Source organism: Excalfactoria chinensis, chromosome 6 (genome assembly GCF_039878825.1).
Source record: "Excalfactoria chinensis isolate bCotChi1 chromosome 6, bCotChi1.hap2, whole genome shotgun sequence".
NCBI classification, from domain to species: domain Eukaryota; kingdom Metazoa; phylum Chordata; class Aves; order Galliformes; family Phasianidae; genus Excalfactoria; species Excalfactoria chinensis.
Genome location: NC_092830.1, coordinates 34,353,813 through 34,475,708, shown reverse-complemented (window position 1 = coordinate 34,475,708; position 121,896 = coordinate 34,353,813). Strand labels below are relative to the sequence as shown.

The 121,896-nt window shown below is 41.7% G+C and overlaps 2 protein-coding genes and 1 non-coding gene across 3 annotated transcripts; 1 reads left to right on the top strand and 2 right to left on the bottom strand.

The window, feature by feature from the left end:
- The first annotated feature begins 217 nt into the window (after window positions 1-217).
- Window positions 218-59,910, top strand: CPXM2 (carboxypeptidase X, M14 family member 2). The gene is made up of 13 exons (XM_072339948.1): window positions 218-763; window positions 20,981-21,090; window positions 23,989-24,128; window positions 34,515-34,599; window positions 35,110-35,260; window positions 41,922-42,010; window positions 46,872-46,995; window positions 48,102-48,298; window positions 49,115-49,294; window positions 50,125-50,422; window positions 53,105-53,244; window positions 53,500-53,599; window positions 58,102-59,910. Exons 1-13 carry the CDS (start codon window positions 436-438, stop codon window positions 58,353-58,355), a joined length of 2,196 nt encoding a protein of 731 aa, XP_072196049.1. The 5' UTR covers window positions 218-435; the 3' UTR covers window positions 58,356-59,910.
- Window positions 47,816-47,887, bottom strand: TRNAH-GUG (transfer RNA histidin (anticodon GUG)). Its single transcript has one exon. It is a non-coding gene; the product is annotated as a tRNA-His (tRNA).
- Window positions 59,911-77,595: 17,685 nt separating the features above from the next.
- On the bottom strand, window positions 77,596-92,871 carry GPR26 (G protein-coupled receptor 26). The gene is made up of 3 exons (XM_072340661.1): window positions 91,766-92,871; window positions 86,711-86,824; window positions 77,596-80,611 (listed from the first exon to the last, which is right to left on the bottom strand). Exons 1-3 carry the CDS (start codon window positions 92,431-92,433, stop codon window positions 80,380-80,382), a joined length of 1,014 nt encoding a protein of 337 aa, XP_072196762.1. The 5' UTR covers window positions 92,434-92,871; the 3' UTR covers window positions 77,596-80,379.
- Window positions 92,872-121,896: the final 29,025 nt, after the last annotated feature.

Sequence of the window (121,896 nt, the reverse complement as noted above, 5' to 3'; positions counted from 1 at the left end):
TTTTGCTGGGAGGTGAAGGCTTGCTGCCAACTTCACTTTTCTTTGAATAAATGCTCCCTTGGATCAGCTGCACGCGGGACGACTAAAGGAACTGCAAGGGGATTTCGCTGTGATCTGGGAAGAAAACAATGACAGCAAAGGGAAGCAGCGAGCGTGCCGTGCTGGAGGTCACACCTGCCAAGCCAGCATCCTGTCCTGCCTTCCCCAGCGTGTCCGTCCATCCGTCTGTCTGGCTGCCGGGCGCGGCGATCACATGCATCCCGCCTGCCCCCTCCCTCCCTCCCAGCCCTGTCCCGCCGCGCTGCACAGCTCCTGCAAACTCGCCCCAAGCAAAGGAACTTTCCGCAGACAGGCTTCTTCATCCCCCTGCCAGAGCTCTCTGCTTCCCCTCCTGCCAAATAAAGTCTGGGGGCTTTGCTTTTACACTAAAAGCTGATGATTGCCCTTAGAAAGAGAAGCTCATGCTCCACTCAGCTGTGCCCTGTTCTCTGTGCCCTCGGGCTGGCCGTGCTGGGGAGTCTGTCCTGGGCTGTCCCCATGGACGAACAGGATTATTACCTGCAAGAGATTAGCAACAGGGATCACTATTACTCCTTTCCATACCCCGGAGAAGAGTATTTTACTTTCACGGAGCAGCCCGGAGAGGAAGGAACTATACGTGCTTCAGAGCCAGAGGAACAGCCAGGGTTCAAACCGAGCAGGAAAGAGTTAAAACCGAAGAAAAGCAGCAAAAAAGGAAAAGCCATTCTTGAACCTCCACCAGGTAACTTTCCACCTCCTCCTCCTGAGCTCGGAGGCTCTGAATCTCATGCTGATTGTGACTTTTAACATTAATGAATATTCTGCTAATGGCAGTCTTGGTGCTAATAACAATAATATGCTCGTGGTGGTGATGATGGCAATGCACCGTGTTTAATATCCCGCTGAACAGCTCTTCAGAACTTTTACAGGCTTTTTAACTCCTTCTTTGTCAAGGGAAGACTTTTCGGATTGCTAACATGAGTTATTTTGCACTCTAGATACGATGGTTTTCCTTCTTAATTGCACTTGACAGCTGGATTGTTGTGAGAGCTGCAGTCCTATGAGCAAATGAGGAGGGACAGATTCTGCAGCGTGGGCTGTCAGTAAATGCTGACACCTCGCTCTGTCCCGGTCATTTGAATGTAAGAGAAGTTCCTGAGCTGATTTTGTTTACAGTTGTGACTTTCTTTGAGCTTTTGCTTTAAAGCCCTCCAAAGGAAGACATGTAGACAGAGGTTTTCACTGAAATAGACCGAGTCAAGGAAAGCTCAGTTTTGTTCTCAGCCTGTAAAACAAAGAAATTAAGTGACGACTAAAATTCCTTATTAAAAAAAAGGAGAGAGAGAGACCACCTGTAATTTCCTTTGCTTTTTCTGCACGTGATTGGCTGAAAATATGCAAACATTATTAAAAGGTGTAGGAGCTGGGTCAGCTGTTACCAGCCAGTCATTCCCATTAACAGATAGTTGCACCACCGAATCTCATTTGCTTAGAACTGAGCTCCTCTTTACTTAAAGGAAGAAACTTTACCTGGTAACAGCCAGAGTGTGGGGCAGAAAGCTGGAAGTTCAGACAGTGCTTCATGCAGAGCAGCAAAACAGAGAGACAAAAATTGTATAGGGCTGTTAGTTTTTCCTTGTTGCTATTCTAGCCAATAGAATACATAGAATTTTCAATTTAAGGTTAACACGGAGAGAAATCAATTAGTTTTTTATTCACAAAGATCCGAGCTTTTACAATAATAAATAGTGATAAGGAAATACCATTTGTGAAATCTCGAAGCTGTTTGTGGGGCAGCCAGAGATCACAGATGAGAGCAGAACAAGTGCCTTTATGGGGGAACAGAGACATGAGACATCTATGCCCTTGGTTTCATCACAGCCAAGCAGCTTTTTGGTCTCAAATACTGCTTATTTTCTTTCTAATCTTGGGCACTATGGATTTTTAAACTACTGCCTTAGGTACCACGATTGCTCTTCTTCAGAAGAGTAGAGACAGCACCAGTTTCCCACCTATAGGGGAGTATTCTGGAGTTCAGCTCTGCTTTTGCCTTTCCTGTTGGCTTTTTCCCAATTTCCCTGGCACCGTGGATTCTTATCTACTCCAGAAAGCCCAGTGGCAGCAATGAGGATGGCTTGTAATCTGTGAGGGTGATTTTCATGCATCGGCACAAACAGGCGTCTATCTAGCTGAGCACCTTGCAGGTACAGAGAAGCAGCAGCTGGACCAGTATCATCCTCCTTCATTGTGGATCACTCTTCCCTTCCCAGCCTGATTTGTTTAATGCACTGTAGATAAGGCAGCACAAAATTCCAAGACTATCCACTGGAAGAGCAAACTGAGGTCTTACAGGCATTCTGAATACGGTCATTTCCTAACAGGATAGAATCACGTTCCTTTTATACGTGGGAAATGATGGAATAAGAAAATTTAAACAAACCTTCCACAAACCCACCCAAAATACACTCTATTGTGCGCCAACCAATGGACTCATGCAGGATTAATCTCTTATTTTCTGCTTTTTTCTTTCCAACCTACCTGACTCTGAGTCCATGGAGATTTTACTTCCGTGTTCAGCTCAATGTGCTGAACTCAGCCAGGCAATGCAAGGACAGCAAAACTCCATGCCATGTCATTGGGTATCAGTTGGAAGTGAATATGTGTACATCTGGAACCACACAGAAGGGACTAAATTAGAAAACACGCCCATTATTTCTCACATTTGGCCCTTTAATATGACAGATAGAAATACTTATTATGGTAACCAAACAACCATGAACAGTAACTACAGGTCCGGCTGTGTAAATATGTGTACATGTTGTATATATGTATATACATCCATATGTTTATACGTGTATCCAGAACTGGAATTAATTTACTGGACATGCAATAAACACAAAAGTCTGCTTTTTGTGAGGCTCACTGGGAGCTGGGGCATGTGGGATTAATTATTTGTAACAAACAATAGGCTGGCTTGGAGCTGGGATGTAGGAGGCGGAGGGCCGGGGACGTGTGATCTGTCCTTTGGCTGAGCAGCTGGTACTGATCAACCCAGGCTTTGAATCAAAGCTAAAATCAAACACAGCAGACTGAAGGGTGCAGCTCATAGCTGATAACATGGGCTTGGCTTATTTAAGATAATTATTAAGAGTGTGAGAATACAAACGGTTCAATCTGTGTGATGTTACGGTATGGATATCAGTGGGGTTGCAATGTCTGTGTTTTGCTTTTGGTTTTAAAGTACGGTTAAGAACCAATGTTTGTAAAATACATGGTTCAGATAACACATCAGCCTGCCTTCTTGCCCTCTAGGTGACTCATAAATGAAATGGTACTAGGTCATCCCTGGAAGGTAAACAGTCAGATTGACGGGTTTCTGTATATACGTATTTCAGTTTTCTAATTCCATCTCTGCTTGTTTAGGCCGTGATCCAAAGCCCATTCAAATCAGTAGAAAGAGTCTCGTTAACATCAATGTTTTTCTTTTATGAGTTTTTCAGTAGAGTTTAATAAATGCCATCTCAGCCACCACCTGGGTGGTAAATCCCCACCAGCTCTGGCTGCCCATGGGCCAAAATTTAACCTCAGAGAGGTTTATGGGGCTGAGGTGCCTGCAAACACTGCTTATAAATGCTTAAATGCTGCATATTGCTCTTGATCTTGGCTGAACAGTTCCCACCCTCACCCCCATTGTGCCTGAATTTGCCTCAGTTATCTCTGTAATTATATATTCCTTTATACTTTCGTTGCTTTTTAGCATAGCTATGAAATGACTTTAGAAAGGCAATGCTAAAGACGCCCTATTCCATATATCTGTTCAAGCCTAAGATTATACCATGCTTTCCAAATTATCATCTACAAAAGCTACAAAGCTTTCTTTGAGACCACCTATCAGGTTCACAGGGAGTGGAGAACATGGGGATGTACCAAACGTCGGCCAAAGTTCTGCCTAGGAAACAAAATTGACTTAGGAAATTATACTTGTGCTGGTGATTTGTCTTCTGTCTAAACCACAATTCTTTGTGATTGTTGTTACATTTGTTTCTGTATATCTTGCATGGGTCAAGATCGAGTGGGACCATGTATCAATTTTCAGCATCTGAGATAAGACAGCCTGTGCTCCCAGAAGACGGAGCTGGGAATAAAAAGGTTTCTTTCATCATCATGAAAAGCAGGAGGATGAGCCTGCAGAACTCTGCTTTCTGTCAGGCTTTATGAGGCACCTGGATGAAAGGAAGTTTAAATCCAGTTTGAAAGGAGGTCAAGGAGAGGTACTTCCTCCCAAGCAAAAAGCTGCACAAAGGTAGGTTTTGACCAGATAGGTGCTGAAAGCTGCCTTCATTGGCATGTCCTATCAGAGACGGTAAGTTAGGAATGCTGGGTGGAAATCGCCGCTCAGCTGACTGAGGAGGCATCAGTGAAGGAAGGCAAAGAGAGGATGACACAGCCAATGTCATGAGATATTGCAGTGGAAATGCTAAGTCAGGGCCTGAAGCAGTGATGGAGCACCTGGTGGGAAGGCAGGGCCAACCCAGGGGAGCTCAGGTGCATGCAAGGCAGCTAAGTGACCAGAAGGGCTAGAGCTAGGATCCACCCCTTCCCAGCTCTCATTTAAGGGTTGGCAGTGGAGGGAAGGGTATTTTGCTGGAGCTCCCTGCATACCTGAGGTCTTCTGAAGGTAGGCAGCTTTTTTCCTTTATTTCTGTGCCTACAGCTTTTGTTTTTAAGCAAATTCTCATTTGCTGCAGCCTTGCTGCTCTGCTATCATTGCTGAGCTTTCCATTGCACTACTGGTACCAAGTGATAAAGGATGAAGGAGAGTTCAGTGAGTGAATGAAAAGGAAAAGCTGAAACAGAAATATTAACTACAGAAAACTGGAAAGCTATTAGAATCACAGAATAATTAAGGTTGAAAAACACATTTAGGACCACCAAGTCTAATTCTACTATGCCCAGAGACTGGTTTTCTCTGTGCTATAACTTTATGGTTCTTAAACATCTCCAGGAACAGTGACTCCATCACCTCCCTGGGTAGCATGCTGATTGATTCAGAATGGTGATGAATATCTGAGGAGGGTGCAAAGTTAAAAACTTGACTAGATTGTGGTCTTATAGATAGTTAAATGGTGAACTTGTCCACTCTGGAGAAGAGATGAGAGTGAAAGGCATTGAATGGGTAACTGAAAGTACTTGAGCAAAAGTTTCCAACGCACACCCGGTTTCCAACTAGAACAGAAAGAAATATAGAAGAAAGAGGTGCTTGTGCTTGCCAAAACTGTGGTTTGGGGTGGGATTAGCTAAAGATAAGACCGAACTGGAAAAGGGGACATTTAAAATGGGTAGGCATGCTGAATTTATCCTTTGAGGGTTAGAGAAAAATCTAGGAGCAAAGAGAGCCATCAAAGTCAGCTTTCTGAAGGCGCCTGTTGATCTTAGCTGGTATGCTGAAGATGGAGTAATGTCTCAGAGATCCAGTGAGGAAGAAGTCATTAGGAATGTTGGCAAGATGCATTTTAGTGGAATGCCAGGGCTGAAAGCCAGGCAGGGAGGGAAGCTGGTGGGGGTCTGGCAGAGAGCACTACCAGTAGTGGCTTTAGGCAATGTGTTATGGAGCTCGGAGTGGATGGAGAGGAGGGAGATGAGGCAGCAATCAGATATACAGCCGGGTTTCAAGGGGGACAGGGTACAGGCTTTGTGGTTAGGGAACAGAAGGAGGAGGTACGAGTAGTCAGAGGTCATGACTGCATCCAGGGGCTGATATGTGAGTGAAGGCTATTCCATCGTAGGTGGCTTATATAGAAACCAAGAATAGTATCAGTGTTGCTGTTATCTAACCCACTGGTAACTTTTGTCTTCAGCCTCATAGCTAGTTCCCTGAGAAGTCCAGACAAAGTAGAGCACTTCTGTGACCTAAAACTTTGGCGACTAGCAAGCTCTAAGAATGAATTTATAGGACTAAGATTCTCTTTGGAAGATTTCCCATAGACTTTAATATAACGTGTGTCATATCCTAATTGCCAGATGTGACAAGCAAAGCTGAAAACATCTGGCTTTTAATGAGTTTTTTCATCTATCAACTTCTATTTTCTCCTCTAGAAATACATAGAAATATAACAGAACCATTTTGTTTAAGAGCCCATCCTTTAAAGAATGTCACAACGAAAGAGGACAAAGATGACTAAGAATGAATAATGAGCAGGGCCTTCAAAATTGGCCAGAGCTTTTTGATTAACCACAGCTCCAATGAATAATATAACATGAGAAAAAAATGTAGAATAAACACATTTGATTATGCTAGAGAAAACCATTTTCTATGATAATTCTCCCGGTAAGCTTCTCTGAATTCAGACTAATTTTTAAGGTGAAAAAATAGCTCTTTAGAAATAAAGATGATTTCACTGAATAGATTTTAATAATATGAACCTGAGCCTAGACCTGTTCCTGAAATGCCAGCGTTTTATGACTTACTCATTATCTGAGCTCACTCTTGTTTTTAATGTTATTCTCCGCTCAGTGAGCTGGTTAGAGGGGTCACTCCAAAGGTTCACAGTTGAATCTCAGTTATTTTTTGGCTTTGGCAAGGAGACTTCTGTCAGTTAGGTGAACTTAGAATCTATCAAAAAGATGAAGTAGTGGAATTTGAAAGTACGGTACAGAAGTAATTTCTTGAATTTTTATAATTGGAGCCTTTTCTTCCTGGAGTTTTTGAGCCTTGTCCAATTCATTGTCTATATAAGAAATGGACTCCTGTAAGATTCACTGTCTAGGAACAGAGTTGAAATGTGGCTGACATGTTCACACAAAATAGCTGCTTGTGATTATGTTAATGAAATAATGCTAAGTATGTAATGGATCTGGCCTTTGTGAGGTTATGTCCTGCGCTATTGCTTGTTTTATAGCATACAGATCTTTGAAGTAAGTGTACAGATATATGCCCTTAACGCCCATTTTTTTGCTTATTCATGGGAAAAACAAACAAAAAAGCAAGTGAAGATCTGTTGCAGTTGAAATTTAAAATCAAATGATTACCCATGCAAAACACCCCCATCACCTTTACTCAGCTCAGATGTTTCCCCAGAGAAAACAGAGGTGATAGTAATAATCAGTCATGTTAGGTGCAGACAGGTCACCCTTAATCTTTCTTTCCCTGGGAGATACCTTAGTGGATGTTTTGGTCCTTAATAAGCTGTGAGTTGAAGGGAGTCTCTTTGGATTCAAGGTTGGTCATAGCCTTCATATCTGTGAAGTTAGGTCTCTAATGCAGATTCTCTAAAACTTGCCTGAACACACCATCCTTACCGTGATGAGAAGACAGGAAATGAGATAAGGGAAATAACAGGACACTGTGGTTGTTTGCTGTGTGTTGAAAGAGCTGGAGCACAACCGGAGTGAGGCATCTTATTCTCTGTGCAGTCAACAGGCAGTGCTAAATCAATTTGACAGGTGTAAAAGGAAAAGCGTTTCTCTTTTTTACCCATAACTAAAGATGGCAACAACAACAACAAGAAAAAAAAAAAAAAAAGGTGAGAAAAACAAGAGGGGGATAGAAAAGATGCCAGGTGGTGACTTGGATAGTCAGTGTGACTATGGAGACATCAGAGGAAGTGTGAGGAACATTTAAAGCATCTTTACAATAATTAGTGTAGTTTATAATCTCTCTGTCTCTGTTTGAATTAAATTACGAAGCACGTTTTGGAGATTGACAGATATCCAAGTCCTCTTTTATATCTAAAATAGGTCCCTTTTATGGGATAAGACTGATATTGGGAAGTAAGGATATGTAGCTTGTTATTACCACATAAGTTGAGACAAGATAAGGTTTTTATTTTTCATTTTTTCCACGGTGAAATACATCATTTTTCTTAAACAAAAGGCTGTAGTATGACTTTCTGAATATGAAATGGTGTTCAAAAGGGCTGTCTTATAAATGGGAATCTGACTCAACATATTGTAAAATATACCTTACAACAACGTCTTCTAAAAAAATTATACAAAATACTGATCTTTCTGAGTTGGAGAAACACGTTTTACATTAGGAAGAGTGAATGACTTCATATTTGGACACATAAGTGAACTGCAAACTGCGTGTTCTGTGCAAGACTGAGCCTCAGTGCACCCAGTGGGATTTGATAGTACAGAAGATCATAACAAAGCTGGCATAGTAGACCAAAGTGACCTCCAGTAACTATTAATCATAGCTGAAATTCAATATCTGATTATTTCATCCATTATTAGTGAGTACAGACACCAACATAATTATCAGGTCAGGATTTCTCACCCTTCATCGAAGAATCATTTCCATATTCCCCAGCCCTTATTTGGTTCCTTCTGAACTTTATGAGAAGTGCTACAGGATGTGAGCACCCGTGCCTTAGCAGCTTGATGTGAATTCAGCAACCTTACCTGCAAGATACCTATACACATCAGTAATGAGAATGTTTTAGCCAAGTGGGCAATCATTTAAAAGATGATCCTCTTCCATTATCTTGCCTGATGGCCATGTTTCAAGTCTGGTATGTACTGGTTCTTCTATCTGGAACCTGAAAGGAAACCTGATGGGGAATCCCAAAAGACCCAACTTGACTTCCAAATTTTTCTTTGGCCATGAAGAGGCCCAGCAGTTCTGTGGTCTTTGCTGTCATCACGTTTGCCCTTTCCCCATTTCCTCATATGAACTCTGGAGAGTGAAACAGTCTCCTCCTCAGCCTCATTTCAATGGGAGTTTGGTCGACAAGAGAGTAGAGAGCGAGGCCAAGTAGCTTCTGATTCCAACACATCTGAGATTTCTTGTAAGCTGCCTGATTGCACTCATCATCGTGGTGTGCTGGGAGATGTGATGTTTGAAATGAGAGCAATTGAAAACCATCTTTCCCAGAAATGAGAGTATTCTTATGTTTTCTTCTCAGAGACTGTATTTTATAGTGACTGGTTTATGGCTCTGCTTTACTGTCAGGTTGCTTCTAAAACATCTGTCATATAAAGGGAAAAGTTCAAATTTTCTTTAAAAAGTTATTTCCAATCTGGAGGCAAACACTCCCTTACCTATGTTGTTACTATTAAGCCTAATGCCCTATTTGGCTTTCACATACACTCCTTTTTCCCCAAGCGTTTTGCTCAGATTAGGAGGCTTCTCTTAAGGTGAGATGAGAGTTATGTTAGTAAATATAGGGCTGATAGGAGGAATGGATGAATAGCCAGAGGCAGTCGTAGCCAGGGCCCTGGGCATGTTTCAAGGGTAAAGAGAAGAATTCCTTACAGGTATTCAGTCAGATGCATTACCCTTGGGCTCTTCTGCCTACTTTTGGAACCCACTGGAGGACTGCAGTCCAGATGTCTTCCAGACTCCCCACAGAAGCCTCTCACATCTGGTCTAGTTCCTTCACATCAGGTATTCCATCAGATAAATGTAATTGACCAAAAAAAAACCAAACCCCCAAAATCTTATTTCTGTCATGTAGAGGAACAGATGATTGAGAAATTGTACAGGCATGCAGAGAGCTTTGAGTCTTCTGCCAAAGACCTTTGTATGTGCTGCCATAGTGAGGCACTGCAGAGACCCAGAGAAGTAAATATGAGGGTTAATATACTCTAAGTCTTTTTTTTCCCCTTCCCTGCGAAGTTCTTGGTTGCTACTTAGGATCTGGAAACCCTATAAAGAAAAAAGGATGATGTCTGTTGCAAGCAATAGTTCAAGTCCACGATGAACAAAGAACAAGACTCTCATCCAGCAAATGAAGGCATTCAGTGTTATTTTAAGCTATTAAATGAAAAGGAGGGAAAAATTCTTGTGGATCTGCTTTCTAAATAGTCCAGATCATGACAAAGGCTAGTAATATGTGGAATGTGAACTGCTGCAGACACATCTGAATTGTTTGACATTGCTAATAATATGCAGAGAGAAAATATATACTTTGTGTTTGTTTTTTTTTTTAATGCTTGGGTGCCAGTCAAATGGCAATGACTGAGGGAGTCCATACACTCTTCTGAGAGAACTAGAATGGGAATCCTTTCAAGCTGTAATTAAAATGCTAGGATGAGAGTTATGCAGCTAAAATGCCACTGAGATCTTTGAAAGCATGGAGAGGAAATAGCATAAAACTATTTTCCTGCAAAACTTCCTTATTTCTATTCATTAATTCTGAACTAATTTTCTTCCTCCCAATTAGCGAGTTGAAAAACAATTTGTTATGGTCATGGAAGCTTGCCTTGAAACTTTTCTATACCACTGCTTTCCAACTGCAGAATTCCCATGCCCACTGAATGCTTCCAGTTCCTGTGGGTGGTTGGGAGGATGGGCGCTCTGTAGCAGTGACTGATTCACTGATTAAATCCCTGATCATGGCCTGAACATTTCACATCAGCACATTCAATCTTTGCATCTAAGGAAAAGAGTCTGTTGGCAACACCCTGGACTAATGCTACTGTAAAACGTGTGCAAGTAAAGCAGAATCCTATTAGGGACAAGCAGTATATATTAGGGTTTGTTTGAATGCATTTCAAGGATCTAAAGGACAGTAAAGGCATATCTTTTGGTGTGAGCCTTAAAGAAGCATATATGTGTGCATGCATACAATTTTAAACTCATGAAAAACTCAGATTTGATGTCATTTGGAGACTCTGACACACTCAGCTTTGCATTATGGAGACCTCCTATATGCCAAAGATTTGGCCTGTGATTAGATGCCTTTTCTGTTTCAGGGCTGTGTTTTTAAACAAAGCAGAGAATATGTTTAGACAGAATGAATTTTGGGAAACTTTTTGTGGGCTGCGCGAAGCTGCGAGATCATAGGAAGTTGAAATAAGGTGGAAGGACCTCTGGACACTCAGCCATTTGGTTTGGAGAGGTGCCCACCATTTGAGATGTTTGTCTGAACCTTGCTTGAACTATTTCAGCTCCTTTGCTCTCTAACATGGATCTGGAGCTTTGTAAGAGCCTCCCTGCTGAACCTCCCTTTGATCCCTTCAGAAATAGACTGCCATGTCTTTCAGCATATCTGCAGGCAGGAAGCCCAGAGGTTTGTAGAAATGTTGAGCTCTCAACATTTAAAAGATATCAGCAGAGCTCTTAAGACCACAGAATCCTGGTACTTACTTGGTCTTGAGGCATTTTTGTCCTTTTTTTCCTTTAAGTTCACTAAGCTGTCTATTTCATGGCTAGTTCAAGGGCAGATAGAGATGAGGAGGCACAGTGGATGGCCCCATGGTGTGTTTGAACTCTGCTTTCAGGGTGTGCCAGGTGGAACAATAGGGAGTGCTAAAGGAATGGAGAAAGCTTTGTTACATCAGTTCCTGAACCTTTTTAGGATTTTCAGGTATAGCCAAAGAGCCTCCATTATTCTGTGTGTGCTCTTGGCAAGTTTCTCATCCCACCACTGAAAGCATTTCCACTGTTCAGGACTGTGACTGTATCAGCTATTTTTGATGTCCTAGCATAGTATTGGAGCTAAGCTTGAAAAGAAAAGGAAAAAATCCACCAGAAAGAGTAATTAAGTAAAGAGCAAACAAGTCATTTAGATTTTTCTTCTACTGTGCTCAGGAAAATACAAACATTCTTTTTTAATGGCTGGGAAGGAGCACACTGTTTGAAATCAGGTTAATTGTAAGCACATAGCTTTCCTTCAAAATCATTGTCTTAGTTACAGCTCCAGGCGTTATGGTGACTCTTATGCTTTATGAGGAGAGTTTGCTCTTATTAATTCCTTGTGTTATTTTCTAACAGTAACAACAGATTTGATTTTGGGGGGGAAAAAATATCTAAATGTCTGAACTCCCTGCAAGAGGAGACAAACCGTGTCTCCTTAACACTGAGCCTTACTCTCTGTATAAATGGTTTTAAAACCAAGTTGGATGGATTTTAGCTATTTCCTGTCAAAGGCTCTCTATATAGGTCAAGTATTCAGCCCAGATGTGCAACCTGGAGGAGGGCTGGGCTGCAGCTGAGAGCAGCCTGCATGTGGTGATGGCTCACAAACAAACCCAATGAGTGTTCCCATCACTCCATGATGGCTCCTCATGGTGGGCAGCCCCACTGTTTCTGGTGTAGGAAGAGGGAAAGCTCAGTGCAGGGGGCTGCTGCATGCACAGTTAGGTGCTGGGGTTGGTGATGGTTGGGTCTGCTGAGGTGCCCAACCCACCTTTGGGGATCTTTTTGCTTTGTGCATGGAGGTGTGTTCGCAACTGTGTTTGTCTGCATAGAGGGGAAGGGGATTTTAATGCCACTTATCAGCCAGACATCCTTTGGAAAGATTTAAACACGCAAGGATTTGTTTTTCACAAATAAGAAAGATGGTCACAGGTATCACTACAGATAGAGGACAGTTCTATTCTACATTCTGTTGGTAAATGTGTATTTTTAGTTTTAATCATGAAAAAAATGAAAGCTGACATTTCAGCTCACAGTTAAGATGACTAATGACTGTCTGCTGCCTAGAGGCACAGCTCCTATTGCTCTTTGGCGCTGGCACTGAAGCTTGCTGGCTCCCACCAAGAGCTAAGTCAGAGAGCTAAACTGGTAGCAAACCGCCTTCTCTGGAACCCAAAAGGTGAATAGCACAGTGATTCTATCTTCATCACTAATTCACTTGGCTTAGGCCTTGGACTATTTCATCAAAGGAAGCTAATGCATCTGTTTTGATATCATATTCAGCATATTTTCCAACTTTTTGGAAAGTCAAAGAAGTATTTTGGTCTAATCTAGAGCTTAAACTTGATGAGAAGTTGAATGGCACTAAGCGGAGATGGAGCAGATGACATTTAAAGATTCCTTCCAGCTCAAATGATTCTGTGATTCCTTGAAGTACTGCTTAATGGAAAGTGGCACATTTCAGTCTTTCTCAAGTGCAAATTGAATACTTAAGAATGGAGGCAACAGTAACCGTAGCAATAAGATGTAATTGTCTTACTATGAAGAACTCTCTTACAATTGAGTTGTTTTCTGCTTGGTGTTTGTGGGCTCCATGTGTGTGAAGGGAGAGAAAGAAGGTGGTGGGACCAGATGAACTTAATGGTCTTTTCTGATCTTCTTGAGTCTATTCTAGGACAAAAATTGCATGATATAAGTTATAACATTCACTTCAGTGAAGTTACATGTTTTAGAGACTGGGGTTATTTGTATGCATTTCACCACCAGGTCTGGTATAGCTCCAGGTGTGTAATTCTGATCTTTGCGATGGAGGTTTCTCTTTTCCTATCTATTCCTACTTGGATACTTCTCTTGTGCGGCCTGGGATCACTGCTCCAAAATGAGTGCTGGCCTCAGATTAAAGCATGTAGAACACTTTGTAGATGCATATTTCCAGAAGGCAAAGTTTAGGCAATTTTTCAGGTTATGATGTTTGAGAGTTTCATGACCATGCTGTTCCTCTGTACATCCACACAGTGAGTGTGCTATATCTTGCTATGGCTGTATGGAGTTACTACTTCAGCTTTTGTAGGAGCAGGGAAGAAATTGATTGTATCCTAAGACACTCTTAAACAACTGTTTTATGCAGTTGTACAGTTTATGGTAAAATACACTCAAGTGGAATTGTTAAATTTGTTAAACTTTAGCACTTCAAAGGTGTCATGTTTGTAGGGCTACATAAGTATCTGTTGATAGCAGCTATTTTGTCTTGCTTTGTTTTTATTTGTTGTTGGTATTCCAAGTCTCAATGTCTATTTTTAATAGCTACAATTATGTTCTTATTGTAGGATCCTTGGTCCTGCAGTGTACCTCAGTGATTTGATATTTTAAGCTATTTTTGGCATGAGCACATTGGGTAGATATGCATTTTAATGGTACTTTTAGTCCTCTTATCCAGCCAGTCTGCAAGCAGTCTGACTGCTTTTCCTCCATTGTTTGCTTAAGTCTATTTGTTTAGATCTGGGAAGAAGAGTGGTTCTCATTTTGATGGCTGTATTCAGTTTTGTGGCTTTAGCTGGAATTACAGCAAGTCTTTATCCTGGGCTTCAGAAAAACAGCAGAGGAGACATTTTAAATGAATAACACATAAGTCAATGTTACTCAGTGCTTATAATAAAAAGAACTGATAGAACACTTCTTGGTTCTTCAAGGGGTTGTTTTGTTGTCTTTTTTTTCCCCAGAGCAACTAAATGCATGTATTCCTTTGTACAGAAAGTGGAGGTCATGGGTACCAATGAGAGCGCATCATGTATTACAAGGACCTGGAAGCTTTCCTCAGGCTATGCCTGTGGTGATATTTAACAGCTCTATATGGCAATAGCACTGAACACCTCTTGTTATCACATCAATTCTTTTGTCAGGGCTTTGTAGCTATGACGGTGTTGGAAACTTGTTGCTGTGTGACTCCCACTCTCACTTCTCCCCATGTCAGGTCAGTGTAGCTGGTGTTCCCATGGACGTGAAGAGTGGGAATTCTGGTGCCAGTCTGCAGACCTTCTTTTTCTCCACCTTTTTCTCCTCTTATGGACATGTAGGCTTGGCTGCTGCTTCTTAAGTTATTGGGTACTTTCTTCTTAAGTTCTTTACCATGAGAGTGGTGAGATGCTGACACAGCTGCCCAGAGAGCTGCCCCATTCCTAGAGGTGCTCAGGGTTGGATGGGGCCCTAGGCAGCCTGGTCTGGTATTAGATATAGAGGTTGGTGGCTCTGCATGCATCACAGGGGTTGGAGCTTCACGATCTTTGAGGTCTGTTCCAACCCAAGCTATTCTATGTTTCTCAGCTTCCAGAAGGACCACAGCAGAAAGATTGAGTTGCAGGAGAAAAACTGGGAAATGTTTCTTATGTTCAGGCATACAGACACCATGCATGGAGGACAGGGATCCTCTACTGTCCACATCACAAATCATACCATCTCTAAGGTAGAATGTATCGTGGCAGCAGCAGGCAGCTCTGGGAAGGCTGCATGGTGTCTGGAGTGTAGCTGAGCCTCCTGAGGCTGAAGTATAGGCCAGAAAGTTCCCAGAGAACAGTCTTTCTGGAAATTCTTGCCTCCAGCTATGCCAGGAATAACAGATACTCTTCCTGTTAATTGTGCTGTTTTGTCACAACGAGAACCAGCCACAATCTGGATGTGCGAGGGAAGAAAACTGTGTGAAGTAATAAAAAAAGGGTACTTTCCAAATTCCAAACAAGTTTGATTTCATGTCAGATATGACCTAAAGGATCAAAATAATCCCTAAATTATTCTTTAATTGCCTTGAACTGCTGAATTTTCCCTGAACTTCAAAGGAAGGAAAGGAAACTCTTCTACCCTTGCACAATCTGCAGCCCTTCAGGCAGAAAGACTGAGACCCACATCAGTCAGCATTTAGGTGGCAAAAAGGATGCATGGAAGTGTTCCTCATCTGTGAGTCACGGAAGGACTGTGAGGGAGAGGACATAGCTTTGGTGGCCTTGGAGACCCTGAAAAAGGGTCGCAATGAAGAGCAGTATCTGATCATCCAAAGTAGCTGAAAGATATCAGATGGGTCACATTTGTGGGACCCTTACTGAGGCTTTGCCTTCACCGGGAGCCTGTGGAAAATGTTCCTCTTGAGCTAAGGAGGCTTTGGCTCAGACCTCACATCAAAGCAGGCTTTTGTGGTTTCCAACTTAAAGTTGTTGCTTGATTGTTTTTTTTTTTGTTTAAATATTCAACAGGAACCATTCAAAGTGCATGCTGCTGCACTGCGATAAACCCAGCACACTCTTCTCATACAATCTCTGACGTTTTACACTCTTGTGCAGCACGTTCTGCTTGTACTAGAAATATACACAGTTTTGATGCAGCATTAAAACACAGTGTCTCTGGATAGAAAAATTCGGCATCGACTCAATCCTTTGATTGGTCTTTGGTCTGGGACTATAATTCAGCTTATTTAACTTTTGCCTAGGAGGCTTGTAAGTGCACACTGCTCACTTTGTTGTTTTGGTGCTCAGGGTTTGTAACAAAAAGCAAATAAAAGCAAAGCGTGTTTGCCTGAAGAATCTTTATCTGTCTTCACTTCTTCAGTTAATCTGGTGGACTGAATTCAGGCCAGAAAGCAAGCTAGCATGCATTAATATCAATAGTTTGTATGTGAACAGAGTCAGAAACTGCTCAGACTGAAACCTATGGAGCTGTTTCCAGGGAAAAGCTGGGCCGTACCAAGTATAGAGTATGACTCATGAACATCTGTGAGAATTTCACACTTCTACAATCGCATCTTCAAAACAGCAAGATTGAGCCAGCCCATGTCCCCCTACAAATGGCTTAATACTGTAAATATAATGATTTACTTATTTATTTTTTAACACGAAGAGCCTTTTTCTGTTTAAGTCAGCCCCCACAAAGGCTGTCTGTGACAGCCAAGCAATCCAAATATACTGTCAGCAGGCAGCAGAAACGTTCTCTTACTCATATTTCACCTTTCAGGTGCATTGCAGTTTTAAAATACCTTGCAAAACTGAGAGCTAAGTCTTATTAGAGATGCAAGAACTACATTGCCAGAGATTCCATTAAAAGTTTCCACTACTGGAGGATGAATTATAAACCATGTATTCCATAGCTCTACGGGTAGCCAATAGAATTAGACTTATTAAATAAGCTTCATTAAGAATTTTTGTTTAAAAACTAGAAGGGTCTAAAATTGGAAAGACTAAAACTGGATCAAAATAGTACGTATAATATAAGCATTAAAGTTTTCATCCCTCCAGAATGTGTTTGTGGGCTTAACTAAACTATTGTAGTAGTTTCATACAATTGCTGCAGCTTTTCTACCTGTGTTTAAGCAATTTACATAAATGGAGCCCAAATTCTGCTTCTACTTTGGGATGACCTAGAAAAAGAAATAGGGAACTGGAAGCTGAAATGACAGCTGCCTTATGACATGTGATTTTGCCATAGGAGCCAGAGCACACAGTGTCAGAAGGATGAATTTTTAGCCCCCAGAGAATGAGGTCTCTGGAGAAGGGACGTGTCTGTAGCCAGGTTAGGTAGGTAAATGTATGTGCAGAAACTCACATGTTTGGGTTTTGTTTCAGGTTAGATGTTAGAAAACTTTTGTTTTCAGAGTGCTGATGCAGTTTCACAGCTGCCCAGGGAGTGTTGGGGTCACCCTCCCTGGAGCTGTGGGGATGTGGCACTGAGGGATGTGGGCATGGTGGGGTAGGGTGGAGTTGGACTTGGGGATCTGAGAAGTCTTTTCCAGCCTTAAAGGTGCACTGGTTCCATGACTCTGTGATAAAAGCAGTAGGTTGCTATTTCCAACATCTCCAGGACATCCTGCTGGCACCATGCTGTTTCCCACACAGGCAGTGACAGACCATCTATTACTGCAGGTGCTTGCTGTTGTGCCCCTACATGTCAGACTCTGGCCGTGTGAAGGCTGAGATGTGCATTATGGGCTTTTGATTCTTTAAACGTCACTGTTTCTGGAGATGCTTCATTGTCCCATTTCTTGATGCTGACTGCTGTGAGAACTTGGGCTATGTTGTGTTACTGGAAATCATTCTGGCAATGTATGTCTGGATGGAAAATGCACAACTGAAGAAATAGGTTATTCTGCAAAGGTTATGACGTGTTTCTCATTGTAAAAACCTGATCCAACTTCTATAAGAACAGTGGCATTTCTTCCATTGACTCTGGTGGTGTCAACTTGTCATCAGTGCTATCTTGACCTCCTCCTGCTCATCTCTACAGTGTAACTTCCTTTCTCCCCAAACACGTTTTGAAGTACAAGAGAGTTCTTACATAATTTAAAATGAGGAAGCTCCTGGAGCTAAAACATATATGGAATCATAAGGAATAACCAATTAGCCAGAGCGCATCCTGCCTTCAAACATCAGGGAGCCTGTCAGACAGCGCAAAGCTGATATTTCTCCATTTTCCAAAGTGAGAGTGAGGAGTTAGACAAGCCCAGGCTGGTGTGGATTGAAAAGGATTAGTGGTATGGCTCCTAAAAATGTAAGTAAAAAAGGAAACGTGCTCCTTTTTTTTTCATTCCATTTGAAAAACTGAACAGGTTCTTAAATTGATGGAAAACGTTCTTAAAACACAACAATCATTTGTCTGCTGTGCCTTTAAAAGGATGATAAAGAGTAATTTCCTAAATGCATTCCCATTAGATACCAGAGCTGTAGAGACAATCTGTGTTCAACCTGCCCATCTTTATTTGGACCAGAAGAAAATAAAAGAGTGATTTAAGAAATAAAGATAAACGAGAGTGTTCTCCTTGCCCTGTTCATACATACATCTTCTATTTACAATATTAATCTGCCTTTTCCAAGGATGTCTGCTGAAAATTTTATCATAAAGAATAGTTAATGTTGCAGGAGATTAACTGTAATTATACTGCAAGAGTAAGGACAAGCAAGATGGATCTGTAGAAGGGTGGTGGTTTTCTTTTTGACCTGAATTTCAGTGGAAGATGCTGCATAAGTATGTTGTTGGATTTTGGTGCCGCGTTTTTATGTACACAGCATTTGGATTAAGATGTCTTCTAAAACCACAGCTGAATTTCCTGTATTTTTAAATTCCTTTTTTTCAACTAGTTAAAGAAATGACAAAAATAATTGGGTCATTGCTTATTGAATCTATAACATAAAGCTGTTCTGGTTGCTTATGCTTCCTCATTTCTAAAGCTTCTGCGTGTGTTTTCCAAACTAGCATTAGTTTGTGTGGCAGTCTTCATTGTCATATGGAAAGCTTATTTAAATTACTTAGAATATATAAATCAATACTTTCAGAAGTGCAGGCACTTTATTTTCCTGTATCTCTCCTAAAAATAATTAGGTTGCCTAAGTTAACTCTAGAGGAATTAAGAAAGCGTGTGAGGGAGGAGAAACCAACACAATAATGTAGATAAACTGAAATTCACAGTATGACTCTAGTTTAGTATGTTTTTTCTGTAGTGTAATGGCAACTTCAGGTGGATTGGATGACACTGTAGGGAGTAATTTGGACTTAATCTTTTGAACTTATACAGAAAACTTTGCTGTTACCATCTCTGCACGTTGTTGGTCAATGATGTGGTCCAAGATGCTTCTCAGTGTATCTCAGCTAGATCTGGCAAGCAAATGCCAGGCTCAAAAATAGTGTGTTTCTTGCAGGTTACATGGAAAAGGGTCTTTGCATGGAAGACAGCAGTTACATTAATACCCCACTGACGGAAATGGGACTGCAGATTGTGTGGCTGTGTGTAATAGTGAGATACCTGGTAATAGAATGGAGTGCAAAATGGAATGCGGGAAGGAAGGAGCTTCACTGGATATGGTGCTGGTGGATCTGGCTGTTTGCTCAGTGGGAAATGTTCTGCTTTTTCATTAATTCCCATCAGAACCTGCACGTTGCCCCACTAGTCTGTATCAGGAATGGTATAAACATGGAGTTAAGTGATGTATGGCTGGGAAGGCAGCTTGCTCTGGATAGTGCCTGAGCACTGTGAGGGTGTTCACTGAAGTACAAAAGCATTTGCAGGATTACCTGTGAGATTCATTTCCCAACCTGTCTGCAGGACTGAACTTGCTAAAGGAAGGCAGGCAGTCCCCAGCTCTGTAATTTACTCCCAGTAAAGACCTGTCAGAGCCTGAGACTTCTTCCAGCCACTGTGCAATGAAAGATGGAGCAGTCTGGAAGGAAATGCGGTTAAACCAATCTGCCAATGAAACCCAAATCCTCCAAGCAGTTCCGTTCTCTGGTTCTTCTTCTCCATCCTGTCTCATCTCTGCTTGGGGTAATTAGATTGAAAGCTCTTCAGAATGAGGAACTGTCTGCAGCTTGTCTCTTGTGTGCCACTACGATCGCAGCTGGTGCATAAGAAAATACATTAGTAATTAACGTTTGTCTTTACTGCCAGTGATGAAGACACAGAACTTTGGCCACTGATTTCTGTGAGAACTTTCCTAAGGATGGGCATACACATGCTAGCACAAATAGCACACAATGGTTTTCCTGAGGGATTTTAGGTTGCTGTGAGCTGAGCAGGAGCACAGCAAATCTCATATATGTTTTGACAGTTTGTGCACAGTAATACAAAACCAATGTGAGAGTCAGACCTGGCTAAATAAGCATCCAGGCACTGCTTCCCACCTCTGCCCTGTGCAGGCTTTCCAATCTCGGACAGTGCTGAATTTGGAGCCTCTGAATTGTGCCCTGCTGTACCATTCAAATGCTGCCAGGATGCCTCTTTGCTTTTGTCCACCTTCTACGGAGCACAGAGTGCACCTCCCAGCCCCACTATAGTGTTTCCAGGACAAATATGCTGAGGACTGCAAGAGACTCAAATACTGGGGTCATCTCAGACCACAGTGTTTTCTCTGAAAATAATGAAGTAGACTCTTTCCAAGGCCTTATCTTCCAAAGCCAGAGCTCTGGGCTCTAGCTTGCTGCATTCCCTGCTCGCTGTTGGGGCAATGGCATCTGCTTTTCTTTCTCTTTGCAATTTGGAGCTGAGAAATGGCCCCTTGTTGCAGAATTGCCCTCTTTGTGCTCAGTCATTACCTCTGCAGCTCAGCGGTCGGCTTCCTGGACTTCTGTAACAGATGCTATTGTGCAATGTGAGCAACTGTGATTGAAGTTTCCAGAATGGATTTTAATTAGAACCATAACTTCATACAGTAGCTTGGAGTAAGTACAGGGGAAAAATCAAAACGAGATGAAAAAGAAAAATGCCAAAAGACAGGAAAATAAAAGGCCATTCTCTTGGCATCTTGTACTGAAACGCACTGGACAGGAAATATTCTGCATATCAGTGGAGGACAAAAGCATAGAGCAAGCAATATTAATTTTATGCAAGTGACAAAAAGCCAGATCCTCACTGGTGTAAATCAGCATTGCTTCATTGGTTTCATGAGAACTGCCATTTCTTATTGACTTCACTGGTGCTGTGCTTGTTACACCAGTTGAGAGCCCAGGCCAGCTTGGCACGAGTGAAACCAAGACACTTGGAATGCTTGTTTATGGTTTGCTTTTTTTTAAATAAACCAATACACATTATACATATATATATAAAGTTTTAATACATCTTTTGTTTTGTAGATTGTCCTCCGCTTGGTCTAGAGACACTAAAAATTACTGACTTCCAGCTCCATGCCTCTACAGCAAAGCGATACGGCCTCGGGGCCCACAGAGGAAGGCTTAATATTCAGGTAACATCCATTTTGCTGCTAAGTGGGAGAATGGCTTCAGGTTGTGTGGCTACATAAAGGGAGCCAGTGGATGGTTATTGGTTCTGACTGCCTTGACAGCTCATGTAATTCAAGTGAAGGGGAAACGCTGGAATTAGAGCAGCGAATAGGGTTGATGGATCACCCTTAAAGTTGTGGGGTTTATTTGCGTGGCTATAGAAGTCACATGCTGAGGGTGCAATCCCCAGCAGAGCTCTGTGGATGAGCAGAAGTGGGTGCTCCCTACATGGCTGCAGGAGCAGTGCGTCTACAAGGAGGTTCCCACTGCCAATGACTTTTAGCCATTTGCCTGCCGTTAATGACAGCAGTTAATTGGAAGTATGTGGCTCTAACTGAAGCTTTTGCCCTGAGGCTGCTTTTCAAAGGCAATGAATATGATACAAAAGATTCTGCAATTCGTAAGCCACTAGCAGAGACAGTCTGCTTTTATTTAACGTTAATGTTGTGCTCAGCTACTTTGTGTGACCAAAACTCTATTTCTCCATTTCTTGCTTTTCTCTTTTTCAACTATTGTAGCTTTAATGGGTTAATTTTTGACAGGAGGCCCAGTAAAATCAATCTGCAGTCACTCGGCACCCTCCCTGTAGTGCTGTGGAGTCTTGCATGGAAGGACCTTCTCTCCGGTACCAGTTTAAATGGGCGATTTTCTCTCTTCTTTGGTCTGAGCTCTTTGCATAGAAAGATCATGCATTTTGTTGGTTTGGTTTAGTTTGTGTGTGGATTCTTCTTCCCTGTGAGCACAAGTTTCATAACATTACACTGCTGCTTGATACAGGTTTTCACACTGTCATTTCCTTCAGCTGTGAGTTCTATGGGGACTGATTCTTAATATGCAGCAGCTATTTTTGCAGTTCTCTGGTACGTGATGTTATCTAATCCTATGGCTCTAGAAGGCTTGTATACAACTAATGCAACAGCACCCAGCTCATGGTGAACTTTGACTTCAGTGACTGGTCTGCTGTATTTTCTCGTTGAAATGTAGCCCTTTTCTCTGCTACAACTTTAGCTCTAATGGAGCTAAATAATCCTCCAATCCACGTTTTTCTCCATGACTGAAAGCTTATCTGTATGCTATAGACGCAGCAATTCCCCAACCCCCTTGACCATTAGGAGTTACCACTATGTCTGGCACTTATTTCTCCTTAGATACTCCTCCCTCTGAAATCAGCTAAAAATTAACACCACTTACATTTTGCAGCTCTCCTCCTGTACCTTGCTTTTCAGCATTAAGTTTTAAGGCTTGTGAATTTCAGTCACGTTGCTGTGGTGTGACGTTGGTTCAAGGTGCTCTATAGATTGTAATGCTTCCTGGCAAGCACTGGTTTTCAACCCTAAGGCTCCATCAAATTCCAGCTTATTTTAAAATGCTCTGAAACCTGTGTTTGAGAAAGGTTCTAACTAAGGCAGTGATCATATCTGTGTTGTTTCCCACTGTTCAGGCCTCCCTGAAGGAATTTCTCTTTCATTAATGGATTTCCTTTCCATGCAGTCTGCTTCCCCTTGTATATGAGCTCTGCTTTTAAGATACTGGAACGAGGACATAGGAGTAGGTGGCTTCATATAAATTTGGCCAATGCAGGAAAACTATTAAAATTTAAGCTTCCCTAATCTTAGATTTGGAATGAGAAGCCTCAGGAATTGAATCTGTGTCTGCTTTGCAGTGCTCTCATCAGATGATACCAGACTCAGGTTGGAGAAATCGGATTGACAGCTGCTTCTCCTTTCTGTGGGTTGGACCAATCCAACACCAGTTGTGTTAGAAACTGAGTGTACGGATGGAGACAGACAGACCTGTCACCCTTTGATATCATTACCCAACTATGGCTGTAATTTCAATCACCATATAGATTAACTGTATATCAGAGCATAAAGGAGTCTAATACACATTTTCAAAGTTTTCCATACTCTTCATTTCTATTTGGGAAATATTTAAAAATATCCTTTCTTGGAGTTGCATGGATGGCAATGATAAACCCACATTAAACACAGATGATATAACGTAAAAATAAATGTAGCCTCCGAGAACCATATGGAGAAGCTTCTGTGCTTTCTGCGACAGTAGCCAACTTGGTGCAGAACATTTCCTCAGTTTCAGTAACAAGATAAATATCTGAAGACCTCACATGACATGTTTCTTTGACTTTTATTTCTTGCGTGCTTAGATTGTGCAAAATAAAAATATCTTGTGGCTATTTCCCCTTTGAGAATGTGGAGAGGACTGCTTGTGGGGTTTGTTGTTGATGTAGTTCAGAGTATAGGTTGGTAAGCAAGCTGGAGTCCAGCAGGGAGCTGGGCACTCCTGAATCTTTAAACTTAATTTGCTGTAAGGCCTGAAAACCCTTGATGTTGAAAATTTAGTGATGGGAATGGGAATTGGTGGAACACATCATTGCTGTTTCCATGTGCTTTACGGTCTCTTTTGCTGATCCTGGAGGAGGAGGATTTAACTCCACCAAGGAGCATTATTGAAATGGAGCAGAGATCACTTTTTAGGGCTTTCATCACTCTGAAGACCATGTGGATAATTTGTTTTTGATGAAGGCTCTGTCAGGCCGCAGGCACAGACAGGTGGACTGGACTAGACTGAAGTTTTGTTTGTGCTTTCTGAGCTATATTTGTAAGTAATGGCTCTCAGGTTTTGAAGAGGTATTGCAGAGTTCTTTCTCCCACACACTTTGAGCAAGAAAACATTTTGGCCATTCCATATAATTGCGGAGAATGACAGTCTCAGGGTGCTTAAAATTGAGCCAAGGGAGAAAATGAAATGAATGATGACTTCATGTTTTCTTTTCTTTTTCCCAAGAAAGACCTTTGGTTTCCCAGTTCTGATTTATGAAGAGAGTTTTGCTTTCTTTTCAGGCAGGTGTTAACGAAAATGATTTTTATGATGGTGCTTGGTGTGCAGGAAGAAATGATCCATTTCAGTGGATTGAAGTAGATGCTCGAAGGCTAACAAAATTCACTGGAGTCATCACACAAGGAAGAAATTCTCTCTGGTCGTAAGTACATGCTTGATTTTTTTCCCTTGAGATTCTGAGCTTTCAAGCCAAAGGATTCATGCTGCAGCATGCTTCTGCTTTCCAAGGAAAAGAAAGAATGGAAATGATGCATGAAGTTGAGTATTGAATGGAGGAACATTAAAAGGCGAATGTTCGTTTGTGGCCTAAAATGCAACTTTAAAGGCAACTCCAAACTGGTTTAGTCATTATTTATATCTGTTAAAGGAGGTAACAGGTTATATGCCTTTATACTTTTTAGCCAAATTTGATTGTGTTAAGCTTTCTAATCCTTTTTTAACTTGATTAGCTTACCATATTAAAGAATAAATGGTGAAACTCCAATATTTTATATCCATACTTTTTTGATCAAAAGAGGCATTTATAACATAACCCAAACCCTTGCAGAAGGTTTTGACCAGGAGTGAGCAGTTTGGGAGCAGGCATGACATTTGGGCTTTATGGATGGGAGGAAGACTGCATTTCGAGTCTACTTGCTATGAAGATTTTAAGGAGACCTTGCAACAAGTCAGGCAGCAGCCTAATTCTGTTGTTGTAGTGAGGCAATTCAGCCATGTATAGCCCAGGTCTGCCGCATTTGGTTCCTCAGTGTTAGCTGTTTCCAATGCTGAAATCATTTGTGAGCTTTCTGGTTATTTCTTGAGTTATTGGTTGAGTATCTTGCACTGGGAAGTAACTGCTTGGCAAAGAGTTGTATGCATTTGTGTGCACTTACTCATCTGTGGCCTGCTTCTGAGTGTAGGTGCCCAGATCGCTACTATACAATTTGAATGAGATGTAAATTATATACCAGGAGCAGAGCAATCAGTTGGTGTGAATGGGAACTGGAGGTGAAGGTTTATCTTCATCCCGATCTTTGTGCAGTGTTTGCTTAGTCTCTCTTAACTTCTGGTTGGGTCTCACTGCATTATGTGAGCAATTTACCCTGCTCATGGGGAGAGGCCTTTTCCAACAAGTGCACAGGAGATGCACAGTATAAAATCTGGTCAGATCCCTCATTAAGTAAATTTGTGTGATGCACAATAAAAAGCAAACAAGAAAAACATCACTGTAGTTAAGAAAAGGGATAATTTTTACTGCTTTATTTTCTGATATTTCATTTCTTTCAACAATGGAGTGGAAGCAGGAGCCTTTTTGGCAACAGGGCTTCTATATTTATTCCACACTGTTCTGCGTTGGATAATTACGGTAGCAAAGGCTTATTCTTTCCTGTATTCATACTCTTGACATTGCTATTCTCATCAACAACAGCACTGCGCTGCTTTATCTTGTCACATTGCTATTTTTAGTTCGGCTGTATTGTGAGTTTGCAGCCAGACTTGATGTTCTTCTTGTAGTTGGTACTCACTGTCTGGGTCTTCAGAGGGGTTTTTGTTTTGTTCTTAACTGAGTCTTTCCCCATGAAGACCTGGTGGTCAGAATGGTGATGGTCTTTAGGAGTCTGGGGCTGATGCTGGGAGAGCTGATCCAGGCTCTTCCCGAGTTGTTCTCAGTTTGCAGTGAAATTGGCACATTTCTGCCTCATGGGGCAGGTCAGTATCTCCTGGAAAATGTGGCTTCTCTTGTCAGTGTCTAATATAGTAGGCATGGTAGCATGAATTTGTGGTTGGACTAGATGATCTTAGTGTTTTTTTCCAGCCGTAATGATTCCATGTTTCTAACTTAGTTTGTGGAAGTGGCCTCCCTCAAGTCCACCTCATTTCCTCTGCCCCCATCATCAGATAGAAGAGACGAAATCTCTTTAGTTGATGCTTGGGTCATCTTTTACATGTGCCGGTCCTTAGATTTTAAAATTAACTTGGTACTCATCGAGGTACCAAAATAAGATTTTCAATATGCAGCCCTCATCTGGACCAGCAGGGGTATCCTATGGTTTCCAGTGTCACAGCACTTGGGGACAACGTGTCCAGAGCATTGTTAGATGCTACTTTCCAGTGGAGCATCCCTCCAGCAGTCAAAGAAGCAGGAGGAAATTAAAACCATGAAACTCTAGGGTGGAGAGGAGCTGCACAAAGAGAAATGGAATCTGGAGTAGAGTAGAGACTGAGTGGAAGCAAAGCATGCCTTGGGTTGGCATTGAGGAGCATTGGTGGGTACGTTGGTACTTGTGATGGTATCAGGATTGTTGCATGCAGTGAATTGCCCTTTGTAAATCTACTGAGGATAAGCAGACAACAGGCTGATGGGACTTGTGCTGCTGTGTGCAGGTGGTTTGATGAGTGTTCTATTACAGTGGGCACTAGAGACAAAGGAGAGGCACATTATCTTCCTCTTATGCTTTGCTGCCAGTATCAAAAAGCACTGTTTTTTAAATGAGAGTTCGTACAAAAAGATGTAGTTATGCTACCTGAGGCATCTTCACAACTTTATGAAGTGGTGTGACAGGAAAAGTGCATTCGTAGGTAATAGAAACATACGTATATTGGATAATAAACTTATTTTGGGTAGGAGAGCCAGAAAACAACCTTCTTTCTGTGTTGTATTAGAAGCAAAAGCCTGCCAAGCCTGAGAGCCAAGGTAGGATTTTATTTAAGCCTTGGAGATTTTCCCAGCATTATATAAGAAAGTCAAGACACCGGGATATGTGTGTGCTAGGTTCACCAATGCTATTACGTGGTACAGATTAAGGATCAAAAAAAGCAATTTTTCTGTCTTCATATTGAACGAGAAACTTGAACATAGCAGGAAAAATTACTTAAATGAAAGTCAGCTCTGAACTTCTGCCCTGATCAGATTCATACCTGTCCTTGTCCCTTTAGCTTACTGCAGCTGACTTAATGGGAACATGTAATGACAAGGAAAGGCAGGCAAGGACACTGCACTGAGTGCTGCAAGAAATCACTCTGCACACTGTGAGGCTGCAACACTGGGAATCTGGCCTTTGATTCTGCAGCTACTTTTGATGCTGTAGCCAAAGCTAGCTCACTGGTGCAGGAAGCAACCCTTTTCTCTTTTATAACAGCTCTGGCAGATGTAATCTGGCTTTCCTGATGTCTGCTCCACCCAAGCAGAGATGGTCTCTTCTCCTCAGCCTTGTTTTAGGACCAGTTTTAGGAACTTAATAGGAAATAAATGAGCCTAATGGTCACGCCTGTCATGATGCAAAGAGCACAAAAATGCAGGGGGCTGTCACCCTTCATACTCTGACAGGAGCTGCTTCACCTTAGTTTGTCCCCTCTCAGTTTCACTTGCAAAGTTGCCTTTTCTTGTCTGCCTTCCCAGGACATTTGTGTCCGAGCTTGAGACATGAGAGCATTAAGGAGGAAGAGGCCAATGTACTGAAACAACTCTTGAAAGAACACGTGACCTGACTAAAGAAAGAAAGAAACCATGCTTTGTTAGTAATGAATACTTGAATTGTTTAATCATTTCCTTTATAGAGAAAAACACTTCTCGAAGTCAAATCCTGTACTTGAGCTGTGTGGCTGCAAAGTCCATGACAGCTACTTGGAAATAAATTGTTCTGCTTTTCTCTCCTCCTTCTGTCACAAGCAGAAACAGGTCTAGCCTGAAACCTCCTGAATTGGGAGGATCTTTACCGGTCAAAACAAATACGTGCACTTGGTGGGTGTTGCAGTTTGGGCACCACAGGCACACCTGTGAAACCCAAAACCATGGCAAAGCACTCTGCTTACCATCATCAATACCAGTTGAGGGTTGGGCTCTCCAGAAGATCTGCAGATGTTGAGCTTCTGAGGCAGTAGGGAGCAGCTCGGAGAAGCAGGGCTCCTTTTTGGCTTCCATTCTGATGAGATGTGGAACTCAGATGTGCTGTCCGTGAGGGTTGGTGTAAATAAGAGCTAGCACCTTGAAAGTGCATGGATGCCCATTTCTTCCTCTGAACTGGAAGTGTTTAAGGATTAGCATATCATTCCCTTACCACACTGCTTCACTGTGAACATCATCGTTAACAGAAGGATGTTACTGACCTCTCTTTGCAGAGCTGCTTTGTTTGCCTTTCAAGAAGATCATGTGAGCTATGAAACCTGTTCATAGAGACTGAGGATGCTAATAGATCTGATCTAGCTGAGCTACCGGAAGGTTTGTGGCTGAGTATTTGGGGGAGAAATATAGCGTGTAATTCTCTTTAATTCTGCCAATGTGTCTTTGAGTTTTATGAATTATGTATCTTTAGACAAGTTTTCAAGGCTGAGTGGGACACGGGAAGCATCGCTGTGGAATTGGGCCGTATTTAAAGCAATGATGTGATAGTTTAAAATATGCACTCTTTTGACAGAGAAGATATTAATCACTCTTAACAGTTTGGCAGGAACCTAGAAAACATAGGAAACGTGTTTCCCACAACCCAAACAATCTTGATAGCTCAACGCCATATTTTGTGTTGAGAAAAAACCCATATGGTTAAAGAGACTCAGTGTGTTAATACAAAGCTTCAACAATTTCGAGTCAGGAGATGTTTTGGTTTTTTTTAGAGAAGTGAATGAGATGTTTCAGCAAGTGATATCTGTGATGATACAATCCTTTTAAGTTAATCTTTCAAGCATGTTAAATGAAGCACTGATATTTCTTGTTGGAAAATAAAGTGACAATGTAAAAAGCATGGATGCTACAAGCTGTGCAGAATGCTCATTCTGGAGTCAATTTTAGCAGGGAAAAATCAAAATACTTGTTATATATATATATATATATATAAACAAACTCACAGCCTCATGAAAATATTGTGAGCTTTTCTTTTCTGCAAAGCATTCATTTTTAATTTAAGAAAACAAGTGGACAAGTGGGGACATGAAGGTTCTCAGTGCCCGATTTGGGTAAAGGTCAGTTTGTATGCCTTACTATGAGATTGGGGTTATTCCCACCTGTCTGTTACCCTTGTGGTGCACTTCATAGGGATATCAAATATCCAGCAAAACTGATTTTCTATCTGATAAGCCTTGTTAAAAACAGAACACTTACAGTTTGTTAAGGGAATAAATTTGCAGTATTTTATAGCCCATTCTCAGGCTTTTCTGTGTGATGCAACCCATCATGATCCCTAGCATAGATTCCCTCTTTACAAACCATTAGTAGGGAACAGGAGGTCTGCAGCAACCTGAGTGCTTTCTAGAGATGCAGCTGAGGTTAAACTCAAGTCAGTGCTGTTTATTTGCTGCTGATTTAGGTGGTGCAGAATGCTGCTTTTTATTGACTTGTGAGCTAAATGTGTTGCCCCACTTTCTTGTTACTGCAGTGTTCACCTCCATTTCCTCAGGAGCCAAGACTTGTTTCTATGAGACAGTTCTTAAGTGAGGATTCCAAGATGGTAAAATTTGATGCTTGCAAGAGGGTAAAATTTCTTCCTTCCTCCCCACTTACTATTATTAAGATTGTCTTTTTGATGAGAGAGTCTCATCAGCATCTTTGGTATTCCAATAATCAGGAATTTATCAGTAATAGCCCAGTGTTGCATCATTAGCTTTTGGGACAGAGAGTGGTTATTTATTGGTATTTGAGATGTAGCTACAGATACCCAAGGAAACAATTTGCACAGTACATGAGAGTAAGGAGTAAAATACAGAGAGAAAACAAACCAAACACAGCACAGTGGAATAAATTGTATACATAGGTCCAGTCCATGAAAACAACAGGCATGTTTGGTGTTGACATCCAAAGCAATACCATTTTTCCCCATGCTGAGGATGTGAAAAGAGACCCTGAATAAAAACTTCAGCAGATTTGATGGAAATGTCTCAGTGTTTTATCCACATCCTGTAATAAAATAGGCAGCTGCTGTGTACGGACATGAACTGTTAAGGCACATTAAATCAGTGTGAGCTGATATTGGCCCTGACTGGGTGACAGGACTGCAGAGATTGTTACAGCCTCCCTGAAGTCAGGTCTCACTGAGTGAGTTCCCAGTCCACTGACATCATATCAAATGTATCATGCAAGTTATGAAACTATCTGTTTTCAGTGTCACTTGTTGTCTGTTATCATAGAATGGCTTGGGTTGGAAGGGACCTTAAAGATCAGCTAGTTCCAACCCCTGCCATGGGCTCATTCCCTAACTCTGGTGTGGAGGAGATGCCCTGTGGGGGGAGAGCCTGCCCTGCTCTTGGGGGTGTTCAGAAGGGGAAGGGGACTACAGTGGGAAGCTTTAAACCAAATGAGCTGAAGTTTTTGGAAAAGGATGTACCAGATAAGTACAGGAAACAGATTAGTCACATGTATTACCCACAGCATTGATTTGTATATCTTTTAATGTGAATTATGCCTCTTCGCAACGAGACTGGCTAAGTGTGGGGTTACCAAAAGACTGTTGTGCAGCTGTTCTTTTTCCCCTTCCCAAGCCAGCATCCCTTCTGGACACAGCAAGAGCTTGGCTGATCCTTTGTGCACGCTCAGTAGACAGGAGTCCTTTCAGTATTGCTGTAAGTGTGCTCAGAGCTGTGCACACAAGTGGCTGTCCCTGCTGGTTACTGTCAGAGTTTTTCCATTTCCATTATTTTGACATTCACAGACAAATATTAGTGGTGAGGCAGTGGTTATACAGTTCAGATTTATCTCCTGAAATCCGTAGCCAATACACACAGGGGTGACAAGCACCCTACCACAAAAAAAGAGAGAAAAGGTAAAATGTCTCAAGCAGAGGTTTAAAAGAAATACAATCAGAAGCTGATTGTATTTAGCAGATATAAAAGAAGGGGTAAGTGTGGCGGAGGAATAATTTCAAGCACATGCAGATCCCTTTGCAAGGAGCAGCCTGTAAATGAAGTGTTAAAACTGTAAAACCTTTGAAGCCAAGGATGCCTTTGACCCCATGCAAGAGGCCTTCCAACGTTGTTTAAATATGAAAGCATAGTAGTGATGGGAAACAACTACAGGTGGATTTCCACTGGCACTGCTGCCCAGAATGCTTTAGTTCTCATCCATGGAGGTTCCCATGTCCATGGATGGGCACTGATCAGCCCAAGCTGATGGGAGCAGGCAACCCATGGCAAGGGTTGGAGCTGGGTGAACTTTAAGGTCCTTCCAACCCAACCATTCCATGGATTTTCAAGGAAAGCCAAAGAATAAAATCTTATAAAAACCCACTGTAAGATGGTGCCATTGGGTGGGAAACACATTTGCAAACTCACTGAGCAGGAAGTTTGGAATAAAATAAAATAAATTCCAATCCATGTTTAATTCATTCAGAGCAAGAAAATTTCTGGCCCTGAGCTTTTCTTCACAGGGCCTCCAAAGAGCCAGATCTCACAGCAGTGGATTCATTTAAGTCAGCTAGAAGCAATTTTAAAAATGAAATATTCAAAGATTTCAATTATTAAAAAAAAGGGGGGGGAGAAGGAGGGGGAAGGCCCACCCTTGCTCGCTGTTCAAGCTCCATCTCCTAAATCATGTTCATTTTAATTAGTTTATAGCACTTGCTGGGCTACCTGTGGGTAGCCAGAACATTTTTTAACTTGGATTACTTTTAAAACTGGTGGGCAGTTGGTGCTTTAAAATGTTAACCACGGAAATTTTATTAGGCTGTATTAATGGTTTTCTATTTATTTGCATGAGATTACAGATTGCTTTTTCAATCAGAAAATCATTAACTGCCAGCACGCTGATTGTGTTGCGTCATTAGAGGTTAATGATTGCCTAGCATTTTTTTTGGTATAAATTCCTCTATTTCAAGCATTTGGACTTGTTGATTTATGTATTGTTGAAGGATACAAATCTGTTTACTTATAGTTTCTGTTTTCTACTTTTGAGTTTTGCAGTGTAGACAGATTGGATTGGACAGCAAATGAATGACACTGTCAGCTTGGAGTCAGGTCCACTGTAGGTGATGCTCACTTAAACTTTACCAATGCTTTTCTGGTCTCCTCTGCAGCATCTCAGTGGCTGTGGGGTTGAGTCTTTGCCTTTTTGCCTTAAATCCTCTGGGATTGTGTGGTGTGGATGAGCATCCTTTGAGGCTGGGACAACTCACCTGTTGCTCTCACAGCTGTCCATAATTGAGAAGCTTGGCTCTAAATAGTCTACACAGCACAAACTAAATCCGTATCCAGACAGACAGAGGTTGATGTGCACACCTGTTGGGGGTTGGGCAGAAAACCTCCTGGCACCTCTTCACTGCTGCTCATGGAGAAAATCTGTTCTCTGCTTCAATTCAAGTTTCCCCTCTGTCTATGGGTGAGTTGCTTAGGCTTCCTCCCAGCTTGTTTTTTTGGGTGGAAATGGATGCGCTGAACACACTGATATTTCTTAGATAATTTTCACTTGAAATGATAAGGCTGGCATAAATCTCACAAGGGATCATAAATGGGAAATGCCTGAATCCAAATAACTCCTGTCACATCTGTATCTCGTGGCTCTTTTGTAACACAGATGAAATGGAGGCAGGCACAGAGGTGGTGCCCGAGCTTGTCTTTGTGTTGGTGCATGATGAGCTGGAAGTAACATTTAATACTTCATCTGTTCTGTTTCTGTGATGAGTTTCCCTGAACACTTCACGTTTCTGTGTATACCCCAATAAAACAGGCACTCTGCATGTGTTGAACTCTTCAGTTCCAGGAAGTGCCTTGCGTGCCATACGCAGACTGGCTGTTGGTTGGAGCATGTGCACCGCATCCATTTGCTTCCTGGAAGCATCAGACCTTCTGTGCTGCATGTGTGTGAAATATCTGCAGCTTTCAAGCAGATTGAATGTGTAAATGCTGATCTGGGTCCATAGACGTATCCTGAATTTAAAGACACTCTGCTAGAAATGTGACATTAAGGCAGAAGATGCCCTTTTTGGAGGGGAATCTGAATTTGCGTCAACCTTCTCAATCATGGCAGAGGCTTATTGCTTGGTTAATGGCTTTGTTTCTTTGTTGTTGTGGGTTGTTGTTGTTGTTGTTTTCCTTGTGATATGTAGAGGGAAAAAAGAGGAAGAACTTACACCCATAGATGTGCTTTGGTATTTATTGCTAGTGGAAGCAGAAAGGTCACCTGTGCTGTTTATTCTGTACCTCAACAAATGCGAAGAGGATGTTTGTTTCTTACAAGCAAGCACATGACCTAACATTTTGTGCTGATTAACGTACTCCCATGGTCCTCTGAAATCCTCCTGTTCTGCAAGTGTACAAGTCTGGATGCGGTCCCACTTGTATTTTAATTGGCAGACTGCCTCTGAGGAGCTTTTCACTTGTTATCGCTCAGGATGGATTAGGTGTACAGGTGATTAGCATACTTTCTCCTGCAGGAAAAGTCTGGACTTCTATTGAGTGTATGGAGTGAGAAAATTAAAATATGGTAAATAAGTCCTAGCTGGGGAGTGCTTCAGAAGCAATGATATCTCCTGGTTTCTAACATTGCCTCTTTTGGTTGTTTATCCTCACTCCGAAAACTGCCCCTAATTCAGTTACGTGCATTGAATACACGCGTTCCCCCATTCGAACCTGGGATTATTTCTCTCAGTCTTGCTTTCTTTTTCAATCGGAAAAGTTGTTTTTCCTCTCATCAGATTTTTGATGTTGGCCATTTCTGAAATACTTCCTTTCTGTCTTTGCTGGGGGGAATCATAGAATGGTTTGAGTTGAAAGGGACCTTTGAGATCATGTAGTTCCAACCCCCAAGAGCTTCATCAGTTCTACTCCACTCAGTTATGGGAAGCAATAACCTATTTCATCTCTTTTGTTGAATGCAGACAAGGCTCTGTCTTAACATGAGCAAAGATTTTGTCTTTGTTGTGTTAGAGGGGATTTTCCTGTAAATTAGGAAACTGGTATCTAGGATATCTCACCTTGTTGAAGTTTGATCTCAGTGGATAGTGGTGTGCTAGTGCTCTGATCAATTGCACTCTGCCATACAGGGGGACAATTATGTGTGTCTTCCTCTCTACTGCTCATAAAACCAGGAATTACTGCAGGCTGTTGTTTGCAAGCCATAAGCTTTCTCAAGACCTGTGCCAGGTGAAGGGCTAATGCTCATAGCAAGCAGTGGAACCAGCCTACAAGGGGAGGAAAAATCTGAACCAGGGAATGGAGATGTTCCTGCTTAAAATCTGCAGACTTTGTAGAGGTTTTATTTATTTTTTCCTAAGCTCTCCGATGACAACAGATGTTCAGTAGCTGTAAAGGTAAGACTTCTGAATGTCTAAGTGAATGAATATGATGTTTTTCTTTCAGGATAAGTGGCCCCTCCAGGAGAACGGTGTTCCCTCACATCCTGGGATTCCAGTATATTGACTTGGGCTTTTCTCTGCTTCTGTTCACTAGGATTTTTTGATCATCTGCTAAGTCTAGATTCACATCGCTTTTTTCATCTAAGCATTGATATGGCTGTGCCAAGTGGGATTTCCATCGCTAGCAGCCTTACATGCTTTATAACATGACACGAAATTTGCTGTTTTAGCTGTGGAAAAATAACTTCAGCCCTTTTTGTCTGTTTTTCCAGGAGTAACTGGGTGACCTCCTTCAGAGTATTGGTGAGCAATGACAGCCATGCATGGACTGCTGTCAGAAATGAATCTGGAGATGTGGTGAGTACCAAGAAGCAGATATATATATATATAATACATATATATTATATATATATGTAATTAGGTGAAGCAAATAAGGTGGAGAGAGGGGGACTGTCCATGTGGAGTTTTGGTTTGCAACATCAGTCAGTATAAAAGGAACATCTCTCAGTGGTTCCATCAGCCTGAAGTTGATTTAAGAGCACATCATATAATACAGGGAGGGGCTCATGCTATCCTTTCAGGGAAATCTCCATGTGTCTGACCAAGGAAAATGAATGCTGCCCTGACACTATCTGAGATGAGATGTGTACACAGGTTGGCATCAGACCACTGTTCCATGGGGTCACAACATGTACTCAGAGTGCCCATTACAGAGGGAGGGTGAGGACTCCTGCTCCTCTGCCCCTCTCTCAGGAGCACTGTCAGCCTGGGGCTGTAGCCAGGTGACTTTACCTGATTCTGTCACTGTTCCAAGAGTCTTTTTGAAGGACTGATCTTAACATTTTCATCTGTTCGATGCCTGCACAGATCTTTGAAGGAAACAGTGAGAAGGAGATCCCTGTTCTCAACATGCTGCCTGTGCCACTGGTTGCACGCTACATCCGCATAAACCCTCGGTCCTGGTATGAAGAAGGTAGCATCTGTATGAGGCTAGAAATCTTAGGGTGTCCTTTGCCAGGTAAGTCAGTTGGTATCACCATCACTGCCTGTGCCAAGACACAACAATTTCAAGTCCTTTGAATAATTTTGCTCTTGACACAATACCTCTCTTTATTGGAGAGAGCTATGCAAAAAGAATTGGAAAAGTATCTGCCCAGAGACATGGGCAGGAAAACTCATTTCAAATGCAACTCTGTGGTATATATAATTGGCTATATTAATAAAACAAGATTGCATGGAAGATCTAACAAGATTGTCTCTGTTGTTTGGGTTGAAGTGCAATGCAATTAATCTTACTGAGTGCACACAAGCTGGGGAGACAATAGAATTATATATCAAGACAATCACTTGTGGATGTCTTAAGCTTTTGAGGCAAGAAAGAGCCATTATAATAATGCAGTCTGATTTTTTTTTTTGTAATCTTATTATATATTTTTTTAACGTTATTGCACAGGCTATAGGCCTCCTTTGAATTAATTTGAAGGCAAATGCTCTGACTGATGGTAAATGGTCTTAATCCTTGGTTGAGACTAGAAACCGGGTGCCGAGCAGAAATGTTGAGCATTTGAGGTTATTATATAAGTGTAGAGTAAAATTAGAGCTTGTTGCTGAACTCAGAGTGAAACCTTAAAAAAGGGGCCTTCTATGTGACAAACCCCTATTTCTAATAACCACGTCGTAAATAGTCTCACATTGGATTAACTTCTGCATGTCTGAAGAATTCTATGTCCCAGCCTTCTCTAAGTTGTCATTCTGCTCATTCCAGATCTTTCATCTGCTATTTTTTTTTCCTTTGCTCTTAAATCCTGGCACCCCGGGGAGTCAATCTCTCTCTTTTTTTTGCAGGGAGCTATGAATAGCATTTTCAGAAATACTAGAACCACAAAGAGAACTGCCTTTCCAGAGCCTATCATTACCGCTTTAACTGTGCCTGCTGCAGTTCAGAGACTTGCTGCCTCCTGTTCCACTGTTGATGTAGGGTCTTCAAATGCCAAGCAGAGGTAGCCTGACTTTTGTCCTCCAGGTGTTTCACTACTATTTTAGAGAGCAACTTAGAGAGTAATTCTCTCTGAGGACAGAGAGAAGAGCAAAAATGCAGATATTTTGAAAGACGTGTTTTTGTGAGGATGGTTTGTTTTAAACTGCAGCAGTTTTACACTCCTATTCTTACTGGGTATACACCCATATAGGACCAAATTCTGCTTTGCAGTGTTAATGTTTGTCACAGCTTCACAGGGCTGGTGGTGAAAGTGTTGCTAAGATCAGAATCTATCTGCACTTTGTCTGCTGTTGAAATGAGTGCTGTTACAGCTTGCTGAAGAACTTGGATTAGCACAGAAACAATACTGGGGCTTCCTCCTGACAGTTCTTTATTGAGTTAATTGTCTGCTGTGACCAGTTCTGTTTATTCTTGAAAGAAAATGCTATCTGCATTCATTGGGAAACAATTGAATGGGGTGGGTTTATTCAGAATGTAATTGGACTGAGGAACTAATGGGTTTTGATAAGCTGCTGACCCATCTTTTTAGCTCAGAGAGGACTGCCATTTCTTTCTTCTAGCTCACTTTATTCATTGCAAGCAAAACACCAAAAAGAAAATATTCTGCAGGTTGCAGAGGCCTTTCCATGCATGTTTTCAACCAGCAGGATATGGCTTATTTTTTGCAGTTCCCTGCAAATGAATGTACTCTTTAGACATACATCTATAGACTTCACTTGATTCGGTTCCAGTTAAATAGCCATCTGGTTTGGCCTTGGGTCCATCCTCATTGATCATGCTTTTCTGCTACACTGCGCTGACTGTGCAACTAGAGATCAAGCTTCCCTTTCTGAAAGAGGTTTCCCATGTAAAACTGGGATTAAACAAATTCATAAAAAACAGTGAGTAGAACTCTGTCGGTTCAGCCAACCTTATCCTTTCAGAAGCCAATGATCCATAGAAGTACTTTTGCCATATTCAGTTTCCTTGAATAAATGGTATGCTTGTCATTTGCAACCTGCAGGTAGATGTACAAGATATCAAATTGTCGAGAGGAGCAGCTTGGACAGATTTCAGAGCTCCCATGCACAGTGTCCTCCTGAGCCAATGTCAGTGTGCAGGTAGATAGGGTGTAGAGAAGCACACTGGGATGAAAAGGTGGTTTGTAAGGAAGGAAGATGGTTCTGGAGGTTTTTTGTAACAGAGCCTCATTTCATGTCATTTTAAGTTGTAATGGTAGGCTTTATATCTTTATTAATTCCTGAATACATTAAATGGTTGGCACTCAGCTGGTGCTATGTATCAGCTTTCCATCATGTAGTCTTAAAGGAGAAGGGATACCAGATGAAAAACAAAACCTGGATAAGATATTAATATTCTAGAAAAGCTTGTTAGCACTGGCAGGAGGCCATGAAAACAGCTAGAGCCAGTGAGGTCCAGTAATAGAACCTTGCTAATGAAATCTGCAGTGTATACTGTGTGACCCAAACACTGACAAAAACTCAGAAGCTGCTGCTTAGAAGCCTTGTACAGAGATATTACTGATTAGATCAATAGTATTGCTAAGATATTTGTCACTTTTATCAGCACAATGCTTATATATTATTCATAACGCTTTTTTTTTGCTGTACTGCAGGCTAGTCTTGACAAACAGCCTTTTCTAGATTATGACTGTAGCTCTAAAGAAACAGCTGGGCTATCCAACCATGCTAGCACTGCCTTTCAACCAATAAGAAGCTATTTATTGCTTCACCAATGGAAAAACACTTAACTGCTGGGGTTAGGCCATCAAATCCTACCTGTGGCAGGAGATCGGAGCCGCTATTACTTGCTGGTGAAAATAAAGGACAAAGGCACCCGCCCGTAATTCTCTCCCCAATCTACAGAAATATCAATGTTTACATAGATGTAGAGTGACACACAAAGTCTTTCATAATTGCCTCAGAGGGATGGATGTACTTTTCTTGCCTGTTCTTTTTCAAACTTAAGAAAAAAAAAAATCAGAAAGAAAATGTGTATGATCAAAAGTAGCCAGAGAGAAGAGAGAGAAAATTAGCCTGGCTCTTCATGCATTTATTTATACTGTCGAGTATTCGAGGCAATAGGCGATCTTTAAAATTGAATAAATTTGTGATATGATTTAATTTTTAATAGCTCTTACATAGAAGATTATCATTGATATCATGATTATGCCATCACTTTCAACTCGAGATAAAAGATGAACTTTAACTCCCCTATAATGGAATACAGCGTGGATGCATCATTCAGTCCTATTTTCACTGCTTGCCTCTTTCTGTCAGGCTACCTGGTTAAGTTCGGGCATGTGCTCACTGTGTATAAAACTCCACAGTTAGCCTTGATTATTGGTGACTGTGCACACAGGAGCACTGAATTCAGTGCATTACTTTCAAGAGTAAATTTTTGCTTAGAGTGACAGCCTGTCCCAGGGTTCTGTTTTTATCATTACAAAGCTAAAGCTTAATCTTCTAAAGTTTGAAACTTTTTTGGAAGTTACCCTGAGCAAATACTGAATAAAAATGAGACCAATTTCAATAATGCTCCTGGGAAAGGCCAATGTATAATTTATCTCCATACCCCTCACAATAGATGTGATGTCTTCCAAGAATGCAGTGGCCATCTTTAAAAGGCTTTTGTTCGTATTTTGTCTGTAAAATGTTACCATTCTAAAGAAGTATTGCCAATTCTCATTGTTGTTGTGATTTCCATTAGAGTTTTCCATTTGTTACTAGAATAGAATTGTAGGAACTCATTAGGAAGATCAAATGATGATTGAAAACTTTTAAGAAGAAACTACCAGAGGTCAGGAGTTTGTTTTCTCTTGCATGTCGCATTCAGTCTGTTGAAGTGGAATTAGTTGTGAGGTATTTGACTATATCTCAACATATGTAGGAAATAATCTGCATACAGTAGAGAATGGTACAGCAGAAAATCCAATCTATATGTCAAAGTACTCAGCAATGGGTCTTCTCTGGTGCTAGGTTTAATTTATGGGCAATCCCCAGAGTTGTCAAGATGGACTAGTGGGCTATTTCCACGCTGAGAAATGGAGATAGAAAAGAACTTCCTAGTCATTTGCCTGCCTTTTTAGAGAAATACAGTGTGAAGGAAGCAAGACATCTTTACCTGAAATCTTATTTAACTCTCATGGTAACGTAAAGATAGATTAGTGAAAGAAAATGGTAATATATTCTTCTATTTAAATGGAAGAGCCACGCATTTGCAGTATCTTTCCCCCTTGGAAGAAAGAGAGGCTTTCTGGGATTGTGCTGTGAATAAATGAGTACATTCCAATTCAAATTATTCTCTGGTTTGAGTATCTTTCACTCTGTTTTGTGAAAGAAAATAATTTTGCCAAGGTGGTCTTAGACAACTGTGCAGGATATTTTAATGCATTTCTACATTTTAGTCCTTAAGTTTCTGATCTGTATTCCTGCTGCAGCAGAAATCCGATAATCCAAGCCGACTTGGAGTAGAACCTGGCAAAATATGTGTTAACTCTCTGGGGAGCTGCCATATAGTGCAGCTTTTCTGAGGAGGGTTTAGAGATGCCATCGTTCTCACTGTTTGTATTTTTCAGTTCTTTGACTTTCCACCAGCTCTGCAGTATTCATAGTCATTCCCATGACATTAATGTTTGATGTATGGAAAAAGTGCCAGACTTTGAAAGGAATGGGATTAAAGTATCAGGAAAAAAATCAGCTGCTGTATGTTTTGGCTTGTGGTGATAGAGAATGCCTTCAATATCCTGGCTGGTTTTTTTTTGTTTGTATTTTTTTTTCTTTTTTATGTTTATTTTTATATTAATTTTTACAACGTAGATATTTTTATGATGTTAAAGATAGCCCCTGAGGCATTAACCCCATCGTGCCTTTCTACAAGAAGTGCTTTTACAGTCTCTATTTCTTTGCCATCAATACACTGACAAGTAACCTCTGTGAATTAGCATGGACTGACCTTGAAGAGTTTGGCATCCCTGAGTTATCATCATGAATTTCTGCAGCACTGCTGCTGTGGGTGGACCTGGATGAATGCAGCCTGCAGCTGGTTGGAAAAAAGACCTGAAAACGCAGGTGTGCTGTCTGAAATGTCACCCTCTTGATTCTTTGGAACTTTTTATAGGCAAAGGAATATTGTTTCCCCACCTGCTTAGGCTCCAAATGAAATAATTTTCTGGTTGGTCTTGCTATGCACAGGTCCATGTGTATTGAACAGATTTGGGTGAGGCAAGATGATTTTGCCTTTTTACAATCCACTCAATAGACTATACAAAAGTATTTGTCGAAGGGAATGAAAAGGGAAGAAAATCAATTAAATGAAAATTAACAAGTGATGTTACAGTAAAATCTAATAAACTTGCATGTTTCATAAATAACTTAAATGGTCAAAAAGAAAAGAAAAGAAAAAAACAAAAACAACCCCAAAACCAAATATAAATAGATGAAGAATTTCATGGGGAGAGGAAACGTGAGAATTTAGATATTAATATCAGAAATGTGAAGTTTAAATAAGTTAAGCTGTAGGGTATTCCAAGGTAGTTTTCCATAATATCAAAAAGTGTTAGTTTTTGCAAGAAATGACCACAGATATTTCTCCTACCAATGGGTATCTTTTTCCCTTCCAATAAATCACAGCTGCTTAGTGGTACTGTTGAGGGGTTTGTTTGTTTGTTTTCTATGGTAAAGCTGTCTTTTCACTGCGTTGCAACAAGATGGAATGATATTTCGATTTTAATATTTGGTTCTTCCCCTAGAAGTTTTAAACCAATTCAAGATGGTTTTGTGGGAAGAGAGACTATTTCTCAGTTTGACAGTAACCCAAAGTATGAGGTGTTGTAGAGAGAGCACATTAGGAAATGTCTCTGTTTTCCAAAAAGTTTTGTTTATTCCTAAAATAAATCATGATAGATTAGATTAGGAGTTTATGTATCACAAAATCTGAAACTAAGCCTAAGAGCCTTGGCTGGTTGTTTGGGTTTTCTTTTTCCAGGTCAATGGCTGAAACTCTCACCTGGAAAGTCAAAGAGGATCAAGGCTTTTTGTTCAAATCACATATTCACCTTGGATAGCATGAAACACATGAATTACAAGTTATATCCATATAGAAAAAGAAAAGTGTGATTATTTGAAAGTGTATTCTCTAAAAAAGACCTTAGCCTACGGTAATAAATGATGAGGGAAACAATGAGAAATGTTCAGTGGTTCCTTTCTGTAGGCAGCTCAAGGGCTCTGAAAATACCACACAAAGTAAAAGACAACTCTCCATTCCTTACAACGGCAAATTAATTAACTAGACATAAAACATTTACTGGGGCTTTTTCCTCTGATGTGATATATTTTTTTCCCACTCTTCTATCTTGCATCTGACTCATCATCTGCCCGTGTCTTTTGCATTCCTCTGTGGCTTGAGGATGCCCTTTTGCGTTTCTGTTGAAGTTCAGCAGTGTAGCTGCCAAGTGAGCAGATGCCTGCTGCCTTCTTGCTTTCGTTCGAATCGATACCCATTGGTTTCTGCTGTAACGAGAAATATTACAAACTCGTTGTTTCTTTTGAGTTTTGTTGTTGAAAACCCGCGTAGGAGTGTGGAAGTCAGGTTTCCACGTTCCATGCCTTCATTACAGTTAAGAATCTTTCTATTTCTAAGTGGCTAACAAATACATGAAAATTGTTGTTTCTTTTCCCAGACCCAAATAATTATTACCACAGAAGAAATGAGATGACAACTACTGATAATCTTGACTTTAAGCATCATAACTACAAGGAGATGAGGCAGGTAGGCTGGTCTGGTGTGTGACTTTCTGGAAGGGGAGGTGGGTGGGTGCAGCTCTTCCAGAGCTCCTACAGAGTAGGATTTGTTCCTATTGAAATGTTATTAAATGTGCCTGCAATCTATTACATTTTTATCTCTTTTACTCTATTATTAGAATCCACAGTCTATTAAAAGTTCAATATCTAAATTTGTACGTCGTCTTAAGCAGGTGTCACGGCATGTCAAGGGAGTATTTACACCAAACATGCCAACATTTTGCTTCCATGTGTATTTAACTGATAAGGAGAAACTCCCATAACGTTTACAAATTTGACCCTGTTTTGGCCATTAGAATTATTCTATCTTTCAGTGGTTTGGCATAACCGCGATAAACTATAGAGCATCAAATTCTGCAGAGTAGTGAAAATCTCACCAGAAACCATTGGAATAGTTTTGTTGAAAAGGAGCCTTAACAAGGGGAAGAAAATCCAGTTAGTATAGTTCTAAAACAGCCAGCCTTGTTAATCTCATTCCTGTTGCTTCAGAAAGTCAATCTTGGTTTTGTTTTTGTTGTTTTTTTAATCTTGTTTTGTATCAGCACAGACATAGGTGTGGGTTTCACCAAGGAAATATTTCTGCCTCCTTTCTTTTAGGACATAAAGATAATGTGTTTGGACTTGAAGTGTGTGAATCATTTGCTGAATTTTCAGTATATTTGTACTGCATGAATCACTGTTCATTTTTATTGAGCAATTGTGTACTGAGTCACATGCTTATTTCAGCAGAGATTTCATGGCCTGTGTCTCTTAGCACAAAGATTAGACATGTAGAAACTCAATTGGCATAATTACTGCCAAGAGCAATGAAGTAAAGGATATTTTTGATTCTCATTACAGAAAGACAGGTTGGTCAGTTTCTTTGGGAAAGGAAAAAAAAAAAAGTTCAGTTTTAAAATTGGATGCTTTTCCAGTTTTATTACAAGCAGAAAATTTGCAGCTGTGTTTGAGACTGCTCAGTTGCAACCTGTCTCTGCATTCTCCCATGATTTGTGTTCCTGCGTGTCAAAACAGTTTGTGTGTTTAAAACTGACTGCATTCTAATTGGGTTCTGCTGCTGGTAGGCAGAAGGTCGCAAACTGGGATGTGTTAAGTCTTATATCCCCCAAACTGCTCTTTGTTGACAGCCACAGAACTTAATGATTCCTTTCCTGAGTATAAAATAGGACAATAACAGTCAATTTCTATGGTTAACATCTTTTTTTTTTTTTCTTTTTTTTTTTCTTTTTTTTTGTAATACAGAGTGTTATTATCAGTTTTGTTAGCACTGCCAATCATCTCATAAAAGCACCGATCTTTGGAGTTATTTATCATAAACACTGAAAGAGGAGGAGGAGGGTGTTCTCTGGGCTGTCTTTTGGAAGCTTTATGTTACATTGCAATATGTCAAGCATTTGTAGGAGCGAGGGATTTTTCAGTGTCAGATTATTTTAATAGAACTTTCTATTTAGGAAGTTGAAATATATAGTATGAAATGTTTCTCTCGGGAGAGCACTAGACTCTTCCTTCAGTTAATAGGGACACTCAATGTAGCTCATGCTCAGAAGCAGGGATCAATCATATCATAGCCCACTAAGTATTTACATAGTCCAGAAAGTACAGACATGATGCTTTTATACTTTAAAGCAAGCTCTGTAATTGGTTGTTAGATATCCCTGGAAGCAATTTGAGGTGGACACTTGAGTACACATGTTGCTTGTGTAACCTAGGTGAATCATACAAAAGAATGGAAAACCAATATTTCTCATAAAATAAAACATCTGATTAAATAGAATGTGGGAGAGAATCCTGCCAAAGTACCTGACATTTCTTTCCATATTAGAGCTAGCTATTCTAAAATAGTCACCTTTAAGCTTCAGAAGGAGGTGAATCTGAATGCAGCCCAAAGCTTCAACCTCGACACTGATACAAACTGAAATGTCTAACCAGAATCATACTTTGCTTAGAAAATAGGACTATTAATTTTTTTAGTCTGTTTAACTGTCCACTGGGACAAGTCAGATTGCAGTCCCTCTTCAGGTCTTGCATTGGCCTTCATAGTGTGGAATGTTCTGAATTTGAGCTGTGTGTGTTACCTTTCTACCTGAGGGTGAGTCAGTGAAATCTAGAAGACTAGAGTAATTCCCAGCCAACATCCCATGCTGCATGCAAAGCTGGGTTGACGGTCTCCATCTCTCCTCTCAAGAAGGAGACAAGTTCTGTTTTGACATGAAGCAGAACAGAGAACACAGAGATATCCATATCTTGTCTGTTGTAGGACTCAGATACCCAAACGATTTTCATAAAGGATAATGGGTAGCACTAACCTAAGCATTAAGGGGAGAGCCTTTTTGCCTCTTCTAGGTATGGATAGACCTCAGACCTACATTTAACACACCTTTTTTTTCTGCCAAACTGAAGAACTGGACCTTCAGGCACCAGTTCTGAAGGGCTTCTTGAAAACCTGCATGCAGTTTTCCAAGGCGCTAACAAGATAAATAATTGGTACTGACAAACAAACAGGAACTGTCAAATAAGAGCTGCTGGTGAGCACAACTCTGGAAATGTTTTACAGCCCTGCTGGTTGTTAATAAAGCCCTGACGGACTATTATCATCAATTGTCTCTGACAGTTTGTACAAGCGCAAAGAAAACACTGTGACATTCCAGGTGACCTATTGTGCTGTTCAGAGGAAATGGGCATGAGAAAAGCAAATATGAAATATGTTCGTTTCCAGCGTTGTATTTATATATAAACACTTATCCATGTACTATACCCGCGCTACCATCGGAGAGACCACATGGAGAATGTTGCACAGGATCTGATTCAGGAAAGGTTCTTCGTTTAGCTTGGAAATAGTCAGACGCCTGAAATAAAACAGATGCTTGGGAGTTTGCTGAGGCCAATACAAATATTTCCATTGTTTGTAAAATCCTTTGAAATTGGTTCTAGGCATTTTTCTCACCAGGAATGAACTTTAACATGCTTTCCTAAATTGATGCTGTGGATATCTGGTGCCAGGTATACTGGGAAAGCTTCTGCACTACAGAAGGATTTCATGGACAGCTCTGTGAAGTTGGGTAGCTGCTCTAGCAAGAAAGATTTCCATAGCTTGCTGTCCATTGGTATTTTGGTTCACTGTGAGCAATTTCAGACACAGTGACTCTCAGCTGTGAATATTTAAAGCATTCTGTCTTAAAAGCTTGGCAATGAGTTGCTAAGTCTTGTGTAGAAAAATATAAAGCAATGTCCCCTGCATTTTATATATGCTTCAGCTGGAAAAACAAATCGTGGCATACCCTTACATACATGCCCAGAAGCTTAAAAAAAAATTCCATGGAAATATTTGGGTGCTCATAATGCCAGCACATTGATGATGATGGCAGTGGTGGAAAAAAGTACATACGAAACCAGAAACTGCACTGATGAAGCATATGTGAATGTGTTTTTAGAGGAGCGTGTTGACGTTTGCAAAGGAAATTGTTTCTCATGTGCATAAAGGCAATGTACGAGGTGGACAAACCTTTAAAGAAAAAAAAAAAAGAAATCCATCTTTTCTGTCTTTTAGAGTGATTATAAATTGCAGTCTTTTATGAGAGGAATTTTAATGATGTTCTTCTCAATTTGAGTTGTGTTTCCACTTTTATTTACTAAATGGTGACGTGAGAATTGGACACATCTAATTAATGTTTTTCGTTTTGTTTTTTAAATCATCAGCTTTGTTATCATGCAGTATTGTCTCTATATTAATACTGAGCGAGCAAAGAGGTTTTGTTATGCTGCAGTACTTTTTCAATAATGTATGCACCCTTGTTTATGGAAAGATTATCTAATTAATAAACCCTAGGGCTCCAATTTACAGTAAAGTCCTTATTTATTTCTTTAATCCCTTCCACTGAAAAAAAGATCAAGACAGATAAATGTTGTCATTTAAATCTATTTGCGAGAATTTCTTAGTAAGAATGCACGTTTTCAGCCCAGTTTGTGAATCTTAATGTTCACATGAAATGTTGCAATGAAAACAGGTTTTGTTTCTTTGTGGGATGATTTAGGCTGCAGGTATCTTTATCTGGATGACATCTGCACAACGCCATTGATGTAAACAGAAATACAGCCCATACCATGACCTTCCTCATGCACTTTATTAAGCAGTAAGGATAACTGATTGCATTTAGAAGATGTCACACAGTATCTGGAGGAATGATTAACTGAATACATTTTGACCGTAGATGCTTTCAGACTGGATGTTGGCATTGCCATTATTTTTTTGCTGAAGCCTGGTAAGGCAATTCACAGGAATTTGTTATGCCATTTATTTGCTAGAAGAGTATATTCCAGTATGTTTATGGGAGTAATTCGGATCACACTTGTCTTGTTATTTTTGCCACATCAGTACTGCCTACAACAATGATTTTACTCATATGAGACTTTGAATTATAACGCAGAGCATGTAGGAAGAGGTGCTCAGAGGCCTTATTACCTTCCATCCATCGTGTAATGTTTTGAGAACATGTGCTCTATTATCTCATGATAGTGCAGAACTTACATAGGAGATTGCTTGTTTGTTTGTTCATAAATTATTCCTTTTGAACCTACCCATCATGTAGTTAATTCTGTGATAATACTACAAATACATCTCGTGTAAGAAGGGTCTAGAACTTCACCTACAGTGTGCCGTCTCAGCTTGTTCCAGCCGAACAAAGTTGATGTTGTTAAGCATAAAGCGTTTATAACTAAGAAATAAGATACAAAACGAAGAGTGTCTGAAACAACCAATCTGGAATAAAACCATAATAGCTGAATGCTGTTGATGCTGTTAGTCTAACTCTATGTCATTTTTTCTTTGGCAGTTGATGAAAACTGTGAATAAAATGTGCCCAAACATCACAAGAATTTACAATATTGGAAAAAGCCACCAAGGACTAAAACTGTACGCTGTTGAGATTTCTGACAACCCAGGAGAACATGAAGTTGGTTAGGATTTAATCTAACTAATTCTGTTGAAGGGTGTTGGGCTTTGGTTTCTTGCTTTGGTTTTTGCTTTTTTCCTCCTCATTCTCTCTATCTGCAGTAATTATCCCTGATGGAATTATATTCATGGCAGCAATGATTTTGAATGTATGTGGGAGGAACTTCAGTGCTGAGTTTCTAAAATGAGAAGAGTAGGATGAGCACAAACAGAAGGCATTTTGAATGTAGGATCAAATTCTTCAATGATAATGAGTTTTATTCTTTGCAATAATAAAGTAGAAGTGAATCTTAGTGCTGGCGAATGCATTTTAGTGCTGAAATTTATGTAGTTTGGATTAAAAACTGCTTTTATATATGGGAATGCATGTATTGCAAGCAATGTCAGGTCAAAACTCCCAGTATTCTCTCACTTTTGAGTGGGGGGATTCAATTTCCTATGGTAATATAATCCCATAGGACAGATAATCATTGAATCTGTGATCCCTCTGTGGAGATGAATAAAGATCTCACTGCATTGCTGTCCAGGTCAGGCACTGATGTAAACGTGCTCTGCCGTACCTGTGAATACCCTGCTAAGTGCCCACCCCAGGTGAGGTGTCCCAGGTGTTAACACCAGAAAAATTCATCTCATGTCCTTGCCCACCCAGCAGTGCCTGATTCAGCAAGTGGGATGGTGCACCCATCTACAAGCCAGAAGCTGTCCCTTTTGGATCTGTTCTAGTTGGGGTTTGCAAGTGTTACTCCTTCAATGGACTCGCTGAACCTCATTGAATTGACTTGGGCTGACTAAAAAGGCAGAACTTTGTGTGTACCACCAAGGTGATGCCGTGACTCGGATTCGAACCGAGGTTGCTGCGGCCACAACGCAGAGTACTAACCACTATACGATCACGGCGTGCTACGAGGGCTCTGATGCATGAGCCTGTTATTTTAGAGTAACTACAGAAAGTAATTGTTTGTTTCTTATATGTTTTCATTTATTATTATTATATATTTTTTTTCACTTAAGGCATTTCTCCAACCCACACTAAGTGAAAAGCTGCTGCTTGACATCTGTAAGACCCTTTGTTTACTGCTCTGACTGCATTTCTGTCCTGTGTGATTGCCAGGTGAACCAGAATTTCGGTACACTGCAGGAGCTCATGGGAATGAAGTGCTCGGACGTGAGCTGATCCTTTTGTTAATGCAGTTCATGTGTCAGGAATACCTCGCTGGGAACCCACGCATTGTGCATCTCATCGAGGATACCAGAATCCACCTTCTTCCCTCAGTCAACCCAGATGGATATGACAAGGCATACAAAGCGGTAATTTTGAGGAATTATTTGGATCTATTAGATTAATGAAGCGAGCTACTGTTGTCATTTTATTTTTTAATTTTCCAGAGATGACGCTTTACAAGCAATGAAAAGAATCAAAATAAGAAGTAAAAACAGAAACGTCAAAGCAAACATAAGCCATTGAAACATCTTACCTGGGGAAAAGTTTGTATCTGTCTATATGTGATGTTGCTTAATATGAGGATGTATATGGAAAGGAGGGGCTCTAAGTCTTGCACAACAAACACTACTAAGGAGTAAATCAGTGAAAGCACCATCATGGGGAGTGGAAAATTTATGCAGAGTGTTTTGTCGTGGGAAACCAAGCTTAAGCGCATGAAAATCTGTGTTCCTCTGTAGCTGAAATTTAATATAGCACCTTTAAGGAGCACACAGTGTGTTGGGCATCATGTTATTTCATTCTGGAATAAGACAGACAACAGGAAGGGAAGATTCATGGGCTCTTCCTGGGCAGCCTTCAGCGGCAGACTAGAATACAAAAGCTGTGCTCACAGCTGTGGAAGGGATGAATACCATCTCCACTGTAACCTAGGGAAAAATAGTCTTCAGCAGAATCCTTAAACAAGAACCAGAACATTTTGTCTAACCCCAGGTGTTTTGTCTTTGGCTTTATCTCAATCAACTGGAAAAAGAAATACCCATCTTTTCCTTTCAGTGATAGAACTAATTCATCTTTCCTTTTCTCTGCATGGATCATCCCCAGTCACTTTCTTGGGTTCATAGGTTGTCATAATCTGAATGATCATTTCTTTTTCTTTTTTTTTTTTTTCTCATCAATCTAAGGGCTCAGAATTAGGGGGCTGGTCTTTAGGTCGATGGACTCAGGATGGCATTGACATCAACAATAATTTCCCCGATTTAAACTCTTTGCTCTGGGAGTCTGAAGATCAGAAGAAGAGCAAAAGGAAAGTTCCAAACCATCACATCCCCATTCCTGACTGGTACCTGTCTGAAAATGCCACTGTAAGTAACACTGACTCTGGAGAGATAGGAAGATGAAGTTGGGGGCGGGTTGAAAGACCGGTCTTTATGTTTGTTGTGGAAAATGCAGCTTGCTGGTGAAGCTGCATAGCTGCTCTAAGACAACTGTCTGGGCTTCCCTGATAGTCAATGGAAATAAAATTGCACCACAAACATACAGTTGGGTGCCACGATTTAGGAGCTGCCCTTGGAAAGGGAGCAACTGCCTGCAGTGCCATCTTTTTCCTTGGAGAGGGAGAGCCTGGAGGACTTGATACCCAAATTTGAGTCCTAGGCAGGTAAAGAAACAGAAACATAAGCCCACAGCTGGGTTCATCTCTGAGTCAGGCTTTGCAGCGTAGATAAGCCCTTTTAAAAGGTATGCACCATGCAAATTTCTCCTGTGTTGTTTTTTTTTTCTTGGTGTTGCTTGAAATAACATCACAGTTGCTTATGCTAGCCGTGTTAAAATTTAACTTATTTTTTGCATGGCATTTGAAATTACTATTTATAGTGGCCACACTTCCCCTGTTTTGCAGGGACGACACTTAACTTCCGTGGGCTTTAGAAATATTTCCCTGCTTAAAATCCCTTATTTCCCAAACTCATTCCAGCTGATGCCACTGGGCACAGAATTATGATCTAACAAAAATGTTAAGGTTTGTGTTAGCTTTTATGGGTTGTCAGTGGTCTCCAAAACGTGTCTGGCAGACACTGTCATTAAAGTATTTTCTTCTTGGCCACATCTCTTGCGCTGACTACTCACTCCAGTCTGCCTCCAGAAGATTACCAGATCTCACAGGCCACAACAGAGCTGTTTCCTTCTCTCCTAGGTGGCAGTGGAGACGCGAGCAATCATTGCATGGATGGAAAAAATTCCTTTTGTGCTGGGGGGCAATCTGCAGGGAGGAGAGCTGGTCGTGGCGTACCCTTACGACATGGTGCGGTCCCTTTGGAAAACACAGGACTACACACCCACACCAGATGACCACGTCTTTCGCTGGCTCGCCTATTCCTATGCCTCCACACACCGGCTGATGACAGATGCGAGGAGGAGAGCGTGTCACACAGAGGACTTCCAGAAGGAGGATGGCACGGTGAATGGCGCCTCGTGGCACACCGTGGCTGGAAGTAGGTGCACGAGGAAATTGGTAGAATCACGGAATGGCTTGCATTGGAGGGGACCTTAAAGGTGATAAAATGTGCTCTGAGAGCTGTATTTCCTCATCTGGAAATCCATCCATTGCATGTCATCAGGTAGCAGCAGATTGACAGGGGCTGCGTTGTCACTAATATCCAGTGGCCATTCTGTTTACTATCAGAGTTTCCAGAAGTGCAGTGTGTTAATATATAGATTCTGTACATTAAAGATGGTTTGCTGGGAGAACAACAACCCGTCCAAATCCTATATCAGGGGAACCTCAGCCTCCTCCTTGCTGCATCAAGCCACAGGTCTGCTGCCATCCTCTTTTTAAGAGACCTGGACGTGCTCACACTTAAAATATGAATAGGCTCCACAGGCATTTTTGCTGCCAGAATAAATTACAGAGCACGTCACTCATGGTGAGCCCCAGCCTGTGTCACTGTCACTGAGCACAAAGGGGAAGCTGTGTCGTGTAGTGCAGACAGAGCATCACTTTCCAGGGAAGCCCAATTAAAGACACATTATGATCAGCAATAGCTGCAGTTATCTCTATGGGAGCACACTTGAGCAGACTGATGAGGCACCCTGCGGAATCATCACAGCTCTACTCAAAACCTGTATTTCCAGGTGCATCAGTTACAGAACACTTTCTACAGAATTAAGAAGAAAGCAGCATGCCTGAATGACAGCAGGAGCCACTGCAGCCCTAATGGCAAACAGATGCAGGAAAGCATCTGTGCAGACCACGTTTTTAATGGAGCTGGCTCTTGTTTGTAACTTGCAGGTAGTTTCATTGCATAAACGTTTCTCAGCTTTGGACTTTTACTTTGGCCCATATATGATCAATGTTGGCTGGCCTTCGAAGACCAGAGCCAAGAATTAACTTCTCAAATATTTCTTCAGGAGGTTGAAAAGTGGCGGGTGAGTTTCAGGGAGGGAGAAGAGGAAGACTGAACTGCTTGGGTTGCAAGGACAGTGTCTAATGATATATTAGTATGCATTTCTCCAGATTCTTTTTGAAAAGTATAAGTTGTTTCTTTAAAAAAAAAAATAAATAGCAAACAACCCTTGGTTGCTAACTTGACTGCTTAATTATTTAATTTATGAGCTTAATTTTCCTAAGTGCTACAGAAACACAATTATGAATCAATAGAGGAAAGATGGCACTGGCCATGTCACTGACAGATATTGGTATTAAGTTACATTAAGTAATGGTGTGCAGTATGGATGCTGAATAATATCTTGATTTCTTAGAAATGATTGCATATTGGATTTTGTTCATCTGATCTATTTTATTTCTTTACGATGTTTCTCATTATATTACATATCCTGCTTTATTCCATAATAATAAGAGTTCCAATATTGTCTTTGAGAGAAATGCTTGAAATATTGCTTTGTTCTTCACATCCCAGAAGCTAGGCTGAACCTCAGATGGTGTGCTCTCCATTCAACCTATGGGATGGTTTTAGATCCTTTCTCTACACAGAGAAATGGAATGAATGTTGTGGTGTAGATATGTGTACACACACCGAGAAAGACATGCAGAAAAGAATTGAAAGCAAATTTATCTCATACTTTAGCCATTCCATTCCCTCTGTATTCCCACGCTGACACGTATATAGATACATTGGTCACTCCACTTTCTGTTTATTTACCCTTTAGTTCAACGTATAACAGCTTCTGCATGCATTTCGGACTGCAGTGAATGCAAATTCTTTAGGCAAATTTACATATAACATTTCTGCACTGGGTGTGCTGCTCAAAGGCAAAGAACAGATGAATTTTATTTTATTTCTAGTGTTTTCAAGGCTGGAATTGCCTGTTAAGACACTACGCAGAGAGTTGCTCTTGGCAACGTTAAGCTATTTTCTAAAATACACGTACTAAAACTGAGCAATTGCTATGTATTGCAAAACATTTCACAATAGATTAATCAGGATGTGATAGAAAATGTGAGGGGGGGAAAAGAAATAACTGCGGCTGTTTCTCAGATGGAAGGGAAGCAGTGCAGCATATGCCTCTGTCTGATAGTCAGGCTTTCCCCACCAACAAATGCGAAGAGCAGAACGTCTGTGTTACATAACCCTCCAACTCTGCACCCAGGAGGCTCTGAGGTCTCATTAAATATTTGACTACTGCTCTGTGGTAATTTGACAGGACTACAGTTTCTTTTAGTTTTTAACTCTTTTCCATTAGAAGTAAATGGGTTTCCTTATAATCTCTGCCATCGTGAAGTATAACACTTAGTGATCATGGAGTAAACATTTAAATTCTTTTTTATTATAAAAGCAAGTGGATAGTAATGAAGGAAGCTCCGCTCACTCCTTCCTCTAATGCTCATTGTGAGGAGCTAATAAATTGAATTTTCCAAAGGAAAATAGCTGAGAGAGTTGGAAAAGAAAGCTGAAAAATGGAAATAGTTCAGATCTGAATCTAAATACAGTCTTCCATAGCAGTCGAGACCTTTGTAAAGGTCACAGTGCTTTCTGTAATGCAGACAAACTGCAGCTCCTTACAGCCACTGATGGATGAACAGAATGGATTATTTCACTCATTACAAGCTTATATATATATGTATATATATATACATACACACACTAGATATATGTTTAAAACTGCATTGTTTCCATTTTATTTCCTTCTATTGTATTTTTACTCCCCACTGACAGGCATAAATGACTTCAGCTATCTGCACACCAACTGCTTTGAGCTGTCCATCTACGTGGGCTGTGACAAGTATCCCCATGAGAGCGAGTTGCCTGAGGAGTGGGAGAACAACCGGGAGTCCCTCATCGTTTTCATGGAGCAGGTATTCAAGAGCATCAAAACTCCTGACCCACTTGTTGGCTTCCTTTTCTGCTGCTTTACCTGCGTGTTATATCTGTCTCCTGTATTCAGTGTTGCTGGGATCCTGCCAGTATTTGTAAGCTGAATTCACATTGTATGAACCCCAAAATAGGTATGCTTAATCCACATGTGGAATTCATGATTTGCTCCATCTTTCTAATGACATCACTGCTCCTTGATAATTAATATTTATCTTTTTTGCGTGCTCTCCCAACAGGTCCATCGGGGCATCAAGGGCATAGTGAAAGACATACATGGAAGGGGAATCCCAAATGCCATTATTTCAGTAGAAGGTGTTAACCATGACATCCGCACAGGTAATAAATAAAAATAGTATTGAGCAGATAACCTTCCATCTGCCCCAAATCAATTGCTTGAGTCAAGCTATGTTTAAAGAATTTTTATTCCTCCTTTTCTCATGAAAAGTTAATGCAAATTCAACCCGGAGTAACTGCAGCACTGACAAACAAGGCTGTCTTAGCAGCTTGCCATGCAGAGTGCTCCTCTGGCTGCTAAGTAATGGTAATGTGTTGGAGACATGAGTCAGAGCTGTGTCCAGAGGAGGAACAGCTGCCGTAGGGAAGGGGTTTCATGCACTGCAGTCTTCTGCAAAGCATCACAGCTTTGGGAAGGAGAGTTTGACGTGGCTCGGCCAAAACACTGCTTTGTATGGGTTAATGTCAGCCTGAGAATTAACTTTCAGTATGTATAGCTAAAAGTAAGAAATGCACATATGTCTGTTAGCCTTGTTTGATCTAAACCCAGATGTAGCTATTTGCACTCAGAGTAAACTCCAGACCTATTTAATGGCCTGGCAAGTAGACATGGCACTAAATAAAGCGTTGCTTTAGTAGATGCTAGTGACTACAGGATTAATCGTAATACCTAAAAACTCAGGGGCTGGATGGTGTCCATCAGCTGTTGTGTTTGTGGAGGTCCTGTGTGATTGCTTATGATCCAGTGGCTGAGGGAACCTGAGAGTTCTCCCACTGGGAGAGGGGCATGGAGAGGAGATGGGTAAGCAAGAGGTGAGGGCAGGGGCTGGCTGCTGAGATACAGGGTTGACACACTTTGGTGTGTTGGCTGAATCCAGGCTATGGAGTACCACAAAGATAAGAGACTTCCACCTCTTTAATCTTTCATTGAAGCTGATAATAAATCATGGAATATCTAGATTAGTTTACAGGTAATTTTATTTCAGTGCTACTCTGTCTTTGTTGTAAAAGAGAAGGTTGAATAAGAGATACTTAATTAGTCAGTAATAATTCTTCCTTAAATGTTTCACAATTGGACAAGTGGGAGATGATAGCAGGAATGGAAGTAATCAGTTGGTTTTCTCTGTCTTGGAGGAGTGCCACAAACGGTAAGTTGCATTATTCTGCTAATGGAATTAATTTCTCTGTTTGAGACCAAACAAGTGCAAAAGGCTCCACCTCTCCATATGCTGGATTCTCACATGAAAGAAAAATCAACTATTTAAAGACAATGAACAAGTATATGGAAGAAGGGCACAAGGTCCCAGAGCCCAGCTTGTACCACCTGAAAGCTCATAGCTACTTGCATTAGGCTTACAGCTGAGCTTTTGTGATTTAAGGCCTTCTCAGTAAAAACAAAAGTAATTGTTTTATTATTTTTATTTATATTTTTAATGATAAATGCTGAAGTTGATACTGTGTTTGGAAACCACTTTTTAGATGGGAGCTGCAGGAGTTTATCTTGATTTGTATTATACAGCTAACAATCTATATGTTGTTGGAGACAATAAGCTGAAGTGCCACATATAACGTCAGAGAAAGAAGGCAAATTTTTGACATTCTCCTTTCTTCTATACCTTTCAAAATGAATATATATATATATATCCATTTAAATCTCAGAATTGTCTTGATATAAAAGCAGTCCAAATGGTGACACACCGGAACAGGTTGCACAAGGAGGCCCCATCCCTGCAGGTATTCAAAGCCAGGCTGGATGTGGCTCTGGGCAGCCTGGTTTGGTGGTTGGCGACCCTGCACATAGCAGGGGGTTGGGACTGAGTGATCATTGAGGTCCTTTTTAACCCAGGCCATTCTATGATTCTATGATGATTCTATGAAATGGGAGGAGAGTTATGGCCACTGTCTTTATTCATGTACGTTTTATTTAAAGCAAGCTAGGCTCTAAGGATCCTACTGTTTCTTTGGTGCATCTGCATGGTAGACTACCGTGTTGAGCAGACAAAATTATCTTCAAACAACATTGATTTGTTTGAGAAAACCTCTCACCAAATGTGCACAGAAAGCACTTTTTTATTTTCACTTGGAAGTACAATATGTCTTGTGGGAAAAGGAGACTGGCAGCACTAAGCTGATAATATTAATAGGCTATTTGGAATTATTGATTTTGAGAGTAAGAGCTTTATGGAAGATTATGCCATTTTCTCTTGATGCAGGCGCAGTTATTGATTAACTGTGATTATATTTGATTTAGAATCGTTCTATGATTCTATATGGTGTCACGATTAGATATGGACTATTTTCTAAGAGATAACCTTTGGAAAGGAGTTCATCAATTGGGTGAAGGAATGCACCTGGATGCCCTTATTTCCTGATGCTTCAAATGCAGACTGTTTTCTGGGCTGTCTTAGAATCATGGAATCGTTTTGGTTGAAAAAGACCATGAAGGTCATCAAGTCCAACCGATCATCACCATCCCCACTTACCACATCCTTAAACCACACCTTATCACTCCCACTAGCAGAGATCAGTGGAATTTCCATCACAAAGGGAAAGTAGTTTGCAAAGTGCTTCTGATTTACCGTGGCCATTGTGCTTTAAATCAGACTCGGTGGCAACTTTTTCAGTATCATTGAATCATGGAATGGCCTGGGTTGAAAAGTACCACAATGCTCATCTAGTTTCAGCGCCCCTGCTATGTACAGGATTGCCAACCACCAGACCAGGCTGCCCAGTCCCTGGGAAAGGATTGTATTTTTCTTGCTACTAGCTGCATGCCGGAAACAAATAATACATGCCTAAAGCTGGAATATTTAGTGAAGAGTGAAACATTTTCTGATCTTGCACACTTTGGAAATCCCAAAACAAGTCTTGACCAAGAAATATACAGATCTCTTCCAGTGAAGCATTTTGTACTGGAGCCTCTACCAGAGCTCAAAGATTTGTGCATTTCTGTGTGATTTTTTTTTGCAATTAAGCGTAATTAATTTAATTTCACACAATGTTCAGAGAAAAAATTATGAATATTTTGGTAAACTTGACGTGCTTTCAGCATACATTATATAACCAAACTCAAGGATTTTGAAGTAGCATCTAGTTAGTATTTAATGCCATTAGTCTCAGCTAGGTGTATTTCTAGTGTTAGATCTTTCCCTTTTTTTCCTCCTTGCTGGCTGCCTTTCAGTGGAGAAAAGTTAGATTTTAGTTATAAGTATCCGGCATGCAGAACTATCATTTGTTTTTCTGGAGATGCAGATAACAAAGTATTAGGGTAATTTATGTAAGGTAGTTAATACAAGTTGATACATTTATGTCAATAGCTTAAGTTTAAAATGGGGGTTATCATAGTATCAGAGAATCATTGAATCATTCAGGTTGGAAAAGACTACTAAGAGTATCCAGTCCAACCATCGACCCATCGCCACCATGATCCTATCAAAGAGTGAGATGCATCCAGCTCACAGCATTTGCAATCAGAGGCAGCAATACCTACCACACTATAGTTCTTATTTCTGTTTTGCTAAGGCTTGCTATTTGCAGTCTTTACCGTGCCCTAAATTAAAATCATATTTCTTTAAACCAAGGCCAGCCAGTCTGATCTTTTTCCCAAATATCATATTTTTACCCAAATGATCTTTAGCTTTTGCAACACTGCGTTGCAAGCAACCCAAGGCTAGTGGTAGTAAGGCTGTCAGCCGTCATTAGAGCTAAAAACAAGAACAAACAAACAAAAAATCATTTCTGTGCAAGAGATGCTGCGCTTCTAATTATATATAGAATTGCATGCTTGATTGAAACCTATTGTCTTTTTATTTTTTTCCCCCATTGTTTTGAAAATGTTGATGCTGTGTTTGCCTGTAGGGCTGGCAGGAGAAGGAGAGGTACATGTGCCATGGGGCATCCTCATAGGCTGTCACTTTACCCATGTGCTGGCGAGTCTGCATTCACATCAGTAACACTTTCCTCAATTTTCCCTGGGGAATAATGTCACTACCATGTGCTATTTTAACCCCTTTTTGCTTTTCTTCCTCATGTTTTCACATGAAGGCAATCTATGTGTTCATTTTAAGGTGGTCCTTTCTGGGAATGAACTGCTCTTCTTGCAGTTGATTCTTCTGGCTTGGTTTTGCTGGAGACATTTCCTTCAGCCTGGTGTGTGTTTTACTATCTAGTGGAACTACAAAGAACAGAGATATCTACAGCCAAATCAGGTTGCTTAGAGCCCCATCCAGTGATGATCTCTTCCAGCTGTGATGGAAACTGTTGGAGCTTCAGATGAAAGATTTTTAGGTAACACACAGCAAGGAGTGAGTCCCACTCCCCTTGCCTCTTGGGCTTGGGGAGCTTGCATAGCTAGAATTCCTCCATATTAAAGGATTGCTGGGTTTCTGTGATGACCTTAAGCGTGCCATGAGTTTGGCTGTTAGCTACAAGGTCTTGGGTGACTGTGAAGGAGGGATGCAGAACTGCCAGTTCAGTGTCTCATCTCTACTTGTATCAGCTGAAAAGCAACCTCCAGCTCATGTTGGGTACCAGCCCATGTTGGGTACCAGTATGCACTGCAGGAGAAAGGAGCCCTGTCTTAAGAGCATCCCTTTTCCATATAGGAGCTGATGGGGACTACTGGCGCCTTCTCAACCCAGGGGAATACATGGTCAGTGTGAAAGCAGAAGGCTACACCACCGCCACCAAGAACTGTGAGGTGGGCTACGACATGGGAGCTACCCGCTGCGACTTCACCATCTCCAAAACCAACCTGGCGAGGATCAAGGAAATCATGAGGAAATTTGGGAAGCAGCCCATCAGCCTGTCCCTGCGGCGGCTCCGGCAGCGGGCTCGGCAGTGGAGGCAGCGCAGATAGAGCCCGGCTCCTCCAACATCAGCCCAGCTGTAGCAGTAGTGAGAGTTGCATAGCCCATCCTTTCGTATGCATTTCCCTGTCTGAGGCCTTTCTGTTAGTGGAGCTGGATGTGGGTTTGTCAGTGTGGTTAAAAAACTGGAAGCAAAGATTGGTTCGAGCTGAAGTGAAATAAGCCCTGGTGTGTGTAGGGGGGGGGTGGAGATGTGGGAAAAATGAAAAGATGTTTTGGGTTAAAATGAAATGTCTTGGGTGGGTTTGGTTTTTTTTGCCTGTGGATTATTGAATCCTTTGTAAATCTGTTTTCTTTAAGAATAGCAAAGGAAGAAAAAAAAGGACACTTGTAAATCAGAAATACTTTTGACTGGGGAAAAAAAACAACAACAAAAAGATGTTCCTAAAGTATAAAACTGATATATTTCTGCTATTCAAAAAAGTTATGACAATCTTTAAATTTTATTCCCATGCAGGAGAAAAGCTGAGAGGGCGCAGCTTCTGCTGAACATCATTAAAATATGTCCAAATTTTGGTCTCCCTTTCCCTGTAAATCCACATTTTGACAAGCATTGTAATCTCCAGGGGAAAAATATCCGGAAGCGAATAACCCATCTCAGCTTTTCTGTTTTGGCATTCAAGAATGCTTGGTGACTCCAGAACTTAGTGCCCTGTGTTTTCTGTTTTTAAGGTTGTGTTTTTTACTCTGAACTACAGCTAACAAAAAGGGCGCTGGGTAAGGACTGCTGCAGCCACAGCACTTCCTCTCTGATGCAGGAAAAAGACTTGAAATGAAGCTTTCCTTGTGGATGCAGGCTTGGGCATGGGCAAAATCCACTGACAGTATCTTTCTTCTCGATTCTGGCCTGCCTGTAAGCACCTTTGTGCTCACGCACACCTCACAGCGCTGTCTCCCACAACGTGGCAGGGATTCACCTTCCTCCACATGGTCTGTTTGTCTTGCCACTACAGCTGCTACTTTCCTGGCCTCACCGCTGTGAGAGCTGGACTTGTGCTTTATTATTGGCTTTTAAGTAACAAAGTTGTACAGCAGAATGGCTTTGAGGTTTGGGAAAGATGCAGATCAGGTCTTGGAAAGAAGGAACTAAATAAACACCGGTCAAGCCATCAGCTGGTGGAAATCATCTTTGCTCTGTTAGGTTCAACGCTGTGACCTTGGTTGTACCAAAAGAAGGGCCAGCTGTACCTTTTTAGCCAGTCAGAAGCCTGTGGATAAATAAACATCTCTACTATGCATGGTTGTGAGGCCGCAGTGTGCACTTCCACATAGAGTTTTATTTAGAACCTTTTAATTGCCATTACTGTGCTTGCCTATACTGATGTGATTCTTGGAAAAGATGTTCACCCAACCCTTATCCAAGACCAAGGAGGAATAAACTGTGAGTACTTACTGTAAGAATATCATGTGCCATCTGTACTACATCTATTTTTATTTTCTCAGCAAAGGATCTTGAAAAGACAAAAGGCAAAATATGGCAGAGTGAATAATATAATCGTGAACCCATACAAAATAAACAGCCCTGTTCTTAAATTTCTTAGACAATTCCAGCCTATCCTTGTTCTGCAAATACCATTAAATAACAGCAATCTGTGTGACTGCGAGGGAACAAAGAAGACAGAGTGCAGACATAATTCTTTACAACTGAAACTGTGGAGCTCCAGCTCCATTGCCAGCACTGTTTGAACTAAATCATAGGGTCAAACAAATAATCCAATCACTACATTAGCATTTTGAATTGCATATTACTTATGCCGCTCTATTTGCCACCTTTGCATCATTCTGTAGTCCATTTATTTGTTTAGAACAGCAAACGTAATGGCACAGTTATCAAGAAGGGTTTTTTAGCAGCTGAGATGTCATTCTATCCTTGGGCAGTGATGAGAAATATTTAAGGAATATTGGAGCAGTGACAGCATATCAGTACTCCTGCTAATTTGGCTCATTCATTGGCATGCATAGATTTTGTCACCACAACAGTTTTCCAGGTTTTCTGTGTTATGATCTGATCAAGGTCTTTAGGTTGGTTCTCTATGGAGTCCCGTGAAGTCTCAGCCATCTTGCAGAGGGTAGAGGTCTGAACAGTCATACAGGGAGCAGATCAGCCACGTTTGAGTCACCGATAGCTGGACTGAAGGTAGAAAGCAGTAGATGGGCAGTCGTAGTCCCGGCAGGTCAGTTCTTTTTGCTTTGAAATAACATACTTTACAAACCCAAAGGTCCTCATGCTCTGCTCACAGGTATGAGGTTATCACAATCATCAGCTATTTTTATGCAAGGAGAGGCTCTGATAAGAAATTCTTTGATATTTGTGGGTTAAAAGTATATGGCTCCTAATTGCTGAGACCTCAGTACCACCAGATGCTGGAGATGGTGGGCCTTGGTGCTCTGTGCTGGAGCTGGCCATGCTCACACGTACCCAGCACAGTAGCACTATGACTAAGGCAGATGACTTACTTTGGTCCAGGCATTACTAAGTAAATGGCCTTATAGTCATCAAGTGCACTCATTAGTGCAATTTTTGTTTTATTTTCAGCACTATTAGACCAAACACTCCAGTTCAAAAGGAGTAACTTTAGAGGTGTGAACATCTCATGCTGAGACAGGATGCTTATGCCTGCCCTAAATACAGTAATACCAAAATGAAGTGTGCCCTAGTTATTGCTATAGTTATGCACTTGAGAGCTAAATATTCACTTAAAGAAAAATACGTGGTACTGCTATTTAATCCCTATGTAGATCCAACAACAACCCAATAAAGGCAGTATTTTACAGACGTCTATCTTTTCCATGTCTTTAGAACAGCTATTTTTTTTCTGAATTCTTTGGTTTTCATCTCCTTTGCTTTTACTGTTGTAGGAAAAAGAAAAAAATGCAACCCTGCAGAAGCATCAGGAAATAAAACTGGAGGATAAATACACTCCTTCTATAATTACGGCTCCATTTTAACAGATGCTTACATGAGGACTGCCAAGCTTTGATCATTCCTGATATAAATATAAGGTTAAATAAAATAAGGTTAAAACAGGATATATTCCATTCTCCTTGATAATACCAGCCATCAGTCATCTGCTCCCACGCAGAGGCCCCGCAATCACAAAATGCAGCCTGAGCCCACTGCCTTGAGTAACTGTGCTATGCCATCCAGTTACTCATTTGTAAACCCCTATAATGATCATCATTTCTATCACACTGTGTCTGTTTTTCTCATCCATCTTAATTACTACAAGTATGCAAACCTCTGGAAGACAAAGCTCATTGTCTGCAAATCAGCTTGGGAATGCTGAAGCCAATAATACTGTATCTACTAAAACTGTATCTACTTACACGTGTTGGGATGGATCTACTGAATCGTGGTAATCTCTAACTCGAATTTAATCAGAAAACTGTTAGGATTATCCGATTGTGCCTTTGAGTGTGAGGCTGAACTCTGTGTGGATAAAAGACGCTGATAAAAATGAATGCAAATGAAGAAATGCAATTTTTTCCTGGGATGTTTTATGCCTGCTGTGTATTTTTAGTTTCTCTCACCTTCTTTCCCCTCCTTGATCCATGTATAGTTGTTTTCCCTTGACTTCAGCTCATTATTTTTCACTCTACCTTCAGCTCATATTTTCAGTGAATCTGGGACATTTTACCAAAGTATGGATTGTCGCTGTCAGTAACAGAGTTACACAACCAGATTTACTTTCATCATCACACAGCAGGTGCTTGACCTTTCTGAGAAACAAGTGAATAAAGGTGGGTTAACATGGGGTAGAGTAAAGTGGTTCCACACCAACACCTTTCCTTAATTAAACCTTTAAGATTGGCATATAAATGCCCAAGCTTGGAGTGAGAAGTGACTCTCTATCGTTTACTTTTGTAATGGTCTCCACATGAATTCACTCATCAGCCAGGTGTGAACAAGTTTACAAGCCTGTGCCAATGATGTAGGCTGGGGCAGCATCATCTCTTGCAGCCATATGTTTTTGGGCTGGACAGACAGCTATGTATATGACTATGGCTATCCAACAGCAGTGCAAAGAACCCCTATTTCTTACTAAGAAGGTAAGACTCGCATCTTTTTTCTTTCTCACTGTTGCACACGTGGAGAGGGGGGAAGTGATTTTTATGGTTGATTTCACCAATAATCTTAGTGCCACTCTTACATATGTGTGCCATTTAGTCCTCTTCATTAAGAGGTGTACCAGCCTTTAATGCAACATATGATTGTTTTTAAGCTTCAGGTGATTAACTTGTAGTTGGTGAAGATCCTTATTCCAACATTTCCTCAATTTTCCAAGCTTAAATCACATCTGTACATGTAGCTTAAAGAGCTTACTCATCTTTAATTTCTTTCTAAAGGTCATTAAGCTTGAGATGACATTTTTGTATTTCACTGTGACACTTAAATAAGATTTTTGAGCAGCAGAATTTATGGTCAGTGAAGCCATCATGGTGAATGGGCCTGGAACAGCGAGTCAGTAAATAACCATTCCCTGCCATCTCTATCTCTGTACAGTTTGTAGTGCCTGCTTATGTCTAGGTGGGACCTGCAAACTCAGCAAATTCACATTCAGATTTCTAGGACAACTTGTTCATGAGTTTTTGTTGTAGCTCCTCTGTCCTCTTGACCCATCAAGTTATGGTTTTTTTTCCCTTCCCTGTGGAGATTTGGATTTCTGCTTCACATTACATTTCTTAATGGCGTACTCCCACTGACCCCATGCTCCTTGCTTAGCAGGCAGCAAAAGAACAGCTTTATGCTTTTCATGAATTTCCAAGAGGCTGTGCTCCATGGATGACTTTTGACATATCATTTCAACTCACTGTTAGCTGAAAAGAACATACTTATCAATAAAAACTCCAAGAACAGAACTTTAGAATGCTTATGAAATGAACACCCATCCCCACCAGCCAGGCTCACGTACACTGCTCTCAAAGTATGGCAGTGTACAGCAAAGGAGCATTGCACCTTTTTTACCATTGCCTACATCTTTAGCCCAATACTATTCCAGAAGACAATGAATATTCAGTGAGATTAATTTTTCTGGTTATTTACATACATGCATGTAAAGAAAAAAGAGAGTTGATAAACAGCGAGTATTAAGAAAAAGTGATGAAGTGATAGCTCCATGTCAGCAAAAAAGGGTATATGGAAGAGATATATCCAGAATATATAGAAGAGAATATATCCAGACCTGAGGTTATACAGTATGCTGCTTCAAGCTTGGCAGCATGTTATGCGCCCAGGTAGTGGGAACCCAATGTGGGCTCCCTTGTGATAAACTCTCAATCTAAAAATGACTTTGAGAATAGGCTCTTCCTGGAGAGTGAGATTAAAAACAAACAAAAAACCCACTTTTCTTCACAAGAAATGAAACAAACAAAAGACTTTCTCTGCATATTTACTGATAGTAACACTGAAACATGGTTATGGAAAGAAAGATCTCTCTCTTAATTTCAGTTTATTTCCATTCCAGATGTCCGGGATTTCTCTATTCTGAAATACTGGTGCTTTTTAGAGCTAACATTTAGCAACTATTCCCTCCTATTATCATATGCAGTTATATCAATCATCTATTGATATATTTTATTTTTTTTAATCAACTCTTACTTAATTTGCAGCAGCTGCTTTCCAGAATTCAATACACCACTTATGTCAACACCACAATCGCCCTCATTAACTCAACACTATCCCAAGAGCAACAGAAAAGAGCACTCAGGATAAACCACCAGTTAAAGATCTAACAAAGTCCAGCCAGCCTTATTGGCAGCAAGCAAAGATGAAAAATGGAATTACTTTTCATGCTTTAGGTATGACAGAAATTCAATACCTAGGTTAATAAGGATCAATGACGGCAGAATCTCACTTCAATAGACCAGAGGGATTTAAATTTGAGATCTATTTCTTACCACAAATAACCTGGATCTGATTACATGGCTTCAGGTGTTGTTGGTTTTTGTTAATGTGAAGGGCTTTAAAATCACATTCTTATTTATTACTGTGCTCTGAGACCTCTAATCGGCAGGTGAATGGAGTCATTACTCTGGTTGTCTCCATGCTGCAGCTTTAAGGCAGCTCACTTCAAGTGGCTTCAAAGCTGGATCAGGCCCTCAGAAGCAGAATTGACAGATTTACAGTATAACCTGGAAAGGGATGGAAATGGAAAAATAGCCTTCATGTCTATATTTATCTTGTATCTGCCCAAATGCAAAAGCTTGTTTTCACATCTTTGGCAATGAACAGCATCTAGAGCTGCTCTAATAAACATAATGCTTCCTGGCAATGTTATGGCACCCCTCTGCTTTGCACTGAGGGTCAATGGCTCCATCAGAAACTGTAAGCTATGGCACTTTAAATCTTAAAACATGTTGGTTGAGTGTTTAATCTTCAAGTATTCTTGTGTGTTACTAAAATTTTTTGCAGTAATATTTTATTGCGCACTTTATGCCATTTTTGCCCTAAAATGTCACCAGGGAGAAACGTAATGAATCTGAGTCACTTGGAGTGTACTGATACATGTACTGATGGTACCGCATTGTCAATAACTGCAACTTTCAGCATTAGGTAATGTGCAGAACATACATGACTTGGAGGAAACCCAGCAGTGTGAAATCAGTTTCCCACTAAGTAAAGTGTTCATAAAATTAACTGATGAATTTTCTCCTTGGCTTTGGAAGCAATCTATCATTCCTAAAGCAGTATGGGCCTCCTGAGAGTGCTTTCAGATTATCACACTCCTCAGATGTATTATTGGTTGTTTGACTGTTGGATGATTTGTTATTAGACTGAAATTCAAATGTAACAGGCAGTTCAGGATGGGGGTCACCTGGCTGTTTGTTTGGGGGCTCACTGGCATTAACTCTGGAGACAATGAAGAACAAGAGTCTCCCAGTCTCTGAAAACATCTCAGTAATGCTGAATGAGAAGAGATGCTTCTTCTCACCTCTTTTGTTCATACAGGTTTTCTCTAAAATGATTCCCGCTCCTGACTTTTCAGGTAGTCTGCTTTTGACAAACCAGGGCTCCATCCAACTCCCACTGTGCTGAATGCTTGGCCCATGCCAGGCACAGGCACAGATCTAAATTACCCCTCAATTGCGAATCTAGGGAGAAGAGATGAGTTTCTAGAAAGAAATTATAGAAGTAGCATAGACTGCTGAAATAATCAATTCTAAATTTGAAATAAAACAAACGTATAATACTAGGGGGAAAAGATAAGTCTTGATGGGGGAGAAGAAGCAAATAAGGTTGTTAGAAACAGTAGAGGAGAAATGCATCTCTTATGGCCCGTGACAATACTCGTATGTGTATTTATGTGCTGTTGTGTGGGTATGTAGCATACACTTCATATGCTTACTTGCAGTAGACAGAAAAAATTATGAGGACAAGGAGCCCTCAGGGGGCATCAATGCTACAGAGCTGCCAATTGCTTGACGTTAGGAAAGCCAAACTGTACAGATGTAGCCTTATTATAGTAACAATCAGAGCAGAGTGTGGGAGGCTGTAGTATTTATCAGCTTTCCTGATTATGTCTCATTGAATTTGTTTCAGTGATCAAGCTGTAGCCTAACAACTCAAGATGTAAAATAATGGTTTCACCATTGCTCCCACTCTTTAAAATGGGAAAAAGAAAGCTGCTGAAGAAAACCCAAAGTCTCCTGTGAGTTCTTCATTTGAAAATGCTATCTTGAAATATCTAGTATTTTGGCCAAGCTTTTAATTTAGTCAGGTTATAAGGAGGCTTTAGGGTAGCAAAGAGAACAAATATGGGTTGAAGGCATCCCAAACCTACTGGCATCAAGATAAAATTGCCCAGATGCTTTTTGCTGCATTTACTTTCTTATCATGGCTCCTGGTCTTGGCTTGTGAAGAGCTTTTGGTCTTATCTGATTCCCAGTGCAAAGTATGTTGATTTTCTGTAGTATAAGAACTTGTGACCCAACACTGCTTGAGTACCTGTGAAAGGTTCAACATGTTGTGGGTGCTCCTGTAAATGCACGACTAATAACTAACACATAACTTGGGTTCTAGTGAGATGCTGCCAAGATTTCACCAGATAGAGATAGGTGTGCAGGAAATCTCCCTGAACAACTCAGGTGTTTTGGTTTGGTTTGTTGTTGCTAAATCTCTAGGCTTGGGAATTGGAAAGGAAAGCCCCAAATCAGACATCTGCAAGCTGGAGAAACCATGGCCAAATACCACTGACCTCAATTATGTTTTCCCTGTAATTTCATCATTTTTAAGCTGAACTCATGACTTTGCATGAGCCAGAATAAAAATTTCAAGACATTGGCTCAATACTGTTGTGAGGATACTTTGCTTTTCACTTATTACTTCATATAATCATAGAATGGCTTGGGTTGGAAGGGACCCTAGAGATCAGATCCCAACCTTCCTGCCATAGGCAGGGCCGCCAACCTCCAGAGAGTTCCTAAGACTTCTGCTTCTTACATGAGTTCTATGTTTATCATTAATTCTGTTCCAGGGAGATCAATTTAATGACCTCTTTATTAACACACAGTCCCTGTCTCCTTCCTCCCCCTCTAAGCTGTAACTTTAAGCAGCAAGAGGAGATGGGCCCGTAAGCCAGGTCACTGCTCAAAATTGCTGCATTTAAGTGAAAGAAGGTTTTGCAAAGTTGCTTTGCTTAAAGAGGGAGAAAAGAACAGCTGCAGAGTCCCAACAGAGGCAGGTGGCACTGTAAGGGAATGTGAGGGCTGAGATAGATAACTGGCACATCCAGTATTGTACACTTATGAGTTGTAGACTAAATTCAGCAGTACCTGCCTCTGTCAACCAGTCCTTACTGATTCGTAAGTGCTTGTCTCTGTCAAGTTTTCTTTTGTGAATGCCAAGTGGAAGGGGAGGGAATGTTGGCAACAGTGTTCAGAGCAGCAGCGTTTGGAATTCTGCTAATTGCCTTTGCCTTTAGAATAAAATAGCACAGTTTTCAAACTTTAATAGTTGCTTGTATCTTCATGTTATAAGCAAATGCATTTTGAAAAAGTTAGGAGACTCGTTCCAAAACAGTGCTGTATTTCTGGATTAGAAGTTTCGCAGAAGCTAAGTAGAAGCCTTCCTAAGCTTAGAAGTTCCTTGAAATAGCCCATATGTACACACGTCTTACGACAAGGCAAAAAAAACCCACACAAACTCAGGCAGTGGGTACCACGTGAAGTGCTAGATGTAGGCAAACCAGTTTGAAAGGTGCCCCATTACATTTCAGAGTCTGAGTGTGTGCTGTAAGCAGCACTGCTTGCACCCCCCCCACCCCAGCCCAAAGTATCTGAAATGTATTGCTTTGGTGACTCAACAGCTCCATAAAGCTGCGAACTAGCAAGGGACCATTTATAAACAGCAAACAGGGCTCAATTCAATCAGCTGCTCACAACAGAGAGTTTGAACAGCTCTGCATATGCAGCCAACACAGATAATTTTAATGTGAAAATTATAGCAAATACACAATCATTTTAATAGGACAATTAAGAGCTGCGGGCTCCTGGGGAAAGCACTTCAGCAATGCGTGCACCTGCATCTATTGAAGGAGGCAAAACATACAGGCTAATAAGCAATATCTCATCAGCCCATGGGCATGTTGTAGCATGGAGCAGGTGAAGATGAGATGGAAGAGGAAACTCAGAATAAGGACAATGATGTACTGAAAGTCTTGAGCTTAAAGCGAAGCTTACCAGGGTGATGATCTCAGGTGGGCTGAGGATGCTTGGTGCAAGGCATGAGTCTGGAAGCCACGTGGGCTATGCTGAATTCTCACCTCCTCCAGGAACTCCTCATCATCAATGGGGATTTAGGCACATGCAGATAACTTGGTGTACAGAAGTGTAACATTAGAAAGGTGAAGGCAGTATCTTCAAAGTCCCACCAACTCAACCTCACTGCTCACTTATATCATAGGTAAGAATATGGGAAAAGTCAGAGCAACATGGGCAAAAACAAGAAGGGTAAGCAACCTAAAGTGATCAGAAATTATTCTGAGATGACTCCCTTCATGCCTAAATATATGCAGTATTGGCTGGCAGCAGTATTTGCTGGTTTCTATTGAGACAAGAGAAGTGAAAATAATTATACTTTTAAAATATTGATATTTTTATACAAATAATTGAGTAATTTTTAGCAGATAATAGATCTTATTGCCTTTTTTGTACCTTCTGGAGGAATACATTTGTAAAACACATACATATTTATATGCAAAATAAATATTAAAACGTATATATATGAAAAATGCATAGATATTTTTCCCTGCCTCTTCTATCTTTTGCACTGCAATGGAGAAATACAGCATGACTGAAAATATCTTTGGACAAATACACCCCAGCTCGACAGAATAGTGTCAGACTTTGCTGGTTCCAGAACTGTGACAGTTTGAGCAAAACAAAGAAAATTATTAACTGTGCTTATCCACCCCCTGTAGTCCATAGCTGGGCACAGGCTGTTAGGCAGCTGGTTTGTGCTTCCTCCTGCGGTTCATGAGACCTGGCGTACAGATTCTGCTGACAAAACACACGCACTACAATCATGCCTTGCTTTCTGTTCTCCTACAAAATCTCTCCTTTGCACCTACCCAGCTCATCTTCCCTTTCAGGCTGTACTGCAGGCAGAGATGTGGGAAACCAGGGTGACCTGGTTCTTTGCATTGCAGTCATTCAGATTATTTTATTTTATGACAATACTCAGACACCTACCTGGGAGCAAGCCCCAAAATACTATTTCTATTGGCTTTCAGTGTTCCATTTTGTTTCCCCATTGAACTAGAGGCCACCTACTACTTAGGCTACAATGCAAATGCCACATGCTAAATTGCAACTCTGTGGTTGTCAGGCACAAGGTGACATTTTATGTGGCTACCAATGGTGAGCATTACACCCAACATATCATGTATTGGTAGCAAAAGCATAAAGATGGCCTGAAAGGTGATGGGCAGGCCCTACAGTGCACAGAGACTGACGATGTTGCATGTCAACCAAAGAAGGCTGATACATCCTCTTATACATGATGCATGTCCTTGAATTCCTGAGCAGCACTTCCTTAGGAGTAGCATCTACCTACTGCTACATCCACTGTTAAAGAACTGTCTCAATTCAGCATCATTTGTATTTTCCTTTAGATGTAGCTACCATCTGCTTCTGTTTCCTTTTCCCTTCTATCGTGGCACATAACTACAATACTCCCAAGCATTTCTTTTCTTTTTCCTTTGCACTACAAGCTTTGCTTCAGTTGGTTGATATTTATGAAACGGATTAAACAAGGACAGATGAAGCACTTAATGCAATCTTTGTATAAGAAAAACAGAAGGCTGTTGACTCTCATTGCATCCTTTCCCTCTGAATCCACACTGTGCAGGAGGATCCTTTTCTAGCAAAACACCTTTTCATAATGATTGTGGTAATTGTCAACATTTTAAGCAGCTGTTTTTCATAATTACTTTTCTGACCTCCAGAATATCCTGGAATTTTTAGCATCTGAAATTGCTGAGACACAGACCTGACAATCAACATCAGCACGAGAGCTGTGCTTTGCTCAGAGCATTGAGCAACTAAATTTGGGCAGAACATGGAGAAAGGGGGAGAGTCAGCAGCAGTTCTGTCCTGTGATTGTGGCACGTGGTGTTGGCAGGAGTCTTGTCCCCATACCCATAAAGATGTGGGGTCACCATCCCTGGAGGTGTTCCAGATACATAGGGACGTGGCACTGAGGGACATGGGGGCATGGTGGGGGTGGGCTGGGGTTGGTCTGGGGGATCCCAGATGTCTTTTCCAACAACTAAGGCTGCCTAACAGAACTTATCCAAATTCAGGGATACTTATCTCTCTTTCCCAAGCTGGCTTAAAAATAACACTGAAAATACTGCAGTCTATCAGGGATTCAACTAACAGTTTACTTATAACATAAATGTTGCATGTCATGTATATATTATTTATGAAATAATGTCTTAGGCTTACTGCTGTAAATTGTTGAGAGACAAAAAACTAAGTTTTTAACCAAATTTTTGGTAAGCAAAGTTTTGAAAATGTGGGTTGTTGAATTTTTTTTTTTTTCCCTATTTCATCATCTCCTGAAATCATATCATATGACACTTGCTCTTGATTTATCAGCAGCTTGGAAACAGTGCAACCAAATTGAGCCAATGCGCATAAAGTGTCCTATTGTGCAAGTGTTTATCCACTTCAAGGGCGTTCTGCAGGAGAAAAGAGCTGGGCAACTTTCTTTTCTCTGAAAGTTTCCTTCATCTTTTTAGTGTCCTGTAGATAGAGCTTTAACTCTTCCAATTCTCGTCTGTTAAGGTGTTTCTTGCCATAACTACACATGCATAAAATAGACCGAGATCTATAGAGTTTGCATCAAGTTTTGCAGCAGAGATATTACAGAGATTAATCTAATAGCGGGAATCATAGTCTGGAGAGGATGGATTTGTGGAACAGCCATCACTGGGGTTATCGTGTGCTCATGCTGGGTTTGTTTTAACTGAGCCCACCTGAAGGCAGGACCCCCAAATGCTTCAACATTTTCTTTACCAATTGTTTTCTTTGCTTGTCTCCAAATCGTGGCAGCTGGAACTGATTCTGTTATCATGGCAGATTAGCCATCAGCCAGATTGTAAACTTGGTGTTTATGCTTCACGGGCAAAGAGGGAATTCGATAGCTCAATTTCTTCAGATCCAAGACTTCACTTGGTGGAATGCTTCCACCTATCAGGTTGCTTCAGATTCTTTCTTAAGAAAATTTATCAGACAGCATTCCAGCATCAGGCCATACCACTTACATAGGAATCATACAGCTTCCAACTTGAGTTTTCTGAACTACTTTCTGGAACTGCAGGTCTCTATTGACCAGAAATGCAGTCCTAGGCACTAGATATGACAAGTCGCCACTGCCAGAGAAGCAAAGCTCTCTGAAAAGCTCTGCTGAAAAATAGCCTGCAACAAAGACTCTCTTAAGCAGGGATGAAGGCTCTCGTGCAAGTGTATGATCAGCAGAGCAGATTATATTAAGTTACTGAGAAAGTGTAAAGAAAATAGTCTTCATAAGCAATTGAGACACACGGTTTCCTAAAAGTCTCTGAAATATTTATGGTTATTGGCAGCTTTTAAACTGAATAAGAAACAGAAAATGTGCTGAACACATATTGATTCTTCTTGTGTCCATTTGAACGATGACAACTCTGGAGTGGTGGTTTGAGGACTGAGTGGCGTCAGTGATAGGGATAGGGTGGAGGGATGTCTCTTGCCAAGGGAGAGCCTGACCTGGAGTTGGGACCCTGCCTGGGTTCTGTGCCCTGTGGAGATCATGGGACCCCACCTGAGCAATCCTGAATGGTATTTGTGTAATATTCTCTTTCTCTGGAGTGTTCCTTCTGTTCATACAATGCTAAACACAGCTAGCTGCTTATTTACTCCTAGATAATTGTGTTTGATTTCCTTCCTTTAATAGATTTTTCATTAGAGTCTTTCTGTCAAAAAATACATTGGGAATACAGGGAGAGTGATGCTAACAGTTGAGTTGAGAGATGACACTGATAAAGGTATTTCTGCACAGTTTGCATGGCATATCTGGACACGTCTGTTGGAAAGCCATGCAAACATCCTCTCACGGTGATCAAACTATTTTGTTCAGCCCAGTTGAGTCACCATCCCCAGGGGTGGTTCCAGAGCCATGGGGATGTGGCATTGAGGGATGTGGGATGTGGGCTTGGTGGGGGTGGGCTGGGGGATCTAAGAGGTCTTTTCCAACCTTCATGATTCTATGAAAACTACTGCCTGAGCTGACCAGTCAGGCTGTGTTTTCATGTTCTAAATTGATATCTGGAGCTTTCTATCTGCATTGACCTCAGTATAAATTAATGTGGCTATGAGCTAAACATGAATAAATTATTTTCCCCATCCTGCCCTGTAAGGCTTTCTGAGATAATTGCATCTCAGCACCAGTGCTCACAAACCCACACACAGCATCCTCACAGCACTGTCTACATGTGTAAGAAGGGAAAGTGCACACCGAAAGACAGACAGAAACTGAGTGCTGAGCAGTTTAAATAAGGGCAGATATGGGAACCAATGGCATAACACAAAGTAATCATAATGGTCAAATCTGAAATTATTCAATGTCTGAGAATGCTGAGCCCTGCTGGTGGTCTCTTCTGCTTTTCTACACCCACAGAGGAAGGAAAAGAGTCATTAAGAGTCCTCATTTATGCACTGGAGTGGAATTTAATCTTCAGCTCAGATCACTGTCTAGAGATAGCAGGAAGAAGCCTGGGGATATTTGTGTCCATTTCAACAAGTTGTGTTCAAGGTATCAAGGAAAGTTGAAGGACCAACTGTATCACAACTAGGTAAATGCATAACATATTAAGGTTCCCTATTTCCCCTTTATGTTGCTCATAAGCACACCGAAGTAATATTCTGTTGCAGTTGACTTTACTGACTTTGACTTCAGCCAACTTCAGCCTGCAAAGCCATGGCAATGATCTGACTTCTAAAATCATCGGCTTAACTTTCACAACAACGAAATGAAACAGACTTTTTAAAATGTAAAGTTTTATATAAAAAAATAGCTCACACGAAGTCATTGAATCATAATCACATTTCATTAACAGTAAATATAACAAAATCACAATATACATATATAGGACGGATTTATTTATATGTTACTTTGTATTAACCATTAACTTTATGTAATAAAAATATATTACAACATTTGATATGTATTCACAAAGCACAAGCCGTTGTAAACAGAATAGGCAGCACAGGCCCCTTATTCAAAAATCTCAAGTCGGGATTAAAATTTATTGTCCTGTATTCCTTTCAACTGTATTAATACAACAGAATTCTGTGTTTCTGTCCTTATGTGACAGAATGTGTATCTCTGAAATATACATTGGGAATTGATAACAGCTTAGCTTATTTGGGACTTCAAAGTTCCACGGTCCACTTTAACCCATGGAATTACTGAGCATCTTACTGTTACATGTTGGTCTGTGCATCACTCTACCCATGTTCTCACATTGCCTTTTTTCTCCCATATAAATAGCCCCATAAATTACAACTTACAAAGTAATAATACAAATATACAAAGTAATAATAATAATAACAAAATGCAATAAATTATAATAATATAGTTGAAACATGCGCTACCTACAGCATTTATTGTTAATGCTATTCCAGAACTATCTTTCTGCAGACTGACTAGGTGCTAAGAAATAGGAAACCATGTATTTTTGATATCTCAAAACAAACCGAAAAGGTTTAATTATACAGGCCAGACCATTTTAAATGTCTTATCCTATGGATGGTCCTTACTCATCCAAGGAATCCCGCTGTCCTTATAGGTTTGTAAAGAAAGTCCCTCACTTTTTTCCTTTTAACCATTTTCTTTTTTTTAATAAAGCAAATAATATCTAATAATCTTATCTAGAGGAAAAGATTGAACTGAATCTATTAAGACCGTTAATACATCACATTCCTGCAAGAATGGAATGATTAATGACTGCCAATTCTATGAGATGTTTTAATCCTAAAATGATGTGAAGAACATAAAAGGAGTATGAAAAAAATTCAAGGTTTACAAAAAAGCTATGTGTAGAAATAAAGGAAAATCAAGGCACCTTTTAGTTATTTATTCCTATTTTCCAAGGCAATTTGTGATAATGATTTTTCAAACATTATTATCTGGGAAGCCCTATGGTTTCTATTACAAACGACCCATCACGCCCTGTGGCTGATGCAAGTAGGATTTTGTGGTCAGAGAGGCAATGCAAGCCGCTTTCAATCCAATAGGTTGTTTTTCTAATTGTGTTCCAGGACTCAAGATGGAATAGGTGCAACATGACTGAATAGGACTATGTGTGGTAGCCATCAAGGAGAGGGACACAGCCTTGTTTGCACACTGGGTGACACTGTGTTCCCACTGGCATCCTGCTAGGATGCACTGGCACTACATTTGAAAGCATTTGCTTCCCTCTTCCTTACGAGAAGGATCTTGCTGGATCAAACCTCAGGAGGATGGAGGCTCTCTGTTTCCTTTTTTTGCTATTTCTGCAATCTTTAAAAACAGGTTTGTTCCAAAGCTGTAATTTTATAACTACAGTGATAAGAAAACAGTTTTCCAGCATTCAGTAAGCTCCAAATGGAGATCCTTTTCCTAACATATCTTTGAGGACTGTTCATCAGCCATGTGGACTCAGGCCTTTGGGCATGTTGTAACCAAGTACAATCTTCTTCAACAAAACAAACGAATTTTGCTGTATAATTCTCACACATGCAGGCTGTTCATACAGCGGATACGTTTGTTTCTCAATACACAAAGTTCTGAATTGCACTTACAGTCTAAAGGGCTAACCATCTCCATTATAAATATAGACATATGGGAAACCATAGCATCCTCTCATTCATTAGATCAGCATCATTTGCTTAAAAACCAACAATTCTAAATACATATTTACATGATACACATCAGGACCACAGGTAAGAAGTAGACATTTTACAAAGACTGCAGCAGCTCTTATCTCCATGTAAACTTTTATACTTTCTAACAAGGACAGCAGTCTGTTTGAGAAGGATGGTTTACATAGAGAAACTTCATCCATCAGAGATTGTGAGATATAATTAGCGCTCTGAATTAAAGCATAAATTGCAAATTTAAAATAATAATAAATTTAAGGCTAAAATGTTATTATTGTCTCCTTTGTTCTGGCTTGAGTAGCATGTATAGTCCCTGAATCTACAAACAAGAAAGCCTATCCAGTTAGCTAGAGCTAACTACCCAAGGCCTCCTCAAGCAAACACCATAGGATCCACTGACCTAACTGAGCTTTCTGTGCTGAACATGGCGTACAGTAATATACTGAGATTATTAGGGCCAAGTAGCAACAAGCTGACATAGGCGTAAAGTCTCTAGCGTTAAACATAAGTTTCATTTAATCAGAAGAAATGAGGGAGAAGATAATCCTGGGAGCAGCATAAAGCGAGCAATTTCCAATGGGCTGTTTCTAAGGATTCACTGCACAATGGACTGGATAAGATGCTTAGGGACCTCAGAGCCTTTCTTAAGAGGTGGTGAAGGAACTATGAAAATTTAGGCAAGTAAATCCAGAAAAAGCCTTATTCACACAAATAACCTGAGCCTCCGGGGCTTTAAGAACTGGGCTCTATCTCCCAAAGCAAGACTCACCCAGGTGGAGGTAGTTTCAGGTCATCAGTGTGAGGCTTTCCCTCACGTCCCACCTGAAAACTATTTAAGCCTTCCCAAGCCATCAAGGGCTCTTCCATGGAGGCTGTGCTGCTTGTGGAGACTTGGATACTTCCCATGGCAGCTACTGAGCCTTGAGAGAAATGTTGTCTTTGGGGTAAGTGGATGGCTGAGAGATCTGGTGAGCTCCTTGTTTGGAAGCAGGTTATTAGGAAAATGACTGCTACAGCAAGAGTAGTGCACAACACTGCAACAGTACTCTGGTACTTGGGACAGGACTTTCTAAACTTTCTGGCCCCAAGCCTCTCACTTACATTTTTAACCCAGTTTGGTAACTTCTGAAGCTGTACTGATGCAGTTGTGTTTGATGTCAAGTCAAAGCCCCAGTTAATTTCTAGGAAGACTTTATTTTTGTTGTGGACTAGTATTGTCTCCCAGAACTACTATAGAGCAAACAAATGTATTGGCAAACAGAGATGGGGGTTGTCTCTTGGGAGGTGGACAAGACAAGCTCTGGAGGTCCCTTCCACTCTCAGCTGCTCTGGAATGATGTGCTGCATGTGGTACTGCTGCAGAAGTCCTCAGCTTCCTAAGGAATTGCCTGAGACTTTTAAATTGTCTAGGTTTGATTATTTCTGAAATAAAACCTGATACTATATAAAGTATGGCTTGGGGCCATCAAAAAGCATAGTTTTCAGTATCTGTAACCCTCAGAAAGGCGTAACATTGGGCTAGGCCTCATTTAGAGATGGGTCTCATAGCTCCCTAACACTGCAAGTGGGCACTTACACTCACAATAAACTCAATAAATCCTGTTTATGTCTTGTCATGTGTAAATACCTTTGAAGACATGGCCTTACGCATCTAGAAGTCAGATGTATAAAACCTGGATGTAGTTATCTAATGGGAGTGAATCACCAACTGAAGCAACAGTGACATTGCTTTATGTCTGGGGGTGAATTTGGTACTGCTTATTTTCTCAGTAAACTCATTTCGTTCACTTATGCATTCTGCCAAAAGGAATTAGCCAACTCTTCACATCCAAACTGGGTTAAAAACATAATAGAAAACGGTGTTCACAACTATGGCTCTGAAATCATATAAATAATATATGGTTGTAAAATGAGCAGTGGGAAAAGCTCAGAACCTGAAAATGACACAGTTGGGTTAAATACTCTTAATTGTCTGCCAGTGTTCTGCCTGTCAAACTTACAAGATAGGAAGAAAATGTTAATTGAACATGCATGTGAGAAATAGATATTGCATATGGATTGCAGATAACCACCAGACAACTGCATATTGCCTAAGCAGCTGCACAAGCTTTGCACATGCAGTTCCATATTTTGGGCACACTGTAGCTATAATTTACAACATTTTTCAAAAACATTTAAGTAACAAATGGCAAACCCACCCCTCGCACGCACCCTCTCAAGGGCATTTGACAAGAGAACGGTTCCGACTGACGATCAGAGATAATGAAGTATTGAGCATTATGTTTGCCATCGTTATTCTAACTCACTGGAGTGGAAGTGTCGTATAGTACATATAATACTCAGCAGACACGTAGTTAGTCATAGCTACATTCATCACTTAGACATACATTTCAGAGAATTTTGCTGGTTGCCTATAAGAACTCAGTTGAATAGCTAGCACTTAACGAGCCACAGTATCATATTTCTGTATCTTATAAAATGTCATCTGGAAATGTTAGGGTATTACTTTTATTTGTATATGGAGTCAGTTTGTCAAGCGCAGCAAGCACAGCTCCCGCTTGCTTCAGATGGTAGAAATATGACAATGTGTCAGAGATCTGATGTAAGTAAGGGGGAATTATGTTTATTCTCTGCTATGAGATTAATTTTGGAAGAAAGGCACAATGAAAGAAAGACAAAGCTTTAAACGCATACAAGGGGAGAGATTTATTGCTCATGGTGACACATAAATCAACCAGGGTCTGACTGAGATACACAGTCTGATGCTATATTTTTATCCTTCTTCTACCAGTCATTCTAATGGTAGCATTTTTTTATTTTTTTTTCCCTGGGATATTATTTTTCTCTATTGGAATAATGGATTGAAAATGTGAAACCCCTCTGGGGCTGGGTTTGTCAACATGCAAACATCCCATTGACTTGGCAGCAGCCCAGCCTATAAACTGACAACTCTTATGGACTTCAACCATCACCCCATTCTAATTTGCTTACAAAGAAAGAATCTTAGTCAAATCCACATCATCTTGGTACGATGCATTTTACCTTTGTAAGCTCACTAATAACCATAGGATGGCTCAGGTTGGAAGGGACCTCAAGGACCATAAAGCCCCAACCCCCACACCACAGGCAGGGCTGGCAACCTCCATATTTAATACCAGACCAGCCTGCCCAGGGCCCCATCCAACCTGGCTTTGAACATCTCCAGGGACAGAGCATCCACAGCCTCTCTGGGCATCCTGTACCAGCACCTCACCACTCTCATAGGAAAGAACTTCCCCCTGATATCCAACCTAAATCTTCCCTACTTCAACTTAATCATTTTCCCTTGTCCTGCTGTTATCTACCCATTCAGAGACTTGACTCCCCTCCTGTTTATAGGTTCCCTTTAGGTACTGGAAGGCTGCAATGAAACTACCTTTTCTCCAGGCTGAACAAACTCAGCCCCCTCAGCCTGTCTTGGTAGGGGAGGTCCTCCACCCCTTTCATCATCTTTGTGACCCTCCTCTGGACCCCCTCTGACAGCTTTGTAATATCCTTTCAGGATACTACAAAGTTATCCAAACAACTTGAATTTTGTAAGAAATAAGTATTGAATGGGGTCTTTTCACCTACTGCACCTGAGAAAATTACATTAAGCTTAAGAAGTCCAATGATTAAGATGAGGTAGACAATGTAACATGACTAATGGCTAACCTTGAACACAGTGTTGGCAAAACGTAGATCCCGTGATTATATTTGTGTATCTATTTTACTTCATTTATGCTGTTGTTTAATAACTAAACTGGATTGCTAAGCTGAAGATTTTTATTTACATGGCTGTTACTGATCTTCATCCTATTAAATTTTGCATTTACAAAGCAGGTGGCAATGAGACTAACATTAGCTTAACATTTTCCTTGCAGCTGTGATATCATGCCAGGGAGTGGGGCTAAGGCGAAGCTCTGCACACCAGCACCTGAGCTATTACCCCAAATATACTGCCTTTGGGGTTCACCGAGTTACCTACCCAGGTTTTGAATTGATGGTGGGAAACTTCAACAGTGGATGCTTTTTGCAAGGTATGAAGGCAACTGTTGTTGTCATTATCACTGTTGTGTTAAAGGACAAATATTCATGGTGGAACTTGTAAAACAGAGCATACCAAGGTTTGCAAAATCATTGATATTGGTTATTTATCATAAATGAAGTGGAAGATACTAATTTAGCTACTTCCTCTTGTATCTTCCAAGCAAAGGGAAGGTCTCTTGCAGAGCTATATATGCCATCCAGTGCCCTTTGCTTGGAGGGCACAAGAAGTAGCAGATAATAAGTAATTCCATCAATATGATTCTGATTTCAGGATTTACGGATGGAATATAAGCAAGAATAGATGTTAAAAGAGCCAGCTATGTCAGCTGTTATATAAACTGGAACATGATAAGCCAAGACTATACATAACCTGGGCATGCGATGTATTTGCTGTTTCACCCTTACCAACAATCTGTGTACTTTATAGCCACTAAACAGAATGTTTCTTGATCTATCAAGTAAAAATTTCTTATGTTATCTTACCTTTGCCTTGAGGACTTTGCTGGAGACAAATGGTCTAAGGTCATGATTGCTTGCAAGTCTCTTGCGGATCAATATATAAATGTAAAGCCTTTGAAACCAATAGGTCTTTACCAGAAAATAATTTCAAGAGATTATGAGGAGGACACACTTTCTTGATGCAATTTGTTTTACAAATAATTACTAAAATCATGGCAGTGACGACCAATTAATTATTATTCTTGATTTCTTGATTGTTGAAGCTTTTGGACAAATTCCATCTCTTTATAATACAGAAATCCTAACATTGAGGGTAGGTGGGGAGGCATCCTAACTCTTCCATTCTATCTATCCACTGGTTTGGTGTTGTTTTTTTTGTTTTTTTTTTTTTACTGTTTTAAAATTTAATGAAGTGAAAAATAATAGAATTTGGTGAAAGTTACTTAGAAGAAACATCAGAATCCAGCCCGTAGCGTACTACAAAAGTGATTTTGTTTCCACTCAGTTCTATGGAACCATTCAAATGATAGGTACCAAACAAGACTGAAAGCTATACTGGGCACTGCATGAGTGCCCAGGTAAAGATTTTGCTATTAAGATGTTCCTATTAAGATCTTTTCTAAAGGGTACCCGCTGAAGCAACCAGGTTGAGGTGGTTTTTAAAGCTGGCAGATCCATCAGAAAGACCCTGATCTGCAGCCAGTGAAGTACACGGCACAGATATCTCTTCTTGGCTTTTTTAAAAATAATCTCACTGTTGCACCTTTCTGCTCCCACTAATCTCATGAAGCCCTTCCACCAAGGAGCAGCTCTTCACTCTATGCGTAACTGCTGATGGAAATCAATGGGAGATTGCTCTTGGTGAAGTCTGCAGGACCACACACCAATAGCATGCTGCAGTTGGAGAGAGGAGGCTCAAAGCAGCCTCCCGTGGGTGTGCAGGGGCTGTGGGAGGGACACAGCACCTATGACCAACTCCCGAAGCCTTGACAGCTGAGGATAGCTACTAGGGATAGGCCAGTTACTGTTGTTTCTCATGTACCATTTAATGCTTCTGGAAGATCCCATACCCACAAGGAAGGCTCCTCATTCATTCAGCTGCAATATATTTCGATTGTGCGACTCGCTCGTGAGGGCAGAGGAGTTGATGGAGCTCCTTTTGAGGATCTTGTTTATGATGTCCTTCCATGTCTTCTTGTACTGATTCCGTAGCAAAGAGTACACAAAAGGATCTGAAACAACTTTGCTGTAAGCTAAGCACTTGGAGATAATTCCCCAGTGGGAGTTGATGGGGATCGCAGAGGATAATTCAACAAGTCTGGGGAAAGAGAAAGGTTGAAAGAGTGAATATTCCAGCAGCACAATATGAAGTAGGTGACACAACCCTCCCCAAATTCCTGGGCAACAGCAAGAAAAGCCATACTAATGAAATTGTGAATGTAAAAGTTTTTGTGACTGTGCAATAGTAAGCATGGGGGCTGTTTCCCCAGAATGGGATTACACAGATCCTACTGGGACGTCTTAAACTGTAAACTTCAAGGCATCCTTTACTTTGTACATTTGACTACTCTAGGGTTCTCAGTCCTAGTAAGGTCTCTTGTTAGAAAGCAAAGTTTTGTAGCTGATATTTCTTGTTGTTGTTATTTAGTGCTTTTGTTGTTTAATTTTTTTCTAGTAGTGCAAGCCATAAGATCATGTTTTTAGCAGCATCATAGACTTGACAGAGCTCTAAAAGATATGAAAGGAGTATGACTTTCCCCAAGAACATTTCCTGATGACCTCCATGCTTAACTGCACCATTTAATCCATCGTGCACACTGCGTTTAACAGCAAATATTTTAATATATGTATTTCTGTGTAACCCAGTATAATTTCCTAAGTTCTGGTGCAAAGACTTTGGGTTCCAAAGTCTGAGATTGAGACACTGCCCATCATCGCTTGGTTTAGTGGGAGTCATATTTCCTGATTGTTATAACTAAAAATACAACGTATGGTCCAAAGTCATCCTTCAAGGTCCCCTCTGGATTATCTGTGCAACCATCCTGCAGTGCTACATAGCATTCATAAAAAGTCCAGGTCCTGGAGTTGATGCATTTGAATAGTCTGACTGGGTTATAGGTGAAGTACGCAAGGAAGGAAAATTATTCATTAAGAAATGGCACAATTAATCTTAACTTTTGAAAGTGGTCAATTTGAAGCCCAAACATACTATTGCAACAAATATAGCCCAGAAAAAAAATTTAAGCCATTGGGAAGGGAAGGAGGGAGAGAAGAGCTTTATATGCTCCTCACACCCCAGCACAAACCGTTCACTTTATTCTGAGACCTCCAGTGCATTTGACAGGGCAATATTGATAACTCCACGAGATTTTCTTTTCTCTTGTCTTTGAGCAACGCTGAAGGGCAGCAGTGTTCAATATGTCTCTACAGCTGTTGAGAAACTATTGATTATTCTAGAGAAGAATGATTCCAAAGGGCATATGTGCTGCTATTGAGAGCCCCACTGTACGATGGCAAATGAGATCTTTGCTGACAACTGCCTTCAGACACAGGTGCTTTTAAACCTGCCTGGAAACATCATCAGCTGCTAACCTTTCCACAGACAAAACACCATTTCCAAGGAGCATTCTCAAGTGTGATTCCTACAGCATCAACACCAACACTGCTGGCATTTCAAGCGATTTAGAAATAAGGATTTCCTCAGCCATTTTGTTTGCATTCCATAAAGTTTCCCTGCATTTTGTTGTTTAAAATAGCACTGGCAGATGGCATGGTCTAGTCACGGGAGCATGGAAGTAGGGCTGAGGAGCCTGAATTTGGTATAGTGTGGCAGTATCACTGAAAACATCCCAGTGCTCAGGGGTGCTTGGATTGCTACCGCTCTAAGAGCTACTTCTGCTCTTGCACGTTCTTTCTTACAATGGTCTCTCTGTCATCTTGAAATGGTTTCTGAGCATCTCTTTGGCATCAATTTGCATACACTGCAACAGCACACAATGCAAGCCTAAACTGTATTTAATGAATAATTTCATGGAATCATGACATAAAGGGAACTAGCTGAAGTTTTACAATTCATGTTATATGCTCTTAATTTCACTGTCAAATAATTAAGCATTAGTCATTGATAACCACCATGTTTCAGAGAGAAATATCATTCTGTCACAAATATCATCTTTACATTAATAAGTCCTATTATCAAAGAACAAATTATTTTCAGGGTCTTTATTCCTTTACTGAGCTCAATAGCCATTTCACGTTCTGCATTCGTATGTTGTTCTCCAGGAAGATCATTCCTGCTTCAGTGGAGACAAGGGCTGAAAGTATAATGCATATGAATAGAGGAACACCCAGTATCTACTGGGAGTTATGGGTTCAGAGGCAAGTAAGGCATTGGATTTGATCAGGCTGTGTTATGTGAAAATGCTTGAGAATTTGGCTTATCTCATCACTGCGAGCTGCTTTGAGTTCCCAAAGAACTGCCATCATTTTCCTCTCCTTTCGTCTTGCCTAAGTCAATGAGCACCTTCCAACCTCCCCTTCTAAATTGTGGTTTATATCTTTTTTTTTACAAAGCAGCATCCAAAGTCAAACCCAGTTAGCTTCTACTCTGCCTGCTGGAGGTCTGATCTGGTCTATTCTGTCATGTAAGAAAATGTAGCTATGACACTCATGTAAATACATTCTAGGATGAGATGTGAATACTTGGATATTTATCTTCTACTGAGTCCTATTTACTCTGCAGTCTACCATGAGCCATCCTTCTTCACATATTTAATGACTTCTTTGCATTTAAAATTTTACCATCTTGATTTTAATGTGGTTGATTTACTTTGGTCAAATGTTTTACAGATACTGAATTTGATTAAGTTTAATTACTTGCAGTGGATGCCTTGAATGATCAAGGTATAACAAATTCGTGTCTGAACCTGTCACCCAGTCCTATGAGCCATTAGCAAACCCCATTTAGAGCACATCACATGGACACTGTAAGGTTGTAAGTCTAGGCAGACTAATTCTGCCTTCAGTGACTGGCCAATTAAAAAGCCAACAGAATCTACGATATTTTCTTCAATTATTTCCTTATGTCCCTGACATTTAAAGACTTTGCCATTTTTGTGTATTATTTTTGACATTTGCAGATACATAGCAACAAACAACTGCGGGTAAACCCCAAGGTACACAATTCTATTTGATGTAGAAACAATTAAATCTCTTCAAGTTGTGTCATATACCTTATTGCCTTTGAAAGAGGGTTTTGTTTCTCATTATTGAGGGAAATTGTATGCATAGCTTCAATTTTCATGGAACATTTCAACCAGGAAGATGTTTTCAGTGAAGGTGCATTAATATTTCAGTGCTATCTGTAAATTAAATTCTACAGCATTGGCTCCATAGTTCCCTAACTTGCTTTCAAAAGCTGCTCTTGTACTTGCCTGTTACTCAATACATATATATACTTCAAAACTATGAACTGTTTAGCTATGATAATTTTTCCAATATCTTAGACACGTAATTCTGTAGTGTACTTGGTGGCAAGTGGAAATCCAATTATTTCATTTCAGTTTCAGTAAACAAACAAGAATGTCACCTTGAACAGTAAGACCTTGATCTCTTATGCAGATAGCATAGCGTGAAAATGCTTTACATACTTGTGCAGTTTACTGGACATATATAGGTCCAAATGGCCAGCTAGTATCAAGCATCTCTTCTGCGCACTGACTCCCCTTCAGAAAGTAACAGTTACAGAGAAAACTCTGTATAGGCAAGAAAACCTCAAACAAGAGGTTACGTCTTGTTCAGGGGTGAAACTGAGCAGGAATTCAGGAATTTGGATCGACTCTTTAAGCTTATAATCCTACAGTTCTGCTTGTTACCAACTCTGATTTTATTTATTTATTTCACACAGGACTCACTGTATCAGCATTTACCTTGGTCTTTTCTCTTGTATTAATGAATAAGCTGAGCATGATGATCAGTGTGCATACTTTTTTCTGAGAAGAAATACTTTTTTCCTAATATCCTACAACCTGAACCTTCCCCGGCACAAATTAAGGCTCTTACCTCTCTTCCTACCCCTCCACCTATGTCATATGGAGTTTTGAAGGAGCCTAGAAAGCCTTCAAATATGTCATCCTAAGGTTGTTTGGGAAAACATATGCAGACAAGCAAGAACATAGATCAGAACCCCTCTGTGAGTTTGCCTGTCTGTCTGCCCAAGCAGGATTTATATGCACTGGGCAGCCAACCAATGTGAAAATGCATTTTGTTTGTCCCATTCCCCAGAGATGATACAAAAGAATTTCAGTCTTTCGCCTCTTCTGCCATCCACCTCCCTAACCCAAGGGCTAGGGTTCTTTCTGATATTACTTCAGAATGTTTAATTTAGGGCCAATTTCACCACAGATTGGCAGCATTTACTGAATCGCATGAGCAAAGTTCTGTATCTGTCTGAAAAGCGTGAAGTTGGACACAAATATTAGAAAGGAGTATGACTTCTTTTGATTTTCCTTATGAAGAAGCTTCCTGGAGAATACAGGATTTCAATGCTGTTTTCAATCACACAGTGATAAATATAGCAAAAGAATAGATGTGTTGTAATAGCATTTTTCCAAACCAAGCAACCAGCTATAACTAGGAATATCCAACATACATCTGGTACATGAAGACACTGAATGAAGAATAGAATTGCCTGGGTGTACTACTTAAGGTCAGTCACTGAACTAATTAAATGGACATTTCCTTGACAAAAGGGGTGACTCATCTGATCTTTACACTGATGTAAGCTGATAAAGACTCCATTTGACCTAGAGAGGCATTTGTCCAACTGCAGCCCTAGGAATGGCTCCCTCCCTGGCTTGTGGGGTGCTACAGACAACTGTTGGCTTTTGATGTGGAAATAGAAAGACATTATAGTGTAACCCAGGACATGCCCATTTGGAATGATACACTTCATCAGCTATCTGCTGTTCACTGCCTTGAAAAGTGACTGATTGCCCCATCTTGTGCAATGCAAAACACTCTGAATTTAGTCCAGAAAAGAACACTTGCTTACATAATTAAGCTTCCTCGTCCTCTAGGTTTGACATCAGATACATGCAGAAGGCATCCTCAAATATCCTTCCAGATAACATGGTACAAAGCATCTCTGTGCCATTGGGACCCTATACCTCATTTCTTCTGGTCACCCTCTGCAAAAAAGATATCGGTTCTTCATGGAACCGAGTATGCAAGGCATACTCTAATATCTCATAGCCTGAGAGTTAAGGCTAAGCGCCCATAATTATAAATCCTTTCATAGCCTTTCAGAGCACAGGGCATGGCCTCTGCCACTGTGAAGTCAGTGTGAAGAAGAATTTCATAATGCTGCACAAATGTACTCCCAGCGGTGTCACAAGTTATTAGCACAGATCAATTAGCTATTATTACCATGAACATAAAATTAATGTGGCATGCAGGTTTTCCTTTCTAACAAGAGACTGCAAGACTGCTTGTTAGTTGTCTTATTGGAAACAGAAACTCAGGATATTGTACTGTGATGGAAAAAGGGGGTTTTCTATTGCCCACTTACATTGAGTCTTAATTCAGGTTTTTCAGTGTGGGGTTGTCGTGGTTTGTTTTTTTTTCTCAATTCTGAATTTAGTCCCAGTAATTTCTCTCCAATAATACTGGAACAGGTGATGCTTTAGGTGTACATATATCTTTCTTTCTCTGTTCCGCATAGCAGTATTTCAGTTTTTCCTGAGTTTTAATAACAAGCACAGGTTGTAAATTTCCTTTCAACAACTTGCTAACACTAATGCAGAAATACTTGCTTTTCAGTAATTTTGTTTCATTGGAGTACTTCTGTGTTTCCCACAGGAGCCATTTTCAGAAATAAGCTGCTAGACAAATAGGGACATCTGACCATAAACTGCAAGATTTTCTTTAGCTGTAAGCCAGACTAACTTTGATATTTGATGATTATCACCAGGAACACTGTCCAAGAAAGCTGCTGTTTAAATCTGTGGGCCATGTTCTCACCTCATCCATGTCTTGTACAGGCAGAATTCTCCATCCTGGCCTATTCAGACTAGTGTCCTACAGTATGGGTTAGCTCAGCCCCTGGGCCACTGAGGTAGTCTGAGTTCTTGGTCTCTGAAAATAATCATAACATCTCCCAGCACCTGGGGACTGAACTCCTTAGTCTCTCCCGTGCAGCCTACCCATTGACTTGGCTCACTGGATGGGGTTTGGCTCACAGACTACAGAGGGATTGGACTGGAAATGCTATGACATTCTACATAATGTGGTTGGCTCAGCAAATAGAATCTCTGATAGGTGAAACAGAGCACAGAACTTTCATAGGGAGCTTGCATCAGTTTCTGGTCCAGTGCCCTGCTTTTCTGACCATTTTTTCAGAGCATAGGCTCCTGCTTACCTTGTGATAACATAAGGTGCAAAACAAAGTATAAAGGTACCAATGAAGGTACTTATTTTCTTCGTTGCTCGTTGCCTCCGTCTCTTCTGCTCTTCTAGACAACGCTCTCTTACACTGCATGACATTCAACACAAACAAGAACATGAATCATAATATCAGGGAGCAAACTTTAATAGCTATACTTCTGGAATAATTGAAATCAATTCTTTCAGTACGTGCTGATTTCACATAACCCGATAACCAACGCGCTGCATTTCCACAGGAGAACTGTGAGTATTAATGATTTACATGATCTTACCTTCCAAATCCAATTACTGAGAAATGCATGTATGTACAGTTACATGCACACACACCCCATTTTATCAATTTATTTATGGACAGGCTGGTGGCATTCACCAGGAAAAGCAATTCAAGCAACCATATCACAGGTAGGAGAAACCACCCAGCTAAGTAAGAAATAAAGCACAGTGAAATGGTAAAAGGAGAAATACCCTCTTAGAACTCAGCCCAGCACTGAAGCAATCATTATATTCAGTAGCTGTGAATGGTGTAGCCATAAATTTCACAACAGCTTGTGCACATGGTGAGCACTTTGCAAAGCCACAAACTAGTCAACAAGTGTTTTGAGTCTGAGGCTCAAAGCAGCCTTATTTCTGACCAAACAGATACTGATTAGTCCCAGCCTGATTTTTTCATCCTCCTCTACTTGCTTGTGCAACTTCTGAGCAGGCTGGGTGAAGCCCAGGGATGTGTCTGTGGTTCTCCAGGTGTTTCTGTGGGATTGGAAGCACAGGTTGTACCTCCTGGAGCCATCTGCACCTGAACTGGTGAATCTGCCAACATACTTCCTTTGGGAAAGGATGAAACCAAAGCTAGGCTGCCTGCCAACATCCCTCTCTAGGCACGTAGCAGTGTTGCTGCCCATGGGCCCATTGCACACACCTTGTGGCAAAGTAACCACGCGTCTTGGGTGAAGCTGGTGGTCTGGCCCATGCACTGCATGTTATAACAGCTTGGAGCTTGTCTTCCTCTGGTATTATTGCAAATTTGTAATCAGTGATTCATTGTCAGGTTCCATGTTTGCATATGTTAATAGCTGTGTGGTTTATGACCGCACCTGTGTGTTGTTTGCTGTAACTGTCTGATCAACATCTAAGCACGCGTTGTGTCCTGAGGATCTCAAGGTGCTATCTGTGTCAGACAGTTCTAATGTTATCTTTTGATTGGGCTAAAAAAACCAAACCAAACCTTTTTCATTATTTCCTTTTTATTTACTCTCGCTCATCCAGTTCCCAGAGCAGTCGCCATGATGGAAAAGTGAACAAAAGAAAAAACAAATTGCCTTGCTCTCAAAGAATATGCCCAAGTAGAACTAGAACGCATCTAACGGTGTTACATGTTCTACATCTGAGTTATATGCAGATCAAAATGACAGCTGAGCAGTAAAAAAAGAAATCCACCTGTCAAAGGGAACCTATGCTTCCAGTTCTGCAGGAGCTGAAGAACTTGGAGTACTTTCAGGTGCAAACAGAGGATCTCAGAGGTTCAGGAGCTTCACTTAAGCCCTGCACTGAGACTCATAATATCCCGAGCATGCATCAGAATAGGAAAAAAAATATCCAAAGCCATTTCAATTAGGATGCTGTTAGGGTGGGGAGGGGTATTTTTGGTCCCCGATAGTTCCCCCCCATTATATCTCTCCACACATTCACTGGTATATACAAAGCCTTTGATGACTCCAGGAGCTCACGTGTGACATGGGAAGTCCTGAAGGCTTCGACTGATTTCTTTTGTTCAGCATTTCCAGATGTAGCTAGTAAATACCACATCACAAATTAAAGTACTTTATCTCGTTCCTCCATACAGATCGTGTGCTCAGATGGGTATTTTGCTTCTGCGCACTCTTTCGTGCAGTTAGATAAGAATATAAACACAGGTTCCACGGGTGACATTGGTAATAGAACTGGATTGTTGACTAAGCTTTCATTCAAAGATTTTAATATCCTGGAAAATCTGAGATATATCCCTTTGAAGGTTTGGTATTTTAAACAAAGCTTATGAGATACCGAACCTTAAGATCCACTATCTTTAAGAGCTGGATACACTAAAAAGATAATTTCGGTTGAGAAATACATGAGTTAAACACTTAAGAGAATTCCTGCCCAAGCCTCTCACGGTAACTCAGATAGCTCAGTCTAGGAAACAAAGTCAAGAGAAAGCAGTACCCAGTAAAAATGCCAAAGCTAATTTGAAAGGACATGTGCCCTAAACATTCACACAGTCCTGTGCGGTGTTTAGAGGTTTCCTTCGTACTCATCTCAAATGATCTTCAGAAGATCACTTGTGTCTCCCCAAGTCACAGGTAATAAAGCCATCTGTCACAACGCCTGTCCCAGACCCCCTGGCGGGCGGATTCTGAGTCACAAGGAGCAGAAAATTGTCTGTACACATTTCTCAGCGTTAAAACCAGACCACGCGAAAGCCAGGGGTAGGCTGAGCTACAACTGCAAACTTTGGCCTCTCATGCACGTCCTCCCAGTGCCCATGTTACGCTGTTGGGTACTATCAGAAACACTAAACGTTCCTGTACATGTGCCACTTATATAACTCAATGTAGATCACTGTGAAGAGCCTCTGTGTGGAGTCTAAGATCTGACCCTACAGCTGCTGCAGCTGTCACCTATAGGACAGCAGCATTATAGGTTGCAATCAGCCATCACTGCTGTAGTCCAGAGAAATTAAAACTCCCCTTTCCTAGAGAATGGCCTGATGTAAGAGCTGAATAACAGCAGCAGAGGTTACTGGCAGCAAAGTGCCTGCAAAACTCCATCTCCTCCAAAGAAGAGGTACAATACCCACAGCCCTATGAACCTGCTCTTCTGCGAGATGATGACGAAATGCAGGAATACCTTCTAGTTAACTCAGACAAGAAAAAATGCAGAGGAGAATAGTATTGTGACTTCTGCCCTTTTTTCTTTTTTCCTAAGCTTTTCTGCACAATCTAGCCATTCTTTAAGCATTAGGTGTAAGGACTGCTATTTCAAACAGCCTCAGCACGTCTACAGCACTGCCCTGCAAGTGGCCACAGCAGGAATGAAGAGCAACTGGGGTACAGTTTAGCAAACCAGACAGTGGATGGGGTAGGAGGATGTTTTTTCCTCTCTGTGACTTGGTGGATAAGGGAAGATTTATACGTGCGTTTCTCAAAAGCGGGAACAGAACTCACCCAAAGTTCTGTTCCACATTTGTGGTCAAGACATGGATCAGACAGCTTAACTGGAGAATTTTAAGCAAACGTTTCTGTTCCTCTGACACAGTACTGTCCTGCCCTGATCCTTTCAGACTTCTTTGCCTCAGGCTAAGGAATCCCCAAGCTCTGACCTCGTTTTGAGGACAGCCACATGTGCTTCCTTCCACTCCTGTGGCTGGCTGCAATACAGGAGCTGCTGCTTGCCTCCAGCCTGCAGATAATGGCAAGGTGGGATGCTGCTATGGGACAACCCATCTGCTCATGGCTTTCCTCTCTTTCTCCCCATATCAGACACCTGCCTGCACTGCCAGCTGTCAGCACCTTGCTGAAAGACGCTTCCCTTTCCTTCAGCATTAACTTACAGACTCAGTCCCTGACAGTCTCCCAGTCAGCATGCACATCCTTCACAGGTGATCCATCACACTCCATAGCCAAACCATCTTCTCCCCCTTTCTCCAGGTGAGTCTGTTGGAGTCTTTTCATCCCAATCATCTGCTCCAGTCACACTCCTCCTCTAAGCAAAACTCCCAGCAAACTGAGCCCATTTCCTTCCACTCTACAACCAGCACCCCTAGTTTCAGAGAACCATAGAATTATAGGCTCATTAAGATCAGAAAAGACCACTAAGATAACCAAGTCCAACCATCGATGCATCACCACCACGCTCACTGAACCATGTCCCATGCTTCCCCTGCCCATAGCTCACTCTCTGTCTTTCCCACCTTGTCCCAGTCTCAGCTGGTCCTTAACCTGTCTGCCTCAGCTCGTCGGAGCCTCCAAGCCCAGAGCCTACTGTGGTCCATCAACCACCCCATCCTGCCTTAGCTTTGTGGATTGATTTCTAATTCCCCTTTTCCCAGATAGATTGCTCTGGCTCATCCTGCTGCTGCCTTCTCACTGGCCCTAAGTCCCAGGGCTTCCCTCCAGCAAACCTTTCTCTCTTTCAGCTGTACAGCTCTGTACCCCTTAATGATCAGGAAAAGGTCACTCCCACTCTCCCTTCCCCATCCAAATCTGCTTCCCTTGCAGACCCAGACATGTCCTATTCATGGAAGATTTATAGCCTGCACATCGTTTCTGACAGGACTCTTGCACAGCTTCCCGACACACATCCATGCCTGCTTGGTGCTTGCCATTCTTCTCCCAGCCCCTGGAGACTTTACTCCTAACAATTCTCTCGCTTAAGGACTCTCATTAGCAATGAGCTTTCTACATCCCTCACTTGTCATATCAACATTGCTACCGAAGTCTCTCTGTGGGATTTAAATATAGGCATTCAAGCATATGTATTTAGCAGATGTTATTCCCTCACGATGCTGCCTTTGGGAGGATAAAGTTACAGAGAGCACAGCAACATGGACACAGCTGGAGGAGCAGAGAGTGCCCCAACTCCCCTTCCCTCTCAGCTCCGAGCCAGGGACATGTGCTCCCTTTCAGCAAGAAACAGTGTTTTGGGCTGAAACTGCTAAAATCTGTGAATCTATCAATTGCTAAATGCACCTTCTGAGACAAAGAGCAGTGGTCTGGATCACTGTCTCAAAGGGAAATGCATGCTCAGCCAAAACTGCTTGCTTCTTTGCTCTCCCTCCCAAAACAAGCTCCTAAGAAAGGAGGCTTGTTTCTGCCCTAGAAAAAACACAAACACAAGTACAAAGCAACGTGCAGCAGGAAGGATGCTTGTTTTCTCCCCCTCCCAAGCCCTCCCTGCTGTGACACAGCTCCGACTGCATTTAACATAACACTAAGCCCGGTCCTCACTTCCTCTACAGCCAACATTCTCTCTTGCTGAGCACACAGGCACCTACCTGGGATGGATGTCCACAAGCAGTACCAGGGTCTGCATAGTGATCACGTCAATCCGCTTACAGTGGAACCGTGCCACCTTCAGCACTTTGAGATAAGTGAAACACAGGACTATAAGGGAGAGGAGGAAGCTGAGGGTGTGAAAGACCCCAGTGAAAATCACAAACTGTGTCCTATCCTCTGGTCTCTTGTTGTACAGGGTGCAGGAGGCATAGAGGTGATGGAAACCCACCCAGGAGAGAGACGCTGCCACTATGGGGAACGACACGGAGTGTAACCACGTGTAGCTCAGGATGAGAGCAGCATCTCTGTACCTCATTTTGGAGTGGTAACTTAGAGGGAAGACCACGGCAATCCACCTGTCAATGCTCAACGCTGCCATGCTCAACATGGAATTCGTGGTGAGGAAAGTCTCCAGGAAGCCCACAATGTGGCAGATCTGATCTCCTCCCGGTTGCCTCTTGTAAATGATGCCAGCCAAGGTCAGGGGCATGCTGGAGACGGTCATCAACAGGTTGCAGAAGGTGAGGTTGAGGATGAACAATCCCGGGACCTGCTTGCGGATGTCGGCGCTGTACAAGAAGCACATCAGCACCAGCACGTTGGCCAGCAGGGCCACGAGCATCAGCACCACCACCACGAAAGCCAGGATCACCTCCCAGATGCTCATGGTGCATCCAGTCACAGGAGGGACATCTCTGAGTGTCCGAGGACCATGGCGCGAGGTGCTCTCCCCTCGCCCTCCTTCCCAGCCTTCTCGCACTCTCGCATGCCCTCCGTATTTTTAGAAGAGCTGCCGTTTTTTTTCTCCAACCTCCCCCTCCTTGCTGCTCCTTTCCACGTCAACGCTCTCCGAGACGTGCACAAAAGCACTGGGAATGCCCATCAAACTGCGAGGAGGGCTTTAAAAATATCAGCAGGACTGAACCACTGTCTCCATTTGGTCCATCCGAAGGCGAGCAGGTTATTCTGAGAAACTGCACCCCTGAGATCCCTAATTATCAGCCCAAAGCTTGCAAGCAATTCACTGAGCGAATAGCACTCTCTTTCTCTCTCGCTTTCTCTCTCTCTTGCTCTCCCCTCCCCTCTCCTCCAACCCTCACTCCCTTCCAGGCTGAATGTAACCTGCTTTTTATGATCACAGATAAAAACCCCATTAATGGATTAAAGCATGCACACTGCTGGTGATTCGCAAATGTGATTATGTCATCCCCACTCCACAACCCCTCCCCTTCTCCTTGCAATTGTGACCAGACTTTCCTCAAGAGAAATCCCATGCTTTCATTTAATTGATTTAGCCATTAATTTGCAAACAGCCATGTAACCAAATTCCTGCACTATACTGAGTTTCCTGCATTTCAGTGCATCACTTTCACAGCTGCTGCCTGCTCTCTGCTAGGGCAGGGGAATTCTTTTCTGTGCTTAAAAAGATGGGGAAACTGATGTATTCTGCTACTTGTCTGAAGCTGTCATTAGGCTACCAGAACAATTTAGAGTCCTCTGCCTCCAACCACGATGTGCAGAAGGAAAACAATTGCTTTCCTTCTTCCTTTAAAAGTAGGGAAACCAGAACCCCAAGTGCCTCAGCGACTTGCCTGAGGTCCCAGTGCAGGTGAGAGGCATAGGCAACCAGTCTCACCACTCGGCTCACTTTCACAGCCCAGGTTTCCCCTGATTACCCTTTCTTCTTGCAGGGTGAGCACCACAACCACGGAGGGGTTTGGCAGAAGCAAGCAGGGCTGAGTCTGCATTGCATTTAATCAGACGTGGCAATTAAGTTTGTTTCAAAGGAAGGAGTGGGAATGGTTTTCCAATTGCCTTTGCTGTCACTTTAAAACCACTTTAACCGGGAATGCTAAAAGATTGCAAGCAATCAGGACAGCTTTCTCATCAAGGCAGCCAAGCCTTAATCCCTGTACAATGAGGAGGGAAAAGATAGCCCGCAGCAGCACAGTTATTGTGGCTTGGTAAGTGCCTCGGCGCTCGTGCGAGAACTGGATGCTGAGGTGGACTGTTCCTCTGTGCTTGCAGCAAGCACTTGCCAGAGCCGTGCACGCTTGATTTACAGCAGCTCTTCCTTGCAGACACTCACTTGCTCAGTGGCGGAGCTGACACCGCACACAGCGTCGGCACTTTGCACATTGCAGGAAGGCCCCTTTGTTTCCACTCAGCTATTTCTGCTGGCGATATTTTTTCTTAGACCGAGCTTTAAAAGGCTGACAGCAAAAGGAATTCACTTTCTTTAAGGCAGAGAGTCATCATGAGAGACATTAAATAAAGCAGACTGTTGTTTCCTGAGATGTTGAACCCATGAGAAAACCCTGTGAGAGACCAGTTCTAGTTACTGTTCTAAGGTCTCTGCTAAGGAATCCTTCTAAGAGGGCACAGGGACACTCTTAGGAGAGGTATGATGAGGAGAGAAGGTGCAGATCTCACTGCAGTGCAACACTAGAACATGGGAGTTTCTTTGTTGGGTACAAAGGAAAAGCCCTGGTTGAGAACGATGCTCTGGGATCAGCAGACTGAGCAGGGTGATGGTGCCAAGGGCTTGGATATGGCCTCAGGCTCAGCCATTGAAGAAAGGCACTGTGGCTCCCCAGGAAAGGAACAGGAGAGCTGGGAGGTGCAAATGCTGAAAGCCTGGGAAGTTTGTGAAGACATGGCGAGACATCCTGGGAGACTAGGGAACAAAAGGAAGGAAAACCCAGGCAAACATGGGACAGGTGTAGGGCAGCAGGCCTCAAGCCCACTCCCACTGCTGCTGTAAGGAGATACTGATCGCTCCTTCCCAACCTCAGTCTCTTCCTTGATCCTAAGCAGCACCATAATGAATGAATCTTCCTAGTTCCACATTTCACAGTTTGCTGACTGTTTGGCCCTTTCCTGTTAAGTAATTTTTGTATAAACTTTGGGGGGTGATAATGAAAAAGCTGCACTCCCTGTACTCATAAGAAAAATCTATCAGCTAAAAAGGACTTAAACCTACGGTCTAGTGAAAAAAGCACTCTAAAGTTCAGGGAAAGCTAATGTTTTCTGTTGATGACTGCCTTGAGTCTCGATGCATATGTCAAACTCCAAAGGCCCACATACTTTACATAACTGATTCCCTTGCTGGTAATCCCTGCAGTTGAGGATATTTATTGAGTGTTTCTGGATTTGTTTATCTTGCATAGCTAAGTGAGCATGATGGATCCAACAAATAGCTTCATTTTATACAGATCAGAAGGAAAGAGTTTGCTGTGCATATTTTACCATGGTAGAGGGGATGAATGCTTTGCACAGCTTGCCTGTGAGCTCCTCGTGGCAGGGCCTGCATGTTTTGTTTGTAATATTTCAATGGCAGACTACATTACGAATTAGCAATAAGCACTACTAATAAATAACAATTATCACCAGCGATCTCTGACAGTATTAGGTCTTGACTTGAAAAATCAATGCTCCTTTGACATTTGTTGCATTGTCAGTGACATAAAACCACACCATATTTACTATATTTTCAAATATGAAAAGCAGAGGTGGCTCTGTGAAGCTACAGCCTGGTGGATGAGCTGATGAACAGGAGACCCGGGTCCTCGATGACCACGGGGACACCAGTTCACCACAGCTCTCACCCTTTTCCCCTGTCAATTTAGGTTGTAAATTCATGGGGATGAAGACATGAATTTTGTACAGAATGAGGACCTGATCTTTGAGGGCTCTTATCTTAGTCAAATAATGAAATTTATCCACAAATGACTTGTTCTAAAAGGGTTACACAAATCTCCTGCTATTTTTGTAAAACTACAGCTAATGGATTAGTGGCCTACATACCACATGCATACCAGGCTACCTTGACTGAGATGTGATTTGTAATGATATTGTACTAAACAGGAGGGATAATGCAACAATATGAAACTTCCCTAGATAAGAGGTTAATTTATCACTCTGCATTTGGTAGTTTGTATTACATTTTTGTCTATATTTGGCAATGGACAGAAAAGCATGAAGCTGGTGAGACTGTCAGTGTTTAGGGCTGACCTTTGGTTCAAAAGTTCTGTGACACACAGATGGAAGGTTTGTCTTTGCTGAAGTGTTCATCAAGGAAAAAGATTTTTCCTGCATGCTGCTCTACTGAGATTATGAAATAGCAGAATTTTTTGAAGATATATCCTATATGTGTGGTATAAGAGATTATTTGATGACCTAACTAAAACATTCCAGTCACTCATTTCATAGGAAACGAGTGTTTAAGGCTGGATGCCACCAAGAAAGCTAACTGAAAATCTAACCTGAAGATGCATTTGAGAACTGATATATTTCCTTTGGACTGAAAGATGCAGCTGCCAACTGTCCTCTATCAAATTTCAGCATCTCAGTGTCATGTTTTCACTGCACATTTTTCCCCTGTTGTCTAGCCTTCATCCTTTGATCAACAGCATACAAAATTCTCAGGACTTTAATAACAAGAATACTGACACATAGAAGAGTTTGTTTCTCCTCTGCCGCGGTCTTAGCCAGCTTGAAGACAGCCAATTTCCTCTGGGAAGCCCACATGCCTGCAGACAGCCCATGGGTATATACTCTTCCCTCCATCAGCTTTTGCTTTTTGCTTCATTGCTGTTTGGAGAGTTTGTTCATGAACTGCAGAGCTGATCCTTATGGATCTCTTCCTACTCAGGATGTTCTATGGTTCTATGAGTTATTTCCTTTCGTAGTCAATTAACCAACCTCGAGTAACAGCAGTATCTTCCCACTGATTATCTGAGGGTCAAGTGTCACACTGTAAAAAGCAAAATCTTATCCTTTCTTACACATACAAGCCAGAAAATGGCTCATGAAATCATCGTTCGGCTGGATTGATGGTAGTCGTTTCACTGACTTCAACAACCAGAATTTCACCATATACGCATTGCACAGATAACGTAAGTAATGACTTGTGTAGCATCTACATGCTTGTCAGGATGGCAGACAGACTTAATGAGGCAGCTTATAGCTCTGCTGAAAACATCAAGCAGCAGACAACACTTTCCCCTCAGCATCTGCATTATCACAACTTCCGTGTCACCGTGCAGAAGATGTAAGCCTCTGGTCAGAGGGCTTCTCACAGGCCACCACTTTGGGCAACAAGCAAATGGAACCTTCATTTTCCTCACTTTGTGTCCACAAATGCCACAGCAGCTACAACACTTCACCGAAGCCCTCTTAGTGAATTATTCATGCCCAGGTTGTCACTGTTAGTTTGCTTCACGGAATCAAAGAACCGTCAGGTCCTCAGGCAGATGGCTGATGCTTCTGGCACTTCTGCCTGCCGGATGGATTTTTAAGGGCTGCAAGGGCAGCTAAGGAAATCAACTCAGCAGCAGCAGTGAGGCATGGGAGCCTTCAAGTCAGGTGGGAAGACGTGTGTAGGTGGGAGGCACTGCTCTCTTTATCTCCAGGCTGTTTCTGAGCAAGGTGAGAGCTTTCTTCCTGGGGACCAATTAGTGGATGAGCAGCTCAGTCACCTCTAGTTTGAGTGCAACTTTATCTCTCGGTGTTATTTCTGCAAATGTAAGATGTTAAATTACATGTTCCAGCACATTTTCGCAATTTATATTTTAGAATCACTCAATGACAATATCAGCAATGAGGCACATCTTGAGTCACACTTCATACTGAGCTATATTAGTCCTGTTGGAACTGTATATATTTTCATAGGAAATGGTGTTCACCTAGGGGAGATAGTTTGTGGATGGACCAGCCTTATGCCTACAAAGACAGCAAGGAGGCCTCAAAAAAAAAAGCTCAGTCCATAGGGTTTAAGTGAACTTTCTATTTTTCAATTAATTACCTATATTGGATTCATATTAGGAAAAACAAAAGCAAAGAGGACTTTTGTTTTCTGATATATTTTTTCATTTTTAGTCTGTTTTTATGTCTTAACTTATTCCTCTTTCTTACATCCAAATGAAATGAAATAATAAAAAATGAGAAAATTAATATAATTTTATAGATAATTTGAAAACCTCCATGAAACAATCAAAATTTGGAATGGAATTAAAAGAATATATCCGCAGTATTGCAACATTTAGAACAATATCAGAAAGAGGAACTAAATGTTTCCATAAATCATCTCTTTCAGCACTCATCACTTTGAATTCATATCTCCAGCCTAAATCCCAGAACATATTTCTGGAGAGGCACATTTCCAGCCTCTGGAAACTGTTGAAATATGATCCAGGATGCTATATGCACTGAGTGACTGAGAATTGCCTTTGGAAAACTGGGAAAACGGGTCCCGTGTCCTGATAACTAAGGGATATTTTCATACCCATGCTTTTGTAGACAGAATTGGTTCCCTTTACCCCATAGTTCTTCAAAATGTCAGAGCAGAAATCATTTTTGTCACACTTGCTCTTTTTAGACCTGCAGTATTTCAATTTCCTCTTGTTTTAAACTGGGCCAGCTCCTTCTCTTCTCACTCAGCAAAGACAAAAATAGAGGCTGGCAACAGAAGGCTTTAAAAATGATACGTAGATGGCAGTGCCTATTTCTACATCCAAAGTAATCCGTGAGCACCCACTCTCAAAAACTTCCATTTATTCATTAACTCGGTAATTTCATTTCCTATAATTGTTTCATTCTTTACTTGGCTATTCAAATCTATTCACTTCTTCATCTGCAGGAAACATTCATTATTACAAGTGTTACCTTGCAACTGAAATAAATGACTTTTACATCTTGATGTTCTGCTGAGCAGAGAGCCATTCCTCCCCTTTCTAACACATTCTGCATGGGAGAAGGTTAGCGTGCTTGTAGGGACGCTACATCTAACCAGACCCATCTGCTTTATTAGGGAAGAATATTTGGATCTGTGCCTGAAGCTGGGCAGAAGAACTTGGGTTCAAATATATTTGTACGTGATCATATGGATTTTTTTGCACAGCCTTCTCCATTCCCCTCACTGTGATGGAGCCAGGAATTCAGAGCTCAACTAATTGTGTATCACCTGAAATTTTCCACCTCGTTGCCTAAGTTTTTTACTATATTGAAAAATTAATGTCATTTCAAATCAGGGGATGCAACCTTCCACTCAAAGGTCTTTAAGAGACTAAAAGGCTCGTGGTGAAACAACTGTTAAAGGCCTAAGTTATTTCCCTGTACCAGTAATTTCGGGTCTGCAGTCCCTTTGGATTTGTGATACACTGATAATGTATTTATAAAGCTTTTTTCTCTTTTTTTTTTTTTCCTGGAAGCTTTTCTACAGGTCCACTATCTTTGAGGATTTTGAAATTTTAATTATTGCTTTAACTGGCTCGTCATGGTAATGAAGGAATTAAGCAACCTTTCCGATAAGCCCAGGCAGCCTTTTTAAAATAGCTAAGTTATTTCCAGGCCTGTCCTTTGGAAAGCAGTACTAATGAGGTACAGCATGCTCCTGCTATCGGTTTAGCCTTTTCACTGTAAAATGTTATTAGCCTAAAGGTTGGGGGGTAGAACCTGTAAACCTACGTCAGTGCTTTGCAATCAAAAGCTATTTATCAAAATACATTAATATTAAAGATGGTGGATTGCCATGCTAATTCCAAACCATCATTTGACCACCAGCCACAAGTAGGGCTCACATGAAATCACCACAGCAACAGCTCTGCTGGCATTTTATCTTTGCAATCAAGACAGACAGAACACTGGCCTCTGTTTAAAAAACATTTTTGCCTTCTTGTTTCAAATTCTGAAGATCACAATAAACTGTATGAGCTGAGTCTGTTGTCTTCTATTGACACCAAACAGGAGCTTATCCCCATAATTTCCCAGATGTCGTGTCACCAGTTGCTTTCTGAAGCTGCAAACACAACATTCATTTTACTACAACTCAAGCGCAGCGGCTCTCCTCAGTCCTGGAGCAAAGCATGCTCCAGCAAAAATACAAATGCAAAACCAGTTGGCGAGCAACTGAGCTGATCAGTGTGGGCACCGCAGGGGCAGTATGTGCTGCTGACCTACAGGAGCTCACAGGGCACCAGTGAAGTCAGAAGTCTCTGTAGGACGGATGGTGAAGTTAAGCAAAATGAAAACATGGAGATTTATTTTATTTTATTTTTTGTTTTTAATTTCATTGAGCTTCTATCATTTAAGTGCACAGTGGATAAAAGATACTGCTGTTGACTGATAACAACTTAGTTTCTCTAGAAGTCCTCTTCAAAACTGCATAATAGTGAAAGAAACTTTTAATGTATTGATGTTTTTTGAAAGGTGTAACAGAAATGCTGAGTCACGGCCTGAAGCAGTGATGGAGCACCTGGTGGGAAGGCAGGGCCAACCCAAAGGAGCTCAGGTGCACACAACGCAGCTGATTGTCCGTCAGGGCTGGAGCCAGGACCCACCCCTTCCCACACCTCATTAAAGGGTTGGAAGTGAAGGTAAGTGGATTTTGCTGGAGGTCCCTGCATATCTGAGGTCTTCTAAAGGTAGGCAGCTTCTTTTCTTTATTTCTGTGTTTGTGGGTGTTGCATCTGAGCAAACCCTTGCTTACTGCAGCCTAGGATCTTGCTGCTCTGCTGTCATTGCTGTGCTTTCCATTGTATTACACTTGGTGAGAAAGGTGGGTATGACAGCAGTGAACTTTTTTAGGATGGATTATCTTAAAAAGATGATGCACTGGTTGGTCACCAGGACACCTAATACTTCAAAGGAGGAATTCCTGTGGGAAACCCTGGGATTCCTGGGTTCCCTGTGGCTGAGTGCTGTATAGGTTACTGTCAATGGTTTAAGGCTGGTTCAGCCCATTTCCATTACTAGCAGAGTGGGGGGGGCTTGCAGACCCATGCCCTGGGAAAGGGAAAAGGGTAGAGAGATGGGCCTAAAAACAAAACACTGGCAACGATCTGAGGAGAAACAAACTAATTTACTAAGATGTTGTCATATTAGATAACACACGATAATGCAGTGTAATACAATATCAGTAGAACTGAACCAATAAATCAAGTAGGATGAGAGAGCATCCGAAAAGCAAAAGGCCTGACTGTAATGCTGAGGTGAGATGATCCAAGGAGCTCACACACTGCTGAGGTCATAAAGGGGAGGTAAAGTATTTGTGGATGGTATTTATCTTTACCCCTTTATGGTGTGGAATACTGATAACAAAAATCATAAAACCATGAAAATGACATGGAAAAAAAGTGCCAGTTTGGAAGCAGAGAATATGCACATCTGAAGTGTGATAGTATTAATCTCCTATCACCTTGGTGAAAAATCAACCATGATTAGCTTTCCTCTCATTATTAGAATGTTGAGGCCTCTTTGTGTTGCCAAACTTACTACTTCACCATAACTGGGGGCCACTGCAACACATGTAAGGAGGTTGACAGCATCCTTCATTTTGCCCCTGGCATGAAATACATGGATAAAAGTCCTCTGAAAAGCCATAATGCTTCAGTCAATTGTAACTCTGCCTTGTCATCTCCTTTATTCTTTTTTCAATGCAGAAAATATTTTAAGTCAACTCAAAGAATGAAATAGCAAGTGTTGGCTGCTTCCTTCTGTGTTGATGTCTGTCAGCATGCTCCATCTGGATTACTGATAGTGAAGGAAAACTTAATTAAAACTTGTACAGAGAGAGACTGAACAAAGCAGGAGTCCAAGATGAGCAAGGCACTGATAGACCAAACTGGAGAGTACTCAGTTCACAGTAATATTGGGTTGCTGTAAGCAGAGACTGATTCTGTTAGCTCTTACTGAGGACTTTTCTTGACCAGTCTCAGGGGAATTGTGTCCTACAATAGGAAAAGTGAATGTAGTCTATATTGATATTGAATACTTGTGTCTACTAGACAATATATTTGGCCCTTTGACATACTCTTCTGAGGAGCAATGGGAAAAGAAACAAACCAGCTCCTCAGGAAGATTTAAGATTTGTGAAAGAAGCAAGTGAGGAAAGGGGCCCTGAAGTGTTCAGTTATATCCTTTATATCATAATATTCTAGGACACCTTTGACTTTTCTTATATTAAATTTCACCTGGTAGTTGAGAGTCTAGCTACAAAATCTAATTATATGGCAGAAAAGAAGAAAGTGATGAAGTTTTGTCTGTGTCCTTAATCACTATTTGATTTTTATCAACTCCGGGCATAATAAACATTGTCTGCAATTATCTCCCACGCAGAAAGATTATTTCCTTTTGTCATGAATACCTGTCATCCAGACCCAGGAGCACTGTGCTGTTATTACTTGGGGCTAAAGGAGCACCTGTGCTTTCTTGGCAAGCTCTGGGAAGGACAGTGCTCTAGCAGTATTCATGTAAGAATTTCCTCTGCGTTCACGAGTATCTCATTGATCTGGTAGCTGTAAAGGAAGAAAAATTAAAGGAGCTGCTGACTGATCCCTTTCCTCACCATTGACGATCTTACTAATTATTGCCATTGCTCTTTTCACTTTAAATCACAAAAATTCAGTTCTCTTCAAGGAGTGTCTTTTCTGCCTCCAGGCATGAGAGCTGAGGGGGCTGCAGCCAGGAGGAGCCCTCCATGCCTGGTGGTACAAGCACTGTCCTGCAACCCTACTGAGGATGTTGAAGTGACATTTTCTCTTCAACATGAGAAATAGCATCCACAAAAGCCACCTAAATGCAGAGAAATTAAGGTCGTCTTAAAACATATCCCCTGTGGTATTACAAGCAGCGTTGCTATTTTGGATTTCCAGCTATTACAGATCCCCCTCTCTGTATGTAAACCTCCCCCTTTTCTTGATACCAGCCTTGCGAGGTCGCAGAGGATTTTGAATTTGTTTACTCTAACCTTTCTTGCAAATTAGTGGAGAGAAATCAAACAGAACTAAAAACTCTGATACTTTCCTTGTTTGGTTGTTTGTTTTTTTTCCTCAGTAGACCTTTTCAGCATCTGACAATCTGTCTCTTCTTCAGTGTTATCTCAGGGGAAGGAAAAAGGCATTACAACAATCTATATTGGGAGAGCACATCGAGAATAAGAAACTCAATCCAATTAGTATAAACAGTGTGGGGTTTTTTTTCCTCAGGAAAGCCTGTAACATATATTGGCAGGGCAGAAATTCAAGTGTCAGTGACTGCCTTCAGACTGATGACCCTTCAAAATGGCATTTCAGAGCTAGTGACTGAACTGTGTGCTGTGTCCAGAGGGTGCCTGCCCTCTGCTCTGCCTGGACCTTCCCCAGCCTGCAGGGCTGTAGTGACAGCTGACGCGTGCTCCAGAGGGATGTGGCAGAGATAGAGAGTGCATACCAATATTTGGAAGCACCTCTGATGAAGTCAGGCAGCAATCCATAAAGGTGACACATGTGGGTGGGCACACTAGCTCTAGCCAGAAGTGATGCATAGGCAGAGGTACCTCTTTCTAGACCAGGTTGCTCGCAGCCCCATCCAGCTGGTCATGGTCCAGCTTGTCCTGGTGGCTAAGCAGAAGCCAACAGCAGGCTTCTGGGCTGCCAGAGGGACAAAGGACCTGTCCTGGGAGGAAGACATGGCACATGCTTCAGGAAGGCCTGTGAGATATGTGTAACACATGTTTTAGTATTTTTAACCCACATGTCAGGTCAGAACGTGTTTGGTTACAGCTGTCTGCTTAGCAGATAATGAAGTAAGGCACTGCTTTAAATTCTGTTTAATAATTCAGGAGCTGTGTGTGTGACGCATATTCAAGCTGCTATATTGGCATATACGCTGTGAATGACATGATGTTCCTCTTTGACTACATATGCTTGCAGATAAAGCTGCAGGTTACTCTTCAAATGCATATTTGTATGCATGTGTTTCTATGTGAACTTGTAAGAATCTGCCTATCTTAAGACTGAGGTGATGCTGCTGTAGCAAGTGAAGGCAGTGACAAAGCAATATTGAAGCAAACTTGTGCTAGTTAGCAATGAACAGTTTGCTTGGTGTAACAAACTGGCACTGCAATTCTAAAGCAGCCCCTTCCTCAGCAGCAGGGACACCCAAATCACATGTTCTGAGGGTTCCCAATGCAGGATAAAAGTTCAGATTTATCAACTGAGTTTTGAATCAGCTAAAATTTATATTTTTAGTTTAAAGCATCGTTGGGGATCGTTTCTATATGAGCCTCACAGGCGGAGGGCTGTGCTGCTGAATCTCTGCTTTGAAGTAACTTTCTCTGACGTGACATGCATCACTGAAAATATGAGTTTGTAATGGAAGTGATGGCACAATGCTGTAGTGCTGCAAACACAAACCTGCAGTGACAGTATCTCGTAGTTCTGCTCTGATTTTTACATGTTCATTCTTCAGAAGTGATCTTGCCTTAGTGAGATCCCAGGAGGGCTTAACTCATACCTGATCTGAGCAACGATTCTGTGTCTTTTGGGTGTTAAATAAAATGGTCTCATCCATAGTAGCAAAGAGAATGAAGCAGTGAATATATCACCCCCTGAAGATGCTCTGGTATGGGTAGTATCCCATGTTATAGCAGTGGCAAACCTTTATCACCTTTACATGTGTTACAGATCAGAAGGGTGATGACTCTGTGGTGACGCACTGGAACAGGTTGCCCAAGGAGGCTGTGGATGCCCCATCCTTGCTGGCATTCAAGGACAGGCTGGATGTGGCTCTGAGCAGCCTGGGCAGCTGGTTGGTGACCCTGCACACAGCAGGGGGTTGGAACTGGATGAGCATTGTGGTCCTTTTCAACCCAGGCCACTCTCCTGTCTCCCAGTGGATAACAGAGATCCTGTGATGGGAAAGGCAGGAAAAATAGCCTTTCCTCTCAGCTGATGAGCTAAAAGCAGGCAAGGTGCTTTTGCAGCTGTTGGTATTTGTATTCTTCTGCATCCTTCCTAGACTCCTTTAATTCCTGATGGAAATAAAGCTGTTGCTTTCTGAAGCACAGTGATGACCTTCGTTCCTCAGCTCTCTTAGTTGAGTACACTAGATAGGCAGACTGGTAGACAGGCAGACATAATATCCAGCAATATTCCAGGATATTACCTTTATCCACTAAAGGATAGGATTCCTTGCTGTGAGACTTTATTAAGCGCTACGTCAGATCATTTTCACCGTGGGAAGCTGTATCACGTAGCAGATGAGGAAAAAGTGCAGAGCCTGCAATAAATATTCTAAGAGGCAATGCATTATCTAAACTGAACTTAAAATCCTCTGTGAGATTCTGGGAGCACTGAGTTGTGTTTTGTTATCAGGTTTTTTGATTGCCCCTTTGCAAGGTGTTCTGTTTTGCATGTAGAAAGCCAAGGATGTGTTGTCTGATAGTGATTTTCAGAACGGCAGAGAATGTATCATTTCAAAACCTCCTAAATTAGATCTATCGCATTAATGGCAAGACAAATGAAGAAAAGCATTTTGCTTGTCTGCGTGTTGAAGGAGCATGAGTTCTTAGAAAGGCTGTTTATGGGAGCCCAAAGAGATATAGGGTGCAGGCTTTGAAGGAGCATGAAAGCCGTATCTTACAGAAAGAACAGTCTGCTCATTCCATATGTTTATACCAAAAATGTGAAACAAGAAACCCAACACAACAAAATCATTCAGGATAAAAAGGCTGAAAAGCCACGATTGCTTAAAAGATCTGCTTACAGTTAATGGATAGGGTCTCTGCTAAGCTGTAAAAGCCTGAAATATTAATATATAATGAAGGATTAATATTAAGGAGGATCTCACGCTTTCCAGAGCTGTGGAAACTGGGTTTTGGCACTGCAATTGTGTCTGCATCCGTTCCTATCAGAACTGAGGAGTAAGACAAGTGACAACCAGTCCAAAGTGCCAGACAAAAGCTTTCTCCAGCATCCAACATGTGTTTCCCAGCAAAGCGTCCGTGAGCCTGAAGGGTTCTCTTCAATCAGTTTCTTCTTTACTTGCTCATAATTGAAAATTGTCAACAAGTGTCTGTGAAGGTTCTCCCCAGTCTTTTTGTTTTCCAGGGGAAAATTACAAGTATGCGTCTCAGCTTGCATCCCTCTGCTCCTTACCTTCAGCAGTGCCTGCTGTACCCACTCAATTATTACACTCTTGTGCATGGAGTGATTGAAACACCTCATCCCCCTTAAGCAGCCTTCCTCCTTCCTGCCTGTTTTCAGCCACATGAAGCCACACTAAATGAAGACGAACCTGACTTGCTCAGTGAGCTCACACAGTAGGATGCGATGGTTTCCTTCTGGCTAACTGCAGTCCCAATGACCAATTGCCATAGTGCAGTTGTTCAGCTGGGGGTGAGCTTTGATTTCTGCTGTTTTTGAGGGATGTGGTTGCTGGCTGCTTGTGGCCCACACTGCCCTATGTGCTCTATGTCTTAAGCAAGCGCATTCAGGCATACAAGGACCAACCTGAATTAGAAGGTTAGGAGGAGACCCCTTCTAGAAGTTTGCCTGCTTGTTACCACAAGAAAAGCTCATTATTTCAATCTTTTGACAAATATGGCTTTACAGAGTTGAGAATAGAAGTGGTTGTGTTCTCATGCATCTTCAACAGCTAAAGTTATATTGTCATGTACTTCTGTAGTGCTCTAATTGTTACAGACTCAGTTTCTGTTCATGTTTGTGGACAACCTGCAGTTACCCCTTAAACAGAAGGAGCTGTATGTTTGTGTGGGCCTTCTTGTTCTAGTCATGGATTTAAATACAACACAAAGATCATTCTGGCTGAATGTGTTCCAAGCTCTAGAGCTTTTAAGTTGGTTTAATTACAAATATGTATTTTACTCAGCTACTTATCTGAAATTTTTCAGCCTCAAGATACTCTGTAGCTGAGGTAATCATGCAATATTTAAACTGTGTAGACACAGACTGTCGTTAGAATTTAATACAAGTGTTACTTCAAAGAGAATTTGGATGAGGGTTGATATGCAATGAAGAGGTTTGTGCAATGTAGGCATGCAAGGAAAGATTTCCAGTTCTGCAGAATGAAACAGGATTAGAAAGGTGTGGCAAAGGGTTCCGAATGGGTCAGAAGCTCCTACTATCAACTCCAGTGTAGTAAGGGCACAACAGACAGACTGGCGTACAATCTGGTAGTTTTCTTACCAACAAGGCAGAGCAATTTGTCTCTTTCTCATGCGTGCACTCCTTCATTGTGGCAACCATGACCTGGGCGGAAGATGCAAGTAGATGTAGCTCTGTATTTTAATATGATTTATTTTCTCAGCCTGAAGAGGAGAAAGCGCAGTGAAATCAGTTAGGTGTCTGCGAACCACACCAAGCCCAGGGAAACAGCCTTGAGAAGGAGCTGAGCTCCTTCTGCTATTTAAAGGGCATGGATCAGGAAAAACTTCTTTACAGGAAGGGTAGTTAAGCTCTGGAACGGGCTCCCCAGGGAGGTGGCGAGTCACCATCCCTGAATGTGTTTAAGAACCCTCTGGATGTGGTGTTCAGGGACATGATTTAGCAGAGGGTCGTTAGAGGTAGGGTAGGATGGTCAGGTTGAGGTTGGACTCGATGATCTTTGAAGTCTCGTCCAACCTGAGTAATGCTGTGATTCTATCTACGAGCGTTGTGCAGCTGCATTTTCCAGCCTCTTTGGTTAATGAGAGGATTTCTAATGACAGCATCTCTGTGGCCTGTCAAACCTTGCTGCACTGCTATCCCATAAGGACAAACACAATCAAATGCATTGAAAGCAATTAAGTAGGTGTTTAGAAATACAATAAGAAATCATTGGCAATTAAAGCCTGGGGAATTTTTCCCACGGAAAAGAAGCGGTGAGTTTTGGTTTTCCATAAACTCACAGAAATTTTGCTAAGACCTTAAATATCGCAGTGCTCTGGGAGAGTTCAGCTGCAATATTCTGTTTAATTCTCAAAAACCAACATGAAAATGGTGATTGGAAATGGAAATGTTTTTGTTTTCATGACAGTCAACTCCAAAAACATCACCCTTTCTCTCCCCCTCAGTTCTGTGTGACAAGTTTAACTTCTAATGAAATACGTGGGTTTCCACCAAACCCTATCAAGAAAATGATTTTGCAATGAGCTGATGTTGGTTGTTATGCTACACCTTGCCACATTTTATTAACGTGGCTTTTAACAGATGGCTTTTAATGAATAATTACACAGTAATGAAGAAAATATCTTGCTCTCAACTAAAGCTTTATGCAGATTTACTAATCGATTTAGACACTGTATCTCATTTGCTTATGGTACATCTCCCACTTGGAGTATAATTATCCAACTTTGTGTCTGCATTTAACTGCCTAAATTGAAAGAAATAAAAGTGGGTAGAAGAAACTAATTGTCAGCGTTACCCACCAGCTTGTACTCGTTGCTTCATCAGCAACGAGCTGATGAGCTCCAAACACTTCAGGCTTCTGCAGATATTGAAGAATATTGTGAATGTTTTCCTCTTCTGTGGATGCACCATTGCATAGTACGTAATCTGCACCACACAGTAAAGATCTCTTGAAATATGCAGTTACACCTGAAGTATCACTATCATTTTTTTTTGCTACAGCACTGTAGTGGATGTAAGGAAAAAAGAGACTTTCAGCTCTCTTCAAAGCATGACGCATGCTGCAGCACAGCGCTGTGTGCTTATGAAGATGATGAGTCTGGTCCAGCTGACTCTCGAGCCCATGGAAAGCATTGCTGAGCCCTTGGTCTGTACCCTGATGGGCTTCCTGAATTTGGGAAAACTCATCACCAACTCTCAATTTCCCCCTTCTGTCAAGAGCATCTCAGTCCTCTCATAACTCTTCTGTTCCTTTGCTTGGGTCTCCCATAGCACTTTCATGCATTCCTCATACGCATTCCTATTCATGGCTGAGCTTCCAACTTGTAAATCAGAACCAGCAAATCCCAGCAATACTGTGTTTACCGCAGAGCTCTCCACAAAGTAGAGTCCCAAATTAGCCATACTAATGACGTCTAACAGGTTTGATGCTGATGAAGCAACAGCAAGACCCAACAGTGGCGTGAGCAGCTGCAAGTGATGCTGATTTTGTGGGGCTCTCCGGAATGATGTGGTTTCACAGTCCTTGTGTGGCTTTTTGTCTATGCTTCTGTCACTGATGATTTTCTATTCTTCTCAGCTTTTTCCCTTTCGTTTAAATGAGCTCCTATAAAGAACCCTGTTTTGCTTGGGTTTGCGTGCAGGGGAAAGCCTCTTATTTAAAAGCAGACACCCTGGGGCACTGGCTGGTGTCATTTTATTTTATTTTTTCTTTATTTTGCTTATTGAGGCTTCTATACTCTGAAAGATTGTTACGTGAAAGCTTTTAGATCCAGCACGACTCATCTTAAACACCCTTAGGGTCTGGCGTTTTGTATATGCTCTCCAGGTATTCATCATCCCTAGATGCAAACTACAGAAGAGTTTTGGGCTAAAAACTAGGTCATTTCAGTGAAGTATGCAAAAATTGTAGGTCGATGAGTGCATTTACAGTGCCTAATTTCTTCTAATACTTAAGGTGGTTTGGAAGGACTGAAGGTTGGCAGCTCTTCTCTTAAAAGCTTTATTGTAGCTTTATTGTGATGGACAGTTAGAATAAGAATTTTATCTGCTCTGTGTTTTTGTTTGATTGATTTTTTTCCCCCAGTTTATATGGAAGTAACAAAGAAAAAGAGCACACACTGCTGCTGTCCTAAAGTGTGTTGCTGATATTCTACCTTACATTGAAGGGCGCACTTAAATGGCCATTTAATACACCTGGTAAGTTGAGCTGAATGAGCATCTATACCAAGAAACCCAGCCAACACCAATCCTGTGTACAAACAGCCATAAAACTGCTCCCTGCTCATAACAAGCATTAGAAAAAAGAACTCCTTCCACACTCAGAAGAGCAATTGCCTCTTGTTGACTCCACGTACAGCAGCATAAATCCTGAGAAAACCTGGTGAAGCTTATAGTATAGGTATGAAACAGAACTGAGGTCAGCATCTTCGTAACAGGGTATTCCCAAGAAGTGGTGTTAGGAAAACTCTGCCTTCTATGCTTCGGTTTGTGCTCTGCTATAATACTGTAAGCCAGAGCAAAGGACAAGTGTTTTGTGCCATCAGATACGATGACTGCCACAATCCAAATGCATGCATGTAGAATAAATTATATGATGCACTGAGCAGAAATACCTTTTTTATTTATTAATTTCTACCTGCAGGTGAAAATGTGGGAGGGGGAAGCCTGGACAGAAAGACAGAGACCAAGATTGATCCAGACATGTTCCAGTGCAGAAACTTGAGGGAGGAATGGCACTTGCAAGTAGTAAGTCCCCTGACTGCTTGTTGCTCCAGCTGCCCATCAGGTGACAAGTCACTGCAGGGAGGAGATCTGACTATTGGTGGCATTTGGCCCATGGGGAGTACCTTATGGAAACTGGAAAATGTCAACCGGTTCTGTTAACCCCTCTGTGGGTGGGAGGACAGCTGATCACTGATGGAAAGCAGGGAGCCTCTTAACTAAAGATTTTGAAGGTTTGTTGAAGGTCTTTCTGCCAGTCCCAGAGCCTTCCCTACTGGCGTGCAGGCACACCAGTGATGTGACCCTGCTGGCACAGGGCAGACCAGCCCCCAGCTGGGCACACACCTGAGCTTTGCATTCAGCTGCCAGTACTGGCAATGTGGGAATAGGGGTGTTTCACTCAGAATATCAGTCCCCAGGCATGCTCAGCCCAAGCTCATTGCTTCATTAGCAATACCCCAGCTAGAGCTTAGCACTGTTATCCCTGCCCATTCCCAGGTACCACCCCCAGGGCACTGTGTACTGCACACTTTATGGCAGAGCACCCAAGATCTGCAAGTCTGCAGTGGGATGAGCTCTGAAAAAGTCAAGGGAATGGAGCAGAAAGTTTGGAGCAGTGCATTAGTCAGCTTCAAGGTAGGCTGAATTGCGTTAAATCCAGGGCAGAAACTTCAGCATGAGGCTGATTTTGTTCCCAAGCTGTTCTTATTTGCAAACATCTTACACAGACAGGCTACTATTTTAAAGCTTTCCATAATCACTTCATCATACACGTTATGGAAGAGTGAGATGGCCCAAAGATGCAGTGAATCATTTCATCTTAGGAGCAAGCATTACGAAGTCTGTACAACAATATGGAGTATTACTATGCTGCTGTCTGTCACGGGCTCAATCCAGGACGAGATCTTTAGGGAAATCATGCTAATAGTGAGGTAGCTGCCGAGTTAGATGAAAGGCTTACTGCCGGCTGCCGCAAAGAGCGCAGGGAATCAGACACTGATCCTGCTGAAATGGATTTGGGGTGTCTTAAGCCCCAGCACAATTCCCAGCGTAGGTAAAAAGAGTGATGATAGATTTCTATGCTTGAGACGTGCCTTCAATTTGAGGTTGGTCTCACTGCAGCTCCACTGAGAAACCCCACAGGGATAAGCACTGTGGGCATCGCTGCTTATGCTGACAATCCACGGGTGGTCCTCAGCTTCACGTCATGCAGAGAGAGCACTTCTGGTTGGAAAAGATGTTGGGGATAGCACCATCTCTCTTCGATTCACCTGGCACCATAGTGGGGGAGATTAATATCACAAATATTATGAAGGAGGGCCTCTCCTGGGGCCGCTGGCAGCAGTGTGGGGTGTGTGGGAGGGCAGCAGAGCCCCACGGGGCACAGAATGGAGACAGCCACAAGGGCCTGCAATAGCACAGGGACTTCATTTTGGGCACCGGCATTGCTGCCATAGTTGGAAATCGTACTGATGGGGAAAAAATAAAACCCGTGATCTTTTGCAAGGAGCAGCCTCTCGCTGAGTTACCAAGGAAATGCCAACACCCTGGGAATCAGTGTGGCAGTGAGACGTCGCAGTGTGACACTCACGGTCCCTTTCGACAGCAGCTGCTGATGTGCAGGGAAGAAAATAGCAGCAGCCTTGGCACCCTGCTGCCATGCCTTGCCCTCCCAGTCTCGTTGGCTGCTCAGGGAAGCTGCGGAGATGCAGAACTATTTCCATTTCTTTGAGTTGGGTTTACCGTGCTGAGAAAGACCATAAATAAAACTGAGAAGAAACTGAAACCAACCGAAGTGGGAATACAACCCGTATAAAAGCACACATATGTTTTGTAAATCCATTGCAGTGCTGAAGTTTATGGCAGCGCGGCAATGCTGTCAGATCTTTAAGAATATGCTGTACCAGCTGTTACAGGATCATATCCCAGCATTATTATTTAATAAGCTTCCCCAGTCTGAGTACGTAGAAATAAATAAACCGCTAGGTTAAGTGCAAAAACAATTGTGCTAAAAGGATGTGCTCTACTTGCTCTGCTCAGGTATTGCTAGTAATAGAAGTATCCTAAAATGACTCAGGCTGTAACGGGAGGGCTGAATGCCTGAGTGCACAGCACAGAGGAAAATACAGTCCTACAGACACTGAAGTCATGTCCTTTCACATTAGCTTGGGTACGTAAGCGAATGCCACATATCCCTGGTACGCCCTGCCCAAGCAGCAGGGTTGTAATGGTGTTTCTGCTCCTGTTTGCCTGGCTGTATTTGGGGAAGGCAGGATCCCTTTGGAAAAATAACCTCTGCACACAACAGGCACAATATTTATTTGTCAGAAAATGTGTGCTTCACAAGCTCTGCTGGCTGCCCTCTGCTCTGGCAGCTTCAGGAAAACCTCTTCGTGCCTTGTGCTCTGCTTCCCCAGCGGTCTGGGGATGCCATCCGCTCCTTCGCCTCTGCTGGCTGTTTTCCACTTATTTGCTTACTCTTTTCCATCCCAGTTGGCTCTGAGTAGCCTGGAGGGAGTGAACTAGATTCTCTTTCTGGGGCATCGTCAAAAGAAATGTTTACCGAATTGCAGGCAATCACATCTGTGTAAATCTGGTGGCGGTGCACGGGGGGATGGCAGCAGCCCACAGAGATGTTATGTTTCCTGCTAGCACAGGAAGGAAGGCATAAAGCAGCCCCCACCCCAAGGCCAGTACAGGCAGCACATGAGGCTTGCCATTAAACAACCCTTTCTGTCTGCTTGGAAAACAGAAGCATTTAAGCTGAGACCACTGGGAATTATTTATCCCAACGTATCATTTAAATTGTGCTTTGAAACAGTCTTCCTCTGAAACAGCCTTCTGCCTTCCTCCATCAGCTGCAAATTACTGACAGCCACCATACCAAACAGAAGTTTGTAGCTCCTCGGATCAAATGCCTCAGCCAGAACATTAGCATAATCAAATTAACATGCATTTAGCATGCGTATTTCTTGAGGCAGAAGTGCTTCTTCCTGTTTCATAAGGCACCGAACTCGCTCCCAGCCATTAGTCTGTACTGACAGAAATAAAACCTTTCACATCTAGCTCCTTGACTTCCAAATGCAGCTTTCCAGACAAACCCTCCTTTTCAGCAGGTATCACACACAGCAACAGTGCACTCAAACGTGCAGTGGCAGGCTGCATCAGTACTGCAGCGCCGGTGTGCAACCAGCTCCTCTTTCCTTCCATTACATCGAAGTGATTTTTTACATATGCACTCACTAGATTTAATCAGAATTTTAATGACTTTGCCTTTGTAAAATGTTTGCCTCTTTCCTCCCAACTTTTAGGTCTCTGACCAGATGGAACCCACGCTGGCTCTCACCAATCTACCCGCAAAATACCATCAGTCATCCCATCAGCAAACATTGGTTTGTTCTTCAAGTAAGCCCTCAAACAGGTAAGGGTTCTGTGATTCTATGAAATATGAGATGTGAGGGTAGGGGAATCAAGCTGGTGTAGAAAGATGTATGGTGGAGTGATTTTGGTTCAGCACGGAGCAGCTCCACTTTTCTCTTCAATTTATGACACAGTAATCCTTGATATCTAATGAAGCTGTTCTAGTTGTATCTGGATCTATATACAGTCAGAACATTCCCATTATGCACTGGAACAGGTTGCCCAAGGAGGCTGTGGATGCCCCATCCCTGCAGGCATTCAAGGCCAGGCTGGATGTGGCTCTGGGCAGCCTGGTCTGGTGGCTGGAGACCCTGCACACAGCAGGGAGTTGGAACTGGATGAGCACTGTGGTCCTTTTCAACCCAGGCCATTCTATGATTCTGTGATTTTACTGGATTCAATTCTGTTCACCAGCTGATCACAACTGACCTCACTGCTGAGGATTAATGCAAAGAGGCACAAAACACTGATTTCACTGCTTGGCTTATGGACACCCTCGCTCTGTAAAGCTGTAGGACAGTCTCTTTGGAGATGACTCTATACTGTTGATGTACTAGCAGATATTTTTTTTCTCTATATTCCTATCATCCTTTTTCTTTTCATATCCCGTTTCTTATTTTATGTCCTCACTTTTCTGATTCTCTTACCTACTTATCCTATATCAATTGTCTCCAATAACATTATACAGCTTCCACTTCCTTAAGATCTATTCTTATGCTGAAATTGTATGAAAAGCTAATTGTTCACCTGAGCTGGTCATTTATTGCTCTTTTCTATATCTTCCCTCTACAATGGCACAGTTTGCACTTATGCCCTTAATATCATCTGTTTAAGGCACCCCCAGAATCCTTCATTCATTTTTTCCCATCCAGAAGGATCTTGGAGCATACCTTATCTACCCTATTACCATCTGCCTTCCTAGAACAGATTATTTTTGTTTTATTATTCTCCCTTGCTACCGTGCCTGTGGAATCAGTCAATACATGGTGATTCACACCAGATTACTTTCAGCTTGTTTCTCTCAACTAATTATTTTCTCCTGCCAGGATCTCACTCAGGAGCCAGAATCTACCTCTCCCTCCCTAAAATATCCCTGGTGCCACAGGGTTCCACCGACACAGCCTGTCCTTGCAGACACATTTGGATACCTGAGGACGAAGCAGTCGAATCATCTCATGAACGAATAGATGGGAAAAACGTGGTGAATCTGGCAGAAAAAGAGGCAGATGAACATACATCATGGTAAGTGAACTCTTAGATGGTGGAAAGGAATTTTAGGAAACAGACTCCGGGCTTTGCTAGGTTTTATGGTTCCACGGGGCATGTTTAGGACAGAGGGGGTTTCCTCCCTTTCACCTGGTAAAACCCAACCTACTGTCTCTCTCTCCCCCCAAGAAGCCCATTGGTCCTTGACTATGCAAGGAGGTTTATTTTGCTTCTCAGTCAGCTGGGGAGTAAGCATGCAAAAGGGCTTAGCTCTACAACACAATTCCTCTCACCAGTATTCTTACAACCATCTTTCCTTTTTGTTTTATTTATTGATATTATGCAGGCCGTATTTCACATATGCTTTATTGGAAAAGCAGCACTGCTAACTGAAGGGCTGTTTTCACTTTTACTGGAAAGGCTTTTCTGAATATTAGCTTTGGATTGGCAAATTTTCAGTAATTTGTACTCTCAGCAATACATCGGTATGAAAATTGGATTTGGGCAATGGGCAATCCCTGAGCTACTTTACTTTCAGTGTAATAACTTTAGCTGGAAGTTGAGCATATATCATGCTTCCATCTATTGCTTTTCTGCTCTGGATCGGCCGTACATTTAGGGTCTGAGTCTTTTAGCCCTTATCTACACAGATAATGCCTCACAATAGGAAAATACCATCACTCTGATTGATTAGTGGAGCTTGACAAAGCGAGATAACAGTTAAAGCTTCTATTAAGAGATGGTTGAGAAAATCAGAGCATAATTAAATTGTGAGCATACCGCAGGCTAGCCCCTATTAGTTTGTAAAGCACCCCAATTTCAACAGCGTGCTTCTTTGGTCGTTAGGCAGGCAGTTTAGTAATACTAACAGTGAAGTAGCTTTTGTTAAGACTTGAAGCTGCGCTTAGGAAGGAGGAAGGGTTGCAGCGCATCCATCTCTGAGTGGCAGCCGCTCTAGTATTTGCTATCATCATCAGAAGGATTAGAAGTTTCGTTTTGAAAGTAAATGTAGTAGATGATACACAGGTATGTCTGTGAGTTTAAACGGGAGGTCATCAGTTTAAGAAATAAACACTTCCAAAAATGGCATTGAATATTATTGTTGTTTACGCAAGCTGGAAAAAAAAAATAATCTTTTTTTATCAAGTCTTCCAATGCAAAATCTGTTTTTAAAGGCAATTAAGAAATCCCTGCGATAGGCAGAAATTCTTGCCTGCCTGAGGCCAGGCTCTCTCGGATGTAAACACCAAGCAAACTGGATTAGTAACTGCAGCTCTGGAGCTCCCTCTTGCATTGCATTCCTCATCCCTAGGCCTGGTCTGTCACTTCTGTGGCCATAAGGAGGAACTTGCATAATTTAGGTTGTCATAAATCTAAACAGATGCCAACTGTGCTCACCTGCAGTATGGCAGAGGTGATGTGCTTATTAACTCTGCTAATCTGCCTAACGACTCTGACCAGCAAGTTCTTCTTCCTTTATCAACTCGCAGGCCAGACTGTGATGCCCTGGGCAGACTAAGTGACTTGATAATGAGTAAGTTCAGTGGCACATACAATGTAAAGTTTTCCTTCTTTCTGTCATTGAGCCCCAGACAGGTATCTCTTAAAAGTATCAAGATGTATGTGGAGGATGGTTTTGGATTAAAACCTTAAAGGTAGAGAAGCAACAGTGGCTGCTGATTTCAAGACGTAAAAGGAGGAACTGATGCACAACTCCATTCATCCACTCCCACATCACTGAAGCTAGCTAGACCTAGAATGAAGCACATCATGATTCCTGCGCCATGACTCAAGGTAAGATAATCAGGGAGATATTGCCCTCTTCTACCTGTGTTTGTTTAAAAGCATAATTTACGTTTACAGTCAGCTGAAAAAAGGAAATTGCTGTAGATGGGAATGTTCTCAGGTCCCATCAGATGCAGTGACACCCGCTCTGAAGCCGCTTATCTCTCTGTGGACGTTAAAGTCATACAGCTGAAGGATCCAAGACAGATTTTCATGTTGCTAACAGTACCAAGATAGTTTCTTTCTCAAGATTAGTTGGAGCATCTTGCTCATCTTCCCTCAGGAAATATTTGTCCAAAGGCAAAGAAAGGTGACTGTGTTCATTTCTGTGGTGAAGCTCTTCCTCTACAAGAAGATGCTTACAACTAATATAATTCAAGCACTTCCAAACTTCTAAACTTCCAAATCCTTGCTTTCTCCATCCGCATAAAACTTTGATGCTCACAATAATTTGCAAGAGCAAAAGACCTAGTTTTGCATACTCCAATTAACATTAATCTAGAGAGATGGAAAATATAAACAGTCCTTCTAAATTAATACCCATATTTCTGAGCAAGCTTTTAATCAAAGAAGACAGCATGACACCTCCAGAGGCTTGTACGCCATTGTGTTGCCAATAACATTATCATGTTCTATTTGAAATATATTTCCTTCCTCTGTCCTCAGTGTGCTTTCAGTTCCTTATAAATTTCTTCCAGTTATTAGTTTTGCCTGTGGTTGGTCTTCAGCTCTGGAGACTGATTTAGATGTGGAATGTGTTGTTATCATATATACGTATGTATCTTCAGTGCTGCTGTAAGTTATGTTTATTGAGTGTCTTTGTTTCTGGAGTAAAATGCAAGTCTGAGTGCCTGCGAAGTGCTAAAGAGCCAGTTGTGTTCTGGGCCACCACATCAGGCTCTGGATGTAGATGTGAGCTCTGGAGATACTCACTACAGTGGGCGCGTGGGGTCTCACAATGGGCTCCTGCAGGCTCTTCCATAAGGTGTTTCCCCCAAGATTTTCTCCTTCTGCCTGTGACAAATCACATATCCCTGGGGTGTGTATGACGGCAGACACGACGGGTGTAGATGAGCTGTTTTGTTTCTCATTAGAACTGAACTCTTCTTTATCAACATAACCACAAAAACCAGAGGCATTGCTGTTAGATATACTGCTCCTTGTCACTTCAGCCCCACGGCCCTTTCAAAGGAAGAGATATTTCCCCAGGTGTTTCGTATTCCCAGAAAGCTGTAGGACATAAGACAGACTCAGGGGACGCTGATTCTACTGTGGGAATAACAGACATCAAACCCACATCCTATCAGGACTGTCAACTTTGAGAGATTCCTGGCCCAGAAGAGTTTTCAATCTATTTAGGTCCCTTCCAACCCAATCCATTCCATGATTCTATGACGGTCCCATAGGCTCTGCCCTGAGCTCTGAGTGAGATGATACTGTCTGTGGAACAGTCATGGGTTTAGGTGTGTGGTTCTTCTGTTGCTGTTGCTGTTAAATTAGAGATTAGGGTAAGCCCTTCTAGTGGCAGTGGCAGGGGGAGGCCTCTTGCAGGGCTTAGAAGCATCCTGGGCACTGCTGCTCACACTCCTTCCAGGATGATGGACCCCACAGATGAGCAGTCCCAGCCCCAGTTAGAAGTGAATAGGCAGCAGGATGTGTTCCTGCCTCCTGTCCCGGCTCCTCGTGGGACTCCTCCATCTCTCTGGGGATGGGAGTGGTGAGAAGGTCACTGAGATCCCCAGGAAGAGCTGTGATGGAAGTGACAGGGAGCTCCTCCTCATAGGGACACGCAGGGCTGCCCTATGTCCTGGCCTAGGGGTGCAAGCTGGGACAGCCTGCAGGGAGACTGTCAGGCGGCTTTCAGCTGTGGACTCTGACAGAAGTGTGATGACTCAAGCTAGAGAGCCATCTGCCCTCGTTGAAAATCTGATGGAACTCATAAGCCTCCCACGGAGCAGGCAGCTGAGTTTTCCCCAGGTCCACTGGTGGACACAACGGAGGCAGAATGTGTGGTTGCAGGGAAGCACGTAGGCCAAGTCAGATCTCACATCAAGGCAGATGGACACGAGCACACCTCTTCCATCACCATGTTTTTCACATGCAGAGGGCTGGGTGGAGCTGAAGATGAAGAGCTGCTCCTCTTGCTAGCACCGCTTCAGTAGGTGCTGGGCACTGCCCAACAAGGAGAGGCTGGTTGCTGTCCCAGGGGTGGGCAGCAGCAATGTCCCAGTCCCTCAGCAGGAAATACTCCCAACCTCATAACTGGCACATCTCCATCCTCACATTTCATACAAGGCACACACATTCACTGTACAGTATGGAAGGTACGGGATTACTGATCCTTTAAAGAACGCCTAAAAAACAGGGTTTTAAAATTACCTCAATTATACCTGTTGTTGATCTCTTTCATATTTCGCTTCACTGTGCCTTTATAAGACATCCTGACAACTGCTTTCATTCTCTAGGTGATTTACAGCCATACACCCCACAGCGGCTGCCGGGTTCCTGGGGTTACAGTCGCTTACAATTTCTTGCCTGCTATTTATTGCTTCTGTGCAATTATTTCTTCTGTGCAAGAGGATGTAACCATATGAATGTTCCTCTGATTGCCTGCGACGGGTGAAATATGCTAAAGGGGATTTCTCAGCACTAGGAAATGCTGCAGCAACATGCGGCAGAAAGGAAGGGCAGAGGATTTAGATCTCTAAGAAGTGAGAGGACAAGGTCACTGATACGTACCCACCTACAGACTCCCTGCTGGGAAAGAGCAGGGGTGAAAAGCTAAAATAGCCCATATCTCACATTTAGACATGGGAAACGCCTGGAGGCTTCGCTTGGAAATCTGGCATCATAGGCAGCCTCTGGCACGGGCTATAGGACAAACAGCACACACACTGACCGAGCAGTACGGGCTGACAACTGCACCACCCACCCACGGCACACCAACCAACCAACCAACGCAACAGATCACCCTTTTCCTAGCCCTCTGGATACAGTGCAACCACATTAATGTGGTATATCCTTCAAATTCCACCCTCTCGTTTTCCAGATATGCTTATGAAGACAGTTCTTGACCTTCTTCGTTATTCAAATTTGCTAATGCACTTCTTCCAGCAAGTATTCGGGACCTATTCTTGCATGCTTATACCTCAATTGTCTTCTCCTTGACTGCCTTTATGAGAAATCATTTGAGCTGAGATTTTCAAACGTACTTATAAAATAGGGATTCCATTCTAGCAAAATACATGCAAATCAGGGCCTTCTCAAAATAGCAGCATTTGTTATTTTTAAGTTTTTTCTTTTTTTTTCCCTCCCCCAGCAATAGCTGACCGATGTGAACAAGCATACGTTCCTATTACAGGCTTTCAGTGAAGTCACTGGTAGCATACGGTGCAACATAACATGAGTAGGAGCAGCAGTATCTTTCCCTAAGCGATTCTTTGTACCAAACAGTTTGCCACAACTTTGTATGTTTATCATTTTGGTTTTTTATTCTATTTAGTTCAGCTGTGAAACTTAACGACGAGCCGTCAAGATCGGTCCAAAAATTCAAGACCTGGTTTAGACGCACCTTGAGCTCAGACTATAAAAATAAGCCTCCAGAATCAGCAAATAAAACAGCAGCGGCTTCAGTGAGTTTCCAGAGGGTTGGGAAAGGGAATACCCACCCTGAATGTCTGAAATATCAGTTAAAATCTCTGTTTGAAGGCCGTTGATGTGAGAAACGGGTACAGTCCTGCTGACGGAGACTTCACTTCTGAGCAGTGGAAAGTAAGAGAATATGACGTGCCACGGAAAAATATCTGGGCAGCAGGAATAGTCTTGTGGAAAACCTGCTTGTGCAAACATACACCGGCGAAGAACCTCACGCCGATGGAGATCTGAGCCCAACAACAAGATAATATTATATCTTTGTGTCTGATACCCCCTGGAAGAGACCTTTGTGTGTAACTTACCCCAAGGCCGCTGAATAGCACGCCATTGCTTTTCTCCCCAGCTGCCCCGCAAGCGATTCTGGGAAGGCTAACAGGTATATTATTTGTATTCTGTATATGTAGGATGCTCTAAGACAACCATTTAGTTAGACCTGATTGACCATAGAACCAGGCTTCTCTTGAAGCCTTGCCATGTTACTTTGGTGTAGAGTGTTGCCATGTGCAAAACCCTCCCTTTTGATTACAAAAGATGAAATCTAATCTGCATACGGGCCAGCACAGCCCAGCTCACATATATTGCTTTGCATCCTGGTATGCTGCTTATGAAGCGGCAACATGTGGAGCTGAGTGCTGACAGAGATGACGAACTGTGTTTCCAGAGAGCACCAGAGAAGGTTCTAGGGCTGACCAGCAGGATGAGCATGTTAGTAAGTAGTATGGAGATAAAGCACAGACTGTGAGGAACGGGTGCTAGATGCACCAGTCATGTCTAGGAAATGTATCCAGTGGACAACTGCTAACGAACCAAATAACAAGCAAAGGAGAAACAGTGAACTTAACAGAGAGGAACTGGAAGCAAAACATGACTCTGATATACAGTTCTTAACACAGCCAAAAGTCAAGTCAGAGATTTTATTGATGTCTGCAGAGGAAATGCTGAGTCATAGCCTGAAGCAGTGATGGAGCACCTGGTGGGAAGGCAGGGCCAGCCAAGGGGAGCTCAGGTGCACACGATGAAGCTGAATGATCAGCAGGGGTGGAGCCATGTTCCACCCCTTCCCAGCCCTCATTTAAGAGCTGGCAGTGGAGATGAGGAGATCTCATCTGGAGCTCCCTGTGTACCTGAGGGTACTCTCCAGGCCTTCTAAAGGTAAGAAGTTTCTTTCTCTTCTGCACCCACTGCTGTTGCATCTGAGTGGATTCTCTGTTGTTGTTATTGCTGCTGCGTTGCTCCTTCCAAGTGTGAAGCAGTAAGTTCAAAAGCACTCTCCCATGCCCAGCAGAAGTCCCATTGTGAATATAAGCATAAACTGTGAATCCAGGTTTGAGCATGATTACATGGAAAAGTGTTCACAGATTTGTGATAATGCATGTGTCGTTACATAGAGCCATGCAGTGAAATCCATAGCAAGCAGTGGTAACTATGTTGAAAAACAGAGCAAATTCTCAGCTACAAAACATTATCGAGTAGTGTTCGTGTGCTCTTTTTATCTGCTGTAGTTTCTGTAGGAATAAATACTCTGGAAGTATTATCTATGTAACTCTATGGGAAGATAGAAGTCACCAGAGTCATGGAGTGAGATGTTACTCATAGTGGCTATTGCAAGTGATTTCTCCAAGGGCTATAATTTCATTGATGAGCTCACCCATTGTAACTTATTCTCTATGACAGTCTCACTCGTATTTTATTCCACATATATCTCTACTTCCATGGTTTGTGTTAGGTCCTGACTAGCAGCCCTCCAGGGGTAATGTGTCCCCATGGGGCACTCTCTGCACTCTGCAATACTGTGCTTAGGGACATCAGCTTCTCCAAGAGAAAAATATTCTATCAGAAGATGCTGTAGTCTGGATTTAGTATTGAAGGATCAATTACATCAAAGGAGACCTGTACAACTACTGTGACCTGGGGCTAAGGCAGGGTGTCCAGCATGCTCTGGAAGTGCGACATGG

Coding starts and splice junctions, on each gene's coding strand:
- CPXM2 (XM_072339948.1), top strand. CDS start 436: ATGATTGCCCTTAGAAAGAGAAGCTCATGCTCCACTCAGCTGTGCCCT. Junction 49,295..50,124: donor ACCTGTCTGAAAATGCCACT/GTAAGTAACACT, acceptor CTTCTCTCCTAG/GTGGCAGTGGAGACGCGAGC. Junction 53,245..53,499: donor TCATCGTTTTCATGGAGCAG/GTATTCAAGAGC, acceptor CTCTCCCAACAG/GTCCATCGGGGCATCAAGGG.
- GPR26 (XM_072340661.1), bottom strand. CDS start 92,433: ATGAGCATCTGGGAGGTGATCCTGGCTTTCGTGGTGGTGGTGCTGATG. Junction 86,825..91,765: donor CTTGTGGACATCCATCCCAG/GTAGGTGCCTGT, acceptor AATGTCATGCAG/TGTAAGAGAGCGTTGTCTAG. Junction 80,612..86,710: donor GCACCTTATGTTATCACAAG/GTAAGCAGGAGC, acceptor CTCTTTCCCCAG/ACTTGTTGAATTATCCTCTG.